General features: G+C 43.0%; 3 protein-coding genes and 1 pseudogene across 10 annotated transcripts; 1 reads left to right on the plus strand and 3 right to left on the minus strand.

Annotated features, from left to right (window-relative positions):
- Positions 1–30,098: 30,098 nt before the first annotated feature.
- On the minus strand, positions 30,099–50,753 carry LOC124008340 (amyloid beta precursor protein binding family B member 1-like). 6 transcript variants are annotated; one of them, XM_046319544.1, is made up of 17 exons: positions 50,713–50,753; positions 50,496–50,595; positions 50,254–50,352; positions 45,726–46,543; positions 45,359–45,564; positions 45,032–45,094; positions 44,804–44,880; positions 44,645–44,705; positions 40,635–40,781; positions 40,418–40,545; positions 40,198–40,203; positions 39,151–39,265; positions 38,913–38,997; positions 37,531–37,611; positions 35,175–35,290; positions 34,853–35,029; positions 30,099–33,663 (listed from the first exon to the last, which is right to left on the minus strand). In XM_046319544.1, the coding sequence occupies exons 2-17, from the start codon at positions 50,501–50,503 to the stop codon at positions 33,502–33,504; spliced, it is 2,349 nt and encodes a 782-aa protein (XP_046175500.1). In that variant the 5' UTR covers positions 50,504–50,595; positions 50,713–50,753; the 3' UTR covers positions 30,099–33,501. The 6 variants fall into 6 exon arrangements, with proteins under 6 accessions (XP_046175500.1, XP_046175482.1, XP_046175509.1 ...); XM_046319526.1 differs by having other exon boundaries at positions 37,516–37,611; XM_046319553.1 differs by lacking the exon at positions 40,198–40,203.
- Positions 50,754–58,427: 7,674 nt separating this feature from the next.
- On the minus strand, positions 58,428–84,987 carry LOC124008359 (annotated as a pseudogene).
- A 5,728-nt stretch (positions 84,988–90,715) lies between these two features.
- LOC124008368 (amyloid protein-binding protein 2) lies at positions 90,716–108,806 on the minus strand. Its single transcript, XM_046319597.1, has 13 exons — positions 108,419–108,806; positions 98,422–98,510; positions 98,079–98,230; positions 97,882–98,005; positions 97,600–97,768; positions 97,412–97,501; positions 93,299–93,366; positions 93,102–93,207; positions 92,894–93,018; positions 92,435–92,520; positions 91,997–92,187; positions 91,556–91,721; positions 90,716–91,440 (listed from the first exon to the last, which is right to left on the minus strand). The coding sequence occupies exons 1-13, from the start codon at positions 108,554–108,556 to the stop codon at positions 91,184–91,186; spliced, it is 1,761 nt and encodes a 586-aa protein (XP_046175553.1). The 5' UTR covers positions 108,557–108,806; the 3' UTR covers positions 90,716–91,183.
- A 7,923-nt stretch (positions 108,807–116,729) lies between these two features.
- Positions 116,730–128,027, plus strand: LOC124008374 (protein phosphatase 1D-like). Of its 3 annotated transcripts, none has more exons than XM_046319627.1 (6): positions 116,730–116,842; positions 118,899–119,124; positions 120,446–120,570; positions 120,749–120,930; positions 121,030–121,266; positions 124,383–128,027. In XM_046319627.1, the coding sequence occupies exons 2-6, from the start codon at positions 118,979–118,981 to the stop codon at positions 124,869–124,871; spliced, it is 1,179 nt and encodes a 392-aa protein (XP_046175583.1). In that variant the 5' UTR covers positions 116,730–116,842; positions 118,899–118,978; the 3' UTR covers positions 124,872–128,027. The 3 variants fall into 3 exon arrangements, with proteins under 3 accessions (XP_046175583.1, XP_046175565.1, XP_046175575.1); XM_046319609.1 differs by lacking the exon at positions 116,730–116,842 and adding an exon at positions 117,616–118,303; XM_046319619.1 differs by lacking the exon at positions 116,730–116,842 and adding an exon at positions 117,617–118,303 and having other exon boundaries at positions 124,386–128,027.
- The last annotated feature ends 16,152 nt before the right edge of the window (positions 128,028–144,179 follow it).

Raw genomic sequence — 144,179 nt, forward strand, 5'->3', positions numbered from 1 at the left:
GAGTCATTGAACACTGACCACTTTAATAATGTTTATTGCTAGCGAGATCCTATATTTATATTCCGGACTCTGACATTTCTGGTTGTAATATTTCTTATTTTCTTTTTCCTTCTTTTTTTGTGAGGGGGGATTATTTTAATTGTATTATTGTACTGTTAGACACTTACTGCACTGATGGGGCGGCAGGGTAGCCTAGTGGTTAGAGCATTGGACTAGTAACCGAAAGGTTGCAATTTCAAATCCCTGAGCTGACAAGGTACAAAATCTGTCGTTCTGCCCCTGAACAGGCAGTTAACCCACTGTTCCTAGGCCGTCATTGAAAATAAGAATTTGTTCTTAACTGACTTGCCTAGTAAAATTAAAAATACATGGAACTAAAAACATAAGCATTTCGCTACATCTGCCAATCTGTGTGAGCAACAAATACATCTTGATTTGAAATCTTTGTTACAGCCTCCATGGCAGGTGGCACTGGTAGAGCTCTAGGTGCTGTTCCCATGTGGGATGAGGAGTTATTCATCCCAGACACTGACCTTCACATCCTCCCATTCAGCAAAGTGTCACATCCCATCAGGCCACATACACTCCAATTCTTATTATCAAGCTATCTGCAAAGCCATCCTCCCGCTCAATAACGGTATCACTGCACACACTCAATTAGCTATTACTCTCTGTGTCCATGTCTGTGTGGGTTTGTCGTCATCACCCCCCCCCCCCCCCGAATTCATTTTAAGTTTGTCCTGAAAATCAGTTGTTTCAACAATATCATGTTGAAACAACTTAAATCATGTTTTATGTACAAGATGTGGGTTCCGAAATTATTGACACCCTTGATAAAGATGAGCGAAAATTATATTATTTTATACTGATACTGTACAATTTCTCAGTGAAAGAGATTTTGTTTAACAAGGAATACTTTTTTTCTCAAAAAAGGTAGGGGTCAAAATGATTGACAGCACTGTTTTCAATACCTTTCAATACTTCACATTGCAATGATAAAGGCACTGAACCTATTTCTAAAAGGTTTTATGAGACACGCTGAGAGGGATCTTAGACCATTCCTCCATACTGAATGCTTCCACTGGTCCTGGGGCCCTTGTTAAGGTCAACGGCATCATGAACTTTGCCCAGTACAAGGACATTTTTTTGCCAAAAACCTGGTTGCCTCTGCCAGTAGGCTGAAACTTGGTCGCAAGTGGATCTTCCAGCAAGACAATAACCCCAAGCACACATCACAATCCACAAAGTAATGGTTAATTGGCCATAAAATCAACATTTTGCAGTGGCCATCTCAGTCTTTGGACATGAAACCCATTGAAAACCTTTGGTTTGAATTGAAGAGGGCAGTCCATAAACACAGACGAAGGATTTCAAGGATCTGGAAAGATTATGTATGGAGGAATGGTCTAAGATCCCTCCAAATGTGTTCTCCAATCTCATAAAACATTATAGAAAAAGATTCAGTGCCTTTATCCTCACAAGGTGAGGTATAGAAAGGTATTGAAAACAGGCTGTCAATCATTTGGATCCCTAACTTTTTGAGAAAAAAAGTATTACTTGTTAAACAAAATCTCTTTCTCTGAGCAATTGTATTTGTATAAAATAATTTCCCAATTATTTTTAGCATACAATATAGCTCAGTATTTGAATTATTTTACATAGTAATTTTTGCTCATCTTCATCAAGGGTGTCAATAATTTCGGACCCGACTGTATTTTTGTATAGGCATTTGAATTTTACTGAATTCAGTTCTATTTCCTTTTATTCAAATTGCAATTCTGTATCCTGTTTACTACTTAAATTCAAATTCAATTCAAATTCAAGAATTGAATTGGAATTTGAGGGATTCTCAATACAATTCTTGATTGAGCCCAACCCTGACACACACACAGAGACAGACATGCACCCGTCAAACACGTGAATCCTTCAACAAGGTCAAAGTAGAAGTTAAAAGACCTGACTTGCGATGTCAGCGGAAACTGTCTTTTGGCTAACACTATTTACCGTTTCTATTAGATTAGTTCAGAGATTCCAGACCTAACTCAGCACAACTCACAACCACCCTGTATGGATGCAGACTGTCAATGGCTCACCGCATGGGCTTCAGATATTGTCAACCCCTGTTGTGAGGCGCTGCATTCCAAAATAATGACCGTGGAGATTCATCAGCCAAGCCTGACCATGCACTTCCTGATGACCTCACAACTGCACTATCATCAAAGTCATCTGTATCTGAGCTCTTCTTTCTAAGCAAAGATGATTCAACTTTGTTTCAACACAAACAGATTGCTTAGTTTATGAGTGCCTGTACTGTATGTGAACTTAACTATAAAGTAAGGTACACTCCCCTACTTATGTATTTGGACAGTTTATTTTTTATTTCACCTTTATTGAACCAGGTAGGCCAGTTGAGAACAAGTTCTCATTTACAACTGCGTCCTTGCCAAGATAAAGCAAAGCAGTGCGACATAAAACAACAACACAGAGTTACACGTGGGATAAACAGAAGTACAGTCAATAACACAATAGAAAAATCTATATACAGTGTAGGCAAATAGAGTAAGGAGGTAAGGCAATAAATAGGCCATAGTAGCGAAGTAATTACAATTTAGATACATTTACATTTTACATTTAAGTCATTTAGCAGACGCTCTTATCCAGAGCGACTTACAAATTGGTGCATTCACCTTATGACATCCAGTGGAACAACCACTTTACAATAGTGCATCTAAATATTTTAAGGGGGGGGGGTGAGAAGGATTACTTTATCCTATCCTAGGTATTCCTTAAAGAGGTGGGGTTTCAGGTGTCTCCGGAAGGTGGTGATTGACTCCGCTGTCCTGGCGTCGTGAGGGAGTTTGTTCCACCATTGGGGAGCCAGAGCAGCGAACAGTTTTGACTGAGCTGAGCGGGAACTGTACTTCCTCAGTGGTAGGGAGGCGAGCAGGCCAGAGGTGGATGAACGCAGTGCCCTTATTTGGGTGTAGGGCCTGATCAGAGCCTGGAGGTACTGAGGTGCCGTTCCCCTCACAGCTCCGTAGGCAAGCACCATGGTCTTGTAGCGGATGCGAGCTTCAACTGGAAGCCAGTGGAGAGAGCGGAGGAGCGGGTGACGTGAGAGAACTTGGGAAGGTTGAACACTAGACGGGCTGCGGCGTTCTGGATGAGTTGTAGGGGTTTAATGGCACAGGCAGGGAGCCCAGCCAACAGCGAGTTGCAGTAATCCAGACGGGAGATGACAAGTGCCTGGATTAGGACCTGCGCCGCTTCCTGTGTGAGGCAGGGTCGTACTCTGCGGATGTTGTAGAGCATGAACCTACAGGAACGGGCCACCGCCTTGATGTTAGTTGAGAACGACAGTTTGTTGTCCAGGATCACGCCAAGGTTCTTAGCGCTCTGGGAGGAGGACACAATGGAGTTGTCAACCGTGATGGCGAGATCATGGAACGGGCAGTCCTTCCCCGGGAGGAAGAGCAGCTCCGTCTTGCCGAAGTTCAGCTTGAGGTGGTGATCCGTCATCCACACTGATATGTCTGCCAGACATGCAGAGATGCGATTCGCCACCTGGTCAGATACTAACACTGGAGTGATAGGTGTGCAGATGATGATGTGCAAGTAGAAATTGTGGTGTGCAAAAGAGCAAAAATAAGTTAATAAAAACAATATGGGGAATAGGTAGGTAGTTGGATGGGCTATTTACAGATGGCTGTGTACCGCTAGAGCGATTGGTAAGCTGCTCAGATAGCTGATGCTTAAAGTTAGTGAGGGAGCTATAAATCGCTGAAGTTGGCGATTTATAGCTCCCTCACTAACTTTAAGCATCAGCAGCATCAGCAGCATTTCGTTCCAGTCATTGGCAGCAGAGAGCTGGAAGGAAAAGCGGCCAAAGGAGCTGCCCACTGCACTGAGGCTAGGTAACATGGTCACCACCGATAAATCCATGATAATCGAACATTTTAATAAGCATTTCTCTACGGCTGGCCATGCCTTCCTCCTGGCTACTCCAACTCCGGCCAACAGCCCCCCCCCCCATGCAGCTACTCGCCCGAGCCTCCCCGGCTTTCTCCTTCGCCCGAATCCAGATAGCAGATGTTCTGAAATAGTTGCAAAATCTGGCTCCATACAAATCAGCTGGGCAAGACAATCTGGACCCTCTCTTTCTTAAACTATCCGCCGCCATTGTTGCAACCCATATTACCAGCCTGTTCAACCTCTCTTTCGTAACGTCCGAGATCCCTAAAGATTGGAAAGCTACCACGGTCATCCCCCTCTTCAAAGGGAGTTACACTCTAGACCCAAACTGCTATAGACCTATATCTATCCTGCCCTGCCTCTCTATAGTCTTCGAAAGCCAAGTTAATAAACAGATCACTGACAATTTCGAATCCCACCGTACCTTCTCCGCTGTGCAATCCGGTTTCCGAGCCGGTCACGGGTGCACCTCAGCCACGCTCAAGGTACTAAACGATATCATACCCGCCATTGATAAAAGACAGTACTGTGCAGCCGTCTTCATCGACCTGGCCAAGGCTTTCGACTCTGTCAATCACTGTATTCTTATCGGCAGACTCAATAGCCTTGGTTTCTCTAATGACTGCCTCGCCTGGTTCACCAACTACTTTGCAGACAGAGTTCAGTGTGTTAAATCGGAGGGCCTGTTGTCCGGACCTCTGGCAGTCTCTATGGGGGTACCACAGGGTTAAATTCTCAGGCTGTATAAATTCTCTTTTCTCTGTATATATCAATGATGCCGCTCTTGCTGTGGGTGATTCCCTGATCCACCTCCACGCAGACGACACCATTCTGTATACTTCTGGCCCTTCCTTGGACACTGTGCTAACTAAGCTCCAAACAAGCTTCAATGCCATACAGCACTCCTTCCGTGGCCTCCAACTGCTCTTAAACGCTAGTAAAAACCAAATGCATGCTTTTCAACTGTTCGCTGCCAGCACCCACCCGCCCGACTAGCATCACCACCCTGGACGGTTCTGACCTAGAATATGTGGACAACTATAAATACCTAGGTGTCTGGCTAGACTGTAAACTCTCCTTCCAGACTCATGTTAAACATCTCCAATCCAAAATCAAATCTAGAATCGGCTTCCTATTCTGCAACAAAGCCTCCTTCACTCACGCACCGCCAGACTTACCCTAGTAAAACTGACTATCCTACCGATCCTCGACTTCGGCGATGTCATCTACAAAATAGCTTCCAATCCTCTACTCAGCAAACTGGATGCAGTCTATCACAGTGTCATCTGTTTTGTTACCATATCACCTTATACCACCCACCACTGGACCTGTATGCTCTAGTCAGCTGGCCCTCGCTACATATTCGTCGCCAGACCCACTGGCTCCAGGTCATCTATAAGTCTATGCTAGGTAAAGCTCCTCCTTATCTCAGCTCACTGGTCACGATAACAACACCCACCCGTAGCACACGTTCCAGCAGGTTTATCTCACTGATCATCCCCAAAGCCAACACCTCTTTGGCCGCCTTTCCTTCCAGTTCTTTGCTGCCAGTGACTGGAACGAATTGCAAAAATCGCTGAAGCTGGAGACTTATATTTCCCTCACCAACTTTAAACATCAGCTATCTGAGCAGCTAACCGATCGCTGCAGCTGTACATAGTCCATCTGTAAATAGTCCATCCAATCTACCTACCTCATCCCCATACTGTTTTTATTTACTTTTTTGCTCTTTTGCACACCAGTATCTCTACTTGCACATCATCATCTGCTCATTTTTCACTCCAGTGTTAATCTGCTAAATAGTAATTATTCACTACTATGGCCTATTTATTGCCTACCTCCTCATGCCTTTTGCACACACTATATATAGTATAGACTTTCTTTTTTTCTACTATGTCATTGACTTGTTTATTGTGTTATTGGCTTGTTTATTGTTTATTCCATGTTATTCCATGTGTTGTTGTCTGTGTCACACTGCTTTGCTTTATCTTGGCCAGGTCGCAGTTGTAAATGAGAACTTGTTCTCAACTGGCCTACCTGGTTAAATAAAGGTGAAATAAATAAATAAATAAAAAGAGGTGTTGGCTTTGGGGATGACCAGATACCTGCTGGAGCGCGTGCTACGGGTGGGTGTTGTATGGTAACCAGTGAGCTGAGATACCTGCTGGAGCGCGTGCTACGGGTGGGTGTTGTATGGTAACCAGTGAGCTGAGATACCTGCTGGAGCGCGTGCTACGGGTGGGTGTTGTATGGTAACCAGTGAGCTGAGATACCTGCTGGAGCGCGTGCTACGGGTGGGTGTTGTATGGTAACCAGTGAGCTGAGATACCTGCTGGAGCGCGTGCTACGGGTGGGTGTTGTATGGTAACCAGTGAGCTGAGATAAGGCAGAGCTTTACCTTTACCGACAGTGACGCAACATTTTTAAACGTGTCTCTATACTCCGGGATTTTGGATTTGAGATGAAATGTTTCATATGAAGTGACTTTTATTTGAGGGTATTTTGTCATGCATATCGGATTTCCCTTTTAGAAATGAAAGCACTTTATATATCTAGTGCCCCCATTTGAAGATGACAATTTTTTGTACATATTTCACTTGTAGTGTACCAAAGTAGTCAAAAGTTTAGTATTTGGTTCCATATTCATCATTCAGTTCGCTAAGCGCTAGGCACAATGACTACATCAAGCTTGTGACTCAACAAACTCATTGGATGCATTTGCATTTTGTTTTGGTTGGGTTTTAGTTTTGTTTTGCCCAATAGGAACTGAATGATGACTATAGTAATTGTCTTTCTAAGTGAGTAACAAGATATCTCAGAACACTTCTAAATCAACCCTGATCATTCCACAATTAAGAAAAATCATGAATGAATCATGAAGAACAATGAATGTTTCAAAGGCTACAAGAAAGCACGCTAACCTATTTGGAGGGGTATAAAATGTGTCACTCTTCAACTTTCTCACTCATCATAAATCACAATTCATGAATGGTTATTCATAATCACGGTAGCATCCACATTCATGTAGAAGTGTTCACAAATATTCTTGCTTACAATTACAACGGATTCCAAAATGACACGACACATTATTCACCATTCACTTCCTATTGGACAAAACATAATCCAAATCAACCTGAACAAGCTGCAAATGCATCCAACATGTTTTGAGTCACACCTTGATGTAGTCATTGTGCGCTAGGAATATGGGACCAAATACTGTCCAATAGGAAGTGAATGGTGAATAATGTGTCGTGCTTCTACACCTGCATTGCTTGCTGTTTGGGGTTTTAGGCTGGGTTTCTGTACAGCACTTTGAGACATCAGCTGATGTACGAAGGGCTATATAAATACATTTGATTTGATACTAAACTTTTGTCTACTTTAATACACGATAAGTGAAATGTGTTCAAATACTTGTGACATCTTCAAATGGGGGGACTAGATATATAAAGTGTTTTTTTCTAAATGGTAAAACTATTTGATCTCAAATCCTAAATGTTGGAGGAAAGGGTTTTTTGCATCACTGTACAAATACTGTACATAAGTAAAGGAGTGTGTGTCTGTTTCAAACAGCTATGCTGGGTAGACTTGTTGACTTAGGGTTTGTTGGCATCTAAAGCAAGTTTTTGAGAGTTACCTTGGCTATTGAGAGAGGATATCCAGTACTTAATGAAAGGCCCAACCAGCAACTGAATAATTAAGTGTTCATCGAGTCCTCTAAGCTCCAACGCTTTATGATTATACTGCTCTGCTCAACACTGAGGATTTAGCTGAGCATGAGATAAAAATTAAGTACACACTCCATTACAGGGTAGGGGCTTTTCCTCAGACAGATCTGCAGGTGAATCCTTCACACCTAACATGACTTTTAACTGAGCCAAAAAAAACTCTTAGGACATTCACTGCATATACTGTACAGCGTTATGTACCAAAAATACAATACTTAGGGGGTGGTTTAATGTACTTAAGTAAAACTACTTTATTAAAGTACTACTTAAGTAGTTGTTTGGGTATCTTTACGTTACTATTTCATTTTTGACTATTTTTAGTGCACTACATTCCTAAAGAAAATAATGTACTTTTTACTCCATACATTTTCCCCAAAATACTCATTACATTTTGAATGCTTGGCAGGACAGTAAAATGGTCCAATTCACACATTTATCAAGAGAACATCCCTGGTCATGCTTACTGCCACAAATGCTTGATTTGTAAATGATGTCTGAGTGTGCCCCTCACTATCCATAAATGTTTAAAAATAAATTGTGCCATCAGGTTTTATTATTATTTTTGATACTTAAATATATTTTAGCAATTACATTCACTTCAGATAATTAAATATATTTTAGCAATTACATTCACTTTAGATACTTAAGTATATTTTAGCAATTACATTCACTTTAGATACTTAAGTATATTTTAGCAATTACATTCACTTTAGATACTTAAGTATATTTTAGCAATTACATTCACTTTTGATAGTTAAATATATTTGAGCAATTACATTCACTTTAGACACTGAAGTATATTTTAGCAATTACATTCACTTTAGATACTTAAATATATTTTAGCAATTACATTCACTTCAGATAATTAAATATATTTTAGCAATTACATTCACTTTAGATACTTAAATATATTTTAGCAATTACATTCACTTTAGATACTTAAAAATATTTAAACAATTACATTCAATTTTGATACTTACATATATTTGAGCAATTACATTCAATTTTGATACTTAAATATATTTGAGCAATTACATTCACTTTAGATACTTAAGTATATTCAAAACCAAATACTTTTAGACTAGTATTTTTGTATTTTATCGGGTGACTTTCACTTTTACTTGAGTCATTTTCTGTTAAAGGTTGTTTACTTTTACTCAAGTCTGACAATTGGATACTTTTTCCACCACTGGTCCTAAGAACCCTACCAAATCATTCAGCTACAGTGGGATTGTGCAGTCAACCTACTTTACCTGACCCTATCAAATGCAGCTATAATATACCTATCCCTCCCTGTTCCTCTGGATAATGTAAATATGTGCTAAATAAGAAATACATTACCACCAAGCAATCCTGTTGCCAATAAATCCTTAGATAATATAACATATTCACTTTCCACTAAGTTTCTTTAGCATGGATTAGTGATATTGACAGATACATTATTCACAAAGCAATTTGTTGAGGCTCAGCTATCAAATAGTCCTCTGTGAGTTCCTCCTTGACATGAGACAGAGAATGACAGACAGCTAACACTCAATAACACAGGCGTCTAACCTGCCTCTGCTCTGTGCCGTGCCACATCTCCTCTGTGACAATATGAGCTATGTCACATTCTTCACAGGTTCTGCTTTGAATCTCACTTTTCATTCAGCCACTGGGGATTTCAGAGAAAGACCCAATGTTTTGGAGGTACTAAACATTCTGTCTCCAACGTGTGTTAGAACTGCTCTCCCTGCATTATTCAACCATGTTATTGACCTGCATGCCTGTCCGCGTCTGTGCTGGATAGTGCAGTGGCATGAAGGAGCTGCCTTACGGGCAGATCATACACACGGGTGGGAAGACACACTGCGCACACAAATGAACACGCACATGCACTTTGGTAGCTTTGGGTGTATATAACCACTGCACAAGCTCCTTTGTGTTAGAGATCATTCACAAGGCTCTGACATCACTTTCTAATATTACATCCTCTATTTCAAGCTGCCTTTAGCACAGGCTCTCCCTTTACTGATGCAGTGTCAGGGTAGATCACCACAAGCTAGTAACTGTCAATCAACGTGGTTGCCTGGCACAACCCTCCCTCTCTTGGGTGGCATGTGAGCTACTGTAAGCAGACCCTTCCCATCGTTCCACTGGCAGTCTCTCATGCAGGCAGGCAGGCACAGTCCTCCACAGCAGAGTGGGCCACTGGGAAGCCAAATCTCATACTTACTCATGCATAGAGACTGGCTCTTAATTTACCCCCTTGAGGGGTGAGGAAGCATCCCTCGTGAACGCCCCAACAAAACACCCGTCAAATGGTTGATACGCTCTGAGCAGCCATCTCTTATCCCCTTCTATTCTCCTCTGTCATTTATCATGGTTCTGCTTCACAAGGATGTTGTGATGACAGAGGGTAAAAGAGAGAGAATAGGAAAATATGATGCAGCTGATTGACAATCAACAGCAACAATACAGAAATGAATAGTGTCAATCAGCAGGAGTAGATTAGAATGCTGCAGTGTCTGTTCGGGGTGCTACACAGTGTCTGGGAGGCCCGTGGTTGGTTGGAGCAGAGAGCTATGTGTGGGTGTAGTGAAAGAAAGGACAGGTCTCTGCTCTGGGCCTGACCTTTACCTGTGGGGAGCCAGACAGAACAGACAGACGGCCTCGTTAGCACCAAGCACCGATAACATCCTGGGATTGAACGGCTGAAGGCATGACAGCCAGACAAAACGTCTGGCCGTCTGGAGATATAAACAAACATAAACAAACGTTGGCTTCATTCCCCCACACCTGGCCTGTTGAATATCTAGCTTCAGTCACGCTGCAGGGCACACTGAGCCATCTGAAAGGATAAAGGATTGCCACTCAGATGTCTCCTCCTTTATGTCTCCTTAAATGTTGTTCCCTTTCTACGGGAATGCCTTTGTTTGGGTGAACCATTCATCAATGGTTTTTGGGAAACCAAGCAGTAAATATCTGGCAGCATTTGCATATGGCAGATGAGACAGATGATGGAGATGAGAGGTAATGATAGTAGAATAGAATAGCAATGATCAGACAGAGGAGATGAATCGCCCAGGTTTAGCTCTGATGAGCGTGACCTGTCTGCATGATGACAAAGAGATGTGTGATTTCCGCAGCCCCTTCTGTCAACTTCAACAACAGACTTCGTTATGAAAACACAAACACAAAATGGTATCAATGTAATTTGCTATGCTTTTATGTTGCAATATCCTTTTAAAAGTTCACTCCTACAGTTCAACACATAACTTCCTAATTTCTAAACTTCATAAATCCTCCTGGCAGGTTTGGTGCACTTCTCTAACAGGTTGAAGTAGAGATTTTTTTTAAATCATTCATCCAGAATTGTAATTCCTCTCCCCTTTAGACCAATGATTCATAAGTGAGCCAGTATTAGGATTCATGAGGTATGGCAGTCCTACACCTCCACAGTTCTCCACACTGCTAATCTCCCTCACCTCTGCTCTTGTGATGTGTGTCTCCATATTTAATTTCAACCATAAATCTTCTCCTCTCCCCTCTACGCACCCCCACAGTCCTGCGCTGGGCTGCGGAGCGTGTGATTGGAGGAGAAGCTGGGGGAGGGGAAGGACTGTGAGCCCAGTGGGGGCTATAGTGGAGGAGAGATGGGAGAGAGGCTTTGGGGCTTACATAGAGACTACAGTGAAGCATTATTCAACACTGACTCCACCTGCTTATTATGTCAATATCACCACAGGAGTTGGTGCATTGGGCCAACTGTAAGAAATCATACCAGCCTCATTTTACTAACTTATTTTCCACAATACAAATGATACATAGTTTTAACATGGATGATTTATGTTTTCTATTGAGTGGCCACAAAGCTCCCACATGCTGTGAAAAGAAAACACTATCAGCCCAGAGATCATTAGTTATTCCCAGAGACCCCACCCTATACAGAATCCCACGTTCACATAACCGTGAAACATCATCAGTGTAATTGGAGCACAACCAATTAGTCAATGAGATCAATTACAAATTACTCCATTTGCCATTGATTCTGCATTGTGATGGGCTGACTTTTTCCCCTTGTTCAATAGCCCAACATACTATTCATCTCACCCAACGCATACTCACAGAGACAATTAAATCTCTGGCAGGCAGCAATCGATGCTTAAAACTGTGTAAAAACATTATTGACCCAACACTTCAGAAAGTCTGAAGTATTGAGCTGCCAATCTAGTGGAAAGAGGCCCTAGAGCATATGTAGACTATTTTTAAGGTTTTTGGGCAATGTATGAAAGATATCAAAATAAACATTTTAAATGACTGAATTCACTAATACTCCACCTTAAAGGAGAGGGTAGGAGTACATAATGAGTCTTCTAGGGACTGTTTGTTCTGGTGTGGTGAGTGAAGCTATGGAGTGTGTGTGTGTGTGTGTGTGTGTGTGTGTGTGTGTGTGTGTGTGTGTGTGTGTGTGTGTGTGTGTGTGTGTGTGTGTGTGTGTGCGTGCGTGCGTGCGTGCGTGCGTGCGTGCGTGCGTGCGTGCGTGCGTGCGTGCGTGCGTGCGTGCGTGCGTGCGTGCGTGTGTGGACATGTGTGGACATGTGTGGACATGTGTGGGGATGATGGAGCATAGCAGCGCTGAGGGAATATAGGGCTGAGGGAACATAGGGCTGGGGGAACATAGGGCTGAGGGAACATAGGGCTTCTCTTGCCATGCATAGATATTACCCATCAACATAGGTCACATGGAATGCTCACAAAGACTGCATTTGCACAGAAATATACATGCACCAAAGCACACTGACTGACGCCCCTGTGCACATGTGTGGATGACACCAGCCTCCCTCTACTCTCAACATCTGCTGGACCAGCTGGCTGCACAGGCCCTGTGTGTCCCCACATCCGCTACAGGGATTAGTGTGTTCACACACTGCCCCAGTCCCCTCCAGCGGGGTCCCCCTCTCCTCTCACCGTTCAAGTCTGGGTTGGGCCACATACTGGAGCTCAGCTGCACCATGTCTCGACTGTGTCCAAAACAACAAGACAGTAGAAAAGCACGTGAGCAGAGAGATCATGTTCACTAATTCCATTGCGATAGCAAATAGACCTCCACCTCCCTGAGGTAGACAGTTGACTAATCAAGATAGATTTATTGATTAAGTGTGAGAGAGACAGTGATCTGGCATTTGCCTCTGACACACAATATAGAGAGCCAACATCTATGGTGAGGATAATGCATTACATACATAGGAACTGAGCCCTGCAAAACATACACTGTTCTTCCTTTAGTGGGTCTCAAGCAAAAATCAATCCATTTGTAAAATAGTCTTTCAGGATCAGGTACGTCCAGACAGTCTGGACTGACAAAGGAGGAGAGAAGCGAGATAAGGCTCATGATTGCCCTCTTCTGGTGTCTGATGAATGTGTGTGGGTGCAAGTGTGACTGTGTGTGGCTGTGTGTGACTGTGTTGACTGTGTGTGGCTGTGTGTGACTGTGTGTGCAGGCATGTGCTTAGAATGAGTACAATCGAGAGGGGTTTACACGTAAACAACATGGTCAAATAGATTACCATGACACTCCACGTTCAGGCTTTTAAGCTTGGTCGATGAGCTCAGGTCATTTAGTCATAAGGGGACGACCAATGCCACTCCCAGAGCCTGCTCATACTCAAGCTCATTCAAGTGGAACTCTCAGCATCCATTTTGACAGGCCTTTCAATACGGCAAAGACTGTTGCTTCTCAAATAACATGGAACTAGAGCCCACTACGGTATTTAAACCATGAGCTATTATTTATCTTTCCTAATCTGTCATTTTTTTCTCCCGAAAGTGTCATTTCACAGACTCAACTGGGGATGGTAGTGTTCATAAATAGCTGCTAACCCTCGCCAACCCCGAGGAGTAGCCTACCCACGCAACACCCTGGGGAGTATACGTTCACAGTAGAGAGTCATATCTCCTTAGTTTAGCATCCACTCACATTGGATTTGAAGTTACAGAATCTGGCTGCCATGAAAATGATTTCACAGGTTCATGGATAGGTATGAAGTATCTACATGAATGAGTAGATGGGCACGTTACTAAGGGCATGAGAGGACTTGACATACTGTATTCCTTTCAGCTCCTAGTGGATCAAAGGGCCTCAACGATCTCCAGCTAAATCTGTGCTGGGTGGTTTTCTTGACTTCATTCCAGGTGGTTCCTGCCTTCTCCATCTTCTTGTTCGTCCTTTTCGATGTCTTCTGGGAATGAGAGGAGATCATGTTAAAATGACAGAGCAACGTAACATTGTTAAGCACGTAAAGGAGTATTTCCTTTCATGAGAGTTTAAAGCCGTCTTTGGTGTTGCTACATGTAGAACTCGGATCACACGGACCAAATCGTCTCTTGTCCAAAAGGACCTAAAATGTTGAATATTTTATGCCAGCAAAAACGGAAATTAATTAGCTCTCTTATCAACTGAGGAACTGGCAACATATGCATGGGATTGAGTGCTGAAAGGGTTAAAGGTGAGGGCACAGGTAAACTCCAACACACCCAATTCTACAGTATTTGAACAGAACCATCACTCATGTGGATAGATTGGTCCTGAATCAGAATGGCTGATGATGCTGTTCAGGGGAGATATGGGGCGCCTACAATACTCTTAACAGGCAAAGCTATATAATTCATCAGTTGTCGTACATTTTTATTTTTTCTCTCCATCTCTCCACCTCTATAGTGTGCAGTTGCCCGCATGGGACTCCAGTCTGCGTGTGTCTGTGTCTGTTTGTGTGTGTGGCAGAAAGCTCTAATTGCCAGCGGCTACAAGGTGATTAATGAAGCCCCATTGAATCTTTAATCATCACAGAAGAGATCATTTAAGTCTAATGTGTCTATGAGCATAAAAATCTGAACCAGAGACAATACAAGATGTTACACGTCTTTGATATTCCATAGTGATTTGAATTACTGCCTTACAATTTCACCTCAACACAGTATTTTAGGAAACGTGATTCCTTAGTATATATGCGTTCATTTGGTGACAAAGGCAACAGAAATGGAACTTGTTCCTTATCTAGGTGTGAACAAAACGTCCGTATCGGATCCAGTTGAGAAATGATTCAGTACTATGAAGGTTGCACCTCTGTGCGGAATACAGACTCGTTGTGTGTTCATGTGTACTCGATTTCTCCTCTTGGCTGTATGATGGGCCTCTGTTCCCCCTGGCTCTCATAGGCAGGCAGCATCCCCCAGTCTTGACAATAAATCATCATTAGCTGATTCTCAACGTTTTATTAAACTCACACATTTATAAGCAATTAGAGGCGTCCTCCAGGAGTGACTGCTTCACAGCAGAGAGCTGGGGGCCATATCTCACCGCTGCCAGAACCACACATACGCAGGCAGACCACACAACAACAAAAGGACAAACAACATTTACAGTACACACACACACACACACTACATTCTCCGTATATCGTCCATTACTCCAAGGCTTCAAATCTACAGAGAAAACACAAGGCAGAAATAACTTAGAGAAAATAAGCGGGTGCTGAGTAAAATTGAGATATGATGGAGAATGGAGGTAATGGCGAGTTAGCCATTTCTCTGGTGTTTATGGAACACCTTGGACATGTCATCTCGTCGTTCCCAGTGATTACTGCCCATGGAAGGCCTAGCAGGCCAGCAGACACCCGCTGAAGCCAGTGATCTGTGCTGGCTAGGTCCTGCTTCACCTGCCCCTTTCCCCATCTCTCTCACGTCACCATTAACCCCAGGACAAAAAGAATCATTCACACACCAGCTTCATCATTCCCACAGCCATGGCAGGGCTCAACAGTGTAATCAATGGCTTTTGAAAGTTTTTTAATTTTTTTCCATCTAATCTTTATTTAAGGTATCTGCTGGACGAATGAGGACAGGTTAGAAAATGGAGGAGGAAATATATTGTCTTGGAACAAAGAGCTTGCCAAGGGACAATCTTTTGTTGAAAAAAATAACAAAGTGTACTCCCTGCCACTGTTTCGGGATGGGGATGAAGAAATGTAACCACTCTTTAATTTTTAGACAGAGCTATGGATGCAAGGGTTGACCATCCATGATTATAGTTTTAACCATGTTTTGAGGCTATCCAGTGTTTGTTTACATCACATTGTTCCCAAACACTGGAGTAAAACACGCTTATATTTTAAGTTCTGATAGCGTACAACAGTTAAACTAAGCTCATGCGGTATTTATAAGATATATTCTTCAAGAATGAAATGGGTACATATTATAAATGTAGTCCAAAAAAGAATGTAGCAACTGCAGATTGCCCCTTTAAGCAACAGACAGATGCTTTGCATAAAGATATTAGAAGTATCTGGCAACTCTCATCCTCTTAATGGCTGAGGTGGAATGGGGAAATGATTATTCATGCATTCTGTCACCGTGGTGATTCTGGCAGCCTGGGTGAATGAATGACTACATGGGCTTTGAGGCAAGTGGCAGCTAAAGTGAAAATACAAGCGCAAAGAAGCGCCAATTTGTGTCTCGTCATTCATTTAGAGATGTAGTAAGGCTGTGTTTTCATTGTGCTGACAGTCAGTCCCTGTGAGAGCACATCCTATTTAAAGGATTACCAAGCCTTACTGGGATGCTTCCCTGCTGTGCTCTGACAGAAACGAACATCAACATGTGCATTTCCTGTTTAGAAACCACCCTAGATGAATAATATCAACATGAGCACTGCTCAACAGCAGCATAAACCACTTGCATTTCCTTTTAGGTGCATTTGGAGATGAATAGAAGAAAATCATATTTTGAAAATGAAAATGAATTGTGGAATAGTGAATTTGAAAAATAGGTAGCATAATGAGTATTTTATTGGACTGGAAGATACTTGAAAGGGTCAGAGAGCATCCCATTCCCTGAACCAATATATTTAATTAACTCATTTGCATAATTAACATTTCCAGCTAATCCACACAATTAAATTAGCATACATGAATGACGTTCATTTGGTGAATATCAATCTAGCCTCGCTTGATAACATATTTCACGCATGCCTGTTATAAACCCTCGTGGAATAATTACAAGACAATCCAACTGTTTTAATTGCATGTAATTTTACCTCCGAGTAACATTTCTAAAACGTCTAATGACTCATTTGTGCTGACATGTGGTGCAGTTTGAATAGAGAGGCAGTACTTTGTGAATGTGGGTCCTGACTATCGTCCTTTTCATTCAGAAGAGGAGTCTTTATTATCACTGGGGGCAATTCATTTTGCAGCACTTAGTAGAAATCAAATTTGATTTGATTTGAAACACAATGGACCCATGGCATATACACAAAAACTATATATACAGCAATATGTACACAGGTAGTAGACCTGTAAAGGATGCATGAACAGTCAGTCAATACCTAACAGTGCAGTACTACAGTACTAGTACATCAGAATGGTCAGTTATGTTCGTACCAATGATCCTGCTACTTAGTTTCACGATGTTACCAAGCCTGTTGTAACCAAACCAGCAGATCATATTGAATGTTCAAATGGATCAAATCAAATCAAATCGTATTTGACACATGCGCCGAACACAACAGGTCTGGACCTTACAGTGAAATGCTGACTTACAAGCTCTTAACCAACAATGCAGTTTAAAGAAAATCCATTAAAAAAGTAAGGGATAAGAATAACAAATAAGTAAAGAGCAATTGGAGGGGGGGGGGGCAATGCAAATAGTCTGGGTAGCCATTTGATTAGCTGTTCAGGAGTCTTGTGGCTTGGGGGTAGAAGCTGTTTAGAAGTCTCTTGGACCTAGATTTGATGACTTCGTCAACCATTTTGAAAAGAAGATCGACGACATCCGATCCTCGTTTGCTAAGTCAAACAACACCGCTGGTTCTGCTCACACTGCCCTACCCTGTGCTCTGACCTCTTTCTCCCCTCTCTCTCCAGATGAAATCTCGCGTCTTGTGACGGCCGGCCGCCCAACAACCTGCCCGCTCGACCCTATCCCCTCCTCTCTTCTCCAGACCATTTCCGGAGACCTTCTCCCTTACCTCACCTCGCTCATCAACTTATCCCTGACCGCTGGCTACGTCCCTTCCGTCTTCAAGAGAGCGAGAGTTGCACCCCTTCTGAAAAAACCTACACTCGATCCCTCCGATGTCAACAACTACAGACCAGTATCCCTTCTTTCTTTTCTCTCCAAAACTCTTGAACGTGCCGTCCTTGGTCAGCTCTCCCGCTATCTCTCTCAGAATGACCTTCTTGATCCAAATCAGTCAGGTTTCAAGACTAGTCATTCAACTGAGACTGCTCTTCTCTGTATCACGGAGGCGCTCCGCACCGCTAAAGCTAACTCTCTCTCCTCTGCTCTCATCCTTCTAGACCTATCGGCTGCCTTCGATACTGTGAACCATCAGATCCTCCTCTCCACCCTCTCCGAGTTGGGCATCTCCGGCGCGGCCCACGCTTGGATTGCGTCCTACCTGACAGGTCGCTCCTACCAGGTGGCGTGGCGAGAATCTGTCTCCTCACCACGCACTCTCACCACTGGTGTCCCCCAGGGCTCTGTTCTAGGCCCTCTCCTATTCTCGCTATACACCAAGTCACTTGGCTCTGTCATAACCTCACATGGTCTCTCCTATCATTGCTATGCAGACGACACACAATTAATCTTCTCCTTTCCCCCTTCTGATGACCAGGTGGCGAATCGCATCTCTGCATGTCTGGCAGACATATCAGTGTGGATGACGGATCACCACCTCAAGCTGAACTTCGGCAAGACGGAGCTGCTCTTCCTCCCGGGGAAGGACTGCCCGTTCCATGATCTCGCCATCACGGTTGACAACTCCATTGTGTCCTCCTCCCAGAGCGCTAAGAACCTTGGCGTGATCCTGGACAACAAACTGTCGTTCTCAACTAACATCAAGGCGGTGGCCCGTTCCTGTAGGTTCATGCTCTACAACATCCGCAGAGTACGACCCTGCCTCACACAGGAAGCGGCGCAGGTCCTAATCCAGGCACTTGTCATCTCCCGTCTGGATTACTGCAACTCGCTGTTGGCTGGGCTCCCTGCCTGTGCCATTAAACCCCTACAACTCATCCAGAACGCCGCAGCCCGTCTAGTGTTCAACCTTCCCAAGTTCTCTCACGTCACCCCGCTCCTCCGCTCTCTCCACTGGCTTCCAGTTGAAGCTCGCATCCGCTACAAGACCATGGTGCTTGCCTACGGAGCTGTGAGGGGAACGGCACCTCAGTACCTCCAGGCTCTGATCAGGCCCTACACCCAAATAAGGGCACTGCGTTCATCCACCTCTGGCCTGCTCGCCTCCCTACCACTGAGGAAGTACAGTTCCCGCTCAGCTCAGTCAAAACTGTTCGCTGCTCTGGCTCCCCAATGGTGGAACAAACTCCCTCACGACGCCAGGACAGCGGAGTCAATCACCACCTTCCGGAGACACCTGAAACCCCACCTCTTTAAGGAATACCTAGGATAGGATAAAGTAATCCTTCTCACCCCCCTTAAAATATTTAGATGCACTATTGTAAAGTGGTTGTTCCACTGGATGTCATAAGGTGAATGCACCAATTTGTAAGTCGCTCTGGATAAGAGCGTCTGCTAAATGACTTAAATGTAAAATCTTAAATGTAACATCACAGGGTAAAAGTATAGTGTTCAGCTGACCACATGGGACTCCAGCCTCTGCCTGTCTGCGTGTGTCTGTGTCTGCCTGTCTGTGTGTGTCTGTGTCTGCCTGTCTGTGTGGCAGAAAGCTCTAATTGCCAGCGGCTACAAGGTGATTAATGAAGCCCCATTGAATCTTTAATCGTCACAGAAGAGGTCATTTAAGTCTAATGAGCATAAACATCTGAACCAGAGACAATACAAGGAGAGTTTGACTGCATAGTGGAGGGTCAAAAACAAACGTCTTTGATAGGCCATAGTGATTTGAATTACTGCCTTACAATTTCACCGCAACACAGTATTTTAGGGAACATTCATTCTGTGACAAAGGCAACAGAAATGGAACTTGTTCCTTATCCAGGTGTGAACAAAATGTCCATATCTGATCCAGTTGAGAAATGATTCAGTGGTATGAAGGTTGCACCTCATGTGTACTCGATTTCTCATGTTGGCTGTATGATGGGCTTCTGTTCTCCCTGGCTCTCATAGACAGGCAGCATCCTCCAGTTTTGACAATAAATCCTCATCAGCTGATAGAAAATATACATATAAAAATCAGTGAGTGATCTAATCAAATCAAATCAAATGTTTTATTTGTCACATACACATGGTTAGCAGATGTTAGTGCGAGTGTAGCGAAATGCTTGTGCTTCTAGTTCCGACAATGCAGTAATAACCAACAAGTAATCTAGCTAACAATTCCAAAACTACTACCTTATAGACACAAGTGTAAGGGGATAAAGAATATGTACATAAGATATATGAATGAGTGATGGTATAGAGCAGCATAGGCAAGATACAGTAGATGGTATTGAGTGCAGTATATACATATGAGATGAGTATGTAAACAAGGTGGCATAGTTAAAGTGGCTAGTGATACATGTATTACATAAGGATGCAGTAGATTATATAGAGTACAGTATATACGTATACATATAAGATGAATAATGTAGGGTATGTAAACATTATATTAGGTAGGATTGTTTAAAGTGGCTAGTGATATATTTTACATAATTTCCCATCAATTCCCATTATTAAAGTGGCTGGAGTTGAGTCAGTGTGTTGGCAGCAGCCACTCAATGTTAGTGGTGGCTGTTTAACAGTCTGATGGCCTTGAGGTAGAAGCTGTTTTTCAGTCTCTCGGTCCCAGCTTTGATGCACCTGTACTGACCTCGCCTTCTGGATGATAGCGGGGTGTACAGGCAGTGGTTCGGGTGGTTGATGTCCTTGATGATCTTTATGGCCTTCCTGTAACATCGGGTGGTGTAGGTGTCCTGGAGGGCAGGTAGTTTGCCCCCGGTGATGCGTTGTGCAGACCTCACTACCCTCTGGAGAGCCTTACGGTTGAGGGCGGAGCAGTTGCCGTACCAGGCGGTGATGCAGCCCGCCAGGATGCTCTCGATTGTGCATCTGTAGAAGTTTGTGAGTGCTTTTGGTGACAAGCCGAATTTCTTCAGCCTCCTGAGGTTGAAGAGGCGCTGCTGCACCTTCTTCACGACGCTGTCAGTGTGAGTGGACCAATTCAGTTTGTCTGTGATGTGTATGCCGAGGAACTTAAAACTTGCTACCCTCTCCACTACTGTTCCATCGATGTGGATAGGGGGGTGTTCCCTCTGCTGTTTCCTGAAGTCCACAATCATCTCCTTAGTTTTGTTGACGTTGAGTGTGAGGTTATTTTCCTGACACCACACTCCGAGGGCCCTCACCTCCTCCCTGTAGGCCGTCTCGTCGTTGTTGGTAATCAAGCCTATCACTGTTGTGTCGTCCGCAAACTTGATGATTGAGTTGGAGGCGTGCGTGGCCACGCAGTCGTGGGTGAACAGGGAGTACAGGAGAGGGCTCAGAACACACCCTTGTGGGGCCCCCGTGTTGAGGATCAGCGGGGAGGAGATGTTGTTGCCTACCCTCACCACCTGGGGGGCGGCCCGTCAGGAAGTCCAGTACCCAGTTGCACAGGGCGGGGTCGAGACCCAGGGTGTCAGGTAGGGTGTCAGGTAGGGTGGAGGTGATATGGTCCTTGACTAGTCTCTCAAAGCACTTCATGATGACGGAAGTGAGTGCTACGGGGCGGTAGTCGTTTAGCTCAGTTACCTTAGCTTTCTTGGGAACAGGAACAATGGTGGCCCTCTTGAAGCATGTGGGAACAGCAGACTGGTATAGGGATTGATTGAATATGTCCGTAAACACACCGGCCAGCTGGTCTGCGCATGCTCTGAGGGCGCGGCTGGGGATGCCGTCTGGGCCTGCAGCCTTGCGAGGGTTAACACGTTTAAATGTCTTACTCACCTCGGCTGCAGTGAAGGAGAGACTGCATGTTTCCGTTGCAGGCCGTGTCAGTGGCACTGTATTGTCCTCAAAGCGGGCAAAAAAGTTATTTAGTCTGCCTGGGCGCAAGACATCCTGGTCCGTGACTGGGCTGGATTTCATCTTGTAGTCCGTGATTGACTGTAGACCCTGCCACATGCCTCTTGTGTCTGAGCCATTGAATTGAGATTCCACTTTGTCTCTGTACTGACGCTTAGCTTGTTTGATAGCCTTACGGAGGGAATAGCTGCACTGTTTGTATTCAGTCATGTTGCCAGACACCTTGCCCTGATTAAAAGCAGTGGTTCGCGCTTTCAGTTTCACGCGAATGCTGCCATCAATCCACGGTTTCTGGTTAGGGAATGTTTTTATCGTTGCTATGGGAACGACATCTTCGACGCACGTTCTAATGAACTCGCACACCGAATCAGCGTATTCGTCAATATTCCCATCTGACGCAATACGAAACATGTCCCAGTCCACGTGATGGAAGCAGTCTTGGAGTGTAGAGTCAGCTTGGTCTGACCAGCGTTGGACAGACCTCAGCGTGGGAGCCTCTTGTTTTAGCTTCTGCCTGTAGGCAGGGATCAGCAAAATGGAGTCGTGGTCAGCTTTTCCGAAAGGGGGGCGGGGCAGGGCCTTATATGCGTCGCGGAAGTTAGAGTAACAATGATCCAAGGTTTTACCACCCCTGGTTGCGCAATCGATATGCTGATAAAAATTTAGGGAGTCTTGTTTTCAGATTAGCTTTGTTAAAATCCCCAGCTACAATGAATGCAGCCTCCGGATAAATGGTTTCCAGTTTGCAAAGAGTTAAATAAAGTTAGTTCAGAGCCATCGATGTGTCTGCTTGGGGGGGGGTATATACGGCTGTGATTATAATAGAAGAGAATTCTCTTGGAAGATAATGCGGTCTACATTTGATTGTGAGGAATTCTAAATCAGGTGAACAGAAGGATTTGAGTTCCTGTATGTTTCCTTCATCACACCATGTCCCGTTAGTCATGAGGCATACGCCCCCGCCACTCTTCTTACCAGAGAGATGTTTATTTCTGTCGGCGCGATGCGTGGAGAAACCCGTTGGCTGCACCGCATCGGATAGCGTCTTCCCAGTGAGCCATGTTTCCGTGAAGCAGAGAACGTTGCAGTCTCTGATGTCCCTCTGGAATGCCACCCTTGCTCGGATTTCGTCAACCTTGTTGTCAAGAGACTGGACATTGGCAAGAAGAATGCTGGGGAGTGGTGCGCGATGTGCCCTTTTTCGGAGTCTGACCAGAACACCTCCTCGTTTCCCTCTTTTTCGGAGTCGTTTCCTTGGGTCGCTGCATGCGATCCATTCCGTTGTCCTGTTTGTAAGGCAGAACACAGGATCCGTGTCGCGGAAAACATATTCTTGGTCGTACTGATGGTGAGTTGACGCTGATCTTATATTCAGTAGTTCTTCTCGACTGTATGTAATGAAACCTAAGATGACCTGGGGTACTAATGTAAGAAATAACCCTGTAAGCCGTCTCGTCGTTGTTGGTAATCAAGCCTACGACTGTTGTGTGTCGTCCGCAAACTTGATGATTGAGTTGGAGGCGTGCGTGGCCACGCAGTCGTGGGTAAACAGGGAGTACAAGAGAGGGCTCAGAACGCACCCTTGTGGGGCCCCAGTGTTGAGGATCAGCGGGGTGGAGATGTTGTTGCCTACCCTCACCACCTGGGGGCGGCCCGTCAGGAAGTCCAGTACCCAGTTGCACAGGGCGGGGTCGAGACCCATGGTCTCGAGCTTGATAATGTGTTTGGAGGGTACTATAGTGTTAAATGCTGAGCTGTAGTCGATGAACAGCATTCTCACATAGGTATTCCTCTTGACCTATTTGGGCGGTAAGCAAATTGGAGTGGGTCTAGGGTGTCAGGTAGGGTGGAGGTGATATGGTCCTTGACTAGTCTCTCAAAGCACTTCATGATGACGGAAGTGAGTGCTACCTTAGCTTTCTTGGGAACAGGAACAGTGGTGGCCCTCTTGAAGCATGTGGGAACAACAGACTGGGATAGGGATTGATTGAATATGTCCGTAAACACACCAGCCAGCTGGTCTGCGCATGCTCTGAGGACGCGGCTGGGGATGCCGTCTGGGCCTGATGACGTATCGCGTAAGTATTCATGATCTGAATAAAATCTAAAGTTCAATGTGTTTCCATCGCGTTTTCAATTCCACCAATATTTTCATCACAAAAACTGCTGCATAGGGCGGCGCACACTACGCTCAGCGTACTCCAGGTTTGACCGGGGTAGGCTGTCATTGTAAATAAGAATTTGTTCTTAACTGACTTGCCTAGTTAAAGGTTCAAAAATTTAAAAAAATTAAAACAAAATGTGCCTACTCTGGTCTTGGCATATGAGCACTAGCCAACAGCTTGCAGATACTGTGGGGGTAGCTTAGTCTACATGATGAGATTATAATGGATTAGAGTGATTTTTAATTGTCAAACGTCGGTCAAGCATTGATCATCATGTCACCAGAATAGTACCCTCAATATTTATTGGAAAGGAGCATCAAGAGCGCCGCGCACTTTCACCACCCTGTGAAATTTGTCATTACATTTACATTTACATTTAAGTCATTTAGCAGACGCTCTTATCCAGAGTGACTTACATTACTTATTTAATCTGTAGCCTAATAAACTGCATGGTTTCCCCGGTCGTAGCTTGACTCCAGGCTTACTTCGATATTATGGCTGTTATATCAATATTTGCGCATTAAGGCATTTAGACCTTCATTTCCCGCATAATTCATTATACAGAAACAAAAAAAAATCCACCACATAGAACGAACATATTATAAGTACACATTTTTAAAAATTATACAAAAAATACACGTTTCAATCACAGCTGTTGTGATTTTTTTTTTTAATGTATATTTTACTTGCATAAAAAATGTGGATGGAAACGTGGTTAGTGTTTGAAAATGACTGTTTTAAAATGTTTTTATATATAACTTTTTATGTCATGGGTAGAATTTAACATTATGTTTTATACAAAACATACACATGCACCATTTTCACATATGTAGACACTGGTTTGGTGCTGAAGAGAATAATTATGAGGTTGAAAAGTGGCGGAGTATGCATATGCATATTCTTGATACCATTTAAAAGGAAACACTTTAAAGTTTGTGGAAATGTGGAACTAATGTAGGAGAATATAACGCATTAGATCTGGTAAAAGATTATACAAACAAAAAAACATGCATTTTAATTTATTTTTGTAACATCATCTTTGAAATGGTCCTTCTGTAGCTCAGTTGGTAGAGCATAGCGCTTGTAACGCCAGGGTAGTGGATTCGATCCCCGGGACCACCCATACGTAGAATGTATGCACACATGACTGTAAGTCGCTTTGGATAAAAGCGTCTGCTAAATGGCATATATATATATATATATATATAAAAATGCAAGTAAAAGGCCATACTTTCAGACAGGAGTCTAGGTGTGATTTGATTTTGGCCACCAGATGGCAGCACTGTGTGTGCAAAGTTTCAGACTGATCCAGTGAAGAATTACATTACAGCACAATATTTTGGATCAAGTCTGCCAGGAGTTTTCACAAATGTGCCGAATTGGTCAAGTACATAACTAGAGAACATACAAAAATGAAAAAGTTTACACAATCCCAGGAATGTCATACATGAATATACACTAACTTTCACACATCTAGATGGCCGGGCCGGGCGGGGTGGGTTTGGAGCCAGAGACAGCAGTGGGGTCAAACTGTAGACCCCAGGTCCTACATTATATAACATAAAAATTGATTTTATCAAACAAAACTATGCTACATTTTATTTCTGGGACCCTCAGGATGACAAATCAGAGCAAGATTAGTGAATGTAATTCCATTACTGACCTTCAGAAGTGAATGTATCAAACCAGTTGACGTGATTAAAGTTTGTTGTTGTGCACTTACCTCAAACAATAGCATGGCACTTTTTCACTGTAATAGCTACTGTTAATTGTACACTGCAGTTAGATTAACACGGATTTAAGCTTTCTGCCCATATAAGACATGTATACAGTCGTGGCCAAACGTTTTGAGAATGACAAAAATATTACTTTTCACAAAGTCTGCTGCCTCAGTTTGTATGATAGAAATTTGCATATATTCCAGAACTCCAGAATGTTATGAAGAGTGATCAGTCAATTAATTGCAAAGTCCCTCTTTGCCATGCAAATGAACTGAATCCCCCAAAAACATTTCCACTGCATTTCAGCCCTGCCACAAAAGGACCAGCTGTCAGTAATTCTCTCGTTAACACAGGTGTGAGTGTTGATGGGACAAGGCTGGAGATCACTCTGTCATGCTGAATGAGTTTGAATAACAGACTGGAAGCTTCAAAAGGAGGGTGGTGCTTGGAATCATTGCTCTTCCTCTGTCAATCATGGTTACCTGAAAGGAAGCAGGTGCCGTCATCATTGCTTTGCACAAAATGAGCTTCACAGGCAGGGATATTGCTGCCAGTAAGATTGCAGCCAAATCAACCATTTATCGGATCATCAAGAACTTCAAGGAGAGAGGTTCAATTGTTGTGAAGAAGGCTTCAGGGCGCACTAAGAAAGTCCAGCAAGTGCCAGGACAGTCTCCTAAAGTTGATTCAGCTGCGGGATCGGGGCACCACCAGTACAGAGCTTGCTCAGGAATGGCAGCAGGCAGGTGTGAGTGCATCTGCACGCACAGTGAGGCAAAGACTTTTGGAGGATGGCCTGGTGTCAAAGAAGGGCAGCAAAGAAGCCATTTCTCTTCAGGAAAAACATCAGGGACAGACTGATATTCTGCAAAAGGTACAGGGATTGGACTGCTGAGGACTGGGGTAAAGTCATTTTCTCTGATGAATCCCCTTTCCGATTTTTTGCGGCATCCGGAAGAAAGCTTGTCGAGAGAAGAGAAGGTGAGCGCTAGCATCAGTCCTGTGTCATGCCAACAGTAAAGCATCCTGAGACCATTCATGTGTGGGGTTGCTTCTCAGCCAAGGGAGTGGGCTCACTCACAATTTTGCCTAAGAACACAGCCATGAATATCAAATCAAATCAAATTTATTTATATAGCCCTTCGTACATCAGCTGATATCTCAAAGTGCTGTACAGAAACCCAGCCTAAAACCCCAAACAGCAAGCAATGCAGGTGTAGAAGCACGGATTGCAGAAAGAATGAATAAAGAATGGTACCAACACATCCTCTGAGAGCAACTTTTCCCAACCATCCAGGAACAGTTTGGTGACTAACAATGCCTTTTCCAGCACGATGGAGCACCTTGCCATAAGGCAAACGTGATAACTAAGTGGCTCGGGGAACAAAACATCAATATTTTGGGTCAGAAAACTCCTCAGAACCTAATCCCATTGAGAACTTGTGGTCAAACCTTAAGAGGCAAACAAAACCCCATAAATTCTGACAAACTCCAAGCATTGATTATGCAAGAATGAGCTGCCATCAGTCAGGACGTGGCCCAGAAGTTAATTGAGTCTTTGCATCAACTTCATGTAATTGTCAATAAAAGCCTTTGACACTTATGAAATGCTTGTAATTATACTGCAGTTTTCCATAATAACATCTGACAAAAATATCTAAAGACAGTGAAGCAGCAAAATTTGTGGAAATTAATATTTGTGTCACTCAAAACTTTTGGCCACATCTATATGTTCCGGAAAGTTGGCTGTCGTGTACAACGTCATCCTACTCACATTAGCATACGTTAGCAAAAACCGTCCCGGTTTAGGGACACCCATCCCCAAAAGGTTGATTAAGGCTATTTTACAAACAAATGTGAGAGTATTTATTCAACCTTAAAATGAGTAACACATCCATGGCCACATTTTGAGGCTACTGTAACAATGCGTCGTCTTATGTAATCATAGAAACTGTGTTCAGGGTCCCAGGTCTGTGGAAATCTTCACAATAGCTAAAATAATCTGCACAGAACAATATATCTGACAACGTATTCCCATTTGAACTTTGATGTGTTTTTAAATGGTTGAAAGCGCAGTGCTAAAACATTTAGGTGACAACTAAACCAAAAATCGGACATTGATTTTCCATTGGAATTTGGTTGTGCTTTTCGATGGTTGAAAGCATAGCGATAACACATTAGGAATTTAACAGACTTTTGGCTCTCTTTTTGAGCGGGTGAAAATAGGTTGGAATCTCATTGATCAACGTATCTACCAAATATTACCAAATTCATCACGTTGAAATGACGTAGTGTGCCCAGTGGGATCATTCATTGTTTAAACAAACCACCAAATATAGGAGAAAATTATGGAAATAATGAATGATGTGATACGTCTTAAAAAGCTGAATTACATTAAATCATGATTAGCAAGCACCCTGTGAATACAGGCAGAGTATAAAAACAGCTTTTTTGTCTTCTTCATTTCAAACAGGGGAGCTGTAGGCCTATCAGCTGCATCTAAAGTAATACTCTATGATGACAAACAAAGCTCTGAGACAACAGCGTAGTTTGGACCAAGAAAGGAGGCGGCATACTGAAAATCAACAGAAGCACTGCTGGGGAACCCAACATCTGTGACGATTAGGGAAACAGGATGAAAGCAAATACAGAGACGGGAGAATATGGAACTGGTAATCCACCGACTGTGTCAACTGGAACACAGTATATTTACATGTGAATATATTTACCCCTGGCTGGGTGTGTGTGTGTGTGTGTGTGTGTGTGTGTAACTCATTTAGGATATTAACAGCAGGCAAAGTGGAAAGGGGGAATAAAACATTGAAATAATTGTAGATGGTGTTGGCTTTGTTTTATTGACACAGCCCTCATAAATATTCATGTTAGTAAAGTCTTCAATTCAGCTGTAAACTGAGCTAACCAAGGGCATGACAATTATTCTCAATACTGTTCAGTCTTTTGAACAGTGGCACTCACGTTGATGATAAAATAAATATATCCAAGTAGCTCTTGGTGAACTGTGTGTATGCATTAACTCTGCAGTCATTCGTTTTTAAACCATTCCTGGACTGCATCGTGAATATGAGGTGATGTGTAAGTAGCTACTCACAGTGTTATTCAGCAAACACCACAATGGCCCACAAAACAATACAGTTCCACTTTTTATTTTGTCCTGTGACACAATATTAACATACATGTATATGTATACAGTACCAGTCAAAGGTCTGGACACCTACTCATTCTAGGATTTTTCTTTATTTTTACTATGTTCCACATTGTAGAGTAATAGAAGACATCAAAACTATGATAACACATATGGTGGAATCATGTAGTAACCAAAAAAGTGTTTAAAAAAATCTAAATATATTTTATATTTGAGTTTCTTCAAATTGCCACCCTTTGCCTTGATGACAGCTTTGGCCCTCTCTCAATGAACTTCATGAGGTAGTCACATGGAATGCAATTCAATTTAACAAGGTGTGCCTTGTTAAAAGTTCAACTCCACAAATTATTTCCGTCTTAATGTGTTTGTGCCAATCAGTTGTGTTGTGACAAGGTAGGGGTGGTATACAAAAGACAGCACTATTTGGTAAAAGACCAAGTCCATATTTTGGCAAGAACAGCTCAAATAAGCAAAGAGAAACTACAGTCCGACATTACTTTAAGACATGAAGGTCAGTCAATCTGGAAAACTTCAAGAACTTTGAACATTGAGTGCAGTCACAAAAACCATCAAGGGCTATGACGAGACTGGCTCCCATGAAGACCGCCACAGGAAAGGAAGATCCAGAATTACCTCTGCTGCAAAGGATATGTTAGTTACCAGCCAAATAAATGGGCTGCATTTCACAAAGTTCAAGTAACAGACATCTCAACATCAACTGTTCAGAGACTGCATGAATCGGGCCTTCATGGTCAAATAGCTGCAAAGAAACCACTACAAAAGGATACCAATAAGATGAAGAGACTTGCATGGGCCAAGAAACGGTGACACTGTGATTTACTTAGAATTCAAGGCACACTTAACCAGCATGGCTACCGCAGCGATATGCCATCCCATCCGGTAGGCGCTTAGTGGGATTATCATTTGTTAGTCCCACTAAAAATGACCCAACACACACCTCCAGGCTGCGTAAGGGCTAGTTTACCAAGGAGAGTGATGGAGTGCTGCATCAGATGACCTGGCCTCCACAATCCCCTGATATCAACCAAATTGAGCTGGTTTGGGATGAGTTGGACCGCAGAGTGAAGGAAAAGCAGCCAACAAGTGCTCAGCATATGTGGGAACTCCTTCAAGACTGTTGGAAAAGCATTCCAAGTGAAGCTGGTTGAGAGAATCCCAAGTGTGTGCAAACTTTCAAGGAAAAGCATGGCTACTTCAAAAAAGCCTAAATATATTTTGATTAATTTAAGACTCTTTTGGTTACTACATGATTCCATGTGTTATTTCATAGTGCGTCTTCATTAATATTCTACAATGTAGAAAATAGTAAAAATAAAGAATGCTTGAATGAGTAGGTGTACAAACTTTTAATTGGTACTGTATATACATACACATACCTCATTTACATTCTTCAGATATGTAAATGACCACCTTTTTTGCATTACAGTCACCAGTGGATATGAAAGAACACAGAAGCTAAAAAAATACACATGGCTGACAAACAGGAGTGTGAACAAAAAGGTATCGCTTCATTGTAAGGTTTCTTTAATAAGGCTTAATAAATACCTCACATCGAAAGGTTAACAACACACTGAACACATCTGAAAAACAAAAAAGCAGACATATAAAAGTTCACATTTGTTAAAAACTGAACCTAGATATTTTCCATGGCCTATGACAGAGGACATGATCACAGCCCTGTCATATTAGTGTTGCGGTACATTTGGATCAAAGTCGGTTTCTCATCTTCAACACATGTAAATCCTTCAATAATTTATCGTAAGTTAAAGAAAAGAATGTATTACTCATTTTTATTGCAATGATTAATCCTTAAGACAAATATTTAACCTTGAACATCACCAAAGCAACCTAAATATATTGAGCGTTACAACAAGGAATCTACATTGACAATCCGATGGGGTTTTTGTTAGTAGGGCTAACTTATACCAGTACAGACTTCCCATCGTGGCCTATATTTGTCCTTACAGAGCTGAAAACACACTGAGGACCCTCTGTGCTCCCCTGTTCTGAGAAGCTAGGGTCAGTTCTTATATAACAGCCATGCAAAGTGCACCCACTGGTTAACATCTACACTGAATATATAAATGGGTTATAACTGATTTCTCAGCAAAACAAAAGAAACAGGTGAGCAATAAGTGGATTAGGGACATGTGTAGTGACAGTCACTATTGAAATGGAAGGGAAAACATTTGACACGTGAAATGTAGTCACATGTATTGCAAAAACATGCACAAATTCTTGATAGTATTTTTGAGTCCTCAAAGCATGGTCCAATATTACAGTGTGAATTAAAAATAAATGATATACTAACCGCAGGAAGCTCTGTTTGTACAAGGCAACCAATGTCTGACATTTACAGTAAGTAGTGTAGAGTACTTAGTGTGTAGAGTAAGGAGTAAAAATTATAGGCGTGACGAAAATCGCACAAATTCAGTTACAACAAGAACAATGTCATACTAAAAAAAAAACTACTTTGTACATATACGTGTCTATGTTTTTATTAGTCAGTACTTAAGAGTGAGTGAGCGAGCAACTAAAGCCAGGCCAAAGCCTAACCTATGGCTTCTTGTCTGGTCAAATTGCTGTCCAAAACAGATGAGAGCTGGAGAAATGTGGCACAATAAAGTGAAGGATGGGGATAAATAGTATGGTGATACAGATTTGGAAACACTGCTGCAACAGTGACCACATAGTGGTAGGAACTGAGGGTAAAAAGGCATCTCCATCTCACAGATATGTTACACACACACACAACACACACACACACAACACACACAACACACACAACACACACAACACACACAACACACTTAGAAAAATATAATAATTTAATTTTAAAAAGAAAGTATTTTTAACCAACTGCATTCAAAAACAAAAAGGGAAGACTATGCTCTTGTCAGTCAACTATGGAATAGTGTATTTTAAAGACGTTTATATGCAGCGAAGTGTTTATATGATTTACACATACTGCACGCTAAGGAGGAAACTTCCACACACACTTCAGCCTGAATATTTCATAGACAAACACTGTTGTGGGTTAAAAGAAACAACACTTTCCGTAATTACAATCTTTGCACAACAAAATGCATCAGGCTTCTTAGCTCTCCTGTTGTGTCATCAGACACACTGCTAATGAAAAATAACTATTCTAAAGCCCAGCAGAGGGCAGTCACGAGTTTAAAAACTGAAATTTAAAAAAGGAAGTGGGAGTTAAATGACTTGTGAGTTACTGACAGACACTGTCAAGTTCAGTGACATGTCTATCACAATGACAGTAGTGTCTCATCCCTTAGACCCAATTAATTAGGAGGCATAAAAGTTGTCAGATCTTATAAACAGTTTGAAAGGACAAGGGGGTAGCTATAAATAGCTGTCACTGCTCAGATGTAACTAAATTAAAACAAGTTTAGACATACACAATGGAGTAAAGGAAAACAATTATAACACTAAACACGTGTAAAAAATAATAATTGTTAAACAGATCAAAAAGAATGTGGTTAAACAGGCTAACATACAACATCTGATCACAAAAAAAGGATGACAAAATCAAATTCAGATCCATTTCCACACAATAGAAAGTTTCCATCCTCCTCCAACATACTGTCCACTTGGAGTGCAGTAACAGATAGCCTAAGCTTTCTTTGAGACATGAGAGGTTTCACTAAAACTTCATGCGCTAAAAGTATGCCATCTCCATTTTAGATTTGAGGAGTTGAACTACAGATATTTTACTGCAATTTGCAATACACATACAAATAAAATGTTGCACTTGCTGGTTTACCAGCTCCCCCAGAAGGAAGAAGGAAGAGGGGACTTAAAACAAAACGGCATCACAACAACTGTACTATAGAAACTATATATATACAAAATATTTATTTGCCAAATATTATATTAGCTAGCTAGCATGTTTTAGTGCTTCCAGCTCAACACTCATTCACCATGCTGCATTTTATGTAGACTTCTCATGTCACTGTTTCTAATTTCTTTCAAGTCGATATCCATTTTGAAATGAAAACCAACATGATAGTGCCACAAGCACATGGCATGAGCTCAACCACATTCACAATTCAATTGCACATCTTCCATTTCTATTTTCACCAATAATATACTATATTTGTTCTGCAAAACAAATAGCAGAAACAATGTTACAGAACATAACTGTTTTCCTAAGCATAATTAGTGTTGGTACTTTGTAAACTAGACCAAGTTTCCTCTTAACAGACCAATAAGAAAGAGTTCCAAACATCTCTTCCGATAAAAATAAATTTTCGGTTTCCCCCCTCAGACCACTCCCTGACAGTCCTAGCTAAATTCTTGAGAAACTGCGCTTTGCTAAGAAGCTGTTTTTGTTTATTTTTGACCATTTTACCTGAAAACAAATCAAAGTAAAGTACTATATTCTTACCCAGAAATTATTTGATAGAGAACTTCTGCATTGGACCTTTAATAAATCACAGATTAAACAAAGAAATGAAAAGATTGCCTACTTGTCCAACCGAAGGTGAAGTGAAGGAAGTGTAATGCTTGGAGGAGCTGTGGGCAGCACTCGGTTTACTGGTACCCCAACCCAACAGGCAGCCCACAGTGCCCATGAGAAGGGAAGCAGGTTCTACCATAACACCTCAGAATGGGGGTGATAGAGAGGCAGTGGAGGAGTGAGGAGAGCCATGGCTATCATGGTGGGCTTGGCCTGGGGGTAGAGTGTTTTGTAGTGGGTTAGTTGGCACCTCTCAGGGCGTCTGGGACCCAGACCTCTTGAAGCTGCCCAGCAGGCTCTGAACTCCCTTCTTGACACTTGAGCCCACACGGCGTGCCACAGAGTCAGCCGGCGGGCCTGGCAGGCAGGAGCTGGTACTGGGCGGTCTGGCGTCCAGACACTTCTGGTAGCGCAGCTGTCAACAGGCAAACAAAATTAGCACCAAATCTCATTCGAAATATAAACTTGGAATTCAAACTATATGGTGCAACAAGGCTGTGCATGTTTACTATTTTCTCTTCGTAAAACAGTCCAATCCTGGCAAATTCCTCATATCGAGAAGAACCACTCACCTAGTGATAAAGTTGCCATATCAAATAAGAACCCATCTGAATGCAGTCATTTGTTGGGTAATGCTTTTTCAGGACTATACATTGCCAATTCAGTGACATCACATTGACATGACTACAATAATCATGCAAGGAGGAATGATAGCCAACCAAGTCGACTTGGTTGGCTACTTGCACAATGCACGTCTCTGTCCACCTGGCGTGTAAATATTCTCTGTTTCAGTGTCAATCTAATTTTCCACTCGTCTGTGCCTCCATCCTTGGTACAGTAGTTAGTTAGTCAACTAGCTAGCTTCATTTGCATTGTTTTGGGCATTTTTAAGCTAACTACACAACGAGGCATTAGAGGTAGAGGTAGAGGAGGGAAGCAAAATGACTTCATCTAAATAGTCCTCCATGCTGGACTTATGACATTTCCGTACATTTTCTTATAGGGGTCAACGTTATTTTTTTAATTCGTTATTTTACCAGGTAAATTGACTAAGAACACATTCGCATTTGCAGCAACGACCTGGGGAATAGTTACAGGGGAGAGGAGGGGAATGAACGAGGCAATTGTAAACTGGGGATTATTAGGTGACCGTGATGGTTTGATGGCCAGATTGGGAATTTAGCCAGGGCACCAGGGTTAACACCCCTACTCTTACGATAAGTGCCATGGGATCTTGAATGACCGCAGAGAGTCAGGACACCCGTTTAACGTCCCATCCGTCTTATATGGATATCTAGCAAAACATAAAATAGCGGTACACTTCTCTCCTGTCTGCACACAGCTGTCACAAACTCAATGGCTCTTGAATCTTTGCGGGCAGAGCCCAGTTGATACAATGTTGAAAGTTTGCTAGCGAGAGTGTGAGCTCAAAACAGACAGGCAGAGTCGAGAGATGCTGGGATTGAAAGACAACCTGAACCAAGCTCCATGAACAGTCTGAGATTTATAGAGGATATTGATTTAATAGGATATTTTCTGTCGGACAATTAATTTGTATCGGACAAAAGCCAGCAATTACTGGCCGATGGAAACATTGCACTCACCATGCAGGCGGCCTGCACGGCCTCACTGAGGCTGGCTGCGTTGGGCTCACACCAGAACATGTGGCAGATGAAGTCCCCGGGGCCCTCGGCCATGATGAAGGCAAAGGTGTGGACGTCCTTCCCCACGCCCATGAAGGACAGGAAGCGCACCCGGCACTCTGACAGAACCTCCTCTGTCTGCAAGAAACAACAGAACGCCTTGGGTTATATTCCCACAGAAACTTAAACAACCGCAGACCTTCAAATTGGAAAGACATTAAAAAAAATGTATTTTTTGAGATTGTGTGTACATTTGAGTGCGACCATCTATATGTGTACTCACCTCAGCTGTGATTATAGTAAGTGTGGCTGAGGCCACGTTCACAGTAACTGACGTCCACTCTTCCTTGACTTTGGAATTCATTGCTGTGTCGAGGGCAACATTAACTAGGTCCATACCTGGATAGGAATAACAACCACCTAGGTTAGCTAGCAGCTACATCTACAGTGCATTCGGAAAGTATCCAGACCCATTCCCTTTTTCAACATTTTGTTACATTAGAGCCTTTTTCTAAATTGGATTGAATCCTCATCAATCTACACACAATACCCAATAATGACAAAGCAAAAACAGGTTTAGATGTTTGTGCAAATATATAAAAATAAATAAAAAAACAGAAATACCTTATTTACATAAGAATTCAGACCCTTCGATATGAGACTCAAAATTGATTTCAGGTGGATCCTGTTTTCATTGATCATCCTTGAGATGTTTCTACAACTTGGGAGTCCACCTATGGTAAATTCTATTGATTGGACATGATTTGGAAAAGCACACATCGGTCTATATAAAGTCCCACAGTTGGCAGTGCATGTCAGAGCAAAAACCAAGACATGAGGTCGAAGGATTTGTCCATAAAGCTCCGAGGCAGCATTGAAGGTCCCCATGAACACAGTGGCCTCCATCATTCTCAAATGGAAGAAGTTTGGAACCGCCAAGAATCTTCCTTGAGCTGGCCGCATGGCCAAACTGAGCAATCGGGAGAGGAAAGGGCCTTGGTCAGGGAGGTGACCAAGAACCCGATGGTCAAAGCTCCAGAGTTCCTCTGTGGAGATGGGAGAACCTTCCAGAAGGACAACCATCTCTGCTGCATTTCACCAATCAGGCCTTTATGGTAGTGTCCAGATGGGAAAGGGGATACCTAGTCCATTGTACAACTGAATGCCTTCAACTGAAATGTGTATTCCGCATTTAACCCAACCCCTCAAGCAGAGAGGTGTGGGGGGGCTGTCTTAATTGGAATCCACGTCTTTGGCGCCCAGGGAACAGTGGGTTAACTGCCTTGCTCAGAGGCAGAATGACAGATTTTTACCTCGTCAGGTCGGCGATCCGATCGAGCAACCTTTCGGTTACTGGCCCAACGCTAACCACTGCCGCCCCAGGAAGCCACTCCTCAGTAAAAGGCACGACAGCCAGCTTAGATTTAGCCAAAAGACACCTAAAGGGCTATCAGACCAGGAGAAACAAGATTATCTGGTCTGATGAAACCAAGATTGAACTCTTTTGCTTGAATGCCAAACTTCACGTCTGGAGGAATCCTGGCACCATCCTTACGGTTAAGCATGGCTAGGGCAGCATCATGCTGTGGGGATGTTTTTCAGCGGCAGGGACTGAGAGACTCGTCAGGATCGAGGGAAAGATGAACGGAGCAAAGTACAGAGAGATCCTTGATATAAACCTGTCCCAAAGCAATCAGAACCTCAGACTGGGACGAAGGTTCACCTTCCAACAGGACAAGGACCCAAAGAACACAGACAAGACAACACAGGAGTGGCTTCTGGACAAGTATCTGTAAGTCCTTGAGTGGCCCAGCCAGAGCCCGTACTTGAACTGATAGCTGTGCAGCGACGCTCCCCATCCAAACTGACAGAGCTTGAGAGGATCTGCTGAGAAGAATGGAAGAAACTCCCCAAACACAGGTGTGCCAAGCTTGTAGCGTTATACCCAATAAGACTCAAGGCTGTAATCGCTGCCAAAGGTGATTAAACAAAGTACTGAGTAAAGGGTCTGAATACTTATGTAAATGTAATCACTTTTTTTTATATACATTTGCTAACATTTCTAAAAACCTGTGTTTGCCTTCTCGTTATGGGGTACTGTGTGTAGATTATTGAGGGGGAAAAAACATAAGACATTTTTGAATAAGGCTGTAACATAACAAAACATGGAAAATGTCAAGGGGTTTGAATACTTTCCATCTGTCTGGGTACACTCAATACCTGAGAATATTAGGAAAATGGAAGGAAGGAATTACTAGAAATGTGTTTGTTCATAATTCACTGAAAACCAAGAGAGTTAAAAGCTCAATATCCATAACAAGAGGATAGCTCATTGAAGTTGAGACTTCACACAGTAAGAAATCAGTATCACAATCTGTAGGATAAATTAGTAGAATACGTGCAATAATTTGAGACATTCAATTCAGTAAATGTGTATTCATTCATTGAGTGAAACCAAACTTATTAGAAAGTTAGCACTCATTTAAACACAGTACCAACATACAGGAGGACAAGTGGAATGTTAAATACAGGCAGTGACTGAGAAGTTCCCCTGAAACATTGTTCAAAACACCACAAGATACACCAACAAACAGCTAGGAAAGAGAAGAAAAAGCATTCCTTACCAAAGCGTTCCTTACCTACGGGTTTGGCCACAGGCACGTTACCTAGGTAACACACCTGGAAGCGCTGGACTAGATCATTCTTTGGTGCAGGAAATTCTGTAGGGAGATTAGAGCAGAGTGAGAGAGACAGAAGACCTCATGCTTAAACCATACAAAGGACTAGAGATGCATTTGGTTTCAGATTATACATAGTATATAGTCATTAGGGATGACGAATGTTATCAAACCGTTTGGTATGCCCCTTACGGTTCAATATGCACACGTGAACCGTGGAATTATGGTATGCCTGTCATTTTCCTATAATTTCCAAAATGTGCTTATTGCGCTGCAGACTACACGCACGTTGTACATTCAAATCCACAGAAGCAAACGCTCAGCTTGTGGCCATTAGGGGGCTCCTGGGGCTGACAAACTTTACTCCACAGCAATGTCTCAAAATTTTACAACCGCAGTGACCGCAACTCCCTCAAACAACCAATGGACGATTTGCAATGACATCTCAGTTGGAAACCTCCCTAACCTCTCTAACATGTGTCATTTACGTGACCATAACCCGGCCGTATCCCTTGCAGATGGAGTAAGGAGAGTCCACCCGTTAGCAAAAACACCACATTCTCTCGCTGCTGCCTTTAACAATTTGCAACAAATTCAGAAAAACAAAGAAATAACGAAAGCAGTGAGAGTACTCATAGCCAAAGATTTGCAGCCCTATTCGATGGTTACTAACTCAGTACTTTGTCACCTGACGGAAAAAATGTAACTGCGTTACAATGTCTCCTGCACACATTTCAGCAGCAAAGTAATTCCCAAACTCGATGAAACATCAGAGAGAAATAGAAAACAAATTGACATAGATACCCCATCTAGCTCTCTCCACTGATAGTTGGACCTCCAGAGCAACTCGAAGCTACCTCCACTATGTACTGGAAGCTACCTCCACTATGTACTGGAAGCTACCTCACTATGTACTGGAAGCTACCTCACTATGTACTGGAAGCTACCTCACTATGTACTGGAAGCTACCTCACTATGTACTGGAAGCTACCTCACTATGTACTGGAAGCTACCTCACTATGTACTGGAAGCTACCTCACTATGTACTGGAAGCTACCTCACTATGTACTGGAAGCTACCTCACTATGTACTGGAAGCTACCTCACAATGTACTGGAAGCTACCTCACTATGTACTGGAAGCTACCTCACTGTGATGGTTCACTATGTACTGGATTGGATGACACTCATCCTCTGTATGAGTGTCATACAAGCACACACTTTTCTTAAATAGAAAGACACTGAAACCGTACCGTGGCCCACAAACTGAGATACATACCGAACCGTGGGCTCACTGTACCATTACATCCCTAATAGTCATACAGTAAAAGTGCCAGTGTTTTACCCTGGAAAGGAATGTCTGCCAGTTTAGAGGGGTCTGTGTTCAGTCTGTTCAGAGAGGATTTGGATGACTTCCTCTGGGCCATTATCTACAGATAAGGAAAGACACAGTTTAGCCTTAAATTCAACATTTGAAAAAACGAGGACAAACATCCACCCCTGAACCACAGTTTCACAGTCGTGAAAAAAGTTACATTTGGAGACCAGAGTATGGTGCAATGCACCATAGCAGATGGGCTTACCTTAGAGCAGATGTCATGCATGCTCGTGGCAATGTTCTTAGCAGGTGTGTCACACCTGAACACATGGCACTTCAGAACATGAGTCAGTTTGTCTCTCGCCACATAGGCAAAGTCCCTAAAGTTAGCACAAACACACACAAAAAAAAGAAGAGGTATCACCAGAGAAAGAGGCTGTTATAAAGGCTGATCATGACAAATGAGGCTGATGAAACGGACAATGCTGAAATCAGTCAATACTGATAAGGATCTTTAACCAATATTGTTCAGTCTCTACTCAAGAGAACTATCAACCAAAAATACAATGAACAAATGTAACCACAACTATGACAGAGAACACTTAATGTAGTCTGACTATTATTGATGGCTAGTCTTCACTGAGTGTACAAACATTAAGAACACCTGCTCTTTCCATGACAGACTGACCAGGTGAATGCTATGATCGCTTACTGATTGCACTTGTTCAATCCACTTCAGTCAGTGTAGATGAAGGGGAGGAGACAGGTTGAAGAAGGATTTTTAAAGCCTTGAGATATGGATTGTGTGTGTGCCATTCAGAGGGTGAATGGGCAAGACCAAAGTTTTAAAGTGTCTTTGAACGGGATATGTTGGTATGTGCCAGACACACCGATGTGTCAAGAACTGCAATGCTGCTGGGTTTTTCACGCAACAGTTTCCTGTGTTTGTCAAGAATGGCCCACCACTCAAAGAACAACCAGCCAACTTGACACAACTGTGGGAAGCATTGGAGTCAACATGGGCCAGCATCCCTGTGGAACACTTTCAACACCTTGTAGAGTCCATGCCCCCACGAATTGAGGCTATTCTGAGGGTAAAGGGGGGGGGGGCAATATTAGGAAGGCGTTCTTAATGTTTTGTACAGTGTATAGGTGCTACTTTCAGAGAAACTGATCGAAAGTCATGGGTGTAAGTGAGAAACATCAAGCATTATGGGATGGGGGCGTGGAATCAACAACTGACAAGCCAATGTTGTAACTATGACAACCACAACCTATGTGACGGAAGATGGTGGATACAACAATACACTACCTCTCCCTGTGTGCCCAAGTGCAGCAGGTTAGAGAGAAAACACCAAATCAATTCAACAGAAAACAAAGCAGGATTCACAAAAGGCAACTCGAGATTCAGTTAAAAGCCAGGCAAATAAAACTAAAATAAGAAACATTTCCTATAGCAAACTGGCAAAATCTGAAATGTAGATTATATTAATAAAATAAAAAAGAATAGTTAAGAGTAGCAGGGGACTGGCCTGCCGTTGTCCCGGCCCACTCCCCACACTCTGATGCTGACGATAGGCTGGGTGTGCAGCAAGGTCTGGCCCAACGGATCTATCAGGTTCAAGATCTCATTCTCCAGAACAAGGAGCATGTCTTTTCCCTGTGTGGAAACATTACACAACATTTCTCTAAACATTGTTCTACCAACATTACGAGGTTATATTCCCATACACAAGCCATTAATCTGACCTCTCCCCAGATCCCAGCCGTGTCGTGCAGGTTGTGTTTGTGGTAGGAGAGCTGTCTGATGCAGTTGTTGACAGCCACACTGCTCTTCCCTGGAGCCATCTCCTCCTCTGATATCTCCACCCAGCCAAGTGACCGGACTGCAAAAACCTATTCAAATCCATTTTTATTTGTCACATGCTTCGCAAACAGGTGAAGAATAACAGTGAAATGCTTACCAACAATGAAAAAATAAAAACAATGTGTAACGATAACTTGGCTACATACACAGGGTACCAGTACAGAGTCGATGTGCAAGGGCTACGAGGTAATTGAGATAGATATGTACATATAGGTAAGGGTAAAGTGACTAGGCAACATGACATAATAAACAGAAGTAGTAGCAGCTTCTGTGAGGATTGCGTGTTTTTCCTGACAGTATGCCTGCGTGTATGTGTTATGTGTGAGTGTATGTAGGAGTGTCAGTGTAGGTATGTGGGTAGAGTCCAGTGTGTGTGCATGAGTCAAAAGAGTTAGTCCAGGAAGCTATTTGTACCTCCTGCATTGGCCCTTTTTGCACTATGTAGCAGTCTTATGGCTTATATGTAGAAGCTGTTCAGGGTCCTGTTGGTTCCAGAATTGGTGCATTGGTACCGCTTGGGTGGCTGGAGTCTGAGCATTTTTAAGGCCTTCCTCTGACACCGCCTGGTATAGATGGCAGGGAGCTTGGCCCAGTGGTTAGAGGTTAGAGCGTTGGACTAGTAACCGGAAGGTTGCAAGTTCAAACCCCCGAGCTGACAAGGTACAAATCTGTCGTTCTGCCCCTGAACAGGCAGTTAACCCACTGTTCCTAGGCAGTCATTGAAAATAAGAATTTGTTCTTAACTGACTTGCCTGGTTAAATAAAAGGTAAAATATATATTTTTTAAATAAATATGTACTGGGCCGTACGTACGACCCTCTGTAGCGCCTTGCGGTCGGATGGCAAGCAGTTGCCATTCAAGCTGTGATATAGCCAGTGAAGATACTCTAAAAATGGTGCAGCTGTAGAACTTTGAGGATCTGAGGACCCAAGACAAAATCTTTTCAGTCTCCTGAAGGAAAAGAGGCATTGTCGTGCCTTCTTCACAACTGTGTTGGTGTGTGGACCATGTGAATTCCTTAATGACGTGGACACCAAGGAACTTGAAGCTCTCGACCCACCCCATCGAAGGGGATGGGGGCGTGCTCGGCATGCTGTTTCCTGTAGTCCATGATCAGCTCCTGTGTCTTGCTGACGTTAAAAGGAGAGGTTGTTTACTTGGCACCACACTGCCAAGTCACTGACCTCCTTATAGGCCGTCTCATCGTCGTTGGTGATCAGGCCTACGACAGTCATGTCGTCAGCAAACTAAATGATGGTGTTGGAGTCGATCGCGGGCAGAGTCGTGGGTGAAAGAAAAGAGTACAGGGGGGGGACAATGCACACACCCAAGGGCCCACACCATGTAGTGGGTCAGCGTGGCTAATGTGTTGTTGCCTATCTACACCACCAGGTGCGGCCTGTCAGGAAGTCCAGAATCCAGTTGCAGAGGGAGGTGTTCAGTCCCATAATACTGAGCTTAGTGATGACATTAACGCTGAGCAATAGTCAATGAACAGCATTCTCACATAGGTGTTTCTCTTGTCCAGCTGGGAGAGGACAGTGTGGAGTGCAATAGCGATTATGTAATCTGTGGCCCTGTTGGGGCGGTATGCAAATTGGAGTGGGTTCAGGGTGTCCGGGGTGAAGGTGTTGATGCGAGTCATAACCAGCCTTTCAAAACATTTCATGGCTAGATGTGAGTGCTACGGGGCGATAGTCATTGAGACAAGTTACCTTGGCATTCTTTGGCACAGGGACTATGGTGCTCTGCTTGAAACATGTAGGTATTACAGACTGGTTCAGGGAGAGATTGAAAATGTCAGTGAAGACACTTGCCAGCTGGTCAGTGCATGCTCGGAGTACGCATCCTGGTAATCCGTCTGGCCCTGCGGCCTTGTGAATGTTGACCTGTTTAAAGGTCTTACTCACGTCGGCTTTGAAGAATGAGATCACACAGTCAACCCGGAACAGCTGGTGCTCTCATGCATGGTTCAGTGTGGCTTGCCTTGAAGCGAGAATAGAAGACTCTCCTGGTAGGGTCACGTCACTGGGCAGCTCATGGCTGGGTTTCCCATTTTAATTTGTGTTAGTTTGCAAGCCCTGCCACATCTGACAAGCGTCAAAGCCGGCGTAGTAGGATTCATTCTTTGCCCTGTATTAATGCTTTTCCTGTTTGATGGCTCATCGGCGGGCGTAGTGGGATTTCTTTGAAGTGTTCCGATTAGTGTCCAGCTCCTTGAAAGCGGAAGTTCTAGCCTTTAGCTCAGTGCGGATGTTGCCTGTAATCCATGGCTTCTGGTTGGGATAAGGTGAATTTGGAACAAATTCAGACCCCTTTACTTTAACATTTTGTTACGTTACAGCCTTATTCTAAATCTACACACAATACCCCATTATGACAAAGAAAAACAGATTTTTGTTTAGAAATGTTTGCACATTTATAAAAAATAACTGAAATATGACATTTACATAAGTATTCAGACCTTTTACTCAGTACTTTGTTGAAGCACCTTGGCAGCAATTACAGCCTCAAGTCTTCTTGGGTATGATGCTACAAGCTTGGCACACCTGTATTCGAGGAGTTTCTCCCATTCTTCTCTGCAGATAACTCTCAAACTCTGTCAGGTTGGACGGGGAGCATCGCTGCACAGCTATTTTCAGGTCTCTCCAGAGATGTTCGATCGGGTTCAAGTCCGGGCTCTGGCTGGGCGACTAAAGGACATTCAGAAACTTGTTCCAAATCCACTCCTGCGTGGTCTTGGCTGTGTGCTTAGGGTAGTTGTCACGTTGGAAGGTGAACCTTTGCCCCAGTCGGAGGTCCTGAGTGCTCTGGAGCAGGTTTTCATCAAGGATCTCTCTGTACATTGCTCCGTTCAGGATCGTAGTCCTTGCTGCTAAAAAACATACCCACAGCATGATATTGCTACCACCATGATTCACCGTAGGGATGGTGCCAGGTTTCCTACAGACATGACGCTTTACACTCAGGCCAAAGAGTTCAATCTTAGTTTCATCAGACCAGATTATCTTGTTTCTCATGGTCTCCTTTATGTGCCATTAGGCAAATTCCAAGCGGCCTGTCATGTGCCTTTTACTTAGGAGTGGCTGTTGTCTGGCACTACCATAAAGGCCTGATTGGTGGAGTGCAGCAGAGATGGTTGTCCTTCTGGAAGGTTCTCCCATCTCCACAGAGGAACTCTGGAGCTCTGACCATCGGGTTCTTGGTCACCTCCCTGAACAAGGCCCTTTCCTCCCCCAATTGCTCAGTTTGGCCGGGCTGATAGCTCTAGGAAGAGTCTTGGTGCTTCCAAACGTCTTCCATTTAAGAATGACATGCACTGTCAACTGTGGGATCTTATATGGACAGGTTTGTGCCTTTCCAAATAATGTCCAATCAATTGAATTTGCCACAGTTGACACCAATAAAGTTGTAGAAACATCAAGGATGATCAATGGAAACAGGATGCACTGGAGCTCAATTTCGAGTTTCATAGCAAAGGGTCTGAATTACTTACGTAAACAAGTATAAGTAAAATAATTAGTATTTTTTTTAAATACATTTGCTAACATTTCTAGAAACCTATATTTGCTTTGTAATTATGGGGTAGTGTGTAAATTGATTAGGATTTTTATTTTATTTTATACATTAATACATACATTTAATAAGGCTGTAACGTAACAAAATGTGGAAAAAGTCAAGGAATACTCTCTCTCTGAATACATTGTATGTTCGTACAGTGACTTTGGGGACGATGTTGTTGATGCAATTATTAATAAAGCCACACAAAGACATGAGGACAGAGAGAGAGAGAGCGACTGAACTTAGGTTGAATGTTGACAGAGAGAAAAATATGTGTGGGATTGGAGTCGAATGACTGTTATGTCCATGTTTCCAAGTGAGAGTACATACCTTAGCCTCCGGGTCATTGATGAGAGAGTTCATCTTTTCCTTTTCTTCAGATTGTGAGCAGCTAGGAGGTGAAAGGAATCAGAATCAGTTGTCATCTACACAAGTCAGGAGCATCTAATGATAACAGACACCATACATGGTGTGTGGGGGGTAACTCACTTGAGGTTGATAGAGGCATAACGCAATGTGGCTCCTTCAAAATCCTTTAGGGTCTGATCCGCCATGGCATCTTCCTCCTGAATTTAAAACAACAGTAAGAAGTCAAAATCACCAATCATATTTCTACATTTGATATAGTAAATAGTAAGCAGTTGATACCTAAACATTGAATGTAAAGGTTTTCAAACGGAATTGATGTTGGGCTTGTTTCAAGTAGTTGGCCCTTACCTTCCAGAACTCCTCGTCATTAAATCTGTTGGGGCGGGACTGGGTGTGACTATTCCACATCAACTGAAAATACAAAAAAAGAGACAAGGACCAATGAGAAAACTAAATCAGTTCGCACTAGCAGTGGGTGCTTAATGGAAATACAATGAATGTGCGGCACGGGCAGGCATTGAGTACCGGCAGATGGGTCAATGCACGTACATTCCACTTGCTCAGACAATTTTTAATTCACAGTCCTGATACAGTATGTGGAACAATGTAGTCTTCTATCAAATGGCAAGAACAATGTCCTCAACACAGACTCCATCACTATCCTCTAGCTCTCACCGTTGGCTCCACGTTGGGTGTGATGGCAGGGGAGGTACTGGAGGGTCTTTCTGGGGCTTCTCCCTCCTCTAGGGGAGAGGGGGGCTCCCACTGTGTGGTGCCTGTTGGGATGTGCCAGTAGTAGGTACCCGACTCGTCTCTGACCCGCATCCACCCTGCAGGCAGGTCTGTGTCCGTCTCAAACGCACTGCGGTCCCAGTAAGACTCTATACAACAAGGAAGAACGGTGAGATAAATATAAGATAACCCAGAACACAATTGGACTTTGTCCCACTTCCTGTTTGTGACAAAAACAAAGTGCGAATCTTACACACAAACCTACATTCAAAGCCCATCAATTGTTAAGACATTTTGTTTCCCCTCTTACCTGGGTCACTGTCTGGCGTGCTGTTGGCTGTGCTGCCCTGAGACAGTGACATGCAACTGGAGTCCTCATCACTGGGTGCTGCGTTTCTGCCCTGAAACAGCAGGCATGTGTCCTTCACTTCTCCACTGTCATATCTCTGAGACTCACTGCTACTCTGCACCTCAGACGAGTCTGTGTCCCTCTCTCCACCTGTTGGAAGTAGTGGAGACTCTTCCTCATCCCTGTCCTCTTTCTCTTCTTCCTCCTTCCCATGAGGGGTCTCTGAGGTGTCGATCAGCAGAGGTTCATTCAGGTCCGAGCAGAGGGACCTCAGGGTCTTAGAAGACGGGTTCTGCTCACTGTCTTCCTCCTGCTGGTCCATCACTAAAGAGTTATGGTTGGGGTTTCCATCTGGACTTTCGTTGTGATTCAAATCCTGGTCAGAATTTATATTCTGGTCCTGCTGCCTCTCTGCCACTTTGCGAAGTTGATTCTGACCCTCCTTGAGCCACTTGGCATTGGTCCCAGTGCAGTGCTGTCCCTGCTCGTTCTCCTGGTTCCGGACCCTCTCCTCCTCTCTCTGTTGACTGGACTCTTCCTCGTCGATGCAATTGCTACCCATGGTGCCATTCAGCAAGTCCAAAGGTGTGGATGTGGCATAGTTGTGGCGCTTCTTGGTGGAGGAGGTGGTGGTGCCTTTGGCCTTCTTGCTCAGGTCAGAATCAAACTGAACACTATGTGGGTAGCGGAGGTCAAGGGTCAGCGAGGATGGCAAGCATGTGTTCTCATTGGCCAGGTCGGAGGTCTTCTCCAAAGACATGGCAGGGAGCTTAGAGCCACTGTTTGGACGTGGGGGAAACAGAAAATCAGGTATAAAGACTAACAAGGGTGTTTTTCTACGACAGCATACACAACTGTATGGAGACAGAGTTAATGTATCAGTGTTTAAATGGTCTGCATTAAATAGATCTAATTTGAGTTTCATCTGATTTCTAAAAGGTAGCATGAATATGATTGCAACCCGTTAACTACTAGCAAAGCTTGGCATGCAGTGATTTCAGCTCCTCCCAGTTGGACTCCAAGGCTGTGCAAGCAACACAAACTATAGAATAGCTAAAGTTAGGTAAAAGCCCACACTAACGTTACATGTTAAGCTAGCTGACGTTAGCTCGTAAAGGCCCACTGCATGTCTAGTTCGTTGCAAGCCTGTAAGCAAGTTAGATGCCACTATGCACAAAAAAAGAGGGACAGAGGACATGTCATCTTGCGAGCTAGTTTGCCCTACATTACGAACAATGTTTGGAATATTTGTTTCTTAGCTAGCTAGCTAAAGCTGCCAAAATTGAATAAAAAATGCTATCAGTAAGTTGTTAAACCACGTATGGCACACATATTAGCTAGGTATATAATTATATTTTGTATAATAGCCTAGAAGCCGTCAAATGCATCACATTAGCTAGTTAGCTCGAGTTACTAGCAAGCTGTTTGCTAGCTAGCTAGAGTAACATTCGCTAGTACGTTAGTTGTGACTCACGTAGCACTATCATTCTCCAGTTATAAACACACCCTTGTCTTGGGTGCCAGCGACATGGTAACTTACCCTAAATTGTATTTTCCACACCTTTATTTCAGTGGTAAATAGCTAAATGTAATGGTTTGCGACATTGAAGACGACGTGGAACGAAACCAATTTTGTGAACCGCAAAAGCAGCAAACTACGTCACTCATGAGCGTCAATTCCGTAGATTAGAAATGCTCCGTCGACGCAGCTGCAGACCTAGGATCAGCGTTACCCTCCTACATTTAAACCTTTTCTGTTATGGAAAACATTTTAAAGCTGATCTTATAACAGTGTATGGGCTTCGTCCTCTATATGTAATGATAGTCAGACAAGATCAGGGGTGGGAATAGTACTGAAAATCTGTTATTTAGATTGTAATTTACTCAAGTAAAAGTAGCCCCCTTAGCGTAAAGAATTATCTGGTCAGAAAACTACTTAAAGGACAAGTCAGCCCCTTTTAACATTTGGTTGGTTATGAAGCATTTAGTGATGCCCATCACAGTTTTAGTGTCATTTTATGATTTCATGTCAATTAACTGTTTAGTGATGAGGAAAACCGGAAATTGCTTCTCTGTGACGTTTTTGAATAGGATCCATGAAGTGACATTAAATTGTGGACAGTCATTTTCAGCGATTTATCATAACCTGTCTGTAGTTGTGTTTATAATGGAACTCCCTGCAATTTGTTGCTCAGGCTCTCTTTGTCTAATAATATCTGTAAACTGGGTGACTGAAGTCTTTGACAATTTTTTGTGCTTCCTCTGACACGGCCTGGTATAGAGGTCCTGGATGGCAGGAAGTTTTACCCCAGTGGAACGTAGGCACTACCCTCTGTAATGCCTTACGGTGCAATGCCAAGCAGTTGCCATACCAGGTGGTGATGCAACCGGTCAGGATGCTCTTGATGGTGCAGCTGTAGAACTTTGAGGATCTGGGGACCCATGCCAAATCTTTTCAGTCTCCTGAGGGGGGAAAAGGTGTTGTCGTGCCCTCTTCACAACTGTCTTGGGGTGTTTGGACAATGATAGCTTGTTGGTGAAGTGGACACCAAGGAACTTGAAACTCTCGACCCGCTCCACTTCAGTCCCGTCGATGTTAATGGGGGCCTGTTCAGCCCTCCATTTCATATAGTCCACGATCAGCTCCTTTGTCTTACTCACATTGAGAGAGATGTTGTCCTGGCACCACAGCCAGGTCTCTGACCTCTCTATAGGCTGTCTCATCATTTTCGGTGATCAGGCCTACCACTGTTGAGTCGTCAGCAAACTTAATGATGGTGTTGGAGTTGTGCTTGGCACGCAGTTGTGGGTGAACAGGGAGTACAGGAGGGAACTAAGCATGCACCCCTGAGGGGCCCCAGTGTTGAGGATCAGCGGGTCAGATATGTTGTTGCTTATGACACACTGTAAGCAATATATTTAGACTAAACTTAATCTGGGCTTGATAGCCAGCTAGCTAAACTAACTGCGGGCTAACTAGGTGGAGCATTGCATCATGGGAGACTAAATGCACCCTAGGAATTGTAGTATGCTGCAGAGGGCAATGCAGAAGCTTAAAAATGACAAAAACAAGAAATCGTGCAGTAAGACTAACAAAAAAAGGGCAACAAATGTTTAGCAAATCTTACAGCAGTGCTAATAACAGCATAATAACTGGTTATAGGGTGGCAGAATTGCCTACTAACAAATTTAGATTGGTTAGTTGGTTAGTAGGTTATACCATATGGTAAACTGTAAACGCAAACAGAAAGAACAACAACTTAAGAGTAATTGATTTGACATTATTTTATTATTTCACCCTGCCAGCACTATAACCAGCACCAGTTGTTGACAGTGAACATAATGTCCCTCCCGGGAACATGCTACTTCAAGTACAGCCCACAGAGAGTAACTAGAAAAGTACTAGTGACCCTTACTTAAAAAGATTGCAGTCTCAGTGCAGTTCAACTGCAGTACTCTGCAGTTATTCTGAAATTACTGCGTCCAAAATACCACAGTCGACTGCAGTTACTGCACTTTTAGTGCAATTTTTTTGTAACCGGAAAATGTGCTTAAAGATGCACTATGCAGAAATCGCTCTGCCATTTACTGGTTGCTAAAATTATAATAGTTTGCCTAATTGAATTTTATGTGACAAAACAAACAAGTTTAGAGAATCATCTGAATCGCTGTGAAATATTTTTTCCATAACCAAAAATATTGTATTTTCAACTGTTTGAAACTGGTGGACAAAACCAAAACTAAAAGACACAAAAACTAAAGTAAAAAATGGGGAGCATAGAAATAGCAAAAAGAACAGATTTACCACTTCTTAGACATATCATTCTTAGACTTTCTCTCAAATAGAATGACAGATCTATAACTCACATTTCTATGTGATTTTTTGTTGGGTTACCCCAAAAAAGGTACGTATTGCAGCTTTAAGTACATGTTACTTGAAGAGCGTTACTACCCACTGCTGCCAAAGATGGGCATGGGACTGGGTCTCTAGACTGTCAAGCAGTGTTTTTTTGGTGTCTTTTTTCGAGAACTTAGCTGGCTAACTAGCTACTCCCCTTTATTTCAAATCCATAAATCTTAGTAGGCCTAACCCGAATTCTTGCATGAACCCCTGGACAAAACCCTGAGTCCTGGGCTATGCTAAATATAAATTGATTTAAAGAAAGTCAAAATCACTAACAATTGTAGCCTATTTAATGACATTTTCCTGTCCTGCTAAGCATTAAACATGTAATGAATACTTTTGGGTTACAGGGAAAATGTAAGGAGTAAAAATTACAATATTTTCTTTAGGAATGTTGTGGAATTAAAGTAAAAGTTGTCAAAAATATAAATAGTAAAGTACAGATACCCCAAAAAACTACTTAAGTAACACTTAAGGTATTTTTACTTAAGTACTTTACACCACTGCCTACTATCCTAAGTAAAGGAAAAAATGATTTTGTAGACATGCACATCCAAACATGTTATGCTACTTCAAGTAACTTACACATACTTAGTCCCCGTGAAGGAGAGTGCGCTAGATTTGACCTTGGTCGCCAAATTCAATATTGGCCATTGGGACTCCGTTGTCCACTTTGATGTAATCCTGCAGTGCAGACAATATACAAACACAAGGAACTGCATGAAAAGGTAAAATGTCACATGCCCAGATAGCCTCTTAAATCATTTGAATCCACAGAGAAGGATATGAGATGCAGAAGGAATGGTAACGGAAATAGCCACACGTACTTCATCATCCTCAAGGATGTTCTCGAGGTCTCTGACTATGTCGTTGAAGGAGGGCCTTTGAGTGTTTGGCTCCAGCCAACAGTCCCTAATCGTCTGCAGTCTAGAAGTAAAGGGGTCAATTTACTAGCACACCAGTATCATGCAAATAGACAAGAGCAGTTGATATTCCTGGAAATATTACATGTAAAAATGAACCAGAAAGGGGACCATTTCTCACATCTCTGGCCTACATGTCTCTGGGACTGAGTTCCTTTGTCCAGAGCAAACATAGCGCACCACCAACTCTGGAGCCTCCAGGTTAGGATATGGTAAGGTCCCTAAGATTAAGATGAATCATTAATTACTGATTATTAAACATTAGTGAATAGATTTTATTCAGTTAATCTCAGGTGCTCTTTCCATTTTACCAAATGTTTGCATCTCCCACAGCACAATGCCAAAGGCCCAGACATCCCCTTTGAAGCTGTAGTAGTTGTTTCTGAAGTACTCTGGGGGATACCAACGCAGGGGCACACTTTGCTGTGAAGCGAAGCACAAAGAACAGCCAAGTTAGAGATAGCTTTATGCTCTCGTCACAATGTCTGGGTGACTTCAGTACAGTCCTCCTCACCATGTGGTCCACTTTGCAGCTGCTGCGATGGCTCCTTTTGCGAGTCAGGTCTTGGGCCAGTCCAAACTCTGCCAGCTTCACCTCTCTGGGAAAATGGTTCACCATAATGTTCCTCAGGGCTAGGTCACAGTGCACCACCTGGAGTATGAACAATTGTGGAACAGAACTGATGGGGTCAAATATGTATGTGTGGTGACCACAGGAAAAATATTGAATATAGGACATTGTTGATGGATTTTTAGAATTATTTTAATGTACCATTTTAGAGCACAGGTGTCTCATGGCATGGGCAATGTGATATGCTGCTGTGGTGAAGAAATGTTGCAGTTGACTGTCCCTGCTCAGTTGGTCTTGATTCACTTGAAGGAAACTGCGCAGTGTCCCACTGCTCACAGACTCTAGTATCAGCATGTAAGGAGCTGGAGTAAAGGGAAATAAAACACACACAAAACCACCTTTCCACTTTTTGCCATGGGACAAGATGCAGAAACAATCAATGCTAAATAAACGATACTGAACAAAAATATAAATGCAACAATTTTTAAGATTTTACTGAGTTGCAGTTCATATAGTGCCTTGCAAAAGTATTCATTCATCCCCCTTGGCTTTTTTACTATTTTGTTGCTTTACAACCTGTAATTTAAACGTTTTTTATTTGTATTTCATGTAATGGAACTACACAAAATAGTCCAAATTGGTGAAAGGTAAAAAATTACTTGTTAAAAAAAAAAGTGAAGCCCCTAAATAAGATCTGGTGTAACCAATTACCTTCAGAAGTCACATAGTTAAATAAAGTCCACCTGTGTGCAATCTAAGTGTTACACGATCTGTCACATGATCTCAGAGATATATATATATACACACACACACACACACACACACACACACCTGTTCTGAAAGGCCCCAGAGTCTGCAACACCACTAAGCAAGGGGCACCACTAAGCAAGCGGCACCATGAAGACCAAGGAGCTCGCCAAAGTTGGAGAAGGACAGATCAGGGTGGAGTAATAAATAAATAAAAAATCGAAAACTTTGAGCATTCCATGGAGCACCATTAAATCCATTATAAAAAATTGAAAGAATATGGCACCACAACAAACCTGCCACCCACCAACACTCACGGACCAGGCAAGGAGGGCATTAATCAGAGAGGAAACAAATAGACCAAAGGTAACCCTGAAGGAGCTGCAAAGCTCCACTGCAGAGATTGGAGAATCTGTCCATAGGGCCACTTTAAGCTGTACACTCCACAAAGCTGGGCTTTATGGAAGAGTGGCCAGAAAAAAAAACATTGCTTAAAGAAAAAAATAAGCAAACACGTTTGGTGTTCGCCAAAAGGCATGTGGGAGACACCCCAAACATATGGAAGAAGGTACTGTTCAGATGAGACTAAAATTGAGCTTTTTGGCCATCAAGGAAACCGCTGTCTGCCGCAAACTTATCACCCCGAGAACACCATCCCCACAGTGAAGCATGGTGGTGGCAGCTTCATGCTGTGGGGATGTTTTAAAATCGGCAGGGACTGGGAAACTGGTCAGAATTGAAGGAATGATGGATGGTGTTAAATACAGGGAAATTCTTGAGGGCAACCGTTTCAGTCTTCCAGAGATTTGAGACTGGGACGGAGGTTCACATTCCAGCAGGACAATGACCCTAACCCTAAGTATACTGCTAAAGCAACACAACAGGTGTTTTAAGGGGAAACATTTACATGTCTTGGAATGGCCTAGTCAAAGCCCAGACCTCAATCCAATTGAGAATCTGTGGTATGACTTAAAGATTGCTGTACACCAGCGGAACCCATCCAACTTGAACAAGCTGGGTCAGTTTTGCCTTGAAGAATGGGCAAAACTCCCAGTGAATAGATGTGCCAAGCTTATAGACATACCCCAAGAGACTTGCAGCTGTAATTTCTGTAAAAGGTGGCTCTACAAAGTATTGACTTGGGGGGGGGGGGGGGGTGGGTGAATAGTTATGCACGCTCAAGTTCTCAGTTTTTATGGTCTAATTTCTTGTTTGTTTCAAAGTGGTAGCCATGTTGTCTAAATCAGATGATACAAATTTTACAATTCCAGGTTGTAAGGCAACAAAATAGGAAAAATGCTAAGGGGGTGAATACTTTCGCAAGCCACTGTACGTCATATGGATGTCACATGACTGGGAACACAGATATGCATCTGTTGGTCACAGCCACCTTTAAAAAAATGGGCCTCACAAAAGTTTCAGATCTCGTCATTGTATTTCTGTGCATTCAAATTGCCATCGATAAAATGCAATTGTGTTCATTGTCCATAGCTTATTCCTGCCCATACAATAACACCACCACGGGTAACTCTGTTCACTGTTAATATCAGCAAACCGCTCACCCACACAATGCCATTCAAGTGGTCTGCGGTTTTTAGGTCAGTTGTACATAATGCCAAATTCTCAAAAACAACGTTGGAGGCGGCTTAAGGTAGAAAAATGAACATTACATTCTCTGGCAACAGCTCTGGTGGACATTTCTGCAGTCAGCATGCCAATTGCACACTTCCTCAAAACTTGAGACATCTGTGGCATTGTGTTGTGTGACAAAACTGCACATTTTAGAGTGGCCATTTATTGTCCCCAGCACAAGTTGCACCTGTGTAATGATCATGCTTTTTAACCAGCTTCTTGATATGCTACACCTGTTAGGTGGATGGATTATCTCGGCAAAGTATAAATGCTCACTAACAGGGATGTAATCTAATTTGTGTCCAACATTTGAGAGAAATATGTTTTTTTGTGCGTACGGAAGATGTCTAGGATCTTTTATTTCAGCTCATGAAACATGGGACCAACACTTTATTCATTTATATTTTTGCTGAGTGTAGTAATATGTGACTCTTACCCTGTGTGATGTTCCAGTCTAGCAGCTGCAGCACGTTCTTGTGGATACCCAGCTTCCTCATGATGCTCACCTCTCTGGCTACTCTCCTGTGAGTAGCCCCTACAGATGGTGAAGGTTGGAGGGCATTACTCTGTGATTTATATTATTGTAATGATTAAAGTGCATTGTCTCTTTGATTGATGATGAATGTGTTAGTGAGCTTGATGGATGTGTCCTAACCCTCTTTGATAATCTTGCAGGTGACAATGAAGTGGCCCTTGCAGGTGCCACGTGTCACCTTAGCCTTGTAGTACACCCCTTCCCTCCCCGCTTTGATGATATGCTGTAGAGCTAGCCCAGACGTGTTGAAGCAGGAAACCTGGGAAATTAAGTCCACACTGTTACACCATTTCACAGCAATTCAAATATGAGAAAAAAAGATTTTACACCGTTGCTTTTTCTACACAGTAAGTTTACAGTTTGCCGTGGTCTCCAGAGAGACCGAGAAGCAGACTTGGTTGTCTGCCTTTCAAGGGGAGTGGTTAAGTTAGTGTCCTGTGACTCCTGTCCCAGAGTGACAGAGACAAGCTCTCGTGTGCGATAGCTTCTTGCCTCATGCCCCAAACACTTCCTCAAGGTTAGGGGACTTCTAGATGGGGGGTTAGATTGAGGAGCTCTGCCCGATAGACCCTCAACACCCTGCAGGTCTCGAATGGTGTGAATCAAAGTGCGATACCTGGAAAGGATATGAAGCATGTTAGTAGTATTATACACTAGTAGTATAATACACTACTCGTTCCAGGGTTTTTACTATTTTCTACATTGTAGAATAATAGTGAAGACCACAAAACTATAAAATAACACATGGAATCATATAGTAACCAAAAAAAGTTTCCTTTTTCGGGATCGATGTTGTGTCCAATATAGGCTAATGCGCTTAGCATGAGGTTGTAAGTAACAAGACAATTTCCCAGGACATAGACAGACATATCTGATATGGGCAGGAAACTTAAATTCTTGTTAATCTAAATGCACTGTCCAATATACAGTAGCTATTACTGTGAAGGAATACCATGCTATTGTTGGAGGAGAGTGCACAATTTTGAACATGAAAAGTTGTTAAACAAATTGGGCACATTTTGGCAGTCTTGATTCAACATTTCAAACAGATATAGAATGGTTAATTGGATCAGTCTAAAACTTTGCACATACACTGCTGCTATCTGGTGGACAAAATCTAAATTGCACCTGGGCTGGAATAATACATCATGACCTTTCTCTTGCATTTCAAAGATGATGGTACAAAAAAATACAAAGACAAAAATAGTTCTTTTGTATTATCTTTTACCAGATCTATTATGTTATATTCTCCTACATTCCTTTCACATTTCCACAAACTTCAAAGTGTTTCTTTTCAAATGGTACCAAGAATATGCATATCCTTGCTTCAGGGCCTGAGCTACAGGCAGTTATAGTTGGGCATGTCATTTTAGGCAAAAATACATTTAGGTTAAACAAATCAAAATATATTTTATATTTGAGATTCTTCAAAGTAGCCACCCTTTACCTTGATGACAGCTTTGCACACTCTTGGCATTCTCTCAACCAGGTTCATGAGGTAGTCACTTGGTATGCATTTAAATTAACAGGTGCGCTTTGTTAAAAGTTCATTTGTGGAATTTCTTTCCTTTTTAATGTGTTTGAGCCAATCAGTTGTGTTGTGGGGGTGGTATACAGAAGATAGCCCTATTTGGTAAAATACCAAGTCCATATTATGGCAAGAACAGCTCAAATAAGCAAAGAGAAACAACAGTCCATCATTACTTTAAGACATGAAGGTCAGTCAATTAGGAACATTTCAAGAAGGAGAGTGATAAAGTGTTGCATCAGATGACCGGACCCCCACAATCACTCAACCCAATTGAGTTGGACCACAGTGAAGGAAAAGCAGTCAACAAGTGCTCAGCATATGTGGGAACTCCAAGACTGTTGGAAAAGCATTCCAGGTGATGCTGGTTAAGAGAATGCCAAGAGTGTGCAAAGCTGTCATAAGGCAGAGGGTGGCTACTTTGAAGAAACTAAAATACAAAATATTGATTGACTTGTTTAACACCTTTTTGGTTACATGATTCCATGTGTAATTTCATAGTTTTGATGTCTTCACTATTATTCTACAAAGTAGAACATAATAAAAAATTAAGAAAAACCCTGGAATGAGTAGGTGTGACCAAACTTTTTACTGGTACTGTATGTTATCAACTGTATTTGGTGTAGTAAGGTTGCATCCAGTATGGAACAGTCACATCTACTACCGATACTGTATTTAGGAAAGGTACAAATGTTTGATATCTTTACAAGTGGTGTAAGCTTACTTCCTCGTCCACAGAATTGCCATTAAAATGACAATGGTGACAGTAAACCCAGAAATACTGATCAGAATGTAGAACATCCCATTTAATCTGCCACCTCCTGAGAAAATACACATTCACCAGTTACATCAGAGCTTGAGAAACTATCAACAACAGTAAGCTTTCCATCTCACATTACATATGATTACACGACTCACCTACTATAGGATTTGAGAATTTATAACCAAGATCATTTGTTATATTTGAGTTCCTGATGAGGGAAGTTTCTGTGTGATTACTTGTTGCATTCCAATATGACATTTCTCTGAGTGTGTATGTTGCCTTCATCTGAGGACTCAAGAGCAAAAATATGAAATGGTATGAAACAAATTACATTGAAAGGGTTCTAAAGTAGGCAAAGATCTATGACCCCCCCCCCCCCCCCCCCCCCCAGAGATATACACATTTAAATTGTATGGAGAAAGAGTACTGTAAGGGTTTTGACTTGAGGTTATTATTTATAGGGGTGCCAGGTAGGTTGTGCCTACCAGAGAAAACATTGGTTTCTCCTTTTGGTTTGGGAGGGAATGAGTCCCATCTGGTCCGTCAAGTATACACCAATACAAAGGACTTATGTAAAAGTCAGGATGGAAATAAACTTTTCATAAACCCTTAAAACATTGGAAAGAACTTCAAAAATAACTATATTCTTTTGCATGGGTTGTATTAACAACATCAATGATTACACACACACACATATATATAATAATATCACAATGAGTTCTGGTTCCTCCAGAAATGTCCTGTACCCCGGGCCTAAAAAGAGTCCTGCCCGGTAAAGGAGTTCAGGGAACTCCCGTGACCTTAGTCACGCAATGTTTGTCCTTTCATTCAAGTGTAGCGTAAACCCAGTATTAATCATACAATCAATATAACAATTATTTTACCACAGAACTTTAAAGCGTATCAACTCTTACTAAGTCCTCAACTACAACTAACTACATAAATCATCACAGTACACCTCACATCAAAACAAATGAAATACCGTATACAAAAAGGTTGTAGTCAGCCGGTCAGTCAGACAATCCAATCCGCCAATAGATCTCCAGCGGAGAAAGGCCACGAAGAACGGAGAGGTGTAGTCCACGGACGCAAAGAGTGGATCCGATCCTGGGTAAACTCTATTAGGCTACAAAACACACGTTTAACGGCAACAAAACAAACGGAATAGAGAAGCTTCGGGAACTGAGGGTTGAACACATCCTCATTCACGTCTCCATCACAAACCTCTTTTTGCACAGCTGATGCTGGCTATTTAATAGGGAATTAAAGGGAAAGCGCCCTATTGGAAGGAGCTGCACTGAGACCGTTCAGAAAAATTCAGGGCCGGCACAGTACACCTCACCCACAGTGCCCAAGCTGGTAAGATATTCAAGCAACTTCTGTCCAAATTCATGTGAAATATTTTCTATTGCAACCACTGAGATGACCACTTCTGTTCGTTCTTCACCTCACTTTGTTATGTAGCTTCCTGTCGTCCCTCACTCACAGGAAGGAGCGGCTTTGTCATCAGTATCACTATGTCTCGCTGGATAAATGAAGCTTTCAAGTCATTCTATATTCATGTACTCGTATGAGTTTTTGGGTGACAACGGCAGCTGGTTAACATTTTACAACTGGCCACTAATAATTTCAAATGAAACATGACCATATTGGACCCCAATATGATTAAAGGTTATCAAGGGAAGTATGTGTCAGATAGTGCTATGGGTGGGAGGCATTTTCATGCTGTGTTCTGATGAGCAAAGCTTACTTTCACCAACAGTAAAAAGGTTTGAACATAGATTGACAAAGCCCACACACAGTTCTAGGTTGTAAGGGAGGCCTCTTTGTGGTTTCCTATGTTTTCAGAAATAGTACTAAAGTGTATTTTCTCCCAACAGTTATTTGAGCTGTCGGCTTATCGAAAGTATGTGGCCCTGAGAATATGTTGTCTAGCTTTACCTAGGCTGCTAGACATTGTTATTAAGTTATGACCAATATAGAAATGTACATTCCATCCAATTGCTCATGTTAACCATCCTAATAAGACTGTACATGAAAAAGGACACAAAAGCTGTGTATTTTATTGGCTGCCTGCTTTAATAGTTAGATAAACTAATCACTCCATATACAAGACAGATCTTTGCAGTTCATATTCCAATACATCCTTTTTCCAAAAGTATTTATGTACAGTACATGTTCATTTTTCCACAAAGGTCAGTGCAAAGTAAATTTAGACTATAAACATTTTAGAAAAAGTACATTAAATTAAGAATAAATCAAAAGAAAACAATACAACTAAATAGACAAAAAAAACATTCAGTAGTAATCGCTGTATCAAGGTTTTCAGAGGGACAATACTGAAAATGACCACTGCAGCAGTTAGCTAAGGTTAAAAATGTTTTTTAAAAATCAAAGACATCAGAATGCTTACCTTGCTACCATCATACGTCAGGTAGAGTGGGTAGGTTTCTGTCCAGATGTTATAATCAGTAATTGATTAACCAAATAAAAGCATACACCTCAACAAGCCTTTAAAGACAGAGCAGAAATGAGAGCTGTGGATTGTAACAGATATAGCTCAGGGCCTAAACAGTTAGATTTGTGTGTCTTCATATGATTATGAATTGAACTCCTTGTGACAATGTCTCACATAGTGCATGTCAACATAGCTACATAGCTACAATAAATACATGTTTTCCGAGGCGCGTAGGGGAAAAGCTATCTATTCACTTGTCGCACAACGGTAAGGTGCAACGACTCAAAACTAAGAAATGTCCCTCTGCCTAAATCAAATACATCATACCTATGGCATTCAGAAAGATGCAACATTAGCCACAACTTATGCTCTTTGAAGTTGTGATCTCATGACTTGCATAAATAATTGTGTTAACTTGGGCACAATAATAAAGTATGTCATGGCCTACTGGTAGCTACTATAATGAAAGTCAACTGTTAATGTGATAACATCACAATGTTGTCATGGCACAGACTGATATGTTGTTGGAATGGACCTGCATACAGATTGGGACAAGCAGAAGCTACAGGAAGATTGTCTCAGATAGGTAAGGGGTTCTGAGGCTTTGTTCTTAGCAGACCTGGCGTGATGAACACCAAAGACAGAGATACATTGCAATGCAAATACATGAATGTAGTTCAGCAACACTGAATTTAATCCAGGCCTATCGGTCTAGAGTCTGACTCATTTACATTTGAAGAAGACAAAGAAGGGTATTTTCTAAAGAGACATTTTAGAATTGTGACTATGGATTTGACTACTGTCCAAAGCAGGGTATGATGAGGTAGTGAACACTTGCTACTACTGCAATCATTTTTTGTAGATTTCAATGAGGGGGGGGGGGGGTTCAGTTACATTTCACTAGATCAATTGTAATATAACATCTTTAACTACAGAGAATACCAATCAAATGTGTCTAGTGTCTACACATATTGCCACTGGCATTGGTTTACAAACAAACAAACACACACGCACACACACTTGTCACATCTGGCCTAGGACCAGCACCATGGGCCTAAGCATGGTCACCCTCCGACAAGGTGTTGATGCTGAAACAAACCAATACACAGCCCTTCCTTTTGTTTGACATCGCTAGCGCAAAATAACTTGAGTACCATTGCTTGAAAAAAATGTCTATCCACTTAGAAGAGGTGGTGTAAAAATGGTTTGTGGTCCACTTCTAACCACCAGGGATGATTTCTAAGGTTCAGCTCATCTCAACCTGAGAGATTTCAGATTCAAATAGTAAGGTGGTTCTCTAGCACAAGCATGTCGATGAACCAGCAGCACATTGACACATCAACAGTTAATTACTGAAGAACACAGTACTTCTTATAATCAGACTCAAAGTCCTCGTCCATGCTAGTTGTGTCGGCCATCTTTTTGCCATCAGTTTTGGGCATGAACAGAGAATAATCCACTCCCTGCTGCTCGTAGAACAGAATATAGGCAGAGTCTGCATCAATCTCCTCTGACCTCAACTCCTGAACACAGAAAACACAGTGCAGCTTGGTTTATACTTGTGAACTTCAAATCGCTGCATTATAGATGGCAAATGGACAATGCATCACATACCAGAGATTGTATTCCAAACACAGCATTTCAAACTCATGACTTCACTTACCTTACAGCTACTGTCGTTGTAACAGTACCACTTTTCATTTGGGTTTTTGGCATATGTCACATAGTGGCCTCCTCCGAGGATCCCTGAATGGCACTGCAGACACAAAAGTGATTGGTGGTTAAGAGGATATTTCAGGTGGTAGATAGTCACTTTGCACTCCTGTGTCTTCAGGTTATAAGAGCAATATTCTTAGAGAAAAACTCATATTTAATACTTACTGAAATTGCATACAAGTTGTACATGGGGTCTATGCAGATTTTGTCTCTTTGGTCCTGGGAGGCCTCCAGATCTATGCTGTCCTCGGTGTAGCCATTGCTCTCCAGCTCAGACACAGACGTTGTGTTGTCACAGTCCCTAGCCGTGTCCTCTCCAGAGGTAGAGTCGCTGAGACCCTCTCCCCTGCTCCCCATCCCGCTGGCCTCGAGCTCCATGGGGCTCTCCCTGCCACTGTCCAGACTCTCTTTACTGAGGGATAGCTGGTACCTGCTTTCCAGGGGCAACACCCGTCCACGGCCCTGCCTCCTGCCCTCACTCTGTGGGCTGCAGTTGGGGCTGACATCTCTGCTGAGGGGAGTACTGGCCATCCTCCCTGAGCACAGAGACTCTGAAAATAGAACATACATTCATAGATGAACACCAGCCTGTCTAAAGGAATAAGTGGGATGTGACAGCTACATCTGAAACCCCAGTCAAGACTCTTTACAAACCTTTCCCATTGTTGAGAGTTGGGGTGGGGTTACAGACAGTGTCTCCACCCCCAGATTTTGGTACTCCTCCCTCTGTGTCGTGTAGCTCCTCCCCTAGCCCGTCCCTCCAGCTCTGTTGGCTTTGGTCTGCATCTCTCGGAGTCAGGAAAGCACTGGGATCAAATGTCTCCCTGGGAAACCTCACAATCTTCTGGGATTTGATCCACCGCCCATTCATAAACTGGAAACGTTTTAAATGAATAATCTGTCATTCAAATGGGCAGAATAAAAGTGTTTTAGAGTGGGTGATGTCCTGTGCAGTCTTGCAATTCAGACATGGCATTCAAACTGTTGGACTGGGGGTTTCTTTCTTTCTCTTTGCATAGGTTTCAACTGTTGCCTATAGACACTAAGATTAATAGGGAGAGGACTGGGGAGTTAATGCAGAGGAAATGAGCTGTATATCTGACCAGGATGGGCGGTAGCCTCCACAGGTCCAGTTTCTTGGTGGCCAGGCGGTGGGTCTTGCACTTGGAGCAGTAGTAGAGCTCATCCTCTCCCAGCTCTTCCTCACTGGTAAAGGCCTGCAGACAACTGTCCAGACTGATGGGCTCTGCCTGGGCCCTGCGACTCTGTTCCACACTGGGGTGCTCCTCCACGATCTATAGGACACACTCATTACTTAGTCAATGTCGTTGTTCCATTAGATATGGAATAAATTAAGCATGTGCATCTTTCCTTTTCAGGATGATTCGATGCATGATCTCCCAATACAGAAACGTTAAGTTTTAGTTTGAAACGATTCGGTTTGATTAGAGGAACGAATCGATGCGACACATTAACATTGGTTGCATAAACACATTCAGTAAAATCTGCTGCTGATGGGCCTCTCTGAGCTGACATCTGTCTGTGTCTGTGTGTATATATACATTTTTGCACATTAAAAGTGTTAGAGCTAGTATTCTTACCTTTTCTATGACATAACCAATTAATTTATAGCACAACTTTGGATTTCACCTCTGTCTCATAATCGAATAGACTGTTTGGAAGTTGACAGACTGGGAGTGAACTTCTCTTCTCCCACTTCGACCATGCGGGTAGCAAAAGTGATTGCTGTCCTCGTTATGAAATTAATCAACTTTACCCTGAATATCTAAAAATTACAATACATTTATTTTTATTCAACCTTTATTGAACTAGGCAAGCCAGTTAAGAACAAATTCTTATTTACAATGACTGCCTACCCCGGCCAAACCTGGATGACGCTGGGCCAATTGTACACCACCATATGGGACTCCACAATACATACTGATTGTTTCAAGCAAAACTACTGCTGATGGTGAACCTGAACAACTGAAATAAAATCTAATGTCCCGATCAGCATCTAGCCTACCTGTAGCCAGATGAGCGTAGTCTCCCTGGCAGTAGCTTAGGCTACTTTTACTCCAGGAAAAACTCATTTTCAACACCGCATTTGATAAGAATAACCTATCAAATTACATTGGTTGTCGCTCAACTAATAAAGCCTAATATTGCACAAGCCATTTTACAAACATATAAATGCTGAAGGTGACGCGCAGATGTGCCAGATCAGGAATAGGTCTTCCTCTTGTTGGTCTACGAGTGAAGCTGGGTACAGTGTGCAGTTTGACTAGCTTACTGTTATTGCCTGGGGTTGTTCTGCATGCAAAATAACTTTTAGATCAATGACTTAACACAGTTACATGCTTAGTTCAATACTGAAGGAGAGAGGACGCGTCGGTTGTCACAAAAGATTAGGCATTTTCAGAAGGTAAGAAAAAGAAAATGTTATTTGACCTGCAATTTGTAACATTTGAATAGATTTTCTGACCGATGCATGCTACATTGGATCAGTTTGTGGTCCTGCGGACCGATGCACTCATATCTTAAACACTTGGACCGGAGACAGATGCATATTGGTGAATCAGGTAGCCAGGTGGTTAGAGTTGGACTAGTAACTGGAAGGTTGCAAGATCGAATCCCTGAGGTGACAAGGTAAAAATCTGTCATTCTGCCCCTGAACAAGGCAGTTAACCCACTGTTCCCCTGTAGGCCATCATTGAAAATAAGAATTTGTTTTTAACTGACTTGACAAGTTAAATAAAGGTAAACATTTTTATTTAAATAATCATTACATCCCTAGAATAAATATATTGATATGACCTCTAGGGTCCCACTGCTGTGTTTATCCCCAGCCTCATGTCTCTCTTACCCTCTCCTGAGAGGTCTGGTAACGGAGGTGTAGAGCAGTGGGGTCCCAGTCCACAGCCATGAAGGCATTCCCCACAGCAGCCCTGTCATCGTTACACTCCACTGTGCAGCCTCTGCAGAACCTGTGGGGGACACCAACAGAGGGTATCAATTAACACCTTCTCCATCTTCAACCGTATTGTGATATGTTGTACTGTGAGGGCAGATTATTACCTGTACCACGGACACCAGGCGCAGGAGTTGCCATCTCTCTGCACCACGCGCAGGGTGAAGGGATACTGGTAGCCCATGCTGTCATCACTGTGTTCACAACAAACAAAAACACGCAGCACAGTATCACACACCTGTGCCATTAGGATAAGACTGAGCACTGCAAAGCCGCCTGACAGAACACACAGAGTGGTCTGGAGAGACTGACCAGTCCTGGGCGTGGTTGCTGGCCTCCTGAGGGGGTAAGGGACTGGCCAAGCGGGACACCTGGGTCCAAACAGCGTCATACAGGTCCCTGGTCCTGGTGTGGACTGTACACGGCACGATCAATGGCATCCCAAACAGACTGGGTCGGTTTTTCTGACTGGACAGGAAGTATAACTCTGCCCGCATCTACAAAACAAACAAAAACAGTTTAGAAGTAAGCATTATATAGACTGACTAATCTTGATGCACTGATAATCTTGTCTCCATTTTTAACCCATCCTGCAGTTCTCACCATCTTCCTATGGATGGCGATGATGTACCCAGCAAAGGTGCTGTCCAGAGGGGGCATCACGTGGCCGTTGGGGAGACCATTGGCATGGCTGCCCTCTGTGACACAGGGCACTACAGTGCTGGGCATGCCCTTGGGGATCATTCCTAGTTTCAGAGAGTTAATCTCAGTTACCTTGGCAGCATTCCCATTTGCTAGCGCTGGAGCTTCTGGAGATGACATGAAGAACAAACAGCTTGTCAAGTTGTCAGTGAAGACTTAAATAATACATAACAGCAGTGTTGACAGCTACTGTGATGGTCATTTAGCTTTGTTATATTGTTCAGTTTCAAAGTAGCTACCTTTTCATCAGTTATCTAAAACCTGTGCATTTCTTGAAATTCTAAAATGTTCTTGGTTGCTACTATGCATTTTCATCACTTCGCACTGATTCCTTTTAAAAAGAGCCTTATATGACAAAGGCTTTGATTGAATAACTTTTCAAAAAAGTGCCTTTGAAAAGAGAAGAACAAACTGATAAACAGAAGAACCAAATCGGTATACCATCACCATCTGCTTGCGTGGGGGAGGACACCACAGATGTGGATACGCCTGACACCGGGATCTCAAACGCACACAGAAAGCCGCTCACCGCCCGACGCACTTTCTGGTTGTCCAGTGGGAAATTCTAAAAATTGGGTAGACAGACTTTCACTAGTCTATGTGCATATGAACAGAGTGATGGTTGGATGGACAGTGATGAGGACAGATGATGGCTGGTGATAGCTCTACCTTGATGTTAGAGGCATGGACTTCAGCCAGGAGGATCTGCTCAGGGTTAAGGCAGCAGAGTTCACTCAGGAGTCTCTTCAGGCCTGTGTACTTCTCATCCGCATTGAGCCGGAGCCCATACCGCACTGGGCATGACCCATCCAGCTTAATGACTGGACAGAGGAAACAAAGACAAAAGTGTTGCAGAGGCACGGGATCCAATATACTTTCTCTCACAAGACAACAGGAACAAAGGAGCTTTCTATTCAAAACCACACTGTTACTGTAAAGCTCTGAGGCGAGCACAGGAAAGGGTGGACAGGCGACAGACATCCTGAGACAAATATCTCCAATATGATGGTAATCTTTGATGTTTCGTGAAATATTTTCTGGATGTTGAACTGTAGTACTGTATACACTGCATTATAAGGCTCACCTATGATCTCCAAGTGCATGGAGTTATCCATGGGTAGGGGGAGAGAGAGGAAGTTGAAGGGGTCGAAGCGTGCACTGACATGGCCACAGGTCTTGCACTTGACCTGTGACCTGAGCTGGCCATGGAACAGATCCACCACAATGGAGCGGTTCCTCCTCAAGTGATTCTCCCACGCCTAGGGGAACACAACACCACATCCTCACACCAGACAACTTCTAGCAGTTCAAGATGGCACAGAAAGCTAATATTACACCCACAAATCAACATTTACACTCAACAGTTACATGAGGTAATTCACCCAGGGTCTGGTTTCTGGATTGCTCTACTATGAGATGAGGAAAAGTGTCTGAACTCTGACCTCAGAAGCCACCTCCCAGTCTGGCCGCCCGTCGCTGTCCTTCAGCTCTACGTAGGGTTTCTCGTGAACGCGGTTCAGGTCCTCGTGAAGGCCATCCAGCAGGAAGGCCAGCAGCTCCTGGGAGTCCTGCTGCTGGAAGCCATTGAACCGCGGGGCGTACTTCGCTATCGTCCACTGACGGAAGAGACAGGGGAGAGACAAGGACAGAAGGGAGAAGACAACCGTTTGACTCTTGTTTTTTAGGTTGAAAGACTATACTTTTTAGGTTGGTAGACTCTAGCGTTACTCTAGCGCTCTAGCGTTATTCAGTTGAAGGCCTGTTTGCGGACGTACTCTTAGTTTCAGAGGGGCCAAGTTCTTTTGTGTTCCGCTCCACAACTCTTGTACCAGATCGCCATAGCATTTGGCCATGTGACCACGCATCCCAATGGGATTGGTCCTGTTATGAAGAGAAACAGTACAAATAATCTTGCACACTCATCTCTGCATGCTGTGGGTTTATTTAACCAAAGTTTTGCTCAAAGTATATAACAAGCATTATTTTATAATAAGAATGCATTCTTGTAAATCTAAGATAATGCACACGTATACCTGTTGAGCTCATAGAGGTGGTTTCCTGAGGTGAAGTAGTCTGTGAGAGGCTTGGTGTTGCTCACACACTGGATACTGGAGTTCATGAAGCACGTGTTGCCAAGGTTGCTCAGTCCAGTCGCACCTTTCTCAGTAAGGACTGTGAACAGGAGGAGGCAACAGTCTGAGGCGGCTATTTAACCACCAAAGGCTTCTACAACAGTCAGTACGACCCCTTTAATGTTGCGTGAAAGCAAAACGAGTATTGTCTGACAGGCTTATCTATAATATATCAAAGTACTTATCAGCTCAGTTAGTGTTAAATTCTTAATAGAGTCATTCCATGTCAATTCAGCAAGCCATGAAACCCACCAACACAGATTATTCTGAAATTGTTTCTAAAGTTAGAAACAGATTTGTATTTGTATTTTTATTTAACTAGGCGAGTCAGTTAAGAACAAATTCATATTTACAATGACGGCCTACCCCGGCCAAACCCGGACGACGCTGGTCCAATTGTGCGCCGCCCTATGGGACTCCAAATCACGGCCGGTTGTGATACAGCCTGGAATCGAACCAGGGTCTGTAGTGACGCCTCTAGCACTGAGATGCAGTGCCTAAGACCGCTGCAACAGTCGGGAGCTAAGCATTCATGCAACATTATTTTGTAGACATATAATTTGATCTCTGAGAAATTGATTGCACCTAAATTGGCCATTTTAAAATGTAAAGGATATACATATTATATTCAATTAATATAGTACCCAACATCCAATTTGGACCAAACTCCTTCCGACCATTGAAAGACGATAAAAAGCCACCCACGGACTCCCCCACACACACCACCACAACAACCAGTATTATACAGTATCAGTATGGAGCTAAGGCTTGGAGTATTGATTCTTCATCCTACGTAATGTATTCCCTGTGAATCTGGCTATGTCCCCTCCCGTTTAGAGAAATTAGCCATTGAAGTTGCTTGCATTATTTACCATAAATTAGTGTGAAAGTATCAGGTTATTCCCACTAGATGCTGCAGTTCCTGCTATGGCCACACGCTTTTATCACATTTTCTGGTCTCTTGTGTTTATTAAATGGATCACAAAATGTTATTTGCAATTTTGGGTAGAAAATCAATAGCTTTTGCTCGTGGTGAAAATAAATCGTTAAGCCAGTCCTCCATGAAAGCAATTCAGTTTGTCCTTCTCTTAGCAACCTAATGCTTCAACCCAATTCTCTTTGAATAGTCCAACAAATGGCAGTTCTCTGAGGGCTATCCCTATGTTGCTTGTGGGTGGCTGTTGACCATTGTATTGAATTCCTCATGTCTTACTCATTGTTAGGAAGAATTGTAAGTCGCTCTGGATAAGAGCGTCTGCTAAATGACTTAAATGTAAATGTAAATGTTATGGTCCAAAATCAGATCTTTGGTATATGAATACTATAAATAAAAAATGGCCAAGTTGGGTGCAATCAATTAGCTTCATTTCCCAGAGATCAAATTATATTTCAAAAAATAATGTTTCAGGAATGCTAATCTTACCCTTTTCCAACTACAGAAATTGAGATGGTGGGGGTCAAAAATCATCTTTCTTGTGCTTTTTGAGGTGGACTGACCCAATAAGGATTACACAATAGTAGTACTATTGGTGTAGCTGTATGCAGTAATGGTCTTACCATTGTGTCTGTTCATCCTGTTGTTGTTAGCAATGAAGGACATCTCCTCAGGCCAGCTCATGTCCTTGCTCCTTACTAATGAACACAAAGAAACCAGCTACTCATCCTGACAATACATGATGAAGCTATTTAACACAGAGACTCATTATGATACATACCTTCTATAACCATGTACTGTTCATCTGGGATCTTCAACCCCTCCAGGGAATGGTCTTCATCATCAAGCAGGGTCAGATAATTCTGTGGAATACATTGTTTTGAAGGGTATTTGAGAATGAACTGTAAAAATACAAATAAAATGTGGAGTGCATTTGCGTGTGTATCAGAGCTTAGGTGTTTACTGTGCGTGTGTAGTGTATGTTGATGATGGGTCAACCTTCTGAGTCCCCACCCACCTCATTGTTAAAGAGCCACAGGCGCATGTCTTCCTCCTTGATGCGGAGTCTCTGGGCCAGGTACTCGTGGATGTCTTTGATGGTGCCCATCCTACTGAAACAGCCCGTGTAGACCAGCACACGTTTTAAGGGGGCACTAGGAGAGGGGACATTACCTGGGGATGGACCGGGAGACACCATTGATTACTGTTCATAGATGGAAAACTGTAAACGCTTGTGGTAGCTCATTTCCAGAATATTTTGCTGTGGCCAAAGGCTCTGCCAATCATTGAGGCCCAACTTGAGATCCGCGCAGATCATGAATTGACGTCAGTGGATCGTGCACATCTTAGGATATTGCCCTGAGTGTCACAGAAAAAAAGGGTGTATGCATAGTGAGCACCCACTTCCCCACACAGAAGTGATCTCTCACATGACTGAGATTAATATGACCCCGTGCTGCCCACCAGTCTTGTGACATCCACGTAAAAAATAAGAAGATTTATTGGTTGTGTGGAGAGAGAATAGATAGCTGATCTCACAAGCTGCACACGCGGGAACTATTATTCAACAAGACAAACTATTCTAGAATTACAAAAGTGTAAAAATAGTACAACTTTTTGAAATTAGTTGAATGTAGAGTATGATCTAATCAGACACGCTTCAGACAAAAGGTCTGACTGTCAGATAATCAGATTACAACACGGATGTAAAAATAGACTCACAGTGTGGCACTGACCCTGCCACACTCTTGGAGCAGAAAGTCACTAGGCCATTGTGCTACTCTTGTCTCTCCTTTGGAGAGGTGCTAGAGACACATGCAGGGGAAGCTCTTACCCATATTGACCCAGACGTTGTTCTGGGGGGTGCGGGCGGGTGGCTGCTGCTGCCTCAGGAAGAGCAGGTGGCGGGGGAACAGCTCTAGCTCAGCACAGTCTGTCTTGGTGTTTCTGATCACCTGGGAATGCCCACAGGAGAAGAGGAGAGGGGACGGGAATATGAGGTTAACACAATATCAGGATTAATAACGGTAACTGGAAAATCCAGAAGTTAAACTGTACATACCGGCCTGGGTAGACTCAGGTTGGCTCCGTACCAGTGGTAGAGCGCCCTCCACACTGGCTCTGGCACAACCTCAAAGTCCCTGCTTAGAATCAGGGATGGGGAGCGCCTCAGTAGGCCCCCCTCCATGGTCAATGTGGGAGCCTGGGGGAACAGTTCAAGAGGGGCAGGTTTAAAACTGAAACAATATGGCAATGCCAGTTTGAGGAATAGGAACATACTTCCACAGTGTTGTTTGTGGTGGTGGTGTCTACCTTTACCTTTAAGGGCTCCGACATAACCAGAGGCTGGTTGTCGATGGCCCCAGGCCTTAGAACCGCCATGTTCACATCAGCCCCCAGGAAGCACTGGTTGTCTGCATCTGGGGTCTCATGCTGCCGGGCAAAGCAAATATCCGTAGCAGTCGAGCCCAGGGGTAGAAGGCCTAAAGAGAGCAAATAGTTTTAATTGTTTTCAGTGACATTCAATGGAAGACTCACTCTCAGGTATGCAATAGTTAACAACTAAGTGGAATATTTCCTTAAGCTATACAAGTATCCAACTGTTTTGCTAAATGCAATGCTGAGAATTCTTAGCCACTCACTGCCACTGGTTGTCTCAGAGGCCTCTGATGCACTGGAGATGTTGTCTGAGAACTTTTCCTCTGGGGAGCTGTGGGAGCTGGCCATGCTCTCCCCCTCTGGGCCCTGCTCTGCCCTGGCCTGCGTCTGGGCCCCTACACCACTCCTCCCTGTGCCAAACACTGACGGCTGTTCCACCACGATGTGCGTGTTGTCCTGGACGAGGTGCCAACAACCACAACAGTAAAGAAATTATATATTGTAGAGTGGGCACATTATGAGAAACAGATGATCATGGTGTCAAGCAGCTAAAAAGCCTTGCTTACATATTTGACATAGTCTCTCCACTGCTGCCACCACAGCACTGCTATGAGGAACCAGTAGTCTCCTGGCTGGAGGCCATGTCTGCTCTCTCTCTCCAACCAGCCCCTGCAGACACAAGTCAATGAGTTTGTGAGTGGTAGATTGATGAGGGGTATGTGTATGACAGCAGGAGAGGAAAATGACATGGTGACAGACACACACCTGATTATCTTTCCCTCCTCTTCACACGAGGCAGGCCGCAGCCCCAGGACAATATGGCACACCTAGGGACCAACAGGAGAGCAGAAGACTGGTGATCCAGCAGAAAAGCACACAGCACATAATGATGACCAAAGTAGAAACAGTGGCTGGCTCTTACCTGAAATAACAGGTTGAGGAACTCATTGGCAAGTGCACTCATCACACTCCATATTTGGTAATCCTCCAGGGTCAAATGCCCTTTCTTAAGAACAAAACAACAAAATTCCAGTTTCAACATCTTCTGACAAAATTGAAGAAATGTGTCAAAATTCAAAGCAATGCAGGCAATAAGGTAATACCTTAGTGGTATCATGCTCCTTCAGGATATCTTCCACAATGGCATGGACATTACTGTGCGTTTCCTAAAGGGGACAGAGGCAGCGTAATGTAAGTGGTTACGGGACAGGTTAAAACAAACAAACTAACTACAAACACTACAACAGTTATCATTTTCTACATTATATCCATCATATGTCCAGTATGGCCAAATGTTACTTACAGGTAGAGGGTCTGTGCGATTGTCTTTCCACACCTCCAGTAATGCCCCAACCATTTCTGTGATTTCCTCCCGAGACAGAAGCCCATCATGGTCAACATCAAACACTTTGAAACAGACTGGGGAGAAGAAACAAGGGGAAAGTCCCACATTGAAACAGTTAATAGGCAGGTTTCCATTGACCCAGGTTTATTCGACAAAAGCAATGTCGTAAACAAAATCCTTGCGCCATGTGTAATGGAACTGACCGATGAGAAATTTCAACATTTTTAGCAGTTCGATTTTGTAACATTTTATTTGCGACAAATGATGAAAACTGTGTTTTTAGAATAAATTACGATTGCTGAATAATTTAATGTATGCGGGGCACATAATTTAATAAGACAACTATAAAACGCCACTCCACAATTAATTCTAATGCCTACTGCTTGCAACATCTATAAAAATTATGTTCCATTGCAGGACAAGGATTGTCCTGACTTTCAATAATGCCTGAATTCTTTCGCCTTGCTTTTCTGGTTGGCTGAATTATTTCAGATCTACAGGAGTGCAAGTTTCACCATGTTACGGACCGTGGCGATGTGTTGTCACGTGAGAATTATTACAATATGGCAAATGTTCATCCATGCTGGCTTTCGCAGGCTACCTGAGACATACAGACAGGTGGGAGGGCATACAGGCAGGCAGACATTTATTAATGCGCAATTTTCCTAAATGGGTAATGGAAACACTTCGTTTTTATTCAACACTGTAGTTTTTTGAGAAACAAAGTTTTTATTTTAGGTGTGACTAGGGCTGTGGCAGTCATGAAATTTTGTCAGCTGGTGATTGTCAAGCAGATAACTGCCTGTCTCACGGTAATTGACCATTAATTAGCATAAACACATTTAGCATGTCCTGGCTTCCAAGCATAACCAACAAGACACTGATGCACATCTACATTTTAAAAAGTCTAATAAATCCATTTAATATAGCCTCCACCATCATAGTCCATTTCAGAAGAACAGAATAGCATATACTTTGAGTTGTCCTTATGTTAGGCCCTGATCTGGCTATGCCATATGGCTGTAGACAACACTAGTTCATTTAGCAGACAATATTTGCTTAGAATTCCATGGCATCATTTAAAAATATATATATATATATTTTACAGTATGAAGAATACAATTGAACATAGCTTAATAAAATAAAGGATATTTCATAGGAAGTGCATGTGGCTATTCTGTGTTGAGCAGTTAACTAAGAAACTGGTCATCTTACATGTTTAATTTAGAGTTTTTATGCAACTTTAGCTATGATACAAACATTGGGCTATATATTTTGATGTTTAATACATTCTAAGGCTTCATGATGGGACTAATGATGATTTGAAAAAAGTACGCTGCACACTTCAGTCTCGTTCACAATTTGACAAGCACTTGATAATATTCTCTCCAGGCCTCGAATGTCCCGGCGGCATCTCCCTTGTGTGGCCGTGATGCCCCCTAAAAAATTCCAAACATTGTACAGCCATTGTGCCCTTGGGCTGAATATAATAGGCTAATTATAATTCCCTTCTGCTGACTGCCATGCTCCGAAGCACCTCTCAGTCACATGGTATTCTCAGATGTAGCCAATGCCCATCACGTGGTTGAGTCCTTCAGACAGGCATTTTACCTAAGTAGGCTACAAATGAATGAAGACAGACACATCTGGGACGCAACTGCGAGCATCCTTCAAATTCCAAGTTGCATATTGAAGATGTTAGAACTGTTTACTACTTTTCATCAGCCAATAAGATGAGTAGCCCTAACGGAAAGCAAAAGCACAAGCCTATGTCAATCTACTATCCCCCAAAGTACAAAAGTTGACCTATTATATTGGTCAACTTGTCCTTCATTCAATAAATACATATTCCAAACATATCTCTGCGACAGTAGTGGGATCAGACAGCTGCCAAAATTAAATACAACCACTAGTATCAAAAAAACTTTTAAAAGCAATGAGGCTGACCGTTTAGCTTAAAATGTTGATCAACTATTAGGCTATTCCTTCACATAAGCACGGCGCTCCGCACACCCGCAGTAGACTATAAGCATGAATGTAACAATATGCAATCAATTAGCGAGTAAACAAGTGATGGCACATTATGCATGTAATGCTTTATTATAAAGGGGCATTTTATGGTTAAAATTCTTGCCCAAACTTCAATCTCACAAGCATTTGGAAAGTATTCAGACCCCTTGACTTGTTCTCCATTTTGTTACGCTACAGCCTCATTCTAAAACTGATTCAATATTATTTTTTCCTCAGCGAAAACAAGTTTTTAGAAATTGCTGCAAATGTATTAAAAATAAACCGAAATACATTATTTACATAAGTATTCAGACCCTTTGCTATGAGACTCGAAATAGAGCTCCGGTGCATCCTGTTTCCATTGATCATCCTTGAGATGTTTCTACAACTTGGAGTCCACCTGTGGTAAATTCAATTGATTTGGACATGATTTGGAAAGGCACACACCTGTCTATATAAGGTCCCACAGTTGACAGTGCATTTCTAAGCAAAAAAAAAAAAAACATTCCATGAGGTCGAAGGAATTGTCAGTAAAGCTCCGAGACAGGATTGTGTCAAGGCACAGATCTGGGGAATGGTAAAAAAATAATTTTTGCAGCAGCATTGAAGGTCCCTCAAGAACACAGTAGCCTCCAGCATTCTTAAATGGAAGAACCAAGACTTGTGTGCCTAGAGCTGGCCGCTCAGCCAAACTGAGCAATCGGGGGAGAAGGGCCTTGGTCAGGACCAAGAACCCGATGGTCACTCTGACAGAGCTCCAGAGTTCCTCTGTGGAGATGGGAGAACCATCCAGATGGATAACCATCTCTGCAGCCAGAGCCCAGACTTGAATCCAATCAAACATCTCTAGAAAGACCTGAATATAGCTGTGCAGCGACACTCCCCAGCCAACCTGACATAGCTTGAGAGGATCTGCAGAGAAGAATGGGAGAAACTCCCCAAATGCATGTGCCAAGCATGTAGCGTCATATCCAAGGAGACTAGAGGCTGTAATCACTCCCAAATGTGTTTCAACAAAGTACTGAGCAAAGGGTCTGAATACTTATGTAAATGTCATATTTTCTAAAAAACTATTTTTTGCTTTGTCATTATGAAGTATTGTGTGTAGATTAATGAGAATAAAATACAATTTAATCAATTTTAGAATGAGGCTGTAACGAAATAAAATGTTGAAAATGTCAGAGGGGTCGGAATACATTCCGAATGCACTGTATGCCAGTTAGGCTCAACACCAGTTATAAGGCAGATTAATGTGGTTAATTTTAAGATAAGTTATTTGGCCTTTGTGATACAAACCGTGTCAAAATATATAGGCCTATAGGTTAGCATACATGAGGTGTGACTATGATTTGAAAAAGACACAAAAAAAAGGTATGCACTGTTTTTTGCACAAGCTGGGCATCATTCACAAGTGATGGGTGACGATATTGGCCTATCAAACTATTCTTTATTTAATGTTGTCTTTACATATATGTGTGATAATAATTATGATTTAGAATGGACCATTATCATTCACCTGTCTCAAAATAGGGGCATGGGGGTAAAAAATTATTATGTACTTAAGTTGCGAATGTTAATTTATGTTAATTTATGCCAGTAGGTAGGCTCTACTCCTGTCGTAGCGAAGCAATGCGCTTAATAGTTGAGAAATAAATATAGTAGGTCTAGCCAATGGAAATCTGATGGGATCCTCGGTTTTCTCACACAATTGCATAGCCTATAGAAATGCTGCCCAACATGAGCTCATAGGCACTCATGAAGTGTTTGATTAAACAGCCATCACTTACATTGAGTGGCTGCTGCCAACATACTGACTCAACTCTAGCCACTTTAATAATGGAAAAATTGATGTAATAAATTTATCACTAGCCACTTTAAACAAGGCCGCTTATATAATGTTTACATACCCTACATTACTCATCTCATATGTATATACTGTACTCTATACCATCTACTGCATCTTGCCAATGCCGTTCGGCCATCACTCATTCATATATTGTTATGTACATATTCTTATTCATTCCTTTACACTTGTGTGTGTGTGTGTGTGTGTGTGTGTGTAAGGTAGTTGTTGTGAAATTGTTAGGTTAGATTACTTGTTAGATATTACTGCATGGTCGGAACTAGAAGCACAAGCATTTCGCTACACTCGCATTAACATCTGCTAACCATGTGTATGTGACAAATAAAATAGGATTTGATTAGATTTTCGATTACATTTGCGTGAGTAATTACAGGAACAATAGAGTGCTGAGTACCAGGCAGTTAGCAAGTTTAGTAGGCTACTAATGACCACCGGCAGCATCAGAGTCTGGAGAAGCCTAATTACGTGACAAACGGTCACATTGAATTTGACTGTGGTCATGACTCGTGACTACCTGTGTACCCAGTCACAGTCATATCACCATAACAGCCCTAGGTGTGATGTCACTACGTCCAGCTGTTTTGAATCGACACAAGATAATTTAATAGAAACGTACTGTAGCAGGCAATTCTCAAATTTATTTTCTAACTGTAAAAAAAAACACTGGAATAGTTAATAGAAACATAGCTAAAGTAATGAAGAAATGACAGCAAGGCTTAATGCATGTGTATCCACTTACACTTCTGTCTCTCTGCCAAAGGCCCTCTGCAGCAAGCAGATAGGCCACACGAGATTTCCTTGAAATCTATGTGATTGTCCCTGTTTTCATCAAAGGCATGAAACAAACCTGGACACAAAGAGGAATGTTGAAGATAGAAGTAGTAACGATTGCCTTCAAAATAAGTATCCAATAAATCAATCCTGTTTTCCCTTACCTTCACTTAGGGATGCATGAATAGGGGGAGAAACTAATGGGACAAAGGTTTCCAGGTCAAATCGGCCGGTCCGAGATTGAGCTTTCAGCAGCCAGTATCTCTTCTCCAGGTCAATGATATCTGATTCCTCTACTGCAAGAGAAAAATCAATAAGCGGCATGACAAGACTAGTGATCATATCGGACCCTTAGCCTAGGCTATTGTTTAGTATATCTCCCAAAGGATCAGGATGAGCGTCACTCACAGTGTGTTACTCCAGCCAAGGTCTGGTAGAAGGTGGGTGTGTCACTATCGTCTGTCAGAGTGACACACACCCACTGGACAGGAGCCAGCGGGAGAAGGTGAAAGCATCCTTGTTCTGCAGGAGCCAGCTCTTAAATTTCTCATAATTCACCTTCTCACCCTGGTAATGAAAATAACAAAAGGTGCAAATTATCTTTCTGTGTTAAGTAGCATTAGCAGCCCTGTGCACTTGGTTAAACATAAGAAAGCCTAGGTGTGCTAAGTCCTGTCAGCAGTTTACAATTAGATAAGGCATGAGGGTAGATTAGGATGTGGCATTATTTTAGTGAACAGATGTTGCAGATAAAAATAGACCTGGTAATAGAACAAAAAGGTAGCCTAATAAATAACGGGCCACTGAATGGTAATAATAGATTTGCACCCACCCTGGAGGTCATATGTGAAAACATGGCTGTCAAAAGTTGTGTTTAAAACAGTAAAATACATATTCAATCAACTAAGGCATACGAGCGGACCTCTGAGAAACACTTCCTGAGAGAAAGTGGGATCTCTCCATCCACGGTCTGCAGCATGCTTTCCATGTCCTCTCGCGTTGCATGATTGCCCGAATCGCTGGCAAACAGACTAAAAATGTCTGAAGGAGAGCCACAAAAGGTTAGCTTGTTATGCAACTCAGTCACATGTGATATTTACAAGGGGATGAATCACAGAAGATATTTTTAAGAAAATAAATGACATTCCACACTAAGTGTGAAGATGGTCCATTTGTTTAAATATTATTCTAACAGAGATCCTATTAAATTATTTATATTATTCTGATTATTCTTAAAATTACATGGTCAACACAAACATCTCTAGTGGTTTCATAAGTCTGTCTTACAATACTCACATTTAGCTTTTTCCTCATCACGTCCTCTAGTCAAGAGAACCAGCCCAACAATGAGGTTGTTGAAGTGCAGGCCTTTAGGGGTCCCGCCGAATGAGCTGTATATCACCTAGAGAAAGGGGAAGGGAGCTGGGTTAAGTTCAGGTAAACATGTCAACTCATTCATGCCCAGTCCTGACCTACTTTCTTTGACAGTTTGTTTTTTGTAGAGTGAGCGCTGTCGTAGAAATAAAAAAAAAAAATCCCCATGCAAATGCAAAAGGTGAAGATTAATTAGAGCTTTCAAAAAGGAGAATGTAGCTTTTTCACAACCAAATTGCATTTTTTTAAATGTAAATGGCATGTTATAGAAGGGTACAGACACTTTTTTTTGTGGCTTCCCTTGTTTGAGAAACTTACTCCAACCAGCGATTCACATCCTCATCCTTGTGGTGCAGTACAGGGGCTCAGAAAAAACATGAACAAAGGCTCCAAAAACACCCAAATATGTCCTTTTAGAAACGGGAACGCTCTCAGTATAGTGGTGCAGGTCTTTAGATGTTGTACACGTGAAAGAGTCATTCAGAACTTTATCCGCAATGTTATATTCAATGTTGTTGTGACTCGAGCAATACCTCACCGTCTATCCTAACAGTAGGCTACACAGATAATGTTAGAAAGGGGAAACAGCTCGATGTGCACAAAATGGAATAAAACGGTGTGGATAAAGTTTTGAATGACCATTTCCATGTATACAACATCTAAAAGACCTGTGTCACTATACTGAGAGCGTTTCAGTTTTTAAAAGGATGTATTTGTGTGTCTGGAGCATTTGTTCATGTTTTTTGAGCCCCCATACTGCACAATGAGGATTTGGAATTGAATTACTGGTAGGGGTAAGTTTTTCAAAAACAAGGGAAATTGCAACAAATGTCTGGACCCTTCTATAACATTCCATTTACATAAAAAAATATGTTAGTCACTTGGGTAACCACAATTTGACTACTGATTAGACATACACTGAGTGTACAAAAAATTAAGAACACCTGCTCTTTCCATAACAGACTGACAAGGTGAATCCAGGTGAAAACTATGATCCCTTATTGATGTCACATTAAATCCACTTAAATCAGTACAGATGAAGGGGAGGATATAGGTTAAAGGATTTTTAAGCCTTAAGACAATTGAGACATGGATTGTGTATGTGTGCCATTCAGAGCCTGATTTAAGTGCCTTTGAAGGGGGTATGTAAGTAGGTGCCAGGCGCACCGGTTTGTTTCAAGAACTGCAACGATGCCGGGTTTTTCCTGGTCAACAGTTTCCCGTGTGTATCAAGAACGGTCCACCACCCAAAGGACATCCAGCCAACTTGACACCTGTGGAAAGCATTGGAGACAACATGGGCCAGCATCCCTGTGGAACGCTTGACACCTTGTAGAGTCCATGCCCCGACGAAAGGAAGCTGTTCTGAGGGCAAAAGTTATGCTCGACATAATTTCACTGTCAAGCATAAGTGAAACTATGAATGCTCTGACTTGCAGGACCACATTCCAATGGCTGTTAGGAAGAGTCAAGCCCGTTTGCTGCTAATGTGAACTAACATCGGAAGAGCACAATAGGCTACAATCCCTCCCATCAGACTGGGGCCCTCTATCGGTTTAAATATTTCAAATCAAATGTATTTATATAGCCCTTCTTACATCAGCTGATATATCAAAGTGCTGTACAGAAACCCAGCCTAAAATCCCAAACAGCAAGCAATGCAGGTGTAGAAATAGGCTCACCTCAGCAACCCTGGGTGGTACGACATCTCCCAGCACCTCCCTGAGGAAGCACTGCTGGCTCATATAACAGGACAGGCCACTGGTCCTGCGGAAGGCATCCTTCAGACGCTGGAGCTCCACATCAGTGACTGGGAGAAATAGAGAAACTGTAAGTGTTTCGAAAATATAATCGCTTTTCTGTAAATGAAACACGGACTATGGTTATGGCAGAGCATCAAACCATGGTCACCAATACAAGCAAAGGCTATCTGCTTAACACCTTTACCCCAACCACCATGGCTGTTAAATTGTATTACAATAGCTACCATCATAACTAATATCAGGGCCTAAAACAAAGACTTTATCAGCGAAAATATTTTTCGGGACATAATTACACACAACTCCCCCCCCCCACCCACCCCACAATAAATGTATTACTAGTAAAAAGTGATGTGGTATATTGATACATTTTATTTCATTTTTTGGGAGGTTCCCGTGGCAACAAGGGCAGGTCACTCAAGCCCTCAGTGACAGTGTGCCTGTCATAAGGTGAATGCACCAATTTGTAAGTCGCTCTGGATAAGAGCGTCTGCTAAATGACTTAAATGTAAATGTATTAGATAAAGAATCTGACTAGGGGCGGCAGGTAGCCTACTGGTTAGAGCGTTGGACCAGTAACCGAAAGGTTTTTGAATCACATCCCCGAGCTGACGAGATAAAAATATGTTGTTCTGCCGCTGAACAAGGGGTAGGCCGTTACTGTAAATAAGAATTTGTTAACTTACTTGCCTAGTTAGGTTAAATAAAATGTAGCCGATGCTAGCACTTGAAGCAAACATTGAAAAACAATCTTTCTTGTGAACAAAAAAGGTAAATAACCAAGAAACACAATAACAAAGTCTCACTTTTGTACTTGAGTAAATTAGACCAACTTTTATGCATGTGCACAGCACTTCTAAAAATTAACCTTCAGCCCATCTATCAGTGCACACAGCTCCCCAGCCAGGCAGTGTTGCTGCGCGTTGCACAAGGTGGGATATATATCATAGGATTAGTATGTGAGATTCACTACCAGCTACGAAACAAAACGACAAACACTTTGAAAACAGCTACTGCTGCATTAATTTAGCTATAAAATGTGTACTTGATTTATTGACTGCAGGTGAAGTCCTGACCACCCGCCAACATGGCTGGTGAAATAGACATCTGACCCATCAATGCCAAAATCTACTCGCATTTGGCAGGGGCTCATTTTAGGCCCTGTAACTTATCAATAATTGTAGGAAGATGCATCTCTGCGACCCAAAGGAAATGGCAAAATTACTAATAACCGACGGTTATGGATGAAGACTGTCATGAAAATAACATAACCGTAAAGTATACACACACACACACACACTCAAAAGTTTACACATGTACTCATTCAAGGGTTTTTATTTGTACTATTTTCCACATTGTAGAGTAATAGTAAAGGCATCAAAACTATGAAATAAGACTTGAAGGAGTTCCATCATATACTGAGCACTTGTTGGCTGCTTTTCCTTCACTCTGCGGGTCCAACTCATCCCAGACTTAATTGGGTTGAGGTCGGGTGATTGTGGAGGCCAGGTCATCTGATACAGCACTCCATCACTCTCCTTGGTCAAATAGCCCTTACACAGGTGCCAGAATAACAACCTATCCCTCAACGTAACCAAGACTAAGGAGATGATTGTGGACTACAGGAAAAGGAGCACCTAGCACATCCCCATTCTCATCGATGGGGCTGTAGTGGAGCAGGTTGAGGTCTTCAAATTCCTTGGTGTCCACATCAACAACAAACTAGATGGGTCCAAACACACCAAGACCGTCGTGAAGAGGGCACGACAAAGCCTATTCCCCCTCAGGAAACTAAAAACATTTGGCATGGGTCCTGAGATCCTCAAAAGGTTCTACAGCTGAAACATCGAGAGCATCCTACCGGTTGCATCACTGCCTGGTACGGCAATTGCTCGGCCTCAGACAGCAAGGCACTTCAGAGGGTCGTGCGTACTGCCCAGTACATCACTGGGGCAAAGCTGCCTGCCATCCAGGACCTCTACACCAGGCGGTGTCAGAGGAAGGCCCTAAAAATGGTCAAAGACCCCAGCCACCCAGTCATAGACTGTTCTCTTTTACCCCCAAGCCATAAGACACCTGAACAGGTAAACAAATGGTTGTTCGGACTATTTGCATTGTGTGCCACCCCCCAAACCCCTCTTTTACACTGCTGCTAATCTCTGTTTATCTTATATGCATAGTCACTTTAACTATACATTCATGTACATACTACCTAAATTGGCCCAACCAATCAGTGCTCATGCACATTGGCTAACCGGGCTATCTGCATTGTGTCCCACCACCCGCCAACCCCACTTTTTACACTTCTGCTACTCTGTTCATCATACACTGCTCAAAAGAATAAAGGGAACACTTAAACAACACAATGTAACTCCAAGTCAATCACACTTCTGTGAAATCAAACTGTCCACTTAGGAAGCAACACTGATTGACAATAATTTTCACATGCTGTTGTGCAAATGGAATAGACAACAGGTGGACATTATAGGCAATTAGCAAGACACCCCCAATAAAGGAGTGGTTCTGCAGGTGGTGACCACAGACCACTTCTCAGTTCCTATGCTTCCTGGCTGATGTTGTGGTCACTTTTGAATGCTGGCGGTGCTTTCACTCTAGTGGTAGCATGAGACGGAGTCTACAACGCACACAAGTGGCTCAGGAAGTGCAGCTCATCCAGGATGGCACATCAATGCGAGCAGTGGCAAGAAGATTTGCTGTGTCTGTCAGCGTAGTGTCCAGAGCATGGAGGCACTACCAGGAGACAGGCCAGTACATCAGGAGACGTGGACGAGGCCGTAGGAGGGCAACAAGCCAGCAGCAGGATCGCTACCTCCGCCTTTGTGCAAGGAGGAGCAGGACGATCACTGCCAGAGCCCTGCAAAATGACCTCCAGCAGGCCACAAATGTGCATGTGACTGCTCAAACGGTCAGAAACAGACTCCATAAGGGTGGTATGAGGGCCTGACGTCCACAGGTGGGGGTTGTGCTTACAGACCAATACCGTGCAGGACGTTTGGCATTTGCCAGAGAACACCAAGATTGACAAATTCGCCACTGGCGCCCTGTGCTCTTCACAGATGAAAGCAGGTTCACACTGAGCACATGTGACAGACGTGACAGTCTGGAGACGCCGTGGAGAACGTTCTGCTGCCTGCAACATCCTCCAGCTTGACCGGTTTGTCGGTGAGTCAGTCATGGTGTGGGGTGGCATTTCTTTGGGGGGGCCGCACAGCCCTCCATGTGCTCGCCAGAGGTAGCCTGACTGCCATTAGGTACCGAGATGAGATCCTCAGACCCCTTGTGAGACCATATGCTGGTGCGGTTGGCCCTGGGTTCCTCCTAATGCAAGACAATGCTAGACCTCATGTGGCTGGAGTGTGTCAGCAGTTCCTGCAAGAGGAAGGCATTGATGCTATGGACTGGCCCGCCCGTTCCCCAGACCTGAATCCAAATGAGCACATCTGGGACATCATGTCTCACTCAATCCACCAACGCCACGTTGCACCACAGACTGTCCAGGAGTTGGCGGGTGCTTTAGTCCAGGTCTGGGAGGAGATCCCTCAGGAGACCATCCGCCACCTCATCAGGAGCATGCAGGCAGATACAGGCCTATTATAAATGCATATTGTTGATGCGTCAAATTATTTATTGCAAAAAGAAGTACATAACTTGAAGCTACATATTATTTTGACAGAGGTAATGAACTTTCCATTGATCGGCACAGCAATTGATAAAACAGAACCATGTTTGAAACACGTGATTCTGAGCTTAATTCAATATTACACAGGTAAGCCAGCAGTTACAGAAATCAGGAATGCAGACAGGCTCTGACCTACTGTGTCCAACACACCACCACTTTCTGTTATGATGGGCATGATGGGCAACTACTGACCAAAAAAAAGGATATTATTATGATTACATGTTTTGCTAAAATAAAGGTTTAAGGAAATAAAGGCAGGCACCACAGTACTACAATAAAAAACAGCTCAATCAAGCCTGATGGTATTGTAAGTATAAAAGCAAAGCTTGCATTCAATTAATTTTAAGAAGTATAAAAAAGTAGCGTAATGGGATAATGTCATGCTGTGGTGTGTGAAGAATCCAATACTGTACCTTGTATGCGGTACAAGTCACACTGTGGAAGCACCTCCTCTAAGAGTTCCAATTAGGCTGTTTGAGAAGGTTTGAATTCTAAGCAACCTGCCTACTCATACGTAATTTGAAGCACAATACCAACATAGCTATTGTAGTAGGTCAAAGCGGTGTGCTGGAAAACTTGGTAGAGCATGGGTGGAAAAGACATTGTGGTGCTCATGTGAATTTTCCTTCTTTTTCATCTTCAGACCAATGCCTATTTTTACTTAAAACTTTTTTTTTATCATCGTGAATACGATAAAATGAAACATGGCACAGCACCAGACAGACAACATCAACGATACAGTACTGGCAGACACACACATACACCATCCTTGTCAGTATAGCTACTACCTGTTAGCTCTGTTAGCTCTGTCAACTACCGGTAGGGCACTAGAGTGGTGCCTCGGTCTAAGTCATGCATATCAGTGCTTGAGGCATCACTACAGACCCTGGTTTGATCCTGGGCTGTATCACAACTGATTGGAAGTCCCATAGGGCGGCGCACAATTGACCCAGTGTCGTCCGGGGTAGGGTTTGGCAGGGGTAGGCCATCATTGTAAATAATAATAATATCTTAACTGACTAGTTAAATACAAATAAAAACAATTATAAGATGGCCTTACAGGTCCCTGATTGCACAGTTGCTGTTCCCTGATTGCACAGTTGCTGTTCCAGCGTTAGGCTAGGCCTGAATATCATAACTTACCATAAATATGATAAATTGCAAACTTAGAGCACCAGAAAGACACAGGGTTTGTTGATAAATTCACTCTGGCTATCTTTGCACTCTACACACACGTACATTGTAATATTGTTGCATGGTGGTATTATACACCACTATATATCTACAATACAAAATGTAACTGTTTTATATGTAATGTCTTGAAAGCACTGAGTTATCCAAGGTCCCACTCTTGAGCCTTGGACCCCAGGAAGAGTCGGGGATCCCTAATAAATACAAATACTCCAATTTAAAAACACTTTTGTCCGAGTGTGCCGGAGCGCAGAATAACAGACTTAATGATTAACGCCCAACACCCGTTGAATATGACTATTGCCAGTAAACGTATGCAAAGAAACGTTATTAAATTGACAATGTATCGCAGTGCTAGCTGTGCCACTAGAGATTCTGGGTTCGAGTCGAGGCTCTGCGGTGACCGGCCGCGACCGGGAGACCCAATTGGCCCAGTACCAACGGTTAAACTGGGTTGCGTTTCGGAGGACGCACGGCTCTCGACCTTCGCCTCTCGAGTCCGTACGGGAGTTGCAGCGATGGGACAAGACTGTAACCAATTGGATACCACGAAATTGGGGAGAAAACGGGTGAAATTGACAATGTCAACAAACAGCTAGCGTTAGCCTCTCAGTGCAGCTGCTACTTGGTGGTGTCATTCATGCACTTCTAGATGACAGGGCACTGACAGTTACTGTACACAGCTAGCTACCAGTAGCTCTAGGCCTTATTTTCCGGTCGTTGGCCTCTCCCCAATACCTATGTCATCATCAACCTATCCTGATCCCGAGGGCAGTACTTTAACGTACATCTTTAGGGTTAAAAAAAGAATAGTATGTAAACTAACTAACCGCAGTACTGCGTCTTATTACCGTTAATGCTAGCCTGAAGCTAGCAGTACTAGCTACCCATTTGAATTAAACCTTAGTCCACTAACGTTAGCTAGTTAATTGCCTGCCCTAACGTTAGATAGCTAGTAACGTTAGCAACGTATTACTCATCCAACAGAGCTAGCATAAACGAAATTAGCGTTAGATTCATTAGCTAGCTGGCTAATGTTGACAGCTAGCTAGCCAAGGTTAGCAAATGGTCAATTATGTTTACCTCTGTTGATAGCCTCGTCATACGAAAGGAAACCTATCCTTGACTCTTTGGCTCCCATGTTTTCCTCATTTCATAGCAGCAGCCTTACAAATATAAAAGGCAGCTAGCAACTGCTTTGTTCATTTAACCAGCTTGTACACTGCGGTCAAAACTATCTAATGTCTAGGGAGCCTTGCGTATACCGAAGCTTTGCCGATGCCTCTTCGATTAAAAGTCACGTGATCACCTGTCAAGGCCAATAGTATCCAGCTGCAGCCCCGCAGAAGGCAGTGACTATTGCCGCGTTCATAACAACTGGGACCTTGGATAACTCAGTGCTTTCAAGACCGCTTGGAACTCCGGGAAAAAACGACATTTCTAAAGCTTCGACTATCCAACCTGAAGATCACCGACTTCATGATTTGACCTCGGTTATTTTCGAGTTCCTATTTGTCTTGAAAACACCATAAAACTAGCTTGTCACTAAACCAATACCCATCTATTGTCCGTGGTAAATCCCTACCACATAGATGTGAACTTTTCTTTCCTAGATTCCTTTCCTCGCTCCCTTGCATTTCCTAATTTCTTATATTCCTTTCCTAATTTCATTTTCTTCTTCCTTTCCTTTCCTCTCTACTGGTCATAGTTAATCTCAACCACATACATGTAAACGCCTCCTTTTCTTACTTGAAATTCCTTTCCTCTCCAATCCTAGCTTCCTCTCCTCCTTCCAAATCTCTCTTTCCTTATCTCCTTACCTTTCCTAGTTCATTTTTCCTTTCCTAGCTCCCTTGTCCTAGCTTCCTTTCCTGTTCTCCTTTTCTCGCTCCATTTCCTTTCCTGGTTCCCTTTCTTTTCCTCCTTTCCTAGCATCCTTTTCTTTCCTATCTTCCTCAACTCCATCCCTAGTTATAATAAATAATAATATATGCCATTTAGCAGACGCTTTTATCCAAAGCGACTTACAGTCATGTGTGCATACATTCTAGTTCCCTTTCCCTATCTCCTTTCCTAGCTCATTTCCACCTTTCCTAGCTCCCTTTCCTTCTTCCTTTTCCTTCTTCCCTTTCTTCCATCATTTTCTTTCCTAGATTCCTTTTCCTTGCTCCCTTTTTTTTGTACTTTCCACTCTCCTGTCCTTTCCTAGCACCCTTCTTTTCCTCCTTTCCTAGCTTCTTTCCCTAACTCCTTTCCTCTCCTTCCCTATTACCTTTCTTTTCCTAGTTTCCTTTCCTTCTTTCCTGGCTTCCGATTCTCCCCTACCCCCATTTCCTCGCTCCCTTCCCAATCTCCCTGTCTTTATCTCCTTTATTTTCCTAGCTCCTTTCCTAGCTCCCTTTCCTTGCTTCCTTTTCTCTTTCCTTTAATTTCCTCATTTTATTTCCTAGAACCCTTTCCTTTCCTTATTTCATAGTTGGCAGGACGAGCAGCTGGCGAGAGCCTATTGGCTCGTTCTTACAGGCCTGGGCATATATATTACCATTAAGGGAGCGCCTACTCTGTGAAGTGCGCATGTGCAATAACTCAATTCGCCCTTGCACTGATTCTGAACAACATCCTTTTTTATTTGTTTATATATATAAAATTATTATTTTACTTTTGCATATTGTAAGGTGTACAAAACTTAGTCAACTCTGTTGGCAACAAATGTTCGTTTTGGGAACAGAAAACTGTTTTGAAATCAAATGTTTCATCGATGAGAAAATTAGCAGAAAGTCGGACAAAATCCTTCTAGTTCCATCTTCTCTCACTGCCGACCACTGGGCTTCCTCTCATCACCATATTTGGTGGTGAGTGGAATCTCCAGCAGGATACTTCAGATCTATAAATCCGATTTAACATCTGGCTCATTTTATTTGTGCCACGGCTAGTAGTTAGGAAAGGAAGAAGGGAGCGAGGTAAGAAGGAAAGGAGCTAAGGAAAGGGACATATTTTCCTTCCCTGAATTAGGAAAAGATGAAAGGATGCTAATAAAGTAGGAAATGAAGCTAGGAAAGGATGATTATAAAGGGAAATTACTATTTTACCGTTCAATTTAAATGGGGTGGGGACGTCCCAAGGATCCCTGACAGCAAGGACCGAAAAAAAAGGAGTTCACATGTATGTGGTAAGGATTAACCACGGCCAGTAGATGGCGATAGTATTGGTTTAGTGACAGGCTAGTTTAAGTTACAGGCTACTACGGGGCTGCAACTGGATGCAGTTCATCAAAGCCCTTGAAATATTTCAGCAAGTTTACATAATCAAGACTTACTGACTTTAGTAAGTTTGTGTTATTACAAAAGAATAACCGACACAGATTCATAATGTACAAACAAGTTTAATATCATTTAATGGTGGTGCATTGTGTTACACAAGCCAAATAACGTCCACCTATCCATAAAAAAGCGCACTGTGGCACTAATGATGATATCGACGTTTACATGTATCTTTTCAATTCATAGTCATCTCAATATTCCTTCATCTTTTCAGAGCTTTGTAAAATGTTAATGAAAAATGTACAAAAACACAGTAGTGTTGATATGAAACAAAAGGAGATTACTAAAAGTCCTTTCATTTCATATTGTTTGTGCAATTTCATTTAAAGATCCCATCCTATGACAGAATAATGGGCTGTTGCCATCTACCTGTCACTGTTGACATCTGTTCAAATTTAGGGGTACTGCAGAAGGCAGTACATAAGATGAAAATTATTTACTTCTCAGTACACACATTCCTCCAATTTCCTCTTACCTTTCTGGGTAGCCATGGATGTCATGATGAACAACCACTAAAGCCACTCTTACTAGAGGACTGTATCCACAACTATGCAGCAGGCAGTACTTCACGCAGTATACAATAAATACAATATCTCAAAAGATGAATGCACACCACAGTTCTTTAAAAACTCTGATACAGCATGTATGGAATATCTGCAATCCAGTTCTGCAAATACTTCTCTCAGAGTCATACCTAAACTCAAATGTGTGTAACCTCTTTTAAAAACACATTTAGGGCCAGTTTCACAGACCAAGATTAAATGACTCCAGGAGTTGGCCAAATTACCTTTCGATAATAAAGACCTTAAAGTTTCAAGAACATTGTTTAACTAACTATGGATGAAATACAGGGTAGTTTGATGCAAAACCTTTAAAATGAAGTTTAGCCATAACAGTAGTCATAGTCAAAAGTACAATTTAGTCCAAGAGTGGGCTTAATGTAGGTCTGTGAAACTTGCCCATAGTTATACTTCTAGAATTAGACCATTTTCTATTTACATGGGAGTTTCAAAGTGAGCAACGGTTAAAATGTTAGTGTGGAAATAAATGTGCTTTACAAAAGGCTGGCGCCTTGCAATGCATGTGAGGATATAGACAGCACGTAGTAAAAACTAAATAAAAAAAGCTACATGGGCTGCATTTGCTCCAGTTTCAGTGGAAAACATGTCTAGAAGTGTTCAACTCTCAATAGATGTTCCACCTATAACATACAAAGATGAAACTCCTGATTGAGATGCTATGCCTTGTTCCAGAGAGACGTCTTCAATGAATCTTTTAGCAGTCTTGCTGACACTGACAGACGTAAAGGACAGGGGGGGGGGCTCAGCCCCAAATTCATGTGTGCAGCAATCACAAATACCATCAGATATTCAGACCCAAACAGTAACATTCACCAGAAACAATTAAAGCCTTGCAAACAAAACCAGAGACATAAAGACAACCATATACCAGTCACCCCAGTTTACAAGGAGGCGGAAAACTTTTTTGAACATTCAATTTCTTAAATCTAAAATGGTTTTTATTTTCAGATGTACACAGGCAAAGCACTTGGGGATAATTTGAGAATGTCCATTTGCTTCACCTGTTCAGATTTTAAGATGTCTTGTCCCTTGATCTGCCTCAGAACGGCCTTCCCTGTCACCTTCAGTCTCTAAGCTTGAACTCGGTTCATCCTAATTCATCACCCATGGTGCAATACTTTTCACAACAAAGCTGTTGAGTCAAGCTGGCTGACAAACAGTGCTGGCGGTCTTCCCTCAGAAGGACTGGGTGTCCTTGATTTGAGGACAACATGATCAGTCTTAGCTTGAAGAGACAATACATGGCCAAAAGTATGTAGACATCTGTTCGGACATCTCGTTCCAAATTCATGGGCATTAATATGGTCTCCCCTTTGCTGCAATCACAGCCTCCACTCTTCTGTGAAGGCTTTCCACTAGATGTTGGAATATTGCTGCGGGGACTTTCTTCCATTAAGCCACAAGAGCATTAGTGAGGTCGGGCAATGATGTTGGGCGGTTAGGCCTGGCTGGCAGTTGGCGTTCCAATTCATCCCAAAGGTGTTTGATGGGCCAGTCAAGTTCTTCCACGCCGATAAATACCTTGCTATGTGCACGGGGGCATGCTGAAACTGGAAAGGGCTTTCCCAAACTGTTGCCACAAAGTTGGAAGCACATTATCATCTAGAATGTCATTGTATTCTGTAGCGTTAAGATTTCCCTTCACTTGAACTAAGGGGCCTGGCCCGAACCACAAAAAACAGCCCCAGTTCATTATTCCTCCTCCACCAAACTTTACAGTTGGCACTATTCATTGGGGGCAGGTAGTGTTCTCCTGGCATCCACCAAACACAGATTAGTCCGTCGGACTGCCAGATGCTGAAGCATGATTCATCAATCCAGAGTACTCGTTTCCACTGCTCCAGAGTCCAATGGCGGTGAGCTTTACACCACGCCAGCCAACGCTTGGCATTTGCGCATGGTGATCTTAGGCTTGTATGCAGCTGGAAACCCATTTCATGAAGCTTAATTTGACGAATCTCCCGACGACCAACTCTTGTGCGGACGTTGCTTCCAGAGGCAATTTGGAACTCGGGAGAGAGCGTTGCAACCAAGGAGATGATTTTTATGCACTACACCCTACACTCCTGTTCTGTGAGCTTGTGTGGCCAACCACTTCGTGGCTGAGCAGTTGTTGCCCCTAGACGTTTCCACTTCACAATAACAGCACTTACAGTTGACCATAGCAGCTATAGCAGGGCAGACATTTGACAAACTGACTTGCTTGTTGGAAAGGTGGCATCCTACGATGGTGCCACGTTGAAAGTCACTGAGCTTTTCAAAATGGGCCATTCTACTGCCAACGTTTGGCCTTCGAGATTGCATGGCTGTGTCCTTAATTTTATACACCTATCAGCATGGGTGTAGCTGAAATAGCCAAATCCACTTATTTGAAGCGATGTCCACATAATTTTGGCCATGTAGTGCATGTCAGGTCAAACATGTGACCTTCCCGTCTCTGTCGGAATATGGAAAGGAAGCATGCTAATAACCAGAGCAAGAGCACCTTGGGCTGATCGTCCTTTAAGGCTAAGGCTTGGACTTCAGTTGGACTATAACAGCACATGTAAAATTAACAGCCATGAGACAGACGTGCATGTTTAAAAGCAAGGCAATCGTTTCTATTTACCTAGTCCATACAAAATGGGGTACATCATTACTTAATGTTGCACTAGGTAACCGTTCACTAGCACTACTACCTTTACTATCTTCATTCTAAAATGAAAACACGAGACCCATTCTATTGTTAACGGTGTGTTTTGAGGGTCTTAGTTCGACAGGGAGGGAGTTCTCAATAGCAAGTTTTAGCTGACTTGTGTTTGGTTTAGCTTCATGAAATTCCTTATAAATACTTGGCAATTTAATTCCACAAAGGTACTCTAACGTACACTTTCAAATATTCCATAAGTCAGTGGTCCAACAATTGTGGAGCACAATTGTGGTCCAATTCAATACACATGCTGGTGCATTTCAAATTCATCAAATCACAGACAACCTTTAAAACGCATGCATGAAGGACTACACCAACAACATCTTTAGAGTGAGGCAGAAACAGATGTTCCAAAAATAAATAGAACCGAAGATTTGGTCCATGGATGAAATGGGTTGTAAAACTCCCTCATGACATTAGCACAATAACAGAAGGATTGCACCCAGAAAAAGTCACTCTGGCTTTTTATAATTGACCAAAGCAAAAAGCCAAGTGGTGCTGAATCCATGCTTACAGGGGACATCAATGGTCAATAAAGGGCAAGCTCTGACCAAAAATAAAGCAGAAAAAAACCCCATGTACTATTCTATAAAACACTATGTTCTCCCCCCGGTCTCAATTCCTCTAACAGAAGACTGACAGAGATGAAAGCGGTGTTAGGTAATGCAAAGTGTATAGCAAGTGATTCCTCCCATCAAATGTTATCTGCAGGGTTGATCACAGGAGAACGATAAAAAGACTGGATCAGATGCATTCCACAGGCCATAGTGCATTTCCCTAAAGCCAGGTGGCCCATTGCAAGGCCAACCGTGTAACTTGATGTGGAGAGGGTGTGTTCAATAGATTTAAGCGAGCTGTGAACACCTTAGCGTTTCTATCTGCGTGTGGGCATGTGTGTGCATGTGTCTGTGTAGGAAGCCTAAGCAGGTGGGCCGGCCCCATGGTTCTGTGACAGTAGGAAGGACTGCACCACCTCCTCTGTGGCCTGGGGGCTGGTGTTGACGTCCTCCAGGGCATCAGCTACAGCAAACTGCCGGTCCCTCAGCCGATTCCAATTGGATAAAATATTGTGGTACTCAAAGACTTTCTCATAGTTCCCCAAAGAGTTGTACAGTTTAATTAGGCCCCTGTAGTCGTATTCCAGTCCACTGTAGCCCTCGCCAAACAGCTTCTTACCTGCAGGGGAAAAGCACACATACTGGTAAGAATATTGAATAGGACAATGAGGAAGAATAGATTACAAAAGAAGAGTACAAAGGTAAAATAGACCCCATCTAAACTAGTGACTGACCGATAGCGATGGAGCGCAGGTAGAGCCTCTCAGCATCTTCATACTGGTTCATGTCGTAGTTGTAGAGAGAGGCCAGGTGGCCCACAGACAGAGCCACCTCATAGTCCTCCTGACCCAGAAGCTGCTCCTTGATCTGGATGGCCTTGATGTGCATCTCCTCTGCCTCCTGAAAAACAAAAACAGATGAGACCTCTCAGTCAATCACAGTCTTGGGGTCTGTATACAGCTTTTCAGCTATCATTAAATCCCAGAGCCTCTGTGACATTTGAACCTACTTGGAGAGCAGATTCCTGCTCCAAAAGTGGGTCACAGGGTCCGTAAACACCGTGGAGAACATTTGGATGGCAGTTTATGATGAAAGTGTGTCACAGGTCACCTTCTGCATGCTTTCTACAGACACTTGTCTCAGGGGTTGGAAGGGAGGGATGATCTAATTCTGACCTTGAACTTCCTCATGGATTGGTAGAGGCGGCCCAGGTTGCCATAGTGTTTCGCTGTCTGAACATTAAACTCCCCGAAGGCTTTCTTGGCCAGCTGGAGGGAGGAGAGGTGGAGGTCATGGGCATCCTGGAGCAGCCTCTCCTCTGTTTCCTTGTTGTGGCAGTCAATAGCGATCTCCTCCAGGATCAGAGCTGAGTGAGTAGCACAGCACAGTCAGAAGAGGTACAGAGAGTCAGACGTACACCTCAAGTTAGTTAGGAAATGAAAGATGAAAACGGATCAGCTGATCTAATCCAAATAACACGGACCTCTCCTCCAAAATAAAACAACTCCTCTTCAGTAATTGACTCGGCAGCAGTTGAGAATCACAGACATCATCGTGCCCATCACAGACAACGTGGGACAGGAGTAAACAGATGGTTGTGAAAGCAGTTTTACCTTTGACTCTTTTGGAGGAGGCCAGCAGCAGATGATCCTCTGGGAGAATGTGAGTGATGATGTCTATGGCCCTCTCTGCGTGGAATCTGTACACAACATACCCAGGGGGCACAGCAGAGAAACAGATTTAACTCCGTGACACAGTAGCTAAAGCACAAACATTTCCTAGGAAACAAAATAAAGGCAGGGACATCACTTTTGGGAGGGACACTGCAATTGGCCTGCATGAACTTCCAAATACAAGAGAGACTAAAAGTACATACATAACATCAAATGGACAACAAGTACCATACAGCAGTGGTTCCCAAACTTTCTCAGTTACTGTACCAACTGAATTTTGCTCTGCATGGAGTTCACTAGAAGTAACCCCTCATGTCCATTTTACCAGTAAAGCTATGGTCTCATGAGTCTTCAAATACCCCCTGTGGATAGGCCAAGTACCCCTGGTTGATTACTCACAGCGCGTTGTCAAATTTGCCAGAGCTGTACAGATGGACATAGGAGGAGTATGCCAGGTCCTCGTGTGCTGTGGCCACATGGATATTCTTTCCCCCGAAAACCGACTGCCGGATATCTAAAGCCGTCTGGAATATTAACACAGTTTCAATATCACACATCTGATACACCCTCTCTGCCGTCAATTGACATCTCAGACTGACTCACCCACCTGGTATATTGCAACTGATTGGCAGATGTTATCCACATTCAGCAAATAAAACCCATAATCAAGGAGAGTGTCTGAATATTTGGGATGCTTGTGTCCAAAATGCTCACTGCAGAAACAATAAGGAAACAGACATTACTGAAGGAGACAGAGACAAGGAGTACAAAACACAAACAAAAAGTGTGGTGAATCTAACTTACCGTGCCAGGAAAACAGCATGCTTTATCAGCTGCTCTGCCTTACTGAACTCCCTCTTTACCACACAGGCCTGTTGGTCCAAACACAAAAGGCATGAAACCACACTAAGATCAAACTACTAGGGATGTGCATCTTTCCCGGACGATTCGCTACGTATCGAGGTACAGTACATGGGCTCTGATACGATACAGGAACCATACCTTTTAGTTTGAAATGATTCGGTAAGATTTGGTTTAATTAGAAACTGAATAGATGCGATACACTAACATTTGTTGCATAAACATTCATGCCTGGTTTCCTCCAGAGGTGATGCTTGGCATTCAGGCCAAAGAGTTCAATCTTGGTTTCCTCAGACCAGAGAATCTTGTTTCTCATGGTGAGAGTCCTTTAGGTGCCTTTTGGCAAACTCCAAGCGGGCTGTCATATGCCTTTTTACTGAGGAGTGGCGTCCGTCTGGCCACTCTACCATAAAGGCCTGATTGGTGGAGTGCTTCAGAGATGGTTGTCCTTCTGGAAGGATCTCCCATCTCCACAGAGGAACTCTGGAGCTTTGACCATTGGGTTCTTGGTCACCTTCCTGACCAAGGCCCTTTCTCCCCCGGTTGCTCAGTTTGGCCAGCTCTAGGAAGAGTCTTGGTGGCTCTAAACTTCTTCCATTTAAGAAGGATGGAGGCCACTGTGTTCTTGGGGACCTTCAATGCTGCAGAAATGTTTTGGTATCCTTCCTCAGGTCTGTGCCTTGACACAATCCTGTCCCGGAATCCTACTGACAATAGACAGGTGTGTGCCTTTCCAAATCATGTCCAATCAATTTAATTTACCACAGGTGGACTCCAATCAAGTTGTAGAAACATCTCAAGGATGATCCATGGAAACAAGATGCACCGGAGCTCAATTTCGAGTCTCATAGTAAAGGGCCTGAATACTTGCGCAAATACGTTTTTTTTTTTTTTTTTTTAAATTTTATAAATCTGCTAACATTTCTAGAAAGATGTATTTGCTTTGTTATTATGGGGAATACTTAAGTAAATTAGGTGTTTTTTATATTTTTTATAATAAAATTTAAAAGACCTAAAACCTGTTTTTGCCTTGTCATTATGGGGTACTGTGTGTAGATTGATGAAGAAAATAATGAATGTTATCCATTTTAGAATAAGGCTGTAATGTAACAAAATGTGGAAAAAGTGAAGGGGTCCGAATACTTTCAGAATGCACTCAATGAATAAAGCTTAATATCACACATGCCATTTTAGCATTTGAATACTGAAGGTGTTCGATAAAGTGAAAACAAGTTTTTTTTTTTTTACTCCCTAGTCCTTAACGATGACAAACATACCCATAACATGATGCAGTCACCACACCACTATGCTTGAAAATATGGAGAGTGGTAATTAGCAATGTGTGGTATTAGCCACAAAAACATACTTTGTATTAAGGACAAATTTGCAACAGTTGCAGTATTACTTTAGTACCTTGTTGCAAACTGGAGGCATGTTTTGGAATATTTTTATTCTGTACAGGCTTCCTTTTTACGCTGTCATTTAGGTTAGTATTGTGGAGTAACTACAATGTTGTTGATTCATCCTCAATTTCTCCTATCACAACCATTAAAAAAAGTCACCATTGGCCTCATGGTGAAATCCCTGAGTGGTTTCCTTCCTCTCCGTCAACTGAGTTAAGAAGGATGCCTGTATCTTTGTAGTGACTGGGTGTATTGATACACCATCCAAAGTATAATGAAAAACTTGACCATGCTCAAAAGCGACACTCAATGTCTGATTTTTATTTTATACATTTTTTTACACTTCTACCTATACAGTGCCCTGCGAAATTATTCGGCCCCCTTGAACTTTGCGACCTTTTGCCACATATCAGGCTTCAAACAAAGATATAAAACTGTATTTTTTTGTGAAGAATCAACAACAAGTGGGACACAATCATGAAGTGTAACGACATTTATTGGATATTTCAAACTTTTTTAACAAATCAAAACTGAAAAATTGGGCGTGCAAAATTATTCAGCCCCCTTAGGTTAATACTTTGAAGCACCACCTTTTGCTGCGATTACAGCTGTAAGTCGCTTGGGGTATGTCTATCAGTTTTGCACATCGAGAGACTGAATTTTTTCCCCATTCCTCCTTGCAAAACAGCTCGAGCTCAGTGAGGTTGGATGGAGAGCATTTGTGAACAGCAGTTTTCAGTTCTTTCCACAGATTCTCGATTGGTTTCAGGTCTGGACTTTGACTTGGCCATTCTAACACCTGGATATGTATATTTTTGAACCATTCCATTGTAGATTTTGCTTTATGTTTTGGATCATTGTCTTGTTGGAAGACAAATCTCCGTCCCAGTCTCAGGTCTTTTGCAAACTCCATCAGGTTCTTCCAGAATGGTCCTGTATTTGGTTCCATCCATCTTCCCATCAATTTTAACCATCTTCCCTGTCCCTGCTGAAGAAAAGCAGGCCCAAACCATGATGCTGCCACCACCATGTTTGACAGTGGGGATGGTATGTTCAGGGTGATGAGCTGTGTTGCTTTTACGCCAAACACAACATTTTGCATTGTTGCCAAAAAGTTCAATTTTGGTTTCATCTGACCAGAGCATGTTTGGTGCGTGTTTGGTGCGTGTTTGGTGCGTCTCCCAGGTGGCTTGTGGCAAACTTTAAATTACACTTTTTCTGGATCTTTAAGAAATGGCTTTCTTCTTGCCACTCTTCCATAAAGGCCAGATTTGTGCAATATACGACTGATTGTTGTCCTATGGACAGAGTCTCCCACCTCAGCTGTAGATCTCTGCAGTTCATCCAGAGTGATCATGGGCCTCTTGGCTGCATCTCTGATCAATCTTCTCCTTGTATGAGCTGAAAGTTTAGAGGGACGGCCAGGTCTTGGTAGATTTGCAGTGGTCTGATACTCCTTCCATTTCAATATTATCGCTTGCACAGTGCTCCTTGGGATGTTTAACGCTTGGGAAATCTTTTTGTATCCAAATCCGGCTTTAAACTTCTTCACAACAGTATCTCGGACCTGCCTGGTGTGTTCCGTTCCTTGTTCTTCATGATGCTCTCTGCGCTTTTAATGGACCTCTGAGACTATCACAGTGCAGGTGCATTTATACGGAGACTTGATTACACACAGGTGGATTGTATTTATCATCATTAGTCATTTAGGTCAACATTGGATCATTCAGAGATCCTCACTGAACTTCTGGAGAGAGTTTGCTGCACTGAAAGTAAAGTGGCTGAATAATTTTGCACGCCCAATTTTTCAGTTTTTGATTTGTTAAAAAAGTTTGAAATATCCAATAAATGTCATTCCACTTCATGATTGTGTCCCACTTGTTGTTGATTCTTCACAAAAAAAATACAGTTTTATATCTTTATGTTTGAAGCCTGAAATGTGGCAAAAGGTCGCAAAGTTCAAGGGGGCCGAATACTTTCGCAAGGCACTGTAGGTACCCTTCTTTGCGAGGTAAAGCTCCCTGGTCCTTGTGGTTGAAATTCCGTGGTCGAATGAGGGGCCTTACATATAATTGTATGTGTGGGGTACAGAGATGAGGTTACCATAACAAGGGATTGAATATTTATTTACTAAAGACATTTCAGCTTTTAATTTTTAATTAATATGTAAAATAAATCAACATAATTCCACTTTGACTTTATGGGGTATTGTGTGTGTGTAGGCCAGTGAATTTTTGTGTGTGAACTTAAATCAATTTTTAGATCAGGCTGTAACAACATTTGGAAAAAGTCAAGGGGTCTGAATATTTTCTGAAAGCACTGTATTTTTCAGAAGGTAGAATTCATGTAATAAATGTTAGTGAACCAACATAAAAAACAAATGTGAAAGCGATTTGTAACGTTTGAATCGATTTTCTGACCAATGTATGCTACATTTGGTTCGGTTTGGGGTCCTCAGACCAAAGCACTTGTATCTGGGACCAATGTGTATCGGTGAATCGTTACATCCCTACTAACTACAGTCCGAAGCAGTATCTAGGACTAACAGAGTACTGCAGTGACTCATGTGACAATAGTATGGGGACATCTCAAAAAGTATTTATTAATACATTCATAGACATGTCTATAACACAGGAAAAGGGAACACTCATACCTTGGAGGCCTGTCTCAGGACATCTACCACAACTTTAACAGGCAAACCCACTGTGATTTCTTTCATTGCTTCTATGCACCACCTGTAGGCCTGCAAAATACAATATCAGTGATGAGATCAACATGATAAACCAGAACACCAAAAGAATCTAACAGAACCAATTGATATATCTTTACCAGGCAACATACCTCATCATAGTGGCTCTTAGCAAAGAGCAGCGCACACAGCTCTCCATAGAGCGCAGCTTTGTTGGCCTGATGACCATGTTTGGCCAATTTGTCCATATACAACTGGGCCAACTTGACAGTCTCTTCACCAAGATGGTACTTGCAGTTGCCATTCCGGACATGAAGCAACCTAAGAGAAATTAGTGAATCTGGTAAGCTTTTGTTGAAAAATACAGACTAAGAGTAACCAGCCATAGAACTAGAATTGGACCCGAATATACTAACGCTCTGTGACCCACTGACCTGACACAGCACTCCACAGCACGGTACCAGTGAAGCACCTCGTCATGCAGTGTGCACAGCTGCAGACACGACAGAAACACCTTCTCTGCATCACCATACCAGCCTGCATCAGACAGAAAGCCACCTACAGGACAGGGTCAACATTAGTACAATCAGACACAAAATGGTAAAGAAAGTTGATGGGTGCGGGCGCCTACCTAAAACAAAGCCAAACTGAATGGCCTTCTCTTTCACATGGGCATCAGACTCTGCAATGTAGGAGCAGCGGCGGCTGAAGGAGTTGGCCAGGACAGAAGCCACTTTCACCCCATGATCCATCAGGGCCTGGAAGCAATGGTGCAGGAGGTGTCTGCAGGCACATACACAAAGACCGGGCATGACGATGTGATACAATCATACATGAGAACCGGTCAAAATGCGTGACAATGACATTCAAGGATCTCTCAAGGATCATCATATCCCTTTTGCTTCACATGATCATGAAGTCAGATTACCATACAGAATATGAAATATATATATATACACACACACACAAAGTACCTTTTGTCAGATGCCCTTAGAACTTTGGCAAACACCTCCAGCTCACAGAACTCCCCTCCCAGCTGGCAGAGCCGACCCTGCTGGTACAGCTGGAGAAACATGAAGACAAAGTTAGCAAAAAGGGACAGGAGTGTCAGAGGCTAGGATTCCATCCAACTGGTCACAGATTTTCATGAGAATATTCTAAAATCTGCATAAAGAAAATGTGCACATTTTCACACCAGTGGCATTTCCGAAATACGGAAACACATTTTTGTGTACACTTACATTTTCAACTCAACCGATAGTTGTTTTATAAAGTTGCGTTAAATAGCAAACGTGTCTACTCTGGTCGTGGCACGTGTGCTCTAGCCAACAGCTCGCAGATACAGTGCAGGTAGGCTGTGTGGGTACAATGCAGGTAGGCTGTGTGGGTACAGTGCAGGTAGGCTGTGTGGGTACAGTGCAGGTAGGCTGTGTGGGTACAGTGCAGGTAGGCTGTGTGGGTAGGCTAGTTTACATTATGAGATTATTATGGATAAGAGCGAGAATATTTTTTATTTGTCAAAACAGCAGTCAAGTATCGTCATGTCACCAGAATAAGGCCCTCAATATTTATCGTAAAGGAGCATCAAGATCACGGTGCACTTTCATCACCCTGTGGAAAGTGGTTAGCTTAGCTGCCTGGCAAGCTAGCTAGCTATCTAGCTAGCATGGTAACAGTACGGTAACATTACAGTAGCTCTAACATTTGTTTTCATGGGTAAGAGAACTGTCAAAGTTGGCGAGAGCCAAAATCTCATGCAATCTGCTAACGTTAACAAGGTTATTGCCCATTTGGGTGAATTATTTTCAGCTAGCTACGTTTGTTGGCTAGCTAGCCATGTATAAACAGCTTACAGTATTATGCCAGCTAAATTAGATTATGCTTTGATATCCAGGAGACAAACTTATAGTTATAAACAGCTTTAGCGAATGTAACTTACACATATATGTAATGGTTGATTAATTAAAAATCAGTCAGTCCATGATATAGCCTAGCTTACAAATTTGCAATGATGAGCCTACTTGCTTGAATACGGACTTGTTTTCCAATAACACAGTGTATTATTTTAGGCTGACTGCATTAGCCTAGTTCGCATTAGGTTTGCTATGTCTTGCTAATTGTTCTTGTGGTAGTGTGATACATTCATCCTGTTGGTTTCAGATGCCTAAAAAGACCCATAAGCCCTATAAGTGTATGTCTTGCTTACAGACGTTTGCCACCACCGGGGTTTGGCCTTCCCGATGCAGGCAACAGGCCAGCTCCGAGGTAGAAGTGGTATGACCTCTTTAAGAAGGTATGTATTATGACAAGAGTTAAATAGCAAAACATGCATAGGCCTGTGACATTTGAACTGTGTGTTCATCTAGAAAACATACCGTTTTACACTACATGACCAAAGGTATGTGGACACCTACTCGTCAAACATCTCATTCCAAATTCATGGGCATTAATACGGAGTTGGTCCCCTCTTTGCTGCTATAACAGCCTCCACTCTTCTGAGAAGGCTTTCCACTACATGTTGGGGACTTGATTCCATCAGCCACAAGAGCATTAGTGAGGCTGGCGGCTGATATTGGGCAATAAGGCCCGGCTCACAATTGGAGTTCCAATTCTTCCCAAATGTGCTTGATGGGGTTGAGGTCAGGGCTCTGCGCATGCCAGTCAAGTTCTTCAACACTGATCGACAAACCATTTCTGTAAAGACGTCGCTTTGTGCACGGGTGCATGCTGAAACCTGTAAGGGCCTTCCCCAAACTGTTGCCAAAGTTGGAAGCACAGACTTGTCTAGAATGTCACTGAATTCTGTAGGGTTAAGATTTCCCTTCACTGGAACTAAGGGTCCTAGACCGAACCATGAAAAACAACCCCAGACCATTATTCCTCCTTCACCAAACATTACAGTTGGCACTATGCATTGGGGCAGGTAGTGTTCGCCTGGCATCTGCCATACCCAGATTAGTCAGTCAGACTGCCGGATGGTGAAGCGTGATTCATCACTCCAGAAAATGTGTTTTGTCTGCTCCAGAATCCAATGTTGTCTAGCTTTACACCACTCCAGCAGACACTTGGCATTGCGCATGGTGATCTTAAGCTTGTGTGCGGCTTCTTGGCCACAGAAACCAATTTCATGCAGATCCCGACAAACAGTTATTGTGCTGACGGTGCATCCAGAGGCAGTTTGGAACTCGGTAGTGAGTGCTGCAAACGAGGACAGACTATTTTTATGTGCTACGCACTTCAGCGGTCCCGTTCTGTGAGCTTGTGTGGCCTACCACTTTCCTGCTGAGCCGTTGATGCTGCTAGACGTTTCCATTTCACAATAACAGCACTTACAGTTGACTGGGGCAGCTCTAGCAGGGCAGAAATGTGATGAACTGATTTGTGGCAACGTCATAGGATGCCACCTTTCCAACGTCTTCAGTAAGGCCATTCTACTGTCAATGTTTGTCTATGGAGATTGCATGGCTGGGTGTTTGATTTTATACACCTGTCAGTGATGGGTATGGCTGAAATAGCCAAATCCACTAATTTGAAGGGGTGTTGACATACTTTTGTATATACAGTACTAGAAATACCGGTCATTAAATGTAAGCCTTTAATACTAATGAACAGCAACTTTATTCTAATATTTGGCCATTAAATTGTCATTGCATATTGTAACAAAGAGAGCATGGACAGTGTCAAAGTACCAAGCTGTGATTTTATCAACCAATCACAACAGGTCAATCAAAGTTTCAGAGAGAGCCAGAGTTCATCACCCCTTGACTCACGGTTTCCATTGTGTGGGGGATGGGTTGTGTGTTGGGGGGGGGGGGGGTTAATAAAGCTTACAGGCTAAAACATGTATTCACTTTCCTGATTAATTAAAATGAGGTACCATACTCTATCTAGTAATGTCCCGTCTATATTTTAAGCAGATCTCTCCAATGAACCTGCTGGGCCAACACCTACAGCACCCCCCAGCATCTGTATCTGCTGTTCAGACTCCTCCATTGAGGACCGCATTGAACTTGTTGTCAATGGTAAATATGACATTTTTTGTCATATTTTTTCACAATTACTATGGCTCTGCTGCCATGACAGAACATTGATTCAGATAATCCTTTTGACAGGTGACTTGGTTTCCTTCTTTGATCATTGTGTCCATTCGGTTTCTCTCTTTTGCAGTTCAAGATAATAAAATAAAAGCACCCAATGTCACAGGAAAGCCCAAAAGATCATTAAGGACAACAACCACCCGAGCCACTGCCTGTTCATCCTGCTATCATCCAGAAGGCGGGCTCAGTACAGGTGCATCAAAGCAGGGACAAAGACTGAAAAACAGCTTCTCTCTCAAGGCCATCAGTCTGTCAAATAGTCATCACTAAGCACAGAGAGACTGCTGCCTACATACAGACTTGAAATCATTGGCCACTTTAATAATGCCACTTAAATAATGTTTACATATTTTGCATTACTCATCTCATATACTGTATTCTATTCTACTGTATGTTAGGTCTATGCTGCTCTGACATTGCTGGTCCATATATTTATATATTCTTATTCCATTCCTTTACGTAGATGTGTGTGTATTGGGTATATGTTGTGAAATTGTTAGATATTACTTGTTAGATATTGCTGCAGTCAGAACTAGAAGTACAAGCATTTTGCTACACTAGCAATAACATCTGCTAAATACGTTTATGTGACCAATAAAATTTGATTGGTTTTTATAACAGTACAACCTTAAAAATGTAACTAATATATATATTTTTTAAACTGACACTAGATGTCTGTAGCCTGGACAAGTTGTCTACAGCCTCTGAGTGTCCCCGCCCATAGACAAAATCTGCAAGTGCCCCAAACCGCTGTCTCCGAGTGGCCTTTTACTTACTACATCATGCACCGTGATCCTTTTAGAACTAACACCTAGAACTAACACCTAGAACTAACATTCATCAAAACATGGAGAAAAACTATTGTCATGTTTTAAATCTCACATGACCGTATTGTCAGTATTCATATACATCTTTTTCCTTCTTTACTTCCTTTATCATTTCAGCATGACATGCCTAGGGGAAGTCTGTTGGTGTAAAAATGATATACACTTGAGTGTACAAAACATTGAGAACACCTGCTGTTTCCATGACAAACTGACCAGGTGAAAGCTCTGATCCCTTATTGATGTCACCTATTAAATCCAATTCAATCAGTGTAGATGAAGGGGAGGAGACCGGTTACATAAGGATTTTTAAGCATTGAGAGGGATTGTGTATGTGTGCCACTCAGAGGGTGAATGAGCAGACAAAAGATTGAAGTGCCTTTTGAACAGGGTATGGAAGTAGGTGTGAGGCGCACCAGTTTGAGTTTGTCAAGAACTAAAACGCTGCTGGGTTCACGCTCAACAGTGTCCCGTGTGTATCAAGAATGGCCCACCATTCTTGACATCCTGCCAATTTGAAAAGGTCATGAGAAACACGGGCCAGCATCCCTGTGGAACACTTAACACCTTGTAGTCCATGCCCTGATAAATTGAGGCTGTTCTGAGGGCAAAAGGTGGTGCAACTCAATATTAAGAAGGTGTTCTCAATGTTTTGTCCACTCAGTGTAGCTTATTCTTGAGCTGGGCGATAAAGACAAAATGTCCCAATACCAAATTGGTATTGGCAAACTTATAGAATTTCAAATTTTACATTTCTCTAGTATACGCTAACTAACGTAATGAACGATATCAGCCAAATGCATGCGACAAGTGATCGGTATGGTCGGTGATCATTTTTAGTGTATCGTGCCAGCTATAGCTTAACCTGTCAAGAGATTGTTTGATTACATATTTGTTTTTAATACGGTTTACGTTCAAATCATTTTCAAAATAAATCTTATACCTTTTCCTCTTTCTCCCCAGCCCTGCTACGGGCCTCTGTGAAGACCACCTCGCCCTTCTCCCCAGCCCTGCTATGGGCCTCTGTGAAGACCACCTCGCCCTTCTCCCCAGCCCTGCTACGGGCCTCTGTGAAGACCATCTCGCCCTTCTCCCCAGCCCTGCTACGGGCCTCTGTGAAGACCACCTCGCCCTTCTCCCCAGCCCTGCTACGGGCCTCTGTGAAGACCACCTCGCCCTTCTCCCCAGCCCTGCTATGGGCCTCTGTGAAGACCACCTCGCCCTTCTCCCCAGCCCTGCTACGGGCCTCTGTGAAGACCACCTCGCCCTTCTCCCCAGCCCTGCTACGGGCCTCTGTGAAGACCACCTCGCCCTTCTCCCCAGCCCTGCTACAGGCCTCTGTGAAGACCACCTCGCCCTTCTCCCTGACTCCCTCTGCTACAGCCTGCGTGAAGACCACCACTGCCTCTGCTGTCTCTCAGGGAACTGAGCGCTCTGCTATAGCCTCTGTAAAGGCGCCCTCATGCTTTTGAATAGATTGTGCATATATTATGACAACATTGTGACATCTCTCCATTTTTAAGGTTGGTCGAGCACACTATTTGTCTTGAGGCATGCCGAAGTTGGTAGACGAGGTCAACTTTTGGGATTCTTCAGTAGTCTGTCATTCAACAAGAGACGACTCATACCACTTTTTCAAGCGAAGGTCTTTTAAGGGAGTATGCAAGAATACTTGGTCGGTTAGGCTAGCCGCCAGCCAAACTGAAGCACGCCGACGCCTTAAGTGCTCTCCTCTGCTATAGCCTCTAAGACATACATACCAAACTGTAATTTCTTAACCAATATCATGATATACATTAAAATATTGCAGAAACAAAACTGTGCGTCAGTGTATTGGAGGAAAACTCGCCTCCCTGCGGACCTGGCATCCTTTCACTCCCTCCTCTCTACATTTTCCTCCTCTGTCTCTGCTGCTAAAGCCACTTTCTACCACGCTAAATTCCAAGCATCTGCCTCTAACCCTAGGAAGCTCTTTGCCACCTTCTCCTCCCTCCTGAATCCTCCGCCCCCTCCCCCCCCCTCCTCCCTCTCTGCAGATGACTTCGTCAACCATTTTGAAAAGAAGGTCGACGACATCCGATCCTCGTTTGCTAAGTCAAACGACACCGCTGGTTCTGCTCACACTGCCCTACCCTGTGCTCTGACCTCTTTCTCCCCTCTCTCTCCAGATGAAATCTCGCGTCTTGTGACGGCCGGCCGCCCAACAACCTGCCCGCTTGACCCTATCCCCTCCTCTCTTCTCCAGACCATTTCCGGAGACCTTCTCCTTACCTCACCTCGCTCATCAACTCATCCCTGACCGTTGGCTACGTCCCTTCCGTCTTCAAGAGAGCGAGAGTTGCACCCCTTCTGAAAAACCTACACTCGATCCCTCCGATGTCAACAATTACAGACCAGTATCCCTTCTTTCTTTTCTCTCCAAAACTCTTGAACGTGCCGTCCTTGGCCAGCTCTCCCGCTATCTCTCTCTGAATGACCTTCTTGATCCAAATCAGTCAGGTTTCAAGACTAGTCATTCAACTGAGACTGCTCTCCTCTGTATCACGGAGGCGCTCCGCACTGCTAAAGCTAACTCTCTCTCCTCTGCTCTCATCCTTCTAGATCTATCGGCTGCCTTCGATACTGTGAACCATCAGATCCTCCTCTCCACCCTCTCCGAGTTGGGCATCTCCGGCGCGGCCCACGCTTGGATTGCGTCCTACCTGACAGGTCGCTCCTACCAGGTGGCGTGGCGAGAATCTGTCTCCTCACCACGCGCTCTCACCACTGGTGTCCCCCAGGGCTCTGTTCTTGGCCCTCTCCTATTCTCGCTATACACCAAGTCACTTGGCTCTGTCATAACCTCACATGGTCTCTCTTATCATTGCTATGCAGACGACACACAATTAATCTTCTCCTTTCCCCCTTCTGATGACCAGGTGGCGAATCTGTCTGGCAGACATATCAGTGTGGATGACGGATCACCACCTCAAGCTGAACCTCGGCAAGACGGAGCTGCTCTTCCTCCCGGGGAAGGACTGCCCGTTCCATGATCTCGCCATCACGGTCGACAACTCCATTGTGTCCTCCTCCCAGAGCGCCAAGAACCTTGGCGTGATCCTGGACAACACCCTGTCGTTCTCAACTAACATCAAGGCGGTGGCCCGTTCCTGTAGGTTCATGCTCTACAACATCCGCAGAGTACGACCCTGCCTCACACAGGAAGCAGGTCCTAATCCAGGCACTTGTCATCTCCCGTCTGGATTACTGCAACTCGCTGTTGGCTGGGCTCCCTGCCTGTGCCATTAAACCCCTTCAACTCATCCAGAACGCCGCAGCCCGTCTGGTGTTCAACCTTCCCAAGTTCTCTCACGTCACCCCGCTCCTCCGTTCTCTCCACTGGCTTCCAGTTGAAGCTCGCATCCGCTACAAGACCATGGTGCTTGCCTACGGAGCTGTGAGGGGAACGGCACCTCAGTACCTCCAGGCTCTGATCAGGCCCTACACCCAAACAAGGGCACTGCGTTCATCCACCTCTGGCCTGCTCGCCTCCCTACCACTGAGGAAGTACAGCTCCCGCTCAGCCCAGTCAAAACTGTTCGCTGCCCTGGCCCCCAATGGTGGAACAAACTCCCTCACGACGCCAGGACAGCGGAGTCAATCACCACCTTCCGGAGACACCTGAAACCCCACCTCTTTAAGGAATACCTAGGATAGGTTAAGTAATCCCTCTCACCCCACCCCCTAAGTTTTAGATGCACTATTGTTAAGTGACTGTCCCACTGGATGTCATAAGGTGAATGCACCAATTTGTAAGTCGCTCTGGATAAGAGCGTCTGCTAAATGACCATTTCTGTCTCGGTTTGCTTTTTTATTATATTTTCAGGAGAGCTGATTGGTGTAGACTACCTGCTCAGGCAGACTGGGAAGGACATGGACCCCCTTGACTTGGAGGAGACTGATTTTGAGAACTATGCAACGGACCCCACAGTTGGTAGTCTTCTGGATGACTTCACCACCACTGCTGATGATTTCTCTGCTCCTAGCCCCACCCAGGATGCTCCCACTACAGTCCAATCTGCTTCACCCACAGCCCAGTCTGGTGCCACCAGTACCTGGCCTGCTTCACCCACAGCCCATTCTGGTGCCACCAGAACCTGGCCTGCTTCATCCACAGCCCATTCTGCTGCCACCAGAACCTGGCCTGCTTCACCCACAGCCCAGTCTGCTGCCACCAGTACCTGGCCTGCTTCACCCACAGCCCAGTCTGCTGCCACTAGTACCTGGCCTGCTTCACCCATATCCCAGTCTGCTGCCACCAGTACCTGGCCTGCTTCACCCACAGCCCAGTCTGCTGCCACTTATACCTGGCCTGCTTCACCCATATCCCAGTCTGCTGCCACCAGTACCCAGCCTGCTTCACCCACAGCCCAGTCTGCTGCCACTACTACCTGGCCTGCTTCACCCATAGCCCAGTCTGCAGCCACCAGTACCTGGCCTGCTTCACCCATAGCCCAGTCTGCTGCCAGCCAACTCCACCCATGCAAAAAAAACGGATTGTTTGAGATGTGTCAACACATCAATAGTTTCCATATTAGACTCTGCTGTACTGTAGTCCTTTTTAAAATCTTATTTCTACAACCAGGGGCTTGATTCAATCAGATCAAGCATTAACCCAATGTTGCTCATGTGTCACAAACCACTCCCTTCTTTATTATCCTTACCGCATTAGAAGTTCAAAACAGAGTTAGAAAGTGTAGGCTATTGCATCATTTTGAAGTTAATTTGGATGGGGGGACTTAAAGCCTATCAGTCTAGTCAGGAGTAGGGCCTATAGCCTACAATAGAATATCATGTATTTCAGTGTTTCTAACGCGGCTGCATGGGATTTGTTGAATATAAAGTTGGGTGGTTTTGTTGCATTCAAGGTGATAAGGTAACAAGGTTCTGCTTGTGAATTTGACAGCTCTAACACAGTTTCACCTCTGATACCGCCAAAACAACCGCTATGCTCGTGTTGACCAACACTAATCTGATTAAATCGAGCCCTAGAACCTTGAGTTTTTTTCCCCTCTGTTTGCATGGATGATGTCATATGTTTGGTTCCGGTTGTGTCATTCACTCAGAATCAGGCAGTGCCATACCCACTCATTACTTTGGGTCCCTAGGGGCTGTGTGTGTGTGACATTTCACATTAATAAACATGTTTCTATATTTCAACCAATTATTTGAATGACTTTAACTAACATACATGCTCTGAGTAAATGTTCATAGATGTGATGTATTTATAAACACATCAGGTAATATGCAGTCCACAAGACACTGCAACAGATAACTGATCATGTAAGATACTAATTGCATAAACAAGGTTGGAGAGTACAGTACATAATAAACCAACCTCATTAAAACACACACACCACACACACACACACACACACACACACACACATACATACATACACACATACATACATACATTATGCTACCATATGCTACCATAATCGTAACATTAACTGCTATATTGACCAATGTGAGAGTAAAAAAATGAACACTTTTGGTGGTTGTTTAGAAATGTTATTTCTGGCCGAGGCAGGATTCGACCTGGAGACCTTCGGGTCCTCTCTTCCCCTTCCTTAATAAAAAAAAACTACATTTTCACCCCCCCCCCCCCCCCTTACCATTATAAATAAATGAATAATAAACACTTACATTATGACGAAGCATTCATTTTAAAAAAATGTTGTTTTTTTTCTCCTCCCCCTTAAGATACCATCGTTCCCCAGCTTTGGTGTTTGCAACACCAGAATAGGGGGTTCGATTCCTGGGACCACCCACATGTAAAAATGTATACACGCATGACTGCAAGTCGCTCTGGATAAAAAGTGTCTGCTAAATGGAATATATTGTTGTTAACCTTTTAAGCAGGATAGCTAGCAAGCAAGTTAATCAGCTGATTTGCTTTGCAAAGAGTTTGCAACGTTAGCTGTAACGTTAATTGGCTAGCTAAAACGAATCAACTCGGGAACATCACATTGTATAACGTTAGTGAGCAAACTAGACTAAGAACTTACCTTGTAATACACATCAAATTGAATATTTTCAGGGAGGGAACGAATATCTCTTCGCGATCGACTGTAATTGTCCACCACTGCTGATATAGCAGTGTTGTACAGTGTCTCTGGGATCCATTCGAGCTCCAAGGCCGCCATGTTGTTTTCCTTTTCTCCAGCCAATAACACCCCCTCTGCTCGATCGACGGTCGGTAGCTAGCTAACCACCTTGCCAAGTTTAAACTCCTTTTCTTGTACCTTCTCATGTAACAAAACAGTTTTGACTGTCTCATCTGGTTAATCACCAGCATTAACCATCGGCCATGTTCCTAGGATACGCACTGAACCAGTGCAGTCTGCCCGAAGGTCTATCTCTGCCCCCACCCTGTTTTTCACACTCCGGGTCTGATTCGCCGGAGTCAAATGTACTTCGCTTCGTTCCTGAGGGAGTTTGATTAATCGAACCCGCACCGGGCTAAACAGACAGGGAGTATGGCCCGTGACGCCCGTTCATACCTGAAGTGAACGGGAGGAGCGAAGGTCAACGCCGCTCGGTCGTTTTCAAAGGCAGCATGATTTAATTTTTTAATTTTTTAATTTCAGCTTTATTTAACTAGGCAAGTCAGTTAAAAAAACAAATTCTTATTTACAATTACGCCCAATGACAGCCTACCAAAAGGCAAAAGGCCTCCTGCAGGGACTAGGGCTGGGATTAAAAATAAAATATAAATAAAATATAAATATAGGACAAAACACACATCAGGACAAGAGAGACAACACAACACTACATAAAGAGAGACCTAAGACAACAACATAGCAAGGCAGCAAAACATGACAACAACATGGTCGCAACACAACATGGTAGCAGCATAAAACATGTTACAAACATTATTGGGCACAGTCAACAACACAAAGGGCAAGAAGGTAGAGACAACAATAAATCACGCAAAGCAGGACAACTGTCAGTAAGAGTGTCCATGATTGAGTCTTTGAATGAAGACATTGAGATAAAACTGTCCAGTTTGAGTGTTTATTGCAGCTCGTTCCAGTAGCTAGCTGCAGTGAACTGAAAAGATGAGCGACCCAGAGATGTGTTTGCTTTGGGGACCTTTAACAGAATGTGACTGGCTGAACAGGTGTTGTATGTGGAGGATGAGGGCTGCAGTAGATATCTCAGATAGGGGGGATTGAGGCCTAAGAGGGTTTTATAAATAAGCATCAACCAGTGGGTCTTCTGACGGGTGTACAGAGATACAGACCAGTTTACATAGGATTATAGAGTGCAGTGATGTGTCCTATAAGGAGCATTGGTGGCAAATCTGATGGCCGAATGGTGAAGAACATCTAGCCGCTCGAGAGCACCCTTACCTGTCGATCTATAAATGATTTCTCCGTAATCTAAAACGGTTAGGATGGTCATTTGAATCAGGGTTAGTTTGGCAGCTGGAGTGTTAAGAGGAGTGATTTCGATAGAGGAAACCAAGTCTAGATTTAACTTTAGCCTGCAGGTTTGATATGTGCTGAGAAGGACAGTGTACCATCTTGCCATACTCCCAAGTACTTGTTTGAGGTGACTACCTCAAGCTCTAAACACTCAAAGGTAGTAATCACACCTGTTTGGAGAGGGGCATTCTTCTTACCAAACCACATGACCTTTGTTTTGGATGTGTTCATAACAAGGTTAAGGGTAGAGAAAGCTTGTTGGACACTAAGAAAGCTTTGTTGTAGAGCATTTAACACAGCATTTGGGGAGGTGCCAGCTGAGTATAAGACTGTATCATCTGCATATAAATGGATGAGAGAGCTTCCTACTGCCTGAGCTATGTTGGTGATGTAAATTTAGAAGAATGTGGGGCCTAGGATCAAGCCTTGGGGTACTCCCTTGGTGACAGGCAGTGGCTGAAATAGCAGATGTTCTGACTTTATTCATTGCGCTCTTTGAGAGAGGTAGTTAGCAAACCAGGTCAGGTCATGGGAAAAAGAGGAAGACGCATCTGGGATAGTCGCATTAGAAGGGGTGGGAGATGAGGAAATGTTGGAATCCTGTGATCATGATGGTGATTAAAGAGCTCAGCCATGTGTTTATTGTCAGTAACAACCACATCATCAACATTAAGGGACATGGGCAGCTGTGAGGAGGGTTTATTCTCCAGGTCTTTAACTGTTTTCCAGAACATCTTGAGGTTGGACCCACAGAGAGAACTGCTCCTTAAAGTAACTAACTGATGCATCATTCAGAAACAAACATCTCGTTTCCCAAAAATATATTATCTTATTTTCAAACTAGTTTTCATTGGGAAGGCAGATATACTTTTTTTTAAATGAAAAGCAATCACTTTTGCATGTGAAAACAGAATCCTACTCGTTACTCATTATGCGTGCTTAACCTACTTCACTTTTGTTTTGAGCCGACATCGCCGTCGGCCAAAATCGGGCACCTGGCTCGCGCAAGGGAGGCAGCAAGTATCCCAAACGGATGCAGTCAACGCCAACCCGGTTCGCCCTGGTCATTAATCGAATCCCCTCACTGCTGCGCAGATGATGATCCCGTCACAGGATTCTGTCGATAGACCGGGGTAGACCTTACTCTTGCTAATGATGCATTCAAGTGCTAGTCGGAACTTGAAAACTCTGAAATGTCCAATTTGCTAACTTGTTGTAGTTATACACGTGCCGCGTTCAACCAGTTAGCAATCGGACACTTCAGAGCTTCCGACAAGTACGCGAAGGCGGCATAAAACCAGCGTTGCTGTGTAGTCACGTGGGTCAGTTAGGCTGCTAGGTAGACTACTGGAACGTCAGCTGTATGCTATCTTGCCAAAGAGATCGCAAACTCTGATCTGGCGATGCGAGAAGATGGAAGTGGAATGTGTGTGGTGTTTTCTAAATGCATCCAAAATACTTGTTCTGTTAATCAGTCACCAATCAATCACATACTCACAGCATAATATACAAATAAATAAAAATGAATCATCAGTATTCATCGTTGTCCTATGGACGTCATTCCTTTTAATTTTTTAAAATAAAATATGTGTGTCCCTGGAACATAAACGTAACAGATCTGCAGCACACAAAATACATCTTTATATTGTTGTCCCTTGACAAGCAGGCATTGTGGAAACTGATCAGAGACCACTAAGAGGCTGAATAATAGCAACTTTGAAAGCACCACAAGCTCTTGTGGCCAAGACTGGACAAATGTGCATAATATGTCCCCAAATCCACAAACCTTGTAAAAGCGAAATAGGATGTGGAGAAATTGCGAAACAACCGGCGCGCCGCAAAGCTCAAACCAAGTGCACCCACTGCAAAATTGTTGCCAGGCAGTAAAAGCGGCTGGATTGATAGGTGTAGAAATCTGACGTCGGAACGTTCATTGGACCTTTGTGAAGCTAGCCACAATAACGATTAACCACAATAGTGGAATTTGAAGTTTGCCTTCAAAATAAAAGTCCCCAATTGAAACATGCAGAAGGATACATATAGTGGAATAATGCCATATTTGGACTAGATATTTCTAAACATGGTTGGAATGTTGTTACAAAGCTTAACAATAAATACAATAATGATCTAATTTGACAATAATTTGTTATGAATGCTCAATTACGCATAACAGACTAACTATGGATTTTCCACAGTCAAAGACCTGCAGTAAGACCTACCACGGTAATATTTGTGTAAACTCTTCAGAATTTTAGTCTGTGGGTGTCACTGAGTAGGCTGATACCCCAGTTCATGGGTGCACACTCTATAGGTAAGGTTGTACAGTGTAATATGAATGTTCAATACGTATAATATGCTGACTGTCGTTTAGGATGGCGTGTCATGGAGGCATAACATGCTCAGTTTGAGCTACTCTCTGAAACTCACTTAAATAATTGCTTTGATGATACAGTGGTATCAATATATGGTTATAACATCTACAGAAGAGACAGAAATGCCAATGGAGGATGTGTCGCTGTTTATATTCAGCGTCATATTCCTGTAAAGCATATAGAGGATCTTATGTCAAATGCTGTTGAAGTAATATGGATACAGGCTCACCTACCTCACCTAAAGCCTATTATTGTGGGAAGTTGCTTTAGACCACCAAGTGCTAACAGTCAGTATCTGGATAATATGTGTGAAATGCTTGATAATGTATGTGATATCAACAGAGAGGTATATTTCTCAGTGCCGTAAATATTGACTGGCTTCCATCAAGCTGTCCACTCAAGAAAAAGCTTCAAACTGTAACCTGGTTCAGGTTATCAGTCAACTTACCAAGGTATTTACAAACAGAACATCAACTTGTCACATCTTTATTAATGCTGCAGAAATCCACTCTTTAGCAGTATCCACACCCATCGGATGTAGTGAACATATTTATTTATTTTATTAGGCAAGTCAGTTAAGAACAAATTATTATTTTCAATGACAGCCTAGGCCTGTTCAGGGGCAGAAGGACAGAATTGTACCGTGTCAGCTCTGGGGTTTGAACTTGCAACCTTGCAGTTGCTAGTCCACCGCTCTAACCACTAGTCTACCCTGCCACCCCAACATAATATAATAGCCATGTCTAGGAAACCCAAGTTACTAGGACTGCACCTAAAATAGTGTATAAGCGGTCATACAATAGGTTTTGCAATGATTCCTATGTTAAGTGCAGCGTCAGGATGTTCCTCATTACACACATCAGACCAACAAATATTTTTTCACATCTTTAAAGCATTTATGACATTGCTTCTTCCGGTTACTGACAGCCATAAAGAAACTGACTGTTAAAACTTTATGGCTGAGAGGGATGAGGCTAGGGAATGGAAAATAAGTCTGGGAACACAGCAGATTGGAAAACATACAGTAAATTGACAAATTAAGTGACTAAACAAAAATATGAAAAAAACTATACTATGGAACAAAGATAAATGATATAAAGAATAATAGTAAAACGCTCTGGAGTCCCTAAAATTACATTTTAGGCAGAAAAGCCAACTCAGTTGCATCCTTCATTGAGGCTGATGGCTCATTCATAACAAAACCATTTGATATGGCAAACTACTTTAATAACTAATTTGTTGACAAGATTAGCACATTTAGACACTACATACAAAAATCAAATGCAGAGCCTTCATAATCACGCATAAAGGACCAAATAATGAAAGATAAGCACTGCAGCTTTGAATTCTTCAAAGTGTGGAAGAGTTGAAAAAAAGTATTGCTATCTGTAAATAAGGACAAACCACCTCAATGGTAAATTACTGAGGTTGGTAGTGGAGTACATTACGATTCCTATTTGGCACATCTTCAATCTAAGCCTAGAACGCAGAGTGTGCCCACAGGCCTGGAGGGAGGCAAAGGTCAGTCCTCGGCCAAAAAAATAGCTACGGTTATAGCAATGGTTCAAACAGCAGACCAATCAGCCTAAAACCGGTTCTTAGCAAAGCTTTGGAAAACATTATGTTTGACCAAATACAATGTTATTTTACAGTTAACAAATTAACAGACTTTCAACATGCCTGTAGGGAAAGGAACTCAACATGCTCAGTGGTGACACAAATGGCTGAAAGAAATTGATAAGAAGATTGTGGGAGCTGTTTTGTTAGACTTCAGTGCAGCCTTTGATATCATTGATCATAACATATTGCTGAAAACTTAGGTGTTATGGATTAACATCCTCTGCCTTTTAATGGATGGACCGTTATCTATCCAATAGAACACAGAGGGTTTTCTTTAATGGAAGCCTCTCTGATGCAAATTCTAGTGTGGCATACTGCAAGGCAGCTGGCTTGGACCATTGTTGTTTTCTGTGATACTAATGAACTTCCACTGAAGTAGAGGCTTGATGAGAGTGACCATACTACCTGTGTCCAACAAGGCGGCCGTATCCTGACTGCCTATTTTGATGGGGTTCTGTGGGGCTGCAGTGGCTTCATGGGCCCAGCAGGTTGTGATGTACTCGCACCTTCTGGTGGTCTTCTCTGAGGCAGGGACTAGTCATTTCCCAGGCAGCTCCAGGCCAGGTGTCCCTCCTGGCCACAGGTGTAATACCTTCTCTGGTCTACGCTAACTAGCGGCCGCCGCCTCAGGGATGATCTGGCTTCAGTAATAGGAGGCCGTCTTGAAGCAGGGTTCAAATAGGCGTCTCCCTTTCTACCATACGTTAGTTCGGCCTTGAATTCAGGTCTACTGGGCTCTGGCCTACTGATTCGCAACATCTGTACCGTAACCTGGTGATTTTCTAATTAAGCAACCAGGGTGTCAACTGATGGGGGGGTTGCTCTGGGCAGCATGGCACTTTTCGGCGGTGGGATATATTTGTCCATTACCAGGCAGTCTATTTCTGATGGCCTGTCCCCATGGTAAGCCAACTTCTACTTGGCCTGAATGCCAAGTGTCACGTCTGGAGAAAACCTGGCAACATCCATACGGTGAAGCATGGTGGTGGCAGCATCATGCTGTGTGGATGTTTTTCAGCGGCAGGGACAGGGAGACTAGTCAGGATCCAGGGAAAGATGAACAGAGAAAAGTACAGAGAGATCCTTGATGAAAACCTGCTCCAGAGTGCTCAGAACCTCTGACTGGGGTGAAGGTTCACCTTCCAACAGCACAACAACCCTAAGCACACAGCCAAGGAAATGCAGGAGTGGATTCGGGACAAGTCTCTGAATATCCCTGAGTGGCCCAGCCAGAGCCCCCGATCTAAAATCTCTGGAACCTGAAAGTAGTTGTGCAGCGACGCTCCCCATCCTGCCTGACAGAGCTTGAGAGGATCTGCAGAGAAGAATGGGAGAAACTCCCCAAATACAAGTGTGCCAAGCTTGTAGCTTCATACATAAGAATACTCTACCCTGTAATTACTGCCAAAGGTGCTTCAACAAAGTACCGAGTAAAGGGTCTGAATACTTACGTAAATGTGATATTTCAGTTTAATTTTATAAATTGAAAAAAAACCTATAAATCTGATTTTGCTTTGTCATTATGGAGTATTGTGTGTAGATTTAGAATAAGGCTGTAACGTAACAAAATGTTAAAGTAAAGGGGTCTGAAGACTTTCTGAATGTACTGTTTTATTTAAAAAAAATGATACTCTGAACTCCGACATTGCTTGTCATAATATTTATATATTTTTTAATTCATTCTTTTAATTTTAGATTTGTATTTTGTGTGTTGTTAGATATTACTGCATTATTGGAGCTAGGAACACAAGCATTTCGCTACACCCACAATAATATCTGCTAAATATGTGTATGTAAATGTAGGTTTATGTATATTGTGTATTTTATTGTTATTTCCTGTTTGGACCCCAGGAAGAGTAGTCGCTGCCTCGGCAGTAGCTAATTGGGGATCCGAATAAATACTACACTGAACAAAAATATAAATGCAACATGTAAAGCCTTGGTCCCATGTTTCATGAGTTGAAATAAAAAAATCCCAGAAATGTTTTGACACACAAAAAGCTTATTTCTTTAAAATGTTGTGCACACATTTGTATACATCCCTGTTTGTGAGCATTTCTCCTTTGCCAAGACAATCCATTCACCTGACAGGTGTGGCATATCAAGAAGCTGATTAAACAGCATGATCATTACACAGGTGCACCTTGTGCTGGGGACAATAAAAGGATACTTTAAAATGTGCAGTTTTGTCACACAACACAATGCAACAGATAACTCAAGTTGAGGGAGCATGCAACTGGCATGCTGACTGCAGGAATGTCCACCAGAGCTGTTTTTTTTATTTCTTTATTTTTTATTTGACCCTTATTTAACTAGGCAAGTCAGTTAAGAACAAATTCTTATTAACAATGACGGCCTACCCCGACGACTCTGGGGGCAATTGTGCTCGGCCCTATGCGACTCCCAATCACGGCCGGATGTGATACAGCCTGGATTAGAACACGGGACTGTTGTGACACCTCTTGCACTGAGATGCAGCGCCTAAAATCGCTGCAGCGCCTAAAATCGCTGCCTAAAATCGCTGCAGCGCCTAAAATCGCCTTGCCCAGTCAAGTGAAATCCTTAGATTAGGGCTACATTTATTTATTTAAATTTACTGATTTCCTTATATGAACTGTAACTCAGTAAAATCTTTGAAATGGTTGATGTTGCGATTATATTTGTGTTCAATATATATACGAAATACTCCAGGAAATGACATTGCAGGCTACCTCAGTGTTGCAGCCTCTCATTGAGTAATTTAATTGAAGGCCGACTGGGGTACTGCAGGCTACTATTAGCATCCAAATTATCCGTATAATTTATTCTGTGTGCGATTTTACAATAATTGGTTCAAGGACATACATCTGGTTTATTAGAAGCAATTATTGGTACCATGATTGTCTTTTAAAAAAGTTTACATTTTCCCATGCACTATAATACTGTTTCCTGCTAACAACGTGGTCGGCCTTGAACTTCTGTGGCTTCAAAGAGAGGGAGAAGTTGTTCTCCCCCAGAGCACACTTTATATGTAAGGCTGTACAATAGTGTAATATGAATGTTAAATATTTATTATAGGCTGACCGGTTAGCTAATGTGGCTCACTTCACAGTGGTTTCAAATTCCTGCGATAAAAGCTATGAAGCTAATATTTTTTTAAACTCTTTGGAATTGTAATATGTGGGTGTACTGAGTAGACTGATACCCCATTTCATGGGTGCACACTATAGATAAGGCTTTACAAGATAATATGAATGTTCAACACTCACAATAGACAAACTGTGGATGGGATTCTCCACAGTCAAAGTTCTGCAATAAGAGCTATGATGCTAATATTTGTGTAAACTCTTTAGAATTGGACTCACTGAGTAAGCTGATAACCCACTTCATGGGTGCACACTCCATAGGGAAGGCTGTACAGTGCATATATGTATGCCCCCAAAGCAATTAATGCAGTCTAATAAATCCACAGTGGGATTTGAAGTTTACTATTCATTGTGAAATTAATTCAAATCAAATTTATTTATATAGCCCTTCGTACATCAGCTGATATCTCAAAGTGCTGTACAGAAACCCAGCCTAAACAGCAAACAATGCAGGTGTAAAAGCACGTCAATACAAACAACGTCAATACAATTCGTTATTGTATTTATTTTTAAGCTATATAAAAACATTACAACCTGGTTAAACATGATCTAGTCCAAATATGGCATTATTCCTCTGTGTATCCTGTTTGGATGTTTCAATTGGGGACTTTTATTTTTTTAAGGCAAACTGCAAATTCCACTATTGTGGCTATTTTCACACAGGCGGTTCAAATACCTTACGACCTATCGTCGAAAAATAAACAGAAGCAAAGAAGGAACGGGGAAAAGGGTTTTTCGATCCATATCATTGCACATTTTGGCTTCAAACACGGCTTAGCATAACCGGTGGACAAGTATTTATTGTATAGCTTTGCTTGGATTTTTCATGGCCATGAACGACGCATTAATTTTCCGAGTTAGTGCATTCTCCGAGCAAGGGGGAAGGAGATACATGGAGGATGTTATTGAGTTTAAAGTGGAGTACGAACCGCCTGAACCAGAGCCAGCAGAGGGTGGTCTGAATTCGGTAGAACAACAAGGGGAGTCAAAAGTAGAGAAACAGGAGAATGGTCATACTGAGCAGACCATAATAAGCAATTCCCCCGAAAACGTTAAAGAATCGGTGCCTGTTAGTGCAATGTGGACAGAAAACATAACATGTGAGAAGCATGGTGACATTTCCCAGGCAGAAGTTCCAGCAGTGCACACGGTCGTTCGGAAGTCTGTGGCGTTTTTTGGTGTATTTGACGGTCACGGAGGGCGAGAAGCTGCTCATTTTGCCCGAGACAATCTGTGGGGTATTCTGAAAAAGCAAAGGGGGTTTTGGTCAGAAGATCAAGGAGAAGTCTGTGAAGCAATTCGAAAGGGGTTCATTGCCTGCCACCATGATATGTGGAAAGAGCTACGTAAGTGAACTAGTTAGCTCGTGGTTGTATCTTCTTCGCTGACTGACGCGATCTACCTGCTAGCTAGCCAACAACGCTCAAGTTGTTGTTGCTGCGAAATTATGGCGCCACAATAACTGGTTTAGCTAGCTACTGTACAGTCTGTAGCTAACTAATGCCTTTTTGCTGCTGCTACTACCGAATATGATCGTCTCGTCCCCTCTGCTACAGTTCTGATATCCATTCCTTTTAATATTAGCTATTAACTGGCAATTTTATGAGCAGGTCTTTTCTATGTAACGTTATTGCTCGGGGGTTTGGGAAGACAAAACCATTTTGGGGGTTTGTGAATACCTAGCTCTGCAAGTAGAGCATAAAAGGTAAGCATGTCAACCTTATGTTCCAAAAGCAATGATGAGTTTCTCTCATGACAAGCGTGTTCTTGTCTTAACCTCTGGCATGTGTCATCCAAAGGTCTCCCGATTTCCTCTAATCTGAATAGACTTCTTTCATATGATGGCCGAATGCCAATTGTCACATCCACTCATCTGTGTTGCTGCAAGTTGTTTGTTCATAATAATGTTCTCCAATGCTTTCGCCCATCTTAATCCTACAGCTGAGTGGCCCAAGACTCTGACCGGCCAGCCCAGTACTGCAGGAACAACGGCCAGTATAGTGCTGATCCGGGGGGATCTGATGTACGTAGCCCATGTGGGGGACTCGGCAGTGGTTGTTGGGGTGAAAGAGCCTGGTGAAAAGAACATCAGGGCCTTGGAAGTCACACAGGACCACAAACCTGAACTTCCCAAAGAGAAGGAGCGCATTGAGAGACTTGGGGGCAGGTGAGTTGGAGAGGACAGTCTCAGTTTGTCAGTGCCTAGTGTGTTCCGTAAGTACATGGAGTAGCCAGACACATTTTATTGGCTCTGTGGCTGTAAGGAAACCAATGTGTCAGTTTGTTATTTGGCCTGTCAATTAATCACTGTGGGTGGAGTTGTAAGGAAGGGGGCAGGATGTTTGTCAGTTGGTAGAGTTTTGGACCTGTCAATCACTGTGTGTGGGACTTTGAGGGAAGGCGGTAGATTAATAATCTCGTCAGAAAAGGTAATGTAGTCTACTTTTATTGTAATTTATTTTAGGCAATAACTAAATATAGTGTACTCTTTCAATTTCTTTTATTGTGGAAAAAACATAAATGTGGTGTTCTGTCATGTAAACACAGATTCTCTGTTGAGTAACAATATAGATCGTCAATTTTCTGCCCTGCTAGAGCTGCCCTGGTCAACTGTGTTGTTATTGTGAAGTGGAAATGTCTAGGAGCAACAACGTCTCAGCAGCGAAGTGGTAGGCCACACGAGCTCACAAAACGGGACCACCGAGTGCTGAAGTGCGTAACAATCGTCTTTCCTCGGTTGCAACACTCACTGCCAGCCTCCGGACTGGCGCAGTGGTCTAAGGCACTGCATCTCAGTGCTAGAAGTGCCACTAGAGATCTTGATTAGAGTCCAGGTTCTGTCGCAGCTGTCCGGGACCGGGAGACCCATGGGGCGGTGCACAATTGGGTTACCAGCAGTTAACCAGCAGTTATCCTGTCATCACTCACTTTGTGACTAACAGGCGCCTGTTCTATCAATAGATTACTAGAAGATGTACTGTGTATCGTTCATTCTAGAGGGAGAAGGCTATACAGACTTTTCTGACGAGGGAATTGAACCTTTTAAATGTAAAGAAGCCAAGTTAAATTTATGAAGTAGAAAAAGTAGCCGGCCAGCCGACCGACCAATGAATCTGTTACCTGTTACCGCAGACCAAGTGTAACAACACCCGCCCAGAACCGACACATCCGGCTTCTTCACCTGAGGGATCTTGGGGGATGCTGATGAGTATTTCTGTCTGTAATAAAGCCATTTTGTAGGGAAAAACTAATTCTGTGGGTTGACCTGGCTGCCAAGTGGGTGGGCCTATGCTCTCCAAGGCCCATCCATTGCTGCACCCCTGACCAATCATGTGAAATCCATAGATTAGGGCCTAATGAAATAATTTCAATTGACTGATTTCCTTGTATGAACTTATGAACTGTAATTGTTGCGTTTTTATATTTTTGTTCAGGATATGATCACATAATAAATCCTCCATGCCTGTTGTGCTTGTGTCCTTTTTCAGTGTAGTGAAGAAGTCCGGGGTGAACCGTGTGGTGTGGAAGAGGCCCAGACTGACCCACAATGGCCCTGTCAGGAGGAGCACCGTCATAGACCAGATTCCCTTTCTTGCTGTGGCCAGAGCTTTGGGTAAGCACTACACTGTTGGCCTAAACACAAGTTTCCTCTGCCCTCCACTAGATACCTTACTGCTCCATAGCTGCTGCCTTTATGCAAACAGTATGATTTCCAGTAAGCTTGTCATCCAATCATTTCATTTGATATTTGCCCAGTGATGAAACGTGTGTGTGTGGTTTGTTGTTGAAAGGGGACCTATGGAGCTATGACTTCTACAGTGGGGAGTTTGTGGTCTCTCCAGAGCCTGATGTCACTGTAATGACCATTGACCCTAAGAAGCACCGCTACATCATCCTGGGTAGTGATGGCTTGTGGAACATGATGCCAGCTAAGGATGCTGTCGCTATGTGTGAGTGCCACGATCAGATGGTGGTAAGCCAGAGCTTCTTGTTTCCCATTCAGACCAAACCGTCTTGGCTGTCTGCCGATCCCCTTCTAACAGGTTGATGGTGTCACTATGTCTGCTCTTAGGGCCCTAAGGGATGGTCCTGTGCCAAACGGTTAGGATGCACGGCCTTGCTGTTCTGGCGCCAGCGCATGCTCCGTGCAGACAACACAACGGTCATAGTGATAACCGTGCAGCACCCTGATGAGCCACCCATGACCATGCACCTACAGGAGCTCTATGTCAATATGGCAGAGGGCCTTGATAAGATCCCCCCCGTTACAACCGCAAACTCTCCCTGCCGTTACGACGGCCCCATTATGGTACGTACCAAGGGTAACTTAGAACAGCGCCATCACATTTCAATACTTCCACCAGGCTTAAATGTAACCCGTGTTTGTTTTTATTTGCATGTCTTTGAACATTGTATTTGAAGCCTTGATTAAACGCAGAATTGCTAGTGCGACCTGGAACCCCAGTGTCAGTGGGTCTTTCCAGTCGTTTACGGCTGCTTCGTAGAATCTGACCGCTCCTTCACCAAGACGACTTTTAGTTTTTTTGGGACAGACAGAGGAGGAGGATGGGGAGGTCTGTTTTGATGAAGAACATGGGCATTGGCGACACCTAGAATGGGAGTGAGGTGACTATCCACTCAGTGAATTGTAAATGAACGTGTACAAGCGTGTGCTCGATAATTGTTCAAATGAAGGCCACGTCATTGACATTTGTTGTAAAAAAAAACAAAAAAAATGCATTTTTAACATTTGAAGGTGTCACATTTCAGATATATACAGATGTAGGGAACTGTAAAAAAATAATGAAACATTTAGGAGTGTCACTACCCTCAACTGTTAAATGATCTGCTAAGCAACATTGCTTGTGTTCACACCAGGCAGTTGGAGTGTAGCTACCCTCATGGATGCTGTTTTTGCACAGGGAGACAAAGCTGCTAACGATGAGTGGGCCCCGATTTCTGTATTCCCATATTAAGAGGGACTCTGACTTTAACAGACCTGTGCAACTTGTGTACTGTTGACCCATTCAAAGAAACAGCCGTCTAGTGTGTTAGTAAGAGAGGGAAACTAGAGAGCAGGCAGACGTTTTCTGTGAACTGAGTGGCTGCGGTTCTGGATGGTCTCGAACCCGGTTTGCTGCGGATAAGAACACAGATATTTCTGCACATGTTCATTGTTGAACCTTTTTTTGTTGTTGCCGCTGCACACTCCCATAGCGCTTTCCTGTCCTTACAGATGTATTTTACATGGCTGAGCTCACTCAGCTGCCTGCTCCGCTGCCACCTGCCCCTCAATCAGCGACGGACGCCTTTGTCTGGTGACGCCTTCAAAAAAGTTCATGTTGTACACAAAAGACATGGTCGACATATCTAAACTATTGCAAAAGATTAGGCCACCAAGCATGATCGCGATGTTGTGTTCTTTTTTTCAGAGGGGGAGTTAAGACGACAATACAGAACTATTTACATGTTGGCGCACCGGTCGACGCAAAACGAACTCGCCCCTTGTCAGACTCTAGTGATCGGCTTGGCTGCCCAGAGATGGAACAGCTAGGTAGCCTACTCGTGCGCTTCTTGCAGGATCATCGAGAAAGAAGCGAGAATAACTCAGATTGTGTTTAGCCCCAATGCAAAACTGAAGTGAGGACTTACACGAAGCTGTCTAGGCAGCATATAAAACAAGCAAGACACCGACACGTACTGTTCGTCTAATTAGAGATCGAATGCTTCATCATTGAGAACACTGGCTAAGCAGAAGGCAGAGAGACGTTCTAAGTAGGAGTGTTATTTTTGTTTCCCAGGAACTGCGTCTACGTTATGGCAGCAACTATAGCCTACATTACATCACATCACACACAACACTGATTTTTGTAGGGACTGCGTCCTGCTTGTGCAACTGCAATATCCGTTACAACAGACAGGGAAGGTTGTAGCCTTCATAGTAGGCTATGTCTCTTTTGGAATGTTGGTTCGAATCGCTGCAGGGTTTTTATTTGATTTCAGCTGTTCAGTAATGAGGCAGAGACCGGCTAGAACATGGTTCAAAAGAGGGTGAGGAAAGAGAGAAGCTGAAGGAATGGGAGTGTGAACAGCAGCTACGTAGGGAAAACATGTGCTCAATAACACATGCGCAGAATGTGATCTGGGTCCTTAGCTTTGAGAAAGAGGTTTCTGCTGCCACAGCCTTTTCACGGCCCTCTTAAGTGGCTTATTCAGGGTGAGGGGGTGGGACTTGTTTGATCTTCTCCCGTTTTCCCTGCGGTGCACTTGTGATGCTGATAATGCAGAATGGAAGGAAGAAAAAAACAATGATTAGACACAGAGCCGCTAAAAAGGTAGCTTGTGGTCTGGCTATGGTTTTTCATCTTGATCCAGTCCAGACCTCTGAGTCAGGGTTAGGTGATGGATCTTGGTTAATTGCCTATCTGCATTCTCTTATCGTTCTGATTTAAACTAACAAAATGATATTGACCAGAACTCCGGGAGAGCTGGAGGATGTCTGTCATTGGCAGTTACGTTCCACATGAAGGCAGCCACCTTGTTTTCTCATTTATCTAGTGCTGAGAGATTAGTTCTTTCTGAGGTCGTTCCGGGTTGGTTTTCAGTCAAGATCATTTAAAAAAGCAAACATTAAATGCACTATGCGTTATATGGGCTGACTGCTGTAAGAACACAGAATAAGCCCTTTAATAAAAATCCCATGATGGGAGTGACTGCCCATTAATGAGTATCACTTATTAACCATTTATTCACTTTACTAAAATATTTCAGTTGTGTATATTACATTTGTTTTATTTGATTTTTAGTTCCATGTCATCTCATCTCTATAGAGATGCTGTCTGACAAAATCACTATTTTAGTAGTTCTTCAAATTGAATAAGACCTACTTTTATGACTGCTGAATACCAACTACCAATAATTTGTCATTTCAAGTTAGAGATGCCTCACGAAGCAACTGCACTCAATCCCTCTCGATCGCACATTATTCTGTCTCTTCTCTCGCTCTCTGTGTCTGCCCCACACTAACCTAACAGGCAGAAAAGAAACACACCTGACAAGTAGGTGTGCAATGAATTATGGTAATTTGTAGTTAATTACCCCCCCCTGCGGTGAACTATGTAGAATATTGTCTTTTACAACGCCCTACTACATCGCCCTGTTCGGGCCTGATCGGAGTTATCTCTAGAGATACTGCACAATGTGCGCATTTAAGCTCACAGAAAAAAAACGGAGCAAAATTGAATTAAAATAATTGAACCAATGTCAGTCTGTTAGTAGTTTTGAAAACCAGAAAGTTCAACACTACATTAGTGTTGCTATAACCCTCCCTTTTCTGGATTCTACTCGGTGTGCTTGATTTGCTTCATATCATGACTGATGAATTATAGAATGTTAACCGTTGTTTGTTTATCTGCCCTGTTCCAGCAGAACCCAGAGGTTAACACTGTGTCCTCTGTGGGTGAGCCTCTCCCCCTCCCAGCTCTGGAGTGGAGGAATAGCCTGTGTGAGGCTGGTCTCTGTCCCCCTTCAGAGCCCCTGGCAGAGGTGGACTCACAGAGAGTGACCCCAACCGACAGAACCTTGAACGTTTGTTCAATTGAAGGCACAGGGATTCCAGGGTTCTCAGCACCATCCACCCCTCTGCTGAGGAGGCTTCGTAGGCCCCCACACACTCCCCTCTCCCCCAGCATAGCACACCACAGCCTTGGTCGGTCCCCTCACAGTCCCTTGTCTCCCAGGATGCCTCGCCGCAGCCTGGCCCGTTCTCCACGCAGTCCCTTGTCCCCTAGAACGTCTCGCCGCAGACTCTGTGACCGAACCCCTCTGAGGCGAGGTGGAAAGGGACAGAGACGCTCCCCCAATGTTCCCGTCATCCTACCACAGAAACGCAAGGCTGCCTTGTGTGTGTGCTGAACCTCATCTTACCACGGACGACAGATTGACTAGGATGATGACCTTTATCATTCTGCAAAGAGATGCATAAGGGCATCTGAACATTGTGTGCTCATGTATCAACAATATGCCACTGTTCCATTCATAGGTTAAGTATACTTTTATAGTAGAGTCTGGTACCATCTAAACATTTTTGTAAAAATGTGATTGTGTATATGCTTACTTTACATCTTAAGTGTTTTTATGATATTTAGTTTATTAACTGTTTTTAATGGAAAACATATTTTATCTAGTGTAAATTGCTGGTCATATTTCCACCCCCTTTTTATGTTTAAAATAATAATAATAATAATAAATCAATAAAATATCCCATATTCTGTACCAATAGAAAAATATTATACTAAATACTATCATAATGAATTGACTATCCTGAACTAAACCACAGAGCCTGAATGAATTTGGTGATAAACGCCACACCCTGTTTTAACTTACATGCGGAGATCAAGGTGTTTAGTTTCTATCACTGGACAGGCGAAGAGCAGTCAGGAATGCCAAATAAGTGTTTTGAATCGGGAGAGGGGGATCCATGGCGTTTTGAATCGGGAGAGGGGGATCCATGGCGTTTTGAATCGGGAGATCAATGGCGTTTTGAATCGGGAGAGGGGGATCCATGGCGTTTTGAATCGGGAGAGGGGGATCCATGGCGTTTTGAATCGGGGGCTCCATGGCGTTTTGAATCGGGAGAGGGGGCTCCATGGCGTTTTGAATCGGGAGAGGGGGCTCCATGGCGTTTTGAATCGGGAGAGGGGGCTCCATGGCGTTTTCAGAACTACATGTGTTAAATGAAGAATATCCAGAATGTGCTACCTGCTATGAATACTTTATATATCCCCATAGTTGATTGTTTCAAATAGTTGAATCTTTCCCTGGTTCCCCATGAATAGTTGGCCTTGCATCATTGTTCTCATGTATTGCTTTCAGCTATCCACTGGAGGGCACCCACTGCAAGTGTAAATGTGGTGTCAAGTAGTTTCAGTGCTGTGTGATTTACTTTGCAAGTGTTCAAATACCCCATATTTATAAAGTATAGTGGATTTGATCTCATGAAAGTTATGATTGTTGTGTCAGTTTAATGCCCTCTTGGATTTCTGAATCCATAAAAGTGATTAATTAAATCTCAAAACGATTAACAAATGTCACCTCGTTGGGAAGTTGGCCTTGCTTGTATGATGAGATATTTGGAGTTAAAATATTTGACTCAGCTAAAATGTGTTTGACAATTACCTTAAACTTCAATCAGTCAAATAGTGCTATGTTTACAAAGCTGAGTTATCATAACCAGACAAGTGGAATACACCTCTGAAATACACTACATGGCCAAAGGTATGTGGACACCTGCTTGTCAAGCATCTCATTACAAAATCATGGGCATTAATATGAAGTTGGGGGGACCGACTGGGTGTCCTTGATTTGAGGACAACATGATCAGTCTTAGCTTGAAGAGACAATACATGGCCAAAAGTATGTAGACATCTGTTCGGACATCTCGTTCCAAATTCATGGGCATTAATATGGTCTCCCCTTTGCTGCTATAACAGCCTCCACTCTTATGGGAAGGCTTTCCACTAGATGTTGGAACATTGGTGCAGGGACTTGCTTCCATTCAGCCACAAGAGCATTAATGAGGTCAGGCACTGATGTTAGGCGATTAGGCCTGTCTTGCAGTTGGTGTTCCATTTCATCCCAAAGGTGTGCAGTTGAGGTCAGGGCTCTGTGCAGGCCAGTCAAGTTGTTCCACACCGATCTCGACAAACCATTTATGTATGTATGGACCTCGCTTTGTGCACGGGGGCATTGTCATGCTGAAACAGGAAGGAGCCTTCCCCAAACTTTTGCCACAAAGTTGGAAGCACAGAATTGTCTAGAATGTCATTGTATGCTGTAGCGATAAGATTTCCTTTCATTGGAACTAAGGGCCCTAGCCCGAACCATGAGAGACAGCCCCAGACCATTATTGCTCCTCCACCAAATTGACAGTTGGCAGTATGCATTGGGACAGGTATCATTCTCCTGGCATCCGCAAACCTAGATTCATCTGCCCGATGGTGAAGCTTGATTCATCACTCCAGAAAAGGCATTTCCACTGCTCCAGTCCATCGGCAGCAAGCTTTACACCACTCCAGCCGACGCTTGGCATTTTGCATGGTGATCTTAGCCTTGTGTGCGGCTGCTCGACCATAGAAACCCATTTCATGAATCACCCGACGAACAATTATTGTGCTGACGTTGCTTCTAGAGGCAGTTTGGAACTCGGTAGTGAGTGTTGCAACCGAGGACAGACCATTTTTACGTGCTTCAGTACTCGGGGGTCTCGTTTTGTGAGTTTGTGTGGCCATCACTTTGTGGCTGAGCTGTTGTTGTCCTCTGTTTCCACTTAGAAATAACAGCTACTTACAGTTGAACGGGGCAGCTCTAGCAGGGCAGAAATGTGATGAACTGACTTGTTGGAAAGGTGGCATCCTATGACAGTGCCACGTTGAAGCTCGTCAGTAAGGACATTTTACTGCCAATGTTTGTCTATAGAGATTGCAAGGCTGTGTACTTGATTCTATACACCTGTTTGCAACGGGTGTGGCTGAAATAGCAGAATCCACTAATATGAAAGGCTGTCCACATACTTTTGTGTATATATATGGTGTATGATGCCATATTTAGTGCACCCATGGCTCACTGGATTTACAAATCGGGTAATTGCACATTTGCAGCACAGATAAATGTTCTTACACCAACCAGCGTGGTACCATTGACACTGCAGAATAATGTCGATCTTGTACAGGCATAGATTAATACAATTATGTGTTATTTTGAAAACAGAAAAATATCTTCCATAGCATTGAAGTGCTTTTGTAAATATGATTTTATTTGTACAGTATATTATGCAAAACCAGGCATTGGGTTTTACATGAATGTGGCATGATCAGCTCTGTTTGTGGTGAAGTGTATTAAGGGATGGCTTTATTCATAGAAATGATTATTTGCTAGATAAATTACATAGAAATGTCCACTTTACATCCATTACAGTGATAATCAATGTATGTCTTGATGTCAAACTGCAATACCTGCCTTGAATGTGACTAAATAAGTGTGTTGAATAAATACGTTGTCATTTCAAATTAATTGATGTGTTTTCTTGTTGCTAAAAGAAAGAGCAGTCAGAGATGACAGACCGCACCCTCAACTGGTGTAACCTGGAAAAACCTAAATGAGTGAGATGAAGTATATTCGTCAAGTCGGGCATTAGAATGACTACATGTTACTAATGCACAACCATCAACATCTTATAAAACAATCAAACACATACAGATATCCAGGAAGAGTGCCAGGGCCCTCAAAATAGCCATCACCCCCACCATGTGAAGTGGATTTCCTCTTGGGTGTTGCACAGTCATAATCTCTCCACTAGATGCCAACAAAGACTGAATTTGCTTCATTAGCTGGTTAGGAGAGGGATGGCTGAGGTTCGAAGGGAGGTGCACTGCACACTAGTGTCACATCCACATGTATCGATTACATTTTTACAAATGCTGTGGGACTTTGTTCTAAAGCTGTATCCGTACCCATTGGATGCAGTGATCACAATATAGTGCCTATATCCAGGAAAGCCAAAGTTCCAACAGCTGGGCCTAAAATAGTGTATGAGAGATCATACAACATATTTTGCTGTGACTCTTATATGGATGATGTTAAAACATATTTGTTGGTCTGATGTGATTAATGAGGAGCATCCAGACGCTGCGCTTGATGAATTTGTGAAATTGCTTCTTCCAGTTATTGATAAACATGCACCTGTTAAGAAAATGACTGTCAGAACTGTTAAGGCTCCGTATATTGATGAGGAATTGAACAACTGTATGGTTAAAAGAGATGGTGCAAAAAGGAGTCTGGCTGTACATCTGACTGGATTACTTACTGCAAATTGAGAAATGATATGACTAAACTCAACAAAAAGAAGAAGAAACTTAATTATGAAGCCAAGATATATGATAAAAAGAATGATGGAAAAAGTCTTTGTAGTACTTTAAATTCAATTCTGGGTAGAAAGACAAATTCAACTCCATCTTTCATCAAATCAGTTTGGCTTATTCATCACAAAACCATTTGATGTTGCCGATTATTTTAATGATTATTTCATTGGCAAAGTGGGCAAACTTAGGCAGGAAATGCCCACGACAAACAGTGAGCAATCGTATTCATGTATAAAAAAAAACAAATAATGAAAGGAAAGCAGTGTAAAGTTAGTGTGGGAGAGGTGGAAAAAATGATTGTTAACGATCAGTAATGACAAACCTCCTGCCATTGACAACTTAAGATGGAAAGCTACTGAGGATGGTAGCTGACTCCATAGCCACTCCTAACAAGTCTTTGTCCTCAGGCCTAGAAGGAAGCCAAAGTAATTCCTCTACCCAAGAGTGGTAAAGCGGCCTTTACTGGTTTTAACAGCAAACCTATAAGCTTGCTGCCAGCTCTTAGCAAACTGTTGGGAAAAATTGTGTTTGACCAAATACAATGCTATTTCACTGAAAACAAATTAACAGACTTTCAGCATGCTTATAGAGAAGGGCACTCAACATGTACTGCACTGACACAAATGACTGATGATTGGTTGAAACAAATGGATAATAAGAAGATTGTGGGAGCTGTACTGTTAGATTTCTGTGCAGCCTTTGATATTATTGACCATAACCTGTTGTTGAAAAAACTTAAATGCTATGGTTTTTCAACCTCTGCCATATTGTAGATTCAGAGCTATCTATCTAATAGAACTCAAAGGGTTTTATTTAATGGAAGCAGCTCTAATGTAAAGTGTGGTGTACCACAGGGCAGCTCTCTAGGCCCTTTGCTATTTTCTATTTTTACCAATGAACTGCCACTGGCATTAAACAAAGCATGTGTGTCCATGTATGCTGATGATATACGCATCAGCAACCACAGCTAATGATGTCACTGAAACCCTTAACAAAGAGTTGCAGTCTGTTCTGGAATCGGTGGCCAGTAATAAACTGGTCCTGAACATCTCTTAAACTAGGAGCATTGTATTTGGTACAAATCATCCCTTAAGTTCTAGACCTCAGCTAAATATGGTAATGAATGGTGTGGCTGTTGAACAAATTGAGGGGACTAAATTACTTGGTGTTACCTTAGATTGTAAACTGTCATGGTCAAAACATATTGATTCAGTGGTTTCAAAGATGGGGAGAGGTCTATCCGTAATAAAGGGATGCTCTGCTTTTTTGACACCACACTCCAAAAAGCAAGTTCTGCGGGCTCTAGTTTTGTCTAATCTTGATTATTGTCCAGTCGTGTGGTCCAGTGCTGCAAGGAAAGACCTAGTTAAGCTGCAGCAGGCCCAGAACAGAGCGGCACGTTTTGCTCTTAATTGTAATCAGAGGGCTAATATTAATACTATGCATGTCAATCTCTCTTAGCTGAGAGTTGAGGAGAGACTGACTGCATCATTTCTTATTTTTATAAGAAACATTAATGTGTTGAAAATCCCAAATGGTTTGCATAGTCAACTTACACACAGCTCTGACACGCACACTTAGCCCATCAGACATGCCACCAGGGGTCTCCAAATCCAGAACAAATTCAAGAAAACATATAGTATGGAACTTCTTTCCATCTCATATTGCTCAAATATACAGCAAACCTGGTTTCAAAAAAACAGATATAGCAACACCTCGCAGCACAGCGCCAATCCCCTATTTGACCTAGATAGTTTGTGTGTATGCATTGATATGTAGGCTATGTGTGCCTTTAAAAAAAATGTATGCAGTTCTGTCCTTGAGCTGTTGTTGTCTAATGATGTTCTGTATTATGTCATTATGTTTCATGTTTTGTGTGGACCCCAGGAAGAGTAGCTGCTGCTTTTGCAAAAGCTAAGGGGGATCCTAATAAAATACCAAATATCAAATACATCAAAATAATTTCAGGTGGGTGACAAGGGCAAGTTTGAAGCAGGGCTGGGTTACCCAAAAGCATCGTAGCACTAAGATGATCTTTCATCCATGGAGTGTCAGAGGAATTATGATGATCTTTCATCCATGGAGTGTCAGAGGAATTATGATGATCTTTCATCCATGGAGTGTCAGAGGAATTATGATGATCTTAGTGCTAGATGCTTTAGGCAAATCCAGCACAGAGCCGAAAATGGTTTGAACCATTTGACATGAAAAAACAAGTTAAGGTGCTTGTAATGGAATATGAATTGAATATGAATAAATGGAATGAATTTGACTTCGTTCCGTTTATTCCATTCCAGCCATTATAATGATCATGCCCTCCTATAGCTGCTCCCACCAGCCTCCTCTGGTTTTGAACCAAATGTTTTTCATGCTTATGTTTTTCCCGTTGGGAAAGTGTTGAAAGCTGCACAATCTAAGGGCATGAGTGATTGTGAAATGTTCATGACAGCCACTAAGCAGACACCCTCGTTAATGGCAAGGAAACACTTCTCCCCCACATCTCTGCTGCAGCGTGTGCCTCTATTTACCCTGAGTGTGTGTGCACATTAACATCTTCACTACGAGGGATCTCTGACTGGCGAGGTGTATGTCTCCACTGGGAAATACGTGGGAGGATTTGCTGGGCTAATTGAGAACGTGTTGGGATGAGGAGGTGTTGCTGGGAATGACATGTTCAGACATAGAGGTGAGGTGTCAGTAATGGTGTTTTTCCAAACGCCTAAAGGAGGCCAGTGCAAGCACACACAAAAGGAAGAGTAGCCATAGCCTATGTCATCAATTCTCATAGTTTATATAACAGATCAGAAACTCTGTGAGCTTAATGTTTTTCTTAATAATTCTGCATGTTTCAAGGCTGGTTGGCTGAAACACAAAAGGAGTCAAATCTACAGTGTTGGTTTGTGAATGACTGAAAGCACAATTTGTGCAATAGTGACAGTCTAAATGACCAGGATTAGCCAGCATGTTTATGGTGTACTACATCTAAATAGGGTTCTGCCTTTTTTGGGAAACTATTGGGGATTTTCTTCTTCTCATTCTTTACTGTTTCCCTCTCCTCACCATCCTCTGGAAACTAAGGGCTCCAGTTCAACAGTGTTGTGCCTGTTCCTTGTCTCTTCTCAGTGGGTTTGCATGTTGCCCTTCTCATTCCAAAACCTTGCATAATTTTGTGGTCAGGAAAGACAAGTTAGTAAGTTGTCAGGAAAGGGAAAAGATGGTACAGATTTATTTGTACCATATTTTTGCATGACTTTTCACAGCCTAATCTAATCACAGAACCACTGTTGTGGTGACTGAGTCCTACTTCCTGCCGCCTGTAGTAATTCAGTAGGGGACACTATAGACAAGAGACTTCAAAAGGCCTTTAAAGCAGAATACCCGCTTTGTTTAGACTTTAGAATTTTCCTGTGCACTTCACAGGTCCTCTGGAACCCGGTGACAGCTTGGCAATGACAAGACCACCCTCTAGACGAAACCACTTCAAGTAAGTAGTGACGATACACAGTCCTGCCCCAATTTCAGCACAGGTCTGTCATTTATTCTTTGATCCGCATAACATTTAATATGAAACAAACACATAAAACAGAGCACAGTTGTCAGGGTCATGAGCTACATCCATCATTCAGACCTCACAGTTATCAGGGCCATGAGCTACATCCATCATTCAGACCTCACAGTTGTCAGGGCCATGAGCTACATCCATCATTCAGACCTCACAGTTATCAGGGCCATGAGCTACATCCATCATTCAGACCTCACAGAAATCAGGGCCATGAGCTACATCCATCATTCAGACCTCACAGAAATCAGAGCCATGAGCTACATCCATCATTCAGACCTCACAGAAATCAGGGCCATGAGCTACATCCATCATTCAGACCTCACAGTTGTCAGGGCCATGAGCTACACCCGTCATTCAGACCTCACAGTTGTCAGGGCCATGAGCTACATCCGTCATTCAGACCTCACAGTTGTCAGGGCCATGAGCTACATCCATCATTCAGACCTCAAAGTTGTCAGGGCCATGAGCTACATCCATCATTCAGACCTCACAGTTGTCAGGGCCATGAGCTACATCCATCATTCAGACCTCACAGTTGTCAGGGCCATGAGCTACATCCATCATTCAGACCTCACAGTTGTTAGGGCCATGAGCTACATCCATCACTCAGACCTCACAGCTATCAGGGCCATAAGCTACATCCATCATTCAGACCTCACAGTTGGGGGCCCTCCACTGTACTTCTCTGTCCTAGATGTCTCAGCTGCAGGGTTCCTACAAAGTCCCAACCCATTCCAGCCCTCATCATAGCCAAAGCAACATGACATTGTCATACTGTATGTGTCTCCTCAAACAACCGCATAAGAAATGACTGTTTTGAAGGAACCCACATCTGATACTTTATCCCTCTCAAGCATAGCCTTGTCTTCAGAGCAGGCCTTGGAATAACCAGAGACCATGGCATCTCAACACAAGAGTTTGGAAAATAACCTGCTATTTGTAAGCCTCCAGAGGGAATAATCCTTTCCATAAACCAGCTCATAAACTTGCAAATGTCCTCACACAATGTATTGTATAATCATTTCAAAAGTATGGTTTTTGTTGACCACCTAAAAAGATGCAGACTTGTTCTTCACACATGGATGGGAAACAGATTGTTGCTGTGGGCCAATGTGGCTCTGTTGGGTTGAGATGTTGATTTGTTCAGCTTTGGGCAAAGATTATAAGATCTACAAAAAAAAGTAGGAAACTACAAAAAGGAAAAAAGCATGTGTGATGTTCCATTTACCTAGAATTTGTGCCAAAGGCACTCACAATGGAAATACTTTCCTAACTGAGTGGAGGACTTGCACTATTGCCATCGATGCTTATGAATACTCATCACTGTTTAAATGAATCCTTTAATGTGGATAGCCATACATATCTCTGGGCATAGGCTTTGTGGTTCACTGATTATTAAGGGTTTTCCGAGATGTGCTGGTCGACTCTAGATTGAAGTAGTACCAACTTGGTATTTGAAGGGTATGGATGTTTGTCAGCTTAGATATAGCATGTGCCTTTGAGTAAACCTCAAACCATGTTCAAATCAGACATGACCTTATTACAATAGACCATGCTGATCTTTGCTATCAAAGGCAATGCTCTTGTGAGGCTCTCACAGCTAAACTGATTATAATGGCTCTGTGTATGTTGCAGCCATCACCCCAGTTTAATTCAATGATCTGTCTCCTGCTGGTCCTCTGGGATATCCAGTTAAAGGACAATCAGATTCACCATAGTTGATACATTAATATAATGCAATCACACCAGATATTAGACAGGATTGGAAGACCCTGCTCAGGGTCTGACATTCAGACATTATTCATAATAATCACTGCAATCTAAAACCGTGCTTTTGTTTTCCAGTATGTAGAAATTAAATTAGGCTACATCAGTAAAGGGAAATTGTTCATCAGAAGAGGGGGAATCTATAAAAATGTGATTCAAGGCCCTTGTGCAAAATACAAGTGGCATCTTCCTAATTGTCAACTGTCCCTTAAGACATTTTACCGCAGTGTGGGGGCTATGTAAACATACATCTGACCAATTACGCGAGACTTTAGTTCTGGGTGAACCGTAAATAGGCCTGCTATAGTTATGGGTGTGAGATGTATTTTATTTACTTCTGCCTGTCTAACTCTCAAGGGGCCTCGATCTCTGTTGTAGGGCTATTTGACGCTAGGTAACACGGTCACCACCGATAAATCCATGATTATCGAAAACTTCAATAAGCATTTCTCAACGGCTGGCCATGCCTTCCGCCTGGCTACTCCAACCTCGGCCAACAGCTCCGCCCCCCCCCGCAGCTCCTCGCCCAAGCCTCTCCAGGTTCTCCTTTACCCAAATCCAGATAGCAGATGTTCTGAAAGAGCTGCAAAACCTGGACCCGTACAAATCAGCTGGGCTTGACAATCTGGACCCTCTATTTCTGAAACTATCCGCCGCCATTGTCGCAACCCCTATTACCAGCCTGTTCAACCTCTCTTTCATATCGTCTGAGATCCCCAAGGATTGGAAAGCTGTCGCAGTCATCCCCCTCTTCAAAGGGGGAGACACCCTGGACCCAAACTGTTACAGACCTATATCCATCCTGCCCTGCCTATCTAAGGTCTTCGAAAGCCAAGTCAACAAACAGGTCACTGACCATCTCAAATCCCACCGTACCTTCTCCGCTGTGCAATCTGGTTTCCGAGCCGGTCACGGGTGCACCTCAGCCACAATCAAGGTATTAAACGATATCATAACCACCATCGATAAAAGACAGTACTGTGCAGCCGTCTTCATCGACCTTGCCAAGGCCTTCGACTCTGTCAATCACCATATTCTTATCGGCAGACTCAATAGCCTCGGTTTTTCGGATGACTGCCTTGCCTGGTTCACCAATTACTTTGCAGACAGAGTTCAGTGTGTCAAATCGGAGGGCATGCTGTCCGGTCCTCTGGCAGTCTCTATGGGGGTGCCACAGGGTTCAATTCTCGGGCCGACTCTTTTCTCTGTATATATCAATGATGTTGCTCTTGCTGCGGGCGATTCCCTGATCCACCTCTACGCAGACGACACCATTCTATATACTTTCGGCCCGTCATTGGACACTGTGCTATCTAACCTCCAAACGAGCTTCAATGCCATACAACACTCCTTCCGTGGCCTCCAACTGCTCTTAAACGCTAGTAAAACCAAATGCATGCATTTCAACCGATCACTGCCTGCACCGGCATGCCCGACTAGCATCACCACCCTGGATGGTTCCGACCTTGAATATGTGGACATCTATAAGTACCTAGGTGTCTGGCTCGACTGCAAACTCTCCTTCCAGACTCATATCAAACATCTCCAATCGAAAATCAAATCAAGAGTCGGCTTTCTATTCCGCAACAAAGCCTCCTTCACTCACGCCGCCAAGCTTACCCTAGTAAAACTGACTATCCTACCGATCCTCGACTTCGGCGATGTCATTTACAAAATGGCTTCCAACACTCTACTCAGCAAACTGGACGCAGTCTATCACAGTGCCATCCGTTTTGTCACTAAAGCACCTTATACCACCCACCACTGCGACTTGTATGCTCTAGTCGGCTGGCCCTTGCTACATATTCGTCGCCAGACCCACTGGCTCCAGGTCATCTACAAGTCCATGCTAGGTAAAGCTCCGCCTTATCTCAGTTCACTGGTCACGATGGCAACACCCATCCGCAGCACGCGCTCCAGCAGGTGTATCTCACTGATCATCCCTAAAGCCAACACCTCATTTGGCCGCCTTTCGTTCCAGTACTCTGCTGCCTGTGACTGGAACGAATTGCAAAAATCACTGAAGTTGGAGACTTTTATCTCCCTCACCAACTTCAAATAATAATAATAATATATGCCATTTAGCAGACGCTTTTATCCAAAGCGACCAAAGCGACTTTCAAACATCAGCTATCTGAGCAGCTAACCGATCGCTGCTGCTGTACATAGTCTATTGGTAAATAGCCCACCCATTTTCACCTACCTCATTCCCATACTGTTTTTATACTGTTTTTATTTATTTACTTTTCTGCTCTTTTGCACACCAATATCTCTACCTGTACATGACCATCTGATCATTTATCACTCCAGTGCTAATCTGCAAAATTGTAATTATTCGCCTACCTCATGCCTTTTGCACACATTGTATATAGACTCCCCCTTTTTTCCACTGTGTTATTGACTTGTTAATTGTTTACTCCATGTGTAACTCTGTGTTGTCTGTTCACACTGCTATGCTTTATCTTGGCCAGGTCGCAGTTGCAAATGAGAACTTGTTCTCAACTAGCCTACCTGGTTAAATAAAGGTGAAATAAATAAAAAAAAAAAAATAAAATAAGCTATAATAATGCAATGTCTAAGAACATTAGGAGTTCTTTAATTACGAATGCAATAATGCCTGCGCATTAATTTAGCCGACTTACTTGGAAATAGACTAGGCAGCGGGAATTGGAATTTTGCAGAATGGTATTGGCTATACCACCGAACTAAGTATTTTCCCAGGGATTATGTTAGCCCTACAGCTTTGGTTATAGAGGAATTACTCAATTTGTGTGAGGTTTGCAACACCTTTCTTAATAGGTTGGCTTTAAAAAGCAGGACAGGACAGCTGCTCCTTGGAAAAACAATGCAGATAGGCCATTTGCGATAAGTTTTGTTGTTAAGGTAATGACACATTCGACGACACCCACATTTGCATTGCTATTCATGCTTTTTCATTATCACTACATTTCGGATAGCACTTTGGTCCAACCTGTTTTAATCACAAGGGCCTATTGGTTGTTCCCGCATTCCAAATTATTAGCTTTTCTCACTGGACTTTTTATTCACCAATCACCACACTGTTGTGGTTCTAGTAGCCATATTAGAAATAGTCCTACACATACCATACAGCCAACAGTTGTTTAACTCTATTGAGCAAAAATATTTATGCAACATGCAACAATTTCAATGGTTTTAATGAGTTACAGTTCATATAAGGAAATCAGTCAATTGAAATAAATGCATTAGGCCAGCATTTATGGATTTCACATGACTGGGAAGGGGCACAGCCATGGGTGGGCCTGGGAGGGCATAGCCCCACCCACTTGGGAGCCAGGCCTACCCAGCCAATCAGGATGAGTTTTCCCCCACAAAAAGGCTTTATTACAGACAGAAATACTCCTCAGTTTCGACAGCTGTCCGGGTGGCTGTTCTCAGACGTTCCCGCAGGTGAAGAAGCCAGATGTGGAGGTCCTGGTCTGGAGTGGTTACAAGTGGTCTGCGGTTGTGAGGCTGGTTGGACGTACTGCTAAATTCTCTCAAACGACATTGGAGGTTGAGGTATGGTTGAGAAATGAACATTCAATTATCTGGCAACAGCCCTGGTGGAAATTGCTGCAGTCAACATGACGGTTGCACGCTCACTCAAAACTTGAGACGTCTGTATCATTGTGTTGTGTGACAAAACGGCACATTTTAGAGTGGCCTTTTATTGTCCCCAGCACAATGTGCACCTGTGTAATGATCATGCTGTTTAATCAGCTTCTTGATATGTCACACCTGTCATGTGGAGGTCTTGGCAAAGGAGAAATGCTCACTAACAGGGATATAAACAAACTTGTGCACAACATTTGAGAGAAATACATTTTTGTGCATATGGAACATTTCTGGGATCTTTTATTTCAAATAAAATAAAATCAAAATGATTTATTTAGCCCTTCTTACATCAGCTGATATATCAAAGTGCTGTACAGAAACCCAGCCTAAAACCCCAAACCGCAAGCAATGCAGGTGTAGAAGCACGGTGGCTAGGAAAAACTCCTTAGAGAGGCCAAAACCTAGGAAGAAACCTAGAGAGGAACCAGGCTATGAGGGGTGGCCAGTCCTCTTCTGGCTGTGCCAGGTGGAGATTATAACAGAACATGGCCAAGATGTTCAAATGTTCATAAATTACCAGCATGGTCAAATAATAATAATCAGAGTAGTTGTCAAGGGTGCAACAAGTCAACACCTCAGGAGTAAATGTCAGTTGGCTTTTCATAGCCGATCATTCAGAGTATCTCTACCGCTCCTGCTGTCTCTAGAGAGTTGAAAACAGCAGGTCTGGGACAGGTAGCACATCCGGTGAACAGGTCAGGGTTCCATAGCCGCAGGCAGAACAGTTGAAACTGGAGCAGCAGCACGGCCAGGTGGACTGGGGACAGCAAGGAGTCATCATGCCAGGTAGTCCTGAGGCATGGTCCTAGGGCTCAGGTCCTCCAAGAGAGAGAAATAAAGAAAGGGAGAAAGAGAGAATTAGAGAGAGCATACTTACATTCACACAGGACACTGGATAAGACAGGAGAAATACTCCAGATATAACAGACTGACCCTAGTCCCCCGACACATAAACTACTGTAACGTAAATACTGGAGGCTTTTATTTTAGCTCAAGAAACATGGGACCAACACTTTTGCATGTTGCATTCATATTTTTGTTCAGTATATATATATATATATCTCCTACAGCAGCGTTTCCCAAACGGTCCTGGGGCCACCAAGGGGTGTGCTTTTTCATTTTTGCCGTTGTTCTACACAGCTTATTCAAGTAATCAAAACTTGATGATCAGTTGATTATTTAAATCAGCTGTGTAGTGCTTGGGCAGAAACAAACGTGCACCCATGATGTTCCCAGGTTTTGGGAACCTAGTTTGGGAAACGCTGGCCTATAGTGTATTGTAAAAGAATGTAACCTTTATTTTATCAGAGAGTGAACACTGAGACAAGGGTCTAATTTCCAGGTGAGCCCTGTGCACACAACACATGATACAATATGTACTTTTAAAACTACACATCCATAAGTACATGTTAAAATATACAAAAATATGCAAAAAAAACAATCATAAACAACAGTTGCATTTCTTAGCTACTCAGTCCTCAATCAACACTTCAAACTGCCTGAGTGGCACCAGAACATCCAATTTTTATGAGATCTGCAGATTGTTCCAGCAGTGGGGGGCACTAAAACTAAAGCGGATTTACCTAATTCGGTGGAGACCCCCGAGGAACCTCAAGACTTAACCAACACTGTGTGTGTGTGTTTGCTTTGATCCATTAGCTCAGCAGAACTCCACGCTCAGTTGTTGCAGTGGGATGGTCAAATTGATTGCTCATGACAGTGGTTTCCCCCCTCAGGGCTTAGCGGGGTCAGAGGGGTCAATATGTCTGTCAGTTAATCAGCACAGGAGCCATCTTCCAGCCACTGGCTAACGTGGCTGCCACTTAAGACGCGCAGGCCTAATAGATTTAGATGGAGACATTTATTTTAATGGCTGTTGCAAATTGTCCCCTTGACGCAATACATTGTCTCCCTTGCCCGAACCTGGTTGATCCAAGAGGCTCACTGTCTCTGTGTGATGTGTAGCTATCTCTACCCTTACTCTTTCTCCCTGAGTCCAGTGACACCTGTATGGTGGTGGTGGGGGTCTGTGATGATGGTCCATCCCTGGATGCAGCTCTACCTGTCAGCGGTCCTGTGACGGCTCATCCCACATGCCAGCCTCTGAGTTCAGCGATGACTCACCAACACCTGGGGGGTGTGGGGCAATCTGTGGGTGCAGATTAGGGGTCACAACTTTGCTTTTTCACCATGGAGAAGTGGTTCCTTTCTCCTTCCCAACAGATCTCCCGAATATATTGATATCCACTTATCAGAGTACAGCAGGCCTTTAACCTACACTTGAAACCCATGTGGGTAAAATGTCATACCACCTGACCTTTAATACCCATCTCTTCAGGAGGGCCAGGACCAGCAGTGTCCTGAAACATAACATATCTTACCATACAATACTTTATTCTTCTGTGTTGATGAATCAGCATCACTCTGCTTCCCATATGGTTCCAGTCTTCTCTCAGCCTCTCAAGCATTATCAATGATTTATTAAGGTTACATCTGTATCCCCCTGCCACTCCAAAGCCCCCTAATGAGCTCCCAACAGCTTGAGCGAGACAAGGGCCATTAGCCTTAATGGTGGGCCAGATCAAAGGGGCTGTGCCGAGATGGAGGTGAACGGAGAAAACTAAGTTAGAGGGACTAAGCGTGCAGACTGCCCGTCTGCAGCACAGCGCCTTAATTTGTAACGATGCCCTCGAGGCGAGCCTCAGCCCCCCACTCCCTCTCTATCGCTCTCTCGCTCGCATCTCCTCTCCTGTGAGTCTGTGGGCCCAGCCGTGGATCAGGACAGCCCGGGAGCCAGCTAGAACGACCCCTCCAGTCACTCTGAACAGCTGTAAGAGCCCGACAAGCAAGGCTCTAATCAGACTACTCAGAATGATTCGAAATCTGTACTTTTATGTAGTGGCTGCTTTTAAAGCTGGAATTTGTACATGTGAAACTGCCATGACTGGTCACAATATTACAACAACAAAGAAGTTACTTCAAACAACCAACACTGTTATTCCGTCGGACATAATTGCACGCGCGATAGAACAGCAGAGTATGTACTACCATTTGTTTTATTGTTGCTGGATGCTCCTCCGTTTTTTTTTTTTTTTTTCAACAAAACCAAAACGACAACAAATGCACTGGGGTGAACAGGGGCACTGGTTCACCTTGTGCCGATTTCAGCTTCAACCAATGTAACTTACTGTATACTATATACAGTGGGGCAAAAAAGTATTTAGTCTTTAGTCTTCCCAGCCTGGTGCAGGTCTACAATTTTGTTTCTGGTGTCCTTTGACAGCTCTTTGGTCTTGGCCATAATGGAGTTTGGAGTGTGACTGTTTGAGGTTGTGGACAGGTGTCTTTTATACTGATAACAAGTTCAAACAGGTGTCATTAATACAGGTGTCGAGTGGAGGACAGAGGAGCCTCTTAAAGAAAAAGTTACAGGTCTGTGAGAGCCAGAAATCTTGCTTGTGAAAACCTTGTGAAGACTTACAGAAAACGTTTGACCTCTGTCATTGCCAACAAAGGGTATATAACAAAGTATTGAGATGAACTTTTGTTATTGACCAAATACTTATTTTCCACCATAATTTGCAAATTTCATTTAAAATCCTACAATGTGATTTTTCTGGATTTTTGTTTCTCATTTTGTCTGTCATAGTAGAAGTGTACCTGTGATTAAAATTACAGGCCTCTCTCATCTTTTTAAGTGGGAGAACTTGCACAATTGGTGGCTGACTAAATACTTTTTTGCCCTACTGTAGATTAGCACTTTAACCATCTTGGCAGGGCTCTCCGTCTGTAAAGCCTCTAACTACATTGACTGTTTGTAAATTGTCCCTCATCAATTATTCAGAGATGCATTAACCTCTGGATTGATTAACTGTAGTGTGTTTTCTAATCACTGCACCTAAGAGTGTTTAGTGATAATCAGAGTAGTCAGTAGTATTGATGAGCAGTCTGGAGCCAGACTAAGGCGGGGAGCTGCCTGGCTCTCTCATCATCAATCACTCCCACCATGTCACTGACACACTGCTGGTGCTCAGTCGGGGCCTGGGTGACAGACAGCACGTCACTCACTGCGTTACTGTCTTATGTCAGGCCTCCACCTCATCGCACTATTAGAAGATGTGTTTTTACCTTGGTCATCTTATGAGTCAATGTGGCCAACATTATACAGTCCTGTGTAAAGAGGTGATTGGAATGTTACATTTGAAGATAAGGTGTGTTGGCCAATGTTCCATGCAATGATGCATGCAGTTATAACATTGTCAGGTTACAGTGGGGCAAAAAAGTATTTAGTCAGCCACCAATTGTGCAAGTTCTCCCACTTAAAAAGATGAGAGAGGCCTGTAATTTTCATCATAGGTAGTGCACTTCAACTATTTTTAATGAATTTATTTGCAAATTATGGTGGAAAATAAGTATTTGGCCAATAACAAAAGTTCATCTCAATACTTTGTTATATACCCTTTGTTGGCAATGACAGAGGTCAAACGTTTTTCTGTAAGTCACAAGGTTTTCACACACTGTTGCTGGTATTTTGGCCCATTCCTCCATGCAGATCTCCTCTAGAGCAGTGATGTTTTGGGGCTGTTGCTGGGCAACACAGTCTTTCAACTCCCTCCAAAGATTTTCTATGGGGTTGAGATCTGGAGACTGGCTAGGCCACTCCAGGACCTTGAAATGCTTCTTACGAAGCCACTCCTTCGGTACCCGGGTGGTGTGTTTGGGATCATTGTCATGCTGAAAGACCTAGCCACGTTTCATCTTCAATGCCCTTGCTGATGGAAGGAGGTTTTCACTCGAAGTCTCACGATACATGGCCCCATTCATTCTTTCCTTTACACGGATCAGTCGTCCTGGTCCCTTTGCAGAAAAACAGCCCCAAAGCATGATGTTTCTACCCCCATGCTTCACATGGGTATGGTGTAGGTATGGTGTTCTTTGGATGCAACTCAGCATTCTTTGTCCTCCAAACACGCCGAGTTGAGTTTTTACCAAAAAGTGATATTTTGGTATCATCTGACCATATGACATTCTCTCAATCTTCTTCTACATCTTCCAAATGCTCTCTAGCAAACTTCAGACGGGCCTGGACATGTACTGGCTTAAGCAGGGGGACACATCTGGCACTGCAGGATTTGAGTCCCTGGCGGCGTAGTGTGTTACTGATGGTAGGCTTTGTTACTTTGGTCCCAGCTCTCTGCAGGTCATTGACTTGGTCCCCCCGTGTGGTTCTGGGATTTTTGCTCACCATTCTTATGATCATTTTGACCCCACGGGGTGAGATCTTGCGTGGAGCCCCAGATTGAGGGAGATTATCAGTGATCTTGTATGTCTTCCATTTCCTAATAATTGCTCCCACAGTTGATTTCTTCAAACCAAGCTGCTTACCTATTGCAGATTCAGTCTTCCCAGCCTGGTGCAGGTCTACAATTTTGTTTCTGGTGTCCTTTGACAGCTCTTTGGTCTTGGCCATAATGGAGTTTGGAGTGTGACTGTTTAAGGTCTTTCTAATTTTGTCTGTCATAGTTGAAGTGTACCTATGATGCAAATTTCAGGCCTCTCTCATGTTTTTAAGTGGGAGAACTTGCACAATTGGTGGCTGACTAAGTACTTTTTTGCCCCACTGTACACACTGTAGTTTACTGTCTAATCCACAGGAGGTTGGTGGCACCTTAATTGTGGAGGATGGGCTCGTGGTAAAGGCTGGAGTGGAATTGGTGCAATGGTGAAAACTCCAACACAAGGTTTCCATGTGTTTGATGCCATTTCCATTTGTGCCGTTCCAGCCATTATTATGAGCCGTCCTCCCCTCAGCAGCCTCTACTGGTCTGATCTAGTCCTTACTTTAGTGCTATTTTGGTTTGAATTTGTATTTGGTGTTTAGACATCTCTCTTTACTTTCTGCTTGAAAACAGTCTGTTTTTATATACTTCTATAGTGGTGAGTCAGGGGATATTGTGGCAATTTGTAGCCCGTTTCCATGTTCGGGCCACTTAGTTTGCACCTTGTATTAAATCAGACTGTGCGTCTGTCCTGTTCAGTGGAGATTACATCTCTCCATGTGGCGAGGGCTGTCATCACCTTGTCATGAGGACGCACTCGCTGCCAGTGCTCCAGATAAACACACACTGTACTGTAAATGCTCTTTAGTCATCTCAGCAGGCAGCACAGGCTGCCAATCTCCTCCAGGTGTGGTCACGCATGTCAGCTTTCACTATGCCGAATGAAGGCAGGCAGTGAGTCAACAGAAGATTTTAAATATGTTCCTTTCAGAGAGGTTCGTCCTTCCGTTTGGTCTGAGGACTGGAAACTGTAAAAAATAAATCTCTTGCCATAAATCTC

This window comes from Oncorhynchus gorbuscha, linkage group LG02 (genome assembly GCF_021184085.1).
Source record: "Oncorhynchus gorbuscha isolate QuinsamMale2020 ecotype Even-year linkage group LG02, OgorEven_v1.0, whole genome shotgun sequence".
Taxonomy (NCBI): domain Eukaryota; kingdom Metazoa; phylum Chordata; class Actinopteri; order Salmoniformes; family Salmonidae; genus Oncorhynchus; species Oncorhynchus gorbuscha.

Bases quoted from the DNA above. Each gene is read 5' to 3' on its own strand.
- LOC124008368 (XM_046319597.1), bottom strand. From the start codon at position 108,556: ATGGCGGCCTTGGAGCTCGAATGGATCCCAGAGACACTGTACAACACT. The intron at 98,511-108,418 runs GTAAGTTCTTAG...ATGTTTCTCCAG, and splicing joins AATTTGATGTGTATTACAAG to CTGTACCAGCAGGGTCGGCT. The intron at 92,188-92,434 runs GTAAAACTGCTT...CTACTCACTCAG, and splicing joins CTCCTCCAAAAGAGTCAAAG to CTCTGATCCTGGAGGAGATC.
- LOC124008374 (XM_046319609.1), top strand. From the start codon at position 117,784: ATGGCCATGAACGACGCATTAATTTTCCGAGTTAGTGCATTCTCCGAG. The intron at 118,304-118,898 runs GTAAGTGAACTA...TTAATCCTACAG, and splicing joins TGATATGTGGAAAGAGCTAC to CTGAGTGGCCCAAGACTCTG. The intron at 121,267-124,382 runs GTACGTACCAAG...GCCCTGTTCCAG, and splicing joins GTTACGACGGCCCCATTATG to CAGAACCCAGAGGTTAACAC.
- LOC124008340 (XM_046319526.1), bottom strand. The intron at 46,544-50,253 runs GTAAGTTACTTG...ACGTCCAAACAG, and splicing joins TTCACGGGGACTAAGTATGT to TGGCTCTAAGCTCCCTGCCA. The intron at 40,546-40,634 runs GTCAGATTAATG...GTTTCCACACAG, and splicing joins CGGCTGGGATCTGGGGAGAG to GGAAAAGACATGCTCCTTGT.